At 33.1% G+C, this 144,179-nt stretch overlaps 3 protein-coding genes across 9 annotated transcripts; 1 reads left to right on the top strand and 2 right to left on the bottom strand.

Annotated features, from left to right (window-relative positions):
* The first annotated feature begins 2,315 nt into the window (after window positions 1-2,315).
* Window positions 2,316-4,539, top strand: LOC126839543 (uncharacterized). The gene is made up of 2 exons (XM_050574906.1): window positions 2,316-2,785; window positions 3,630-4,539. Exons 1-2 carry the CDS (start codon window positions 2,337-2,339, stop codon window positions 4,537-4,539), a joined length of 1,359 nt encoding a protein of 452 aa, XP_050430863.1. The 5' UTR covers window positions 2,316-2,336.
* Window positions 4,540-55,143: 50,604 nt separating this feature from the next.
* On the bottom strand, window positions 55,144-57,855 carry LOC126839544 (regulator of nonsense transcripts 1 homolog). Its single transcript, XM_050574907.1, has one exon. The coding sequence runs from the start codon at window positions 57,853-57,855 to the stop codon at window positions 55,144-55,146; it is 2,712 nt and encodes a 903-aa protein (XP_050430864.1).
* A 2,452-nt stretch (window positions 57,856-60,307) lies between these two features.
* LOC126839584 (MAP/microtubule affinity-regulating kinase 3-like) lies at window positions 60,308-91,567 on the bottom strand. Of its 7 annotated transcripts, none has more exons than XM_050574968.1 (17): window positions 90,369-91,567; window positions 88,955-89,974; window positions 75,563-75,853; window positions 73,979-74,032; window positions 73,163-73,348; window positions 71,966-72,158; window positions 71,418-71,638; window positions 70,743-70,858; window positions 70,262-70,400; window positions 69,905-70,142; window positions 69,579-69,761; window positions 69,318-69,432; window positions 69,073-69,198; window positions 66,357-66,578; window positions 64,204-64,296; window positions 61,820-61,985; window positions 60,308-61,737 (listed from the first exon to the last, which is right to left on the bottom strand). In XM_050574968.1, the coding sequence occupies exons 1-17, from the start codon at window positions 90,912-90,914 to the stop codon at window positions 61,477-61,479; spliced, it is 4,170 nt and encodes a 1,389-aa protein (XP_050430925.1). In that variant the 5' UTR covers window positions 90,915-91,567; the 3' UTR covers window positions 60,308-61,476. The 7 variants fall into 7 exon arrangements, with proteins under 7 accessions (XP_050430925.1, XP_050430927.1, XP_050430926.1 ...); XM_050574970.1 differs by having other exon boundaries at window positions 69,073-69,195; window positions 73,979-74,028; window positions 75,559-75,853; window positions 90,369-91,566; XM_050574969.1 differs by having other exon boundaries at window positions 73,979-74,028; window positions 75,559-75,853; window positions 90,369-91,566.
* Between the last annotated feature and the right edge of the window lie 52,612 nt (window positions 91,568-144,179).

Consider the following 144,179-nt stretch of genomic DNA (forward strand, 5'->3'; position numbering starts at 1 on the left):
GACCTGATCAAAATTGGGTCAAACACAGCGCAAAATTTGTATTAAGTTTTGTAGAATTTAACCTAGGAAAATAATTTCCAAAACATTTTCGGAACTTTTCAGGGTCGTTTTGATATTAAAACATAGTTTTGGCACTTTTGGATTCAATACATATTCATGATAAGATAACGTTACCTATTGAAAATATATACTACTTGTTACAACAGCTACAACAATAGTTGATATAAATTATTAATAGTAAACTTGTATAAATTAATTGATTTTGTAATAGTACAAAAAAAGTCAGTAAAAACAATTGTACGGTTATGCATTTTGTTCTTATCCAATATTGATCAGTTATGTTATCAGACTATCAATTATTTTATGCTGTAGTTATAACAATAAGTGTATATTGGTAACGTTTTCAATCTTTAAATATAATAATAAATGTAGTTGTCAGTATTGTTTATCTAAAAATATAGTAGCAAAAAAAATTGATTTTGTTTATTCTTTAATAAGCAATTTTTTTTCACATCCGTACAAAAAAAAAAATGATATGTAGAAAAATATTATTTTCCAGAATGACAGAAATAATTATTTTTAAAATGACATACACGAAAATTATGTTTTTTCCGGGGAGAAATTCTTAAGATATATTATTTTTTTTTTTCTAAACTTACTAGTTATGTATAAAAAATTGCAGTTACTACTACATATTTGCTTCGATTTGGAGCTGAGACGCCGTTGGTTTAGAATGATGTGGGGTTTTTTGTGACTGTTTACTGTCGTAAGACAAAAAGAAATGAAATAGAACGGTATTTGGACACTCTAAACTCTGGTTGTTGAAATGAAACACTGGTACAAGAGTAAAACGGATAGCTGTCCGGGTTCTTCGCGGATGTCGAAATGCCGTTGTTTGTACCGGATTAAAAAGAATCAGAAAATGGGAAAGGATAGGTACAAGGTGCGAACGAATCGCAAGACACGGGTACCTTTAAGAAAGGAACGTGCACTGTGCGAACGAATCGCAAGACAAGCGCACAAGGAATGAGGATAGAGTACTAGGTGTAAATGAACGAACTCTCGAACTTAAACCTTGTAGACGGACAGCGACAACCGATTACTCTTGACTGATGACATATAGCTCTGGTAAAGTCGACTGACGAAATGTTATTGACTCTCATTGACTTTTATATATTTTTATAATTTGCAATTTAGCGTTATTGTTAATTTAATTGTTTGGTCATCAGTCTCAAGTCGCCGGAAGCACTGCCCGCATTTATTTAAAAAAACATGTATCCTATATTGATGACGTGGTCATCGTATAACATTACACTGTAGCTTTTTTAATACTAGATCGACTCCTTCAAGTGGAAACTCTATAAATCACTAATTTAATCTTAACATTAATAGTAAAAGTGGAAAAATTTACTACTTTACCACCTAAAATCTAGAAAAAAAAAACTATACGTGTTTTAAATTTTTAACTTTTAATATCCACCATTTCGAGAAAAATTCCAAAAATAACTCTTGCCTGTGGTCAGTGGCTTGTTAATTAATATTATGCCATTTATTAATCTTATACCTATTACAAAAATATAAATAATGTTATCATCACACTGTTACAGTCTTTGAGAGTACATATATATCTAAGTATATATTTATTTACTTAACGATAAGTTAAATATCAACCAGTACACTGTTTAATTTAAAATATTTCGACTTACACAAAATATAAGAATTTAAATAACAATTAGTTTTTTAAATTTAGTATATTTTTCCAGCTTTTAGAGCTGCAAACTGTGTAATAATATCATTCCTATTCATATTGTATTATTCAAAATTGTAGTACACTATATTCAATTGCACATTTATGCCAACGGTGACATCTTAGAAACAAAAAAAAAATAATTTGTAAAAGTCTAAATGTCAGGGTTAGGAATATTTTAATGGGAACACTCTGTAGGTGCGTATATGAATTTTTAAAATCATATTTTGTTATTCTGTTCACGGGCGTCATGAACAAATAAATGATGAGGTAAGCTTTTATTATAATAATATTGTGTTTCAATGTAATACGCATAAGTGTTTTTTGTGACTTCGGTAAAATTTGTTATTGTGGGTTACACTTGAAAAAATAAACTTGAGTGTTGAGATTTTGTTTTTACTGTGACTGCCCTACAGTTTATTCGATAATTACTACAAGTTAAAATTTGTTTACATACATACAATATTTTGTTTTTTTTTTGGGTCTCACTTGAAATAACAAACTCGAGTGTTGCGATTTGGTTTTTGGTGCGACTGCTCTACAGTTCATTCGATACTTACAATAAGTTGAGTTGCTAAAAGAAAAAAATATGAAGTCCTTTGTGCAATTATTTTTGTTATTATCCATGATTTTAGCCGGTCTATTGGTATCCGACGGTTTGTGTCAGATCGTGCGCCGTCCGGTCAACGCGGACGTAGAGATGGGTGATTTGTTGAGATTCCCTCACTTTCTTAAGGAAAAAGTAGAGTCGAAGTTAAAGGCTAATAATATATGTATCGAAGGAATAAATGTGTGCAAAATACAAGACATGAAAATCCGTCATCGTGCGGTAAATTTGATGTTAGAACAAGTAGCCGAGGAAGTGACAAATCTGTTGGATTGGTTTACCGACATGGTTATCCAGATGGTTGGGTTAATAGACAACTCTAATTCATTGGAAAAACTTCTGGACGACATCCAATCGACGGTGTTTAATCTGAACCGATGCCTAGAATATCTGTACAACTACCGAGTCAACGTCACTCAAGCCCTAGACAGGTACTTTCTTAAACTGTATTAACTCTGATGTAAATCCATTGCCTTCATTATCCCAACCAAAACTTGAACCACACACACAAGTGCACGTCTTGTACGTTTTCCCTAATAGCACCATGTGCTATTCTTTATTCTCATCAAGTTATACTCATTTGTGCTAAAAGCACCACGGTTTTAATGCACTTAACTATTTTTCTTTTTAAAAATTATTTTTATTTTTTTTGTTACATTTTTAAAAAAAAATCAAGATAGCCATTTTGTTAAGAATAAACTGCTGAAAATGTTGACTGGTCGACTACCAGAATTGAATAATTACTTTTTAAGTAACTAAAGGTTAAATCATTCTAAAGAATAGGATGGGAGGTAGAGTGCGGAAGAGTAAGCGCGTAGAGCTATTTTTATCTGCGCGCATTTCTCTACCGTACTCCACCTCCTATCCTACCCTTTAACCTTTAGTAACTTAAAAAGTAATTGTCCAAATCTGGTTATAGAGCAGTTAAAATTTTCAGCAAATTATTCTTAACAAAATGGCTATCTTGATTTTTTAAATAAAAAAAAATTATTAAAAAAAGTAAAATAGTTAAGTGCAATAAAATGCATAGTGCTTATAGCGAAAATCGGTATAAGTTATTTAAAACAAAAAAATCTTAAAAATATTCACTCCCACGATTAAAAATAATAATTACATTTCACGTGCTGCGTCCCACAGCTGACGTTAGCCTTTACAAAATTATAGAAATCTCACTGGGACAGAGTTTTTGGAGTATATTATATATAATATTTTATCCCCATCACGTCGTGGCAACTACCATTTACTAACGTCCATTGCGAATATTTGGTTTGACAGGTATCTGTTTCTCAGTGATATCATCTTCGTATACCGAGCCGTTCCCGACACCGACACCAACACTGACACGCCCAGACACAATTTTCAAAAACGAAAAATATTGGACTTGATTAAGTGGAAGACGAAAAATGAACGGCTTCCGACCGGTGCTAGGGTCGGACCTCAAAAATCGTGTTCCAATATGTTGGTCGAAGCTAAAACGAAAATTTCCAGATTCACAAAATTCTACAACCGTCGTTATGGCTTCGGCTGGTTGTACGCCGACCAACTCAAGTGGAAGGCCCCGATGGAATCCGTGACGGTTCAGCACTTGGTGTCTCCGGTGAGTGGCAAAAGTTTGCGGAAGAGATACGACGAAACGGCAGCCGAGGTGGACTCGACCAAAGTCATAGTGTTTTACGCAGAAGTCGCCGAAACGATTGCCGTCCGTGTAGCTCAAAAGTCGTTTGCCGTTTATTCGCTTTTTGTCGACTACTTGCTAGCAATGATGCACAGAGGTTCGCCGAACGATGCGATCAGACACGAACGTTTGAGCGCCGTTTTTGTAGTCTTACACCGACAGTTGAACATCTTGAAATCCTACCAACACACCATGATATCCGTGCGTCGGTTAGAATGTCCGGTGGAATTGTTACTTACCGCCATTGCGGATTTCGATTGTGTCATTGAACGGGGCGGAGCCGTTCTGAAATATAGAGTGTGGGAACGGGATTTATGGACGGTCATGAAAAGTGTAAATCCGCGCTTCCTAAAACCCTCGAATGCGCCAGACCCAGCAGAGATGCAGCCCGACATTGCCGCTACTGAAAATCCAACGACCGAAAAACTGGGAAAAATCATAGAAGACATGAAAGCGATTTCGTCGGAAACATCAGATATAAGTGATATGATAAAATACGAATATTATTAGTTAGAAAATAAATATATGTAATATTTATAACCATATACACCTAATATATATTTATTTGTTTTACGAACTGAGTTAAATATTTTTCCAAATTGGAGCATTTCCTAACTTTAAGCAAAACTGGTGAGAATGTCATTGATAATATAGTATCATTAGTAATATGGTATTAAAAAATTATTGAAAAATTTGAAATTTTGCAGCTAATGACCTATTATTATACGTTTTTTCCATGTCTTTAAACTCGTTCTTGACCTTTAACGTAACCTTTTGTTATTAATTTAGCTTATAAGAAGTGACTTAAAGCTTGTCATTATTTAATACTATAATTTACATGTCACCACATATTTTTGAAAATCTGTGTGCGTGCAAAGTATGACAATCTTTTTAGGCTGACGACGGCAATATAACTAGTGGTTGAATTGGAAAGTGAATAAGTACGGTCAAGGTGTTAAATTTTGAAATCAGCGTTTCGGAACAAATGAAAACATAGTGACCCGTTGATAATAAGTACTCAAGGTATTTCTAATGATTTATATCTATAAAACAAGTGTAAAATTATTTTAATATTAATTATATTAACTTTTGTAATTTTCTGACCGCAACTGTTTTCTGTTATATATTCATTTAAAGCCTTTTGAAAAGTTTATATGGATAATAAATATCGGTATTATTTTCTTAAATAATTTCATTGGAACGTATTAAATCACAGTGTAATTTATTTTGATTATAATTTAAAAACTATGTATTGAAATAAGGAAAAACCTAGTTTTGTATTAAATTATTCGAACAGTTACCTTTAGGCCGTACATATGTGCGTGAAACAAAAAATATGTTTTCAAAAACAACATATTTTAGCGCATATATTACAATTTTAATATAAAAAATACACAATTACAGACGTAGAATAAATTGGTTTTATTTTCACGGTTTTTTTGACATAGATATGTCTTTTGGCTGGGAGTCAATAAGAAAATCTGTACGTGCATCACGCTGAACGTTACCAAGAAAAATGTGTGCGTGTGGCGTGATCTACCGGTTGTAAATGATTATATATAAAAGATAAAGGATTAGATTCTCCAAAAAAGTTACTCTTATTTGGATACTCTAGCGGTTGTAAGTGATTATATATTAAAGATAAGTGATTAGGTACTTCTATAGTTAGTTTTCCTATAGTTTAATATTCTTAGAAGTACTATGGTTTCGGGCAGGAAGAAGGTGGAGTGAAATACCTATTGTTACTAATTGCACGCACTTCCCAACCACACTTTCCATTCAAACCTATCTTTTAAATTTACAACATTAAATATAGTTGTGTAAAATTGGTTATCAACCAGTCAAAACGTTTAGTACGTTCTTCTCAATTTAAAAAAATTAATGAAATGTATGCGTTACCATTTAAGATTCAAAAGTTTCTCAAAAAAAAAAACAACTGGGAGAGTGAGAGAGATTGAGTGGATCACGATTAAATGATCATCTTTTATTTTAATGATTTTAAAACACAACCGTCTTGTAACAATGTGATCTTTATGTTATTGTAGAATTGTTTATCAAAATAGGTTTTATTATTGAATTTTTTTATTTCATGTCTTTCGGTTCAAACTAAATAAACTACATATATTTTTTTTGTAATCTATGCACACATTTTAGCTTCGATGCAGAGCGGGGAAGGTATTGGTTTAACTATTTATTGGTTTATTTTTGATCATTTTTCTGAAAACTTCCAACACTTACAATATAACAGCTGTGGAACCAAAGAGCCATGGGTATGGAATTATCAGTGTGTATGCTTTTGTTTTATTCAAAACAGTTATTATATTAGTACAATGTACATATGAGTGTTGTAAAATGAGGTTTTGTAAAATACTTATAAAAACATGTTTGATATTTATGTACCATAAAAACATAAGGTTGAATTTACACATAGAAAATTTAGGATCACAGGGGCCGAAACTTTTCGCAAGATAATGAGTGGATTTCCCTGGTTTAGAGTTTTGAGCTTATCATAAAAACAGCGATAATTTAATGAAAAAAATCAATTCATCGACGTGAACTTTAGACAGTCTTCTTCTTCGCCTTCGTCTCAACTATTTGAGGTCGGCCACCCTATTAACAATAATAATATAATATTGTTATGTTAAATCCCTTGTATTAACTATTTATAGAAGAGATGTTATAAATCACACTTAACTTGACACTGCATATATATTTACTATAACAAAACAAAACACTAAATTTTAAATACTATTGAAAAATCTAAAAAGACATAATTTATCAAAATATAACACGGTTACCAGGTGAGTTTATTATTTTAAAATGATTTAATAGTATATTTTACAGGGTGGTCTTATATCATGAGCTGCTTAATATCTTAAAGGGTTTGATAAAATTTTTATTTTTCCAGGTTCTGTTAATACAATGTGATCTCAAAAGTTCACAATTTTTTTTGTTTTTACCCCTTTCCAACTTTTTTTTATAGTTACTTTTAAAACTTAAATGTAACCTAAAATTAAAAATACTTTACTGAAAATATTAAATGTTTGATTACCAGTTTTGAACTAATTTTAAAGTTATCAGAGTTTAAAAGTTAGAACGGAAGGGAAAGTACGGTTGGGAAGTGCGTGCAGATAATAATAATACTACACTTCACCCTTCCCACTGCCAATAACTTCAAAAATAATTATCCAAAAATGATTATCAACTAGTAAAAATGTCCAGTACATTATTCCTAATTACAAAAAATAATTGAATGTATGCGATACCATTTATATTTTAAATGTTGATCTAAAAATAATTAGTTTACAGTAGGACAATAAAAATTTGTAAAAAAATTGATATAATATTGTATTAAAACACTATGAAAAAAAAATTACTAAATTTTCTTATTAAACCCTACGAAATATTAAGTGGTTCACGATAAAATGATTACTCTGTATACATACAGTAATTTTTTTAACCTAACCTTACCAAAAGTCAGTATAGAAATACACTTCGGGTATTTTTTTTTTTTTCGTTAGCAATGACAACTTTTGACTATGTCGATTTATTGAATTCAATTTACGACCATATATTACTGTTGTCACGCTATGGATAGAATATAACGTATTGGAACAGCTGTATATGTTTTTGCACTCAAGTATTATACGTGTTTCATTTGTAAAAGATACTACACTAGTAGACACTTTATAAAATACAGCTATATTTCTTTAATGTGTATGCGTATAAAACTTTCATTTAGAACTCAAGAACACGTCTTAAAACAATATTTTTAGTGAGAAAGTTTTTTTGGCCTGTTGTTGACATGGACTTTAAGTCGTTTCTCGTTCCATTGTGTTTTATACTGATTTTAAATGCCGAATCTTTTAAGTCTCACCATATCACCGAACAGACAAAGTTGTATTACATTGGAGTTTTGAATACGTTTCGTTTGAACGGCGGCTGGGAAAACCTGCAAGGTGAAATAATCGTTGATCGACATGGAATGGAGTGTGATGTCTACAGTGTACTCGCCAAAGTAGTAGACGAGAGCAACTTTTTTGATACACTAGAACAGTACCTTATGTTGTTGACTTGCAGGTATGCTCAAAGGCTCAAAACGTTCGTGTCCATCGTATACGGATTCGGTGGTCGTTGTCTGACAGAACGGGCCAATGGCCGCGAGGCGATTTTCGACTCTTGCATTGCTAAGCTTAGCGTATCGATCAAATCGTCACGTCCAATGTTGGAAAAAATGGCAAAAGGTTTGCAGTACATGCATGCGATTCCGAAAACTTTCAAAGCCGATGTTGCTAAAAGATTGCATACGAAAATAGTTTCAATTTTTACGGTAGTTGACAATTTCAACAGTTCACAGGAGCAAAGCGAATGCGCTATTGAAAATCCCAGTCAGAAAGTCATTCGTGTGGTAGAAGAAATATATCAGCATGTACATTTAAATCGCGAAACTTTAAAATGTGTTACAAAAAAATATAAAACTTACGAAGATTTATCTAATGAATTTAACAATTTAACAACTGCGTTTAACAATTTAAACGGCAAACATTTCGAGGAGGATGTCTTTCTTGTGTTCCTCGGTACCCAATTGGATTTTTTTTACATACAAGTTGTTGTAATGGAATACGAAGGTCTAGGGTTGGATAAACTATGTTAACAGTACTTATTTACAATTGTAAGTTTTGGTGTTATATTAAACTAAATAAATATATAATCAGCAAATTGCATTTAAAATAACGTCATCTAGGATTTTTTTTTGTTGGAAATTTACCTTATTTGCATCCATTTGTAATTCTACTTCTGATAGTTCATTATGTCCAAGGAATATTTTAGGTTTGAATTTTGCTAAAAAAATTACTGCTTCAAATATTATAGACTGGAGAAAAATATTATGAAAATTAAATTAGCAACTTAAATAGTGAGATAAGAAAAAAAATTCAATCAATTCTAGGAGGGAAGGGTGTTTTATATTTTTTTATTTTGTCGAACAATACCTTCTTAGCTCCAATTCAAAGCTAAAAATAATTAAACATAAATAAATATGGGCTAAAAGCAACAGTAATGAATGAAGAGAAAAAAAATCAAGAAGTTATTTTCTATGTTTTACGGAACAACATTGAATCATTGATATATTATATATATATATATATATATATATATGTTATATATATTATCTTTCACCTCTACTTTTTTATCACTTTCCTCTTTTTCTTTTATCAGCAATTATCTCTTATCACGTGAGACATAAAGTGTAACCCAAAAATGGCAATTTGAATTTTTTTTTAAACACATATGCTTAATGTTTTTGAATTTAAGAACAATTTGTATGTAAAGTAGTAGTTGGGTTTATTTTTTTCTTTAAAATTTTATATTTTTGATAACAGCCGACGAGACTTTTAAAAACATAGCAGAAGGCCTAGGTGACTACTTGCGGTACACCAGAAGAAACACGAAAATTATCAGACTTACTACCAAAAAGACTTACAAACTGATTACGTTCATTCAAATAGGACCCTAACCAAGGCTTTTACCTCTCTCTCTTATCACTTTCCTCTTTTTCTTATATCAGCGCTTATCTCTTATCTCTTATCAAGTGAGAGTTAAAACTTACCCGAAAATGGCGACATGGAATTTCTTTTGAAAACCATATGCTTAATGTTTTTGAATTAAAAAACTATCTGTATGTAGAGTAAAGTTGTTTTTTGGTTTGTTTTCTTCCTAAAAAATGTATATTATTGATAACAGCCGATGACAATTTAATCTTCATACATGTAGTTAAATTGCTGTTTGATTACGTTATTCATTTAATCCATTTAACAAAGGGTTAAGGACCCCACGTTATTTGAATGATATAGAACGTCGAACTTACATATAAGCCGTTCCATCAAAACGCTGATTCTACCAGGGTTGCCGTTTTCAGTGCGGTCCCTTTAAAAGGAACCTATATTTATACGATAATCGTTAGTAAATAAATGCGGTGTTAGTACTTATGGTATTATTTAATGTAATTTATCGTCTCGATTTAAGATGTTGTTATCTTAAATGTTACTTATCACAAGTACATTTCGGAAGCAGGCTGTCAAAACATGCATTTTATACGTACAACCATTTTATTTATCACTATGATCAAACTGTGAATTACAAAAATGTTTGCAATAATGTGGTATGTAAGCGATATAGGAAATAGCTCCTCTATATTACTCTATGCACTTGTCACACTCAGGAATTAATAATTATTCAAGCATGTTGCCAAAATCTAGAATTTTTGGCTACTTTATGGGTTTGGAAAATAAAACTAAAAAAAGTAGTTCAAACGCGTTTTATATATAGTATAAACATATTTTTAGACAACGAATGATAAAATGTGTACATTATTTTATGAATAGACCGTTAACATTGAGTAAAAAATGAACAGTAAAAAATGTTTCATTGCAAATAAAATGAAAGTTTAATCGGTATTTACTACAACACTGTACCACTAGAGTTCACTGTGGATGGCACTGTAATATTAAAGTCGTTATTAATAACAATTTTCTTGGAATCTGGTGTGCTCTGGAACATAAAACCGAATTCTTTAAACCTTGTCGTCATGTATCTCGGTAGCGCAAAAATCGATCAGGTCTCCAATGTAATGCAACTACGTTTTGTTCTTGATATGCTTTTTGTTGTAGGTTTTGATTTTTTTATAACTTCTGTGCTCAAATTTTTGTATGACGCATTGTTGATCTACAAAAAAATATACTTGACTTAGCGATATGCGTGTAAAATCAGAAGCGATTATTTTTGTACTTGTTTCGAGCACCTCCATCTCATTAATGCCTGGTCGGATTTCCACAGAATCAATTAGCTGATATACAATCGATGTGAAATTTACCAACTTGATTAAAGCTATCGATATTTACACCAAATTGTTTTTCACTAAAAAAACGACTTTGCACATAAACAGATTGAAATTTCACTTAAAAAAACTGATTGTTATACATCCTCCTCAGATATTTTTAAACGAAGATGACTCTATTAATGAAAATGAATTCGGAGATGTATTCAAAAATTGTATAATAATTATCAAATAGTTAAAATTCATTACCGGTCATAACATAAACAGGTCTTGTATAATAGAAGTTCCGCCTATGACTTTCCCATTGCTATCGGATGAGTTCGATAATTTAAAGAAGAAGACACAATATGGTGATAACTTATATGTTTACATCAACAACAAAATTGTTTTGTTTTACGAAACGGTCATCCAAAACGACTATGAAAAACATGGAATACAGAGATTTCAATCGGTTTATAAAGATAAAAATATACGAATTGACACTGTTTGAAAGTAATCAAAGATAATAATACAGTAATAGTAATCAAATAAAAATATATTTGCATATTGCAGACATTTTATTTAAAAACTTTATATATAAAATAGCTAAATGTTGTTTGAAAAATATTATTTACATTGCGACATTGTAATATAATAAGCAAACGCGGACATAATAGTTATTGTCATTACGTCTAATACTTGCACCTAAATTAATAGTTGTAAGTTAAATAATTAATGTATCGTATTAAGTATAAGATATGAATGTTTATTTGTATATTAGTCATTTTTCATATTGTCCAAGAAGAATTACTTTCCTAACCCCTTCTAATTCGAACAAAGTACATTTATTCGACTCCGAGGTGATAAAACTTAAGACTTTTAAGCCTATCCCAGGACAAAATAAGCCTACAAACACGGTTTGACTAGGTACTCCAACGTATTTATAAGTAACGTTACACAAAATCAATGTGTTTTAAAAGTTCCTTCAGTATATACATACTTATAAGTAAAATAATGTTTTGATATATTCTACAGTCCATTTAATTAACTAATTTTTTGTTTGTTTGTTATATTCAACACATTATATTATGCTGATTATTAGGTAGCTATGTGGTTACATAAGTAAAGTTATCTCGTAATAAGCAGTACTTGTGCTATTGTAAAATTATTTTCGAAAACAAGTTTGTCTTGTTGACTCTATTACATTTTTTTAAGGCATTTAGTTCAAACTGAATACATTTTCAAATAGTCGGTATGTTGTTTATGAACATTAAACGTTATACATGAAACAGTTAAAAGTTATTTATAAAATATTTCATCAGCATCGCAACGTTGTAACATAATATGCAAAACATGTTTATAACGTCAAGCCCGTGTTAAAATTGTGTAATTTTTAGCTAAATTTAGTGAGTACAAGACCTTTTAGGCGTACTCCTTGTCAAATAAATCCTACTAACACGTTTTAGGTAGGTTGAAAATGATTCTTCAATATATTAATAACAACTGTTACTCAAAAGCAACATATGTGTTCCTATGATCATGTGTATCTAACCTAATTTTATTTTGATAGAGATCAAGACGAGCACGGAAAGAATCTTAATTTCCAATAGCATTCTATGTTATGTTGTGCAATTTCTATGTCCATTATAATAACGACCAATTGGATTTGAATTATATCAGTATGTTTGATTAAATTGAGTATGCTCGATTGTTTAGTTGAACTGTTAAAATTTGTGTGATGATTGGAAATGTATACAATTAATTTTTACTGTTTGAATTATAGTCATCATTTCACAAAAGCGGGTGTTCCACGTAAAAAAATTATGTATTATTAGTATCATCTCTTGAAAAAATTACTCTATATCCACTATTTATATGTCTATTAGTTATTAGATGGTATGACGTATTATTGTACAATTGTTTTCAAAAAACGGTTTTTTTTACATTATTTGATAGCGTATGGTTAAAATTAATAAATAATTTGACAGTATGAACAGATTTATTTGCCGGCCTAACAAATATCTTCGTCACTTCCGCAATTACCGTAGTGACGGCGAAACGTGATTACATCAACAAGAAGTATATCTTATAATATTATTGTGTTATTCAGTTAAGCGCTTTTTTGAGCGTTTGTTAAATAATCAAATCCTAGATAGATTGCTGAAAAAATGAAGGAACACCTACCTGTCGAAGGACTGTCTCCGACTGAATTATCCGAATTCGTATCTGTTGTTCTGTATGTGTTAAATGAAATTAAACTTTACAGAAAGGAAGATGGAAACCAACCCCGCGTGACTTCAGATGAATGCATTTTAGATAAAATTTTCAATTTCGTACCTCTGTTAAAACCGGTCGTACTTGAAGGAAAAGACTGGAGTCCGCTGTTCAACATAATCAAAAACCGCTTGAACTCGAATACCGATATCCCATGGGGTTCGGACAACGTGGCTGAATTTGCGCAAGTATGGGCGCTTATGCTACCCACAGTAGTCTATAAATGCGTTACGGAACTATGTGAAAAATTTCCAAAATGGTTGGAACTCAACATAAACGCGTTCCCTTGTGAAGAATATGACGAGTATGTGGAAACTTTCGATCGTATTAAAGAGATCAGAGAATATTTCCGAACTTTTCTAGACAATTACGAAGAGTACAGAGATTGTGTGCTCCAATCCGTGCAATTCATGGACAATAACACGTCCATTGAATATAACGATAATAGAGTGACGACAATTAGACTGTCAGACATACACAAAGAACTCGCACCCGAAACGATTAACGAGGCTATCGAGTTTCTCGATACATCCAATGCAGAAGATTCAGATGTATTAAAATTGTTAGAAATATTGAACAAAATGCAAGCTTGTGATAAAATTCCACAAGAATTCCTATGAGACGGTATAAATAAATTTCATACTTATATTTTTTGTACATAAAAAGATAAAACTTGAATACAACTTTTGAATATAAAATAATAAACCTTGTAAATAAAATATGTTAAAATAAAACTTTATGTACTGTTAAAGATATCTTGTATTAGAATAAAAATAGACAGTGCAAGCACTTCCCATATCAAATCGATGTTTTAGTGTAGCATTTTCCAATTTAAAATTAACGTTTCAATATTTCCAGAAAAATTGCTTTATAACCTTGTACTAATTCCTTGAAAAATTTTAACTTCAGTTATATTCAACGATGAAAACCCTCGGAAAAACTTAGTTGGGCTTTGTGAATAGCTGTCGATGAGAAAATACGATTGTTGTTATTCTGGTTGTATTACATAAATTAATGTTACTATGATAGTTCTAAATTTCAATTTGCCAGACCTAATAACTTTCGATCGTGACCATATCGTAAATTAGGTATGTAGATAATATTATGGCATTCAAAAAGTGATAACTGATAAAAGTATAATCTAAAAATATTTCACTTTTTTTTGCAAAAGTGTCAACTAAAATAATATTGTTTATTGATAAACGGTTTTTTTATGTTTGACTAATATTTATGTGAACATTTATTTTAAAAGTGCGTTTTGTTTTGTAAATTGACAATCTAGTAAAATATAAGTATAATAGAGCTATGAAAGAATATAATCTATAAAGTATAATCAGTTAGTGTGAGATTACTCTAATTTATGTATATAATACATAAATGTTATTTGTTTTGAGTATAAGTGATTGTAATTTAAATTATGGAGTACAAACGATTGAAACATGAATCATCAACCATTCCAACTAAATTTAATAAAACATTGATTATATGAAATGATTTTGAAAAAAAATTTACCAGTAGAGTATGGTCGGTCTATAGTAGGGACGGGGAGGTCAGAGGTTTAAAGGAATTATGTACAACTAAGTGTTAAAATCACTACCGAATAAACGCTTTGATGTGAATCAAGCACAGTATAAACCAGCAAAGTAAGACTGAAATAAAGTGAGGTGCAGTGTTTACAAATAATTACATTTATTTGAATGTGATTTTATCACTTTTATTAATACTAATTCTTTTAGACCCGTGACCTCTCCGTCCTCTCTATGCTTGATTCCATTATGCCTCGACCTTACTATACTAGTGCCCTAGTACTCAACCCTATTCATAATAATAATACAATTTTTATGTTAAATACCCGTGTAATAACTATTTTTAAAAGAGATGTACAAGCTACACTTATATGTGCCACTGTAACAAATCAAAACACTAAATTTGAAATACCATTGAAAAATCAAAAAAGACATAATTTTAATAAATTATGTCTTTCAATTATGTCGATACAACATGGTTACAACCTTTTGATTTTATTATTTTTAAATTATGTAACAATATATATGGATATATTAAAATTAACCATATTTTAGTATAGAAATACACTTTGGGTATTATTTTACTCGTTAGCAGTGATAAATTGTGACCATGTCGTTTTTTTGAAATCAGTGTACAACAATATATTACTGTTGTGACGCTATGGATAGAATATGATGAATTGACACAGCTGTACATATTTTCGCACTCAAGTCTTATACGTGTTTCGTTAGCCAAAATACTACACTAGTAGACAATTTATGAAAAACAATAGTAGGACCATAAAACTTTGTAAAAAAAGTGATATAATATTGTATTAAAACACTATGGAAAAAAAATTATTATATCTTCTTATTAAACCCTACGAGATATTGAGTGGTTTACGATAAAACGATTACTCTGTATACATACAGTATTTTTTTTAACCTAACCTAACCAAAAGTCAGTATAGAAAAACACTTCGGGTATTTTTTTTTTTCGTTAGCAATGACAACTTTTGACCATGTCGATTTATTGAAATCAGTTTACGACAATATATTACTGTTGTCACGCTATGGATAGAATATGACGTTTTGGCACAGCTTTCATTTGTGAAAAATACTACACTAGTAGACACTTTATAAAAAACGACTAGATTTTTTTTTATGTGTATGCGTATAAAACTTTCATTTAAAATTCAAAAACACGTCTTAAAACAATATTTTTAGTGCGTACGTTTTTTTGGTTTGTCGTTGACATGGACTTTAAGTCGTTTCTCGTTCCAGTGTGTTTTACACTGATTTTAAATTCCGAATCTTTTAATTCTTACCTTACCGCCGAAGAGAAAAAGTTGTATTATATTGGAGTTTTGAATACGTTTCGTTCGAATGGAGGATGGGAACACCTGCAAGGTGAAATAATCGTTGACCGACATAAAATACAGTGGAACGTCAACGATGTACTCGAAGAAGAAGTCAACACGATCAACTTTTTCGATAAACTAGAACAGTATCTTATGTTGTTGATTTGCAGGTACGCTCAAAGGCTGAAAACGTTTGTATCCGTCGTACATGGATTCAAAAGTCGTTGTCTGACAGAACGCGACAATGGCCGTGAGGTGATTTTTGATTATTGCATAGAACAGCTTAGCTTGTCGATCAAATCGTCAAGTCCGATGTTGGAAAAAATGGAAAATGGTTTGCAGTACATACTGGCGATTCCGAAAACTTTCAAAGCCAGTATTCCTAGAATTTTTCATAAGAAAATTGTTTCGATTATCGCGATAATCGACAATTTCAAAAAATACATACCAAATCCACAGGAGCAAAGCGAATGCGCTGACGGTGATCACAGTCTAAACGTCATTACTGTGGTAGAAGAAATTTACAAAGAGGCAAGAGCGAATTACGATACTACTAAATGTCTTACAAAAAATTATAAATCTTACGAAGATTTAACTACTGAATTTAACAATTTAACAACTGAGTTTAACAATTCAAACAACGTACATATCGAGAAGGACGACTTTCTAGTATTCCTCAGCACCGAATTAGAATTTTTTTACATACAAGTTGTTGTGATGGAATACGAAGGTCTAGGACTAGATAAATTATGTTAATAGCACTTATTCTCAATTATAATTTTGTGTACTTAACTTGGCAACATATTTAAATGCTTGTATTTCATGAAAATAAATTGAATCATTTTAATTTTTTGTGTAATATTTTACTAAATTAATACATGTTCAGCAAATTGCACTGAAAATAACGTTATCTTGGATTTCATTTTTTAGAAATTTACCTTATTTTTTATCCATCTGTAATTGTACTTATGAAAGTACATTATGTTCAAAGATTATTTTAGGTTTGAATTTTGCTAAAAAAATTACTGTTTCAAATATTTTAGACTGAAAGAAAATGTTAAGAAAATGAAATTAGAAGCTTAAATAATGAGATAAAAAAAATGTTAAACCCATTCTAGGAGTGAAAGGTATTTGATATGTTTTTAGTTTGTCGAACAATACCTCTTGAGCTTCGATTCAATGCTAAAAATAATTAAACCAATATAAATATTGGCTGAAACCAACAATAATTAATGAAGGAAAAAAACAATCAATAAGTTATTTTCTCCGCTTTACGGAAAAACATCGAATCATTGATGTGTTATCTTTTATTTATTTATATAATAAATGCCAATCGGCTGTTGATAAAGTTTAATTTACAAAACCACAATGATAACAGTTAATAAAGTATAAAAATGTAAAATATATTTATAACCTAATGCAAAAAAAAAAACAGGATAAGCAGCGAACAAGTATAAAATTAAAAAAAACATAAAAGCATGAAAAAGACGGATTAACATAGAAGCTGACACAACAATAGCAAAATACATTAATTAATGGGGGTGGGTAAGTATAGTTAGGTCTACTCATTTGCGAGTAACATCATTCTGGTGAGCGGTGCATTTAAAAAAAAAATTTTCATAACTTATCATATCTCAAGTACGATAAAAAGATATAATTTTAAACTTATCGGTATTGAGGATTAGACCATAAAGTGAATTTATCAGTAACGCTTTGGAGGGTTAGACAATCATTCAGGGATGATATAGAGTAAACAATTTTGGGATCATCAACAAAGAGCAGTACTCTACATAGGGAAACCGTAGAGTATACGGTATTTATAAAAAACATAGCAGAAGGCCTAGGTGACTACTTGCGGTACACCAGAAGAAACAAGAAATTTATCAGACTTACTACCAAAAAACACTTACAAACTGATTACGTTCACTCAAATAGGACCCTAACCAAGACTTTTACCTCTACTCTCTTATCACTTTCCTCTTTTTCTTATATCAGCACTTATCTCTTATCTCTTATCAAGTGAGAGTTAAAACTTACCCGAAAATGGTGACATGGAATTTCTTTTGAAACACACATGCTTAATGTTTTTGAATTAAAAAACTATCTGTATGTAGAGTAAAGTTGTTTTTTGGTTTGTTTTCTTCCTAAAAAATGTATATTATTGATAACAGCCGATGACAATTTAATCTTCATACGTGTAGTTGAATAGCTGTTTGATTTTCGTTATTCATTTAATCCATTTAACAAAAGGTTAAGAAACCCACGTTATTTGAATGATATAGAACATCGAACTTACATATAAGCTGTTCCATCAAAAAATGTATTCGACTTGGGATGCCAAGACAATGTGTACCGCTTCGAATGTCATGCCGACGAAGAGACATCAATGACATTTGATTGACTTGGAATTCTTGCGGCGTCCTTCTGCTATAAGAATGGGACTGGTTATGTCGATTCCAATGTGCAAATATGGTCGAGAAGGTGTTAGTCGACTAGAAGGGAGATCTGCCAAAACGGGTTGAGGTGTTAGTCAGTTATTTCTATGTACAGTGGGCCAGTATAAATTATAATCAAGGAATTGTGACGGAAACATGCCTCTCGAAATTAAATCTTCGGAGTTTACTTTGGAGGCAAATACTATTTTGTAATTGATTCTACTATTTTAGCAATAACCTTTCATGTAGTTGTAAGTATTTAAATCTTTGGGTTCGCACAAACAAGTTTTAAAAACATTAAAAACACAAAATGAGAATAGCATGGAATTTCCAAATTTCATTGGCTTCATGGACAAGAAAACAAGGAAGTTACTTGTTTTAATTTTACCGTGGCCAGACCCGACAACTTACACATAAGCTTTTCCATCAAAACATTGATTCCACCCGGGATACCATTTTTAGTGCGGTCCCTTTAAAAGGAACCAATATTTATACGGTAATTATTGATAAACAATTGTGGTGACAATATTTATGTTATCATTTAATGTAAATTATCGCCAAGATATACGTACAAATATTTTTTTTGTGACTATGGTCAAACTGTAAATTGCAACGTTTGTCGGAATAATGTGGAACGCAGGCGATTTAGAAAACCTCTCCTCCTTATCTACTTTATGCATTTGTTACACACTCATACCCAGGGCAGACTTACGCTTTGCAAGTAAATAGACCTCTCCCAAACTCTCCGGGAGCTCGTCGAATGGTCTGTGTGGGCGACCAGTGGTGCAATAGTGTAAGGTATTTTATCGGCCACCACACTTGTCGCATTCCATGGGGTAATAGTTGGAGTTCATTATGGCTTTACACCGTTTGCCAGATCGTCCGACTCAGCTTTCCCTCCTTCCCGTCGGTCTGCTCGTCGTCGCAGTCTACGGTTACCTGTTAAGCTCTTTATTTTCAAATTATGTAATGATATATATATATATATTTTTTTAAATTTATTATAATTCAGTATAGAAATACACTTTGGATATTATTTTGCTCGTTAGTTACAGATAAATTTTGACCATTTCGATTTATTGAAGTCAGTTTACGATACTATATTACTGTTGTCACGCTATGGATAGAATATGACGTATTGGCACAGCTGTACATAATTTCGTGCCCAAGTATTATACGTTCGTCATTTGCCAAAATACTACACTAGTAGACACTTTATAGAAAACGACCTGATTTTCTTTTATATGTATGCTTATAAAACATTCACTTAGAATTCAAAAAAACGCCTCAAAACAATATTTTTAGTGCTAAAGTTTTTTTCGGTTTTACACCAACATGGACTTTAAGTCGTTTCTCCTTCCAGTGTGTTGTATACTGATTTTAAACGCCGAATCTTTTAAGTCTTACCCTATCTCCAAAGATAAAAAATTGTATTACATTGAAGTTTTGAATAAGTTTCGTTCGAATGGAGGATGGGAACACCTGCAAGGTGAAATAATCGTTGACCGACATAAAATACAGTGGAACGTCAACGATGTACTCAAAGAAGAAGTCAACATGATCAACTTTTTCGATAAACTAGAACAGTATCTCATGTTGTTGACTTGCAGGTACGCTCAAAGGCTGAAAACGTTTGTGTCCGTCGTACATGGATTCAAAAGTCGTTGTCTGACAGAACGCGACAATGGCCGTGAGGTGAGTTTTAATTCTTGCATAGAACAGCTTAGCTTGTCGATCAAATCGTCAAGTCCGATGTTGGAAAAAATGGCAAATGGTTTGCAGTACATGCTAGCGATTCCAAAACAATTCGAAGCCAGCGTTTCTAAAAAATTTCTTATGAAAATTGTTTCAATTATCGCGATAGTCGTCAATTTTAAAAAATACATTCCACAGGAGCAAAGCGATACTGTAGTAGAAGAAATATACCAAGAGGCGAATCACGATACTTCAAAATGTCTTACAAAAAATTATACAACTTACAACGATTTAGCAATCATGTTTAACAATATAAAAAATACAAATTTCGAAGAGGATGCGTTTCATGTGTTCCTCAGTACCGAATTGTATTTTTTTTGCATACAAGTAGTTGTAATGGAATACGAAGGTCTAGGACTAGATAAATTATGTAAATAGCACTTATTCTTAATCATAATTTTGTGTACTTAACTTGGCAAAACATTTAAATGTTTGTATTTCATGAAAATAAATTTAATTATTTTAATTTTCGGTTTTAAATTTTACTAAATAAATACATGGTCAGCAAATTGCACTTAAAATAATGTCATCTTGGATTTTTTTTAATAATTTACCTTATTTTGTATCCATTTGTATTTGTACTTAAGTTCAAAGAAAATTTTGGTTTTAATTTTTCAAAAAAAAAAAAAAATCTGCTTTAAATTTAGACTGGAGATAAAATGTTATGAAAATAGTGAGATAATAGAAAAGTCTCAATCCATTCTAGATGGGAAAGGTGTTTGAAATTGTTTTGGTTTGACAAAGAACACCTTCTCAGCTTCGATTCAAAGGTAAAAATGACTCAATAAATATAATTATTGGCTAAAAAGAACAGAAATTATATAAAAACAGACGACTAACAAAAAATAAATAATCAATAAGTGATTATCATTGCATTAAATCATGTATATATTATATCTCTAATCTCTTACTCATATTTTTTTCTTTTTCTTATGTTATAACTTATCACTGATCACGTGACAGTTAAAGTGTAACTCGAAATGGTGACATGAAATTTCTTTTATCCAGCCAAATAACATATCTTAGTTAAAATGATGCTTTTGAAACATTTATTTACTTAAGGTTTTAGAATTAAAAAAGTATTTGTATATTAAGTAAAGTTGTTGTTCGGTTAGTTTTCTTTCTAAAAATTGTATATTTTGGATAATAGCTGATGAGACTTTTGCCTTCATACGAGTAGCTGAATAGCTGTTTACCATAAAAACTTAAGGTTGAATTTAAACATAGAAAATTTAGGACTACAGGGGCCGAAACTTTTCGCAAGATTATGAGTGGACTTGCCAGGTTTATGGAGTCAGCCCAGGCGAATCAGAAGAAGAATTTCAGTAATGAGATTGTTAAGAGCTAACCGACAAAGCAACGGCTTTGGCAAGTCTGATCAAGGCGTAGGTTTTGGTTTTCGGTCATTGAGACCATACCGCCAAACCAATTTATCTCCATCCATCTCTATCATCCGCCGCTTTCTCAATGCTACTTCTGTTTGGATCTTTCCCACGTTTGCTTTCACGCAGTTTTCCCAACTTAATCGTGGTCTTCCCAATGGTCTCTTACCGACCGGTTTCTCTCTAATTGTTGTTGACTAGAGACCCTTTGGTTATAGACCCTTTCTCGACCATACTTGTTGGGGAAAGCATGTCCTGCCCACGTCAACCTCTTTTTTTAACATAATTTTCATATAATAATAATATTTTTAATAAAAATATATATTTATTTACTAGTCATTTTATTTCATCCATAACATTGAACTTGACGAGAACTCAGTTTAGGGCGACTTTTACCTTCCGGCCACGCCTTATTTCTTTCATTGTGTATCGTGAATAAATAAATTTGCAGAAAATATAACAAAACACTAAAGAATTTATGTAAAAAAAACAAATATATAAGATATATGAGGCATTCTGAGTCAAATCACGCGGTCATTGGCCTGACCTCCTCAAATTTTTTTTTCAAACTTCTTTTAGTCTAACGTAATACCCTTATTTTTTTGGAAATTTTTATCACTAATTTTTGCCCTAATAAGCTGTGTCCGTTGCTTCTTGATCCAGGATGGGTGACCAACCGGGAAAATTTTCATTATTAAAAAAAAAATAGAAATAAATCTCGACCTACTCTCGTTACTAGACGAAAAGATTTGATTTAATTCTCTGATTTTATAATACAAATTTCAGAAATTTAAAACTGATCGAAATCGATTTTTTTTGATAAATTACTTAAAAAACCTCTATTTTTTGGGCAAAAATGAATGATAAAAATTTCCAAAAAATTAAGGTATTATATTAGACTAAAAGAAGTTTGAAAAAAAAATTTCAAAACAATTTGAGGAGGTCAGGCCGATGACCGCGTGATTTGACTCAGAATGCCCCGCATATTAATTATTTATTTATATGTCCCTTCATATCAAGTGATAACTTGATATTTAATACAGTAATTATTTTTTAGGTAGTTACTTTTAAAAATTTAATGATAACGCATATATTTTTTTTTCTTAAAATTAAAAATATTTTACTGAAAATGTTGACTGTTTGGTTACCAGTTTTGAACAGATAATTTTAAAGTTATCAGAGTTTAAAAGTTAGAACGGAAGGGAGAGTGCAGTTGGGAAGTGCGCGCAGAAAATAATATTACTACACTTCACCCTTACCTCTGCCAATAACTTCAAAAATAATTATCCAAAAATGCTTATCAACCAGTAAAAATGTCCAGTACATTATTCTTAATTCCAAAAAATAATTGAATGTATGCGATACCATTTAGGTTTCACATGTTGATATAAAAATAATTCGTTTACAGTTGAAACATACAAACTTGTTAAAAACTGACATAATAATGTAAAAAACAATATGAAAAAAAAATTATCAAATTTTCTTATTAAACCCTACGATATATTGAGTGGTTAACGATAAAATAATTACCCTGAATATATATATATACATACTATATTTTTTTTAACCCAACATATATAAGTATAGAAATATACGTGTAATTTTTTTTCGTAAGCAATGACAACTTTGGAATAAGTCGATTTCTTGAAGTCTATTTACTACAATATATAGCTGTTGTCATGCTATAGTTAAAATATGACATATTTTCGCAGCTGTACATAGTGTCGCTCTCAGGTTTTATACGTGTTTCATTTGCCCAACATACTACACCAGTAGACACTTTATTAAAAACGACCTGATTTTCTTTTATGTGTATGCGTATAAAACTTTCATTTAGAATTCAAAAACACGCCTTAAAACATTATTTTGAGTGCGAAAGTTTTTTTTGGTTTGTCGCTGACATGGACTTTAAGTCGTTTCTCGTTCCAGTGTGTTTTATACTGATTTTAAATGCCGAATCTTTTAAGTCTTACCCTATTTCCGAAGAGAAAAAGTTGTATTATATTGCAGTTTTGAATGCGTTTCGTATGAACGACGGCTGGAAAAACCTGCAAGGTGAAGTAATCGTTGATCGACGTGGAATGGAGTGGGACGTCAACGGTGTACTCGTCCAAGAAGTCGACATGAGCAACTTTTTCGATAAAGTTGAACAGTTCCTTATGTTGTTGACTTGCAGGTACGCTCAAAGGCTAAAAACGTTCGTGTCCATCGTAAATGGATTCGGGAATCATTGTCTGACAGAACGGGCCAATGGCCGTAAGGCGATTTTCGATTCTTGCATTGAACAGCTTAGCATGTCAATCAAATCGTCAAGTCCAATGTTGGAAAAAATGGCAAAAGGTTTGCAATACATATATTCGATTCCGAAAAATTTCAAAGCCAACGTTGCTAAAATCATTCATACGAAAATAGTTTCAATTTTTACAGTAGTTGACAATTTCAAAAACAACATTCCACCGGAGCAAAGCGAATGCACTATTGAAGATCCCAGTCAAAAAGTCATTCGTGTGGTAGAAGAAATATATCAACAGGCAAGTAAAAATCGCGATACTTTTAAATGTGTTACAAAACAATTTAAAACTTACGAAGTTTTAACTACTGAATTTAAAAACTTAACAACTGCGTTTAACAATTTAACCGACAAACATTTAGAGAAGAATGACTTTCCAGTGTTCCTCAGTAGCGAATTGGATTTTTTTTACATACAAGTGGTTGTAATGGAATACGAAGGTCTAGGGTTAGATAAATTATGTTTCGATTAAAGCTTAAAATAATTAAATAAATATAAATATTAGCTAAAACCCACAGTAATTAATGAAGAAAAAATAACAAATCAATAAGTTATTTTCTCTGCTTTACAGAAAAACATCGAAACATTGTGTAAGCAATCGAATACGTGTGTGTTTTTGCTTATTTGTTTACTCATATTAATATTATTATTAATTATTTACTCAATTTGTACTTCCGTAATAACATATTTGTATACTTAAGTTTTTCTTGTTGTGTTGACATCTCTTATGTTTGTAACAGCATTAACAAGAAACTACGCAATTTGTTTGTATTATCTAATTAACATATTAGTATAAATACCGTTGTAACACTATGCAATTCGTTCAATCTTTACTGTGCTTTTCGCTGTGTATATTGTGTATTATTAATAAACGTTGAACCAAATCTATCCGTGCAGTTCTTGTGTTGTTAAACAGTTAATCAGTCAAACCTCTTTTTCTTAACTACTGTACGTGATAGTTGTGTTGTGAAGGCTTTGTCTCGCTACATACCTATTCGTATATTACTTTTACCTCTACTCTCTTATAACTTTCCTTTTTTTTTTCTTATATCAGCACTTATCTCTTATTACGTGAGAGTTAAAGTGTAACGTAAAAATGGTAATATGACATTTTTATTGAAACATTAACATGCTTAATGTTTTTGAATTTAAAAAATATGTTTAGACAACGAATAACAAAATGTGTACATTGTTTTATGAATAGACCATTAACATTGAGTAAAAAATGTTACATTGCAAATGAAATAAAAGTTTAGTCGGTATATACTACAAGACTGCATCACTGAAGTTGACTGTGGATGGCACTGTAATTCCGAAGTCGTTATTGATAACGATTTTCTTAGAATGTGGTGTGCTCTCGTACATAAAACCCAATTATTTAAACCTTGTTGTCATGTATTAATAAGTAACGTTACATAAAGTCAATGTGTTTTTAATTATTTCAAAAGCTCTTTTACTACACACATACTTGTAAGCACTTGACATTTTTACAGTTTATATAATTTACAATTTTGTTTTGTTTTATAATATTCAACACATTATATGCTATTGCGATACGTTGTTTATGAACGTTACACATTATACATAAAATAGTTAAATGTGGTTTCTAAAATTTTTTATCAGCACCGCAATACTTTAACATGATATGCAAACAATGGCATAATAATTATTGTTTTTGTGTTTAATACCTGCAGTTAAATTCTTATTTTAGAGTTATAGGTTTGGAGTATAAGTTGAATGAATAATGTATTTAGATTTATTAGTTGTAGTATTTTCTCAAAGTACATTCATTCGACTTTGTGTCGAATGTGAATCAAACCTAACAATATTTATTAGAGATCATGACTAGCACTGAAAAAATCCCAATTTTCAACGGCATTCCATGTTTTCGCCTGTGCAATTCCTATGTTCTATACAATATTCTATTAGTTTGTTTGTTCGATTATCTAGTTAAACAATTTAATATTTTGTGATGAAATGGAAATGTATAAAATCCGTTTTAACTAATTTAGTTATCATCACATTGCAAAAATTTATGTATTATTATTGATGAAAATCAAAATTCAGATGGATGGATTTTAGAAAACATTTTCCATGTTATACCTCTGTTAAAACCGGACTTACTCGAAGGAAAAGATATGAGTCCGCTGTTCAACATGATTAAAAACTACTTGATCTCAAATACCTATATCCAACGGTGTTTGGACGACGTAGCTCAGTTTGTGAAAATGTTGGCACTTCTGCTACCCAAAATGGGTGCGTTACGGAATTAAGTGAAAAATTTCCAAAATGGTTGGAACTCAACGTAAACGTGTTGGCCCGTAAAGAATATGACGAGTATGTGGGCACTTTCAAACGTCTTAAAGAGATCAGAGAATTACTCCAAACCTTTGTAGTCAGCTGGGAAGAGCAAAGAGTACTGTGCTCCAAACCGTGCAATTCATGAACGATAACATTGCCGTTGACACTAAGGACAAGAGAAAGGCGGCAATGACATTTGAAGAACCAGACAAACACAAAAAAGTCGAACCCGAAATAATTATCGAGATTAGTAATAGTAAAAATGTTAAAAATATTAAATTAAATGCAAGCTTGTGATAAAATTCCACAAGAATTTCTATGAGACGGTATAAATACATTTCATACTTATATTGTTGTATATAAAAAGATAAAACTTTTAAATCATTTTTGTAAATAAAATGTTAAAACTTGTAAACCAAAAATGTGAAAATGAAACTTTGTGTATTGTTAAAGATATCTTGTATTATAATAGAAATAGACAGTGCAAGCACTAATTCCTTGAACAATTTTAACTTACATTTAAGGTGCAGTTATATGCAACGATGAAAAACCCTTGGAAAGACTTTTGTGGACTTTGTGAATAGCTATAATAAAAAATTATTTTTTATTATATCAATGTTTTTAAAAAGTCTACCCTAAATGCACTATTGATATGTGCAATAGGCCTTAGAAGGTAAGACGTATTATTGTACAATTGGTTTTAGTTGCAGAGCAGCGATGCTTTTGGTTTTACAATGATATGGTCTTTTTTTAGGTCTCATATTTTTGTATTCTGTTGGCCCCACCGTGTACCCGAACCCCATATTGTCGCACGCTCTTATCTGCTAGCTTCAGTATTGCTGATTCTATTAAATTTATATAATTAATCTATACTATTATTAAAAAATCACAATTTTAAAAATGTCCATATAAGGTACCTAATAGTATTGTTAAAAAATGTAATCGAACAGGCAACAGCCGACAGCTAGTGGCTATGAACGTTAGTAATATTTAACTAATAAGTAATAATATATGTCAGTATAATTTATTGTTTTCTCAAAAACAGTATCAGTAAAAAATTTACTTTTAATTTCAACGTTGGAGACTCAAATTTTTTTTAGAATACTACAAGAAATAAATACACAATTTAAAGATCTTTGTAAAGGTATTTTTAGACGCGTTTTGTTTTGTACATTAACAATCTAGTAAAATAGAAGTATAATAGAGCTATGAAAGAATATAATCTATGAAGTATAAATAGATCGTGTGATATTTCTCTAATGGAAATATATAATACATAAATACGATTTTTATTGAGTGTAAGCGATTATAATTTAAAATAGCACTTATTCTCAATTATAATTTTGTGTACTTAACTTGGCAAAATATTTAGTGCTTGTATTTCATGAAAATAAATTTAATTATTTTAATTTTCGGTTTTATATTTTACTAAATAAATACATGGTCAGCAAATTGCCCTAAAAATAATGTCATCTTGGATTTTTTTTAAATAATTTACCTTATTTTGTATCCATTTGTATTTGTACTTAAGTTCAAGGAATATTTTAATTTCAATTTTGCAAAAAAAATTCTGCTTTAAATTTAGACTGGAGATAAAATTATATTAAAATGAAATAAGTACCTACTATGAAAATAGTGAGATAATAGAAAAGTTTCAATCCATTCTAGATGGGAAGGGTGTTTGAAATTGTTTTGGTTTGTCAAAGAATACCTTTTTAGCTTCAATTCAGAGGTAAAAATGATTCAATAAATACAATTATTGGCTAAGAAGAACAGAAATTAAATAAATACAGACGACTAAAAAAAAGAAATAATCAATAAGTGATTATCATTGCATTAAATCATGTATATATTATATCTTATCTCTAATCTCTTATAATTTTTCTATTTTTCTTATGTTATAACTTATCACTGATCACGTGAGAGTTAAAGTGTATCTCGAAATGGTGACATGAAATTTCTTTTATCCAGCCCAATATTATATCTTGGTTAAAATTATGCTTTTTAAACATTAGGGTTTTGGAATTTAAAAATTATTTGTATATAATGTAAAGTTGTTGTTCGGTTTGTTTTCTTTCTAAAAAATTGTATATGTTGGATAAGAGCTGATGAGACTGATGTTGAAACTCACTAGTATGAAAGGTTTACTTTAATTCCTCAAAAACATTTGCAATTAAGTAGCCAGTTTTTTTTAATATTTCTATTTTTGTAGTATTACTATTATCCATGCACATTACATTTGTATTACATTACAATCTATCGAAGGAACATATGCCATTAAGGGTTGAGGAGTCAGTCAGTTAGTTCTAAAAACGATGGGCCAGTTGCATACAGTCCCAGTAAATAAGAATAGTAAATAAATATATATTTTTATTATAAAATATTATTATTGTAAGGGTTGAAGCGAAAAAAGTCCAAACCCTTTTTAGTGATATTTACCGTAGATGGACTTTTATTTTTATAGATTTCGTTCAGTTAGCGGGTCATTTGTTTTCACATTAACGCATAAATTCACAGCAACTTAATAAAAATTAAAATACATAGTCCAAAAAAATGGGCAGTACTGATTTGAACTTACTATCTACAGATTAGCATCGAAGCGTTTATTTGAAAGTGATTTTATTACTTTTAGTTTTAATAATTCCAGTCGAGCTGTGACTTCCTTGCTCCAACTATGGTCCGATCCCACTTTACAACAACACCATCGTACTGACTTGTTTATATACATAAATACGTAGTTACTCAGAAATAGGCCTCCTCAAACTTGAATCAAATAATTCTAACAGGAAAACATCTTTAAGTTTACAAAATGTGTATACTGCTGTGCAAAGATGTACAACTAAATTGTCTATGTGTAAATTCTACCTAAAGTTTTAGTGGTACATAAATATCAAACGTGTTTATCATAAAACCCTATAGCGTAAAACTCATGTTTAAACTGTAATAATATAAAAATTGTTTGAAAACAAACTGAAGAATACATATACTGAGATTTCCATACTCATGACTCATCCCATATTATATTCATTCCCATAAATGTGGTAAGATAAAACAAATAAATAAATACAAATGCATTTTTTTTAGCATAACGCTATATTTTCAATTTATTAAATTATAAAGAATGACAAAGGAAAATAAATGAATATGTTGTTAGCATATTAATACTTAAATGATTATCCAAATATATAATAATCTACCCCGTACACATTCTACCTTTAAATGTTAATCAGAATGCCGAAAATCCGAAAACTATTGTTTATTTTTTTCCAAAATCATTCAATTCTTGCAATTGTATTTTTCTTTATTCTTCGGTTGACGTTAACCTTTGTGTTCCAAAATCTACGAGAGCCCATCGTAAACGATCTAAACCGAGTTTTTCGTAATCGTCTTGGATGACCGATTCGTAATACGAACTAATTTCGGTACTGATGTAAACGTACAAGTCGTCGGAGTATTTTGTCTTATCATTCAATTTATCATACTTAGCGGATAGCGATTGAAATGTCATGAGCGGTTTTTCTATTATACACGCCTCAATCCTAGTAAAAATGTTTAATTCGCCGATTACATCATTAATAATTGTATACGCATTTTTGCATTCCTCGCTATTAACAGTTTCATTTTCATAAACTAACTCTAAGGGGAGTTTGATATCTCTTAATTTATTTAGGTTACATTTAAATGTTTTTAGAGCTTTAATATTATTATCAGCGTATTTCGATATGATTGGCTTTGGAAGTTTAGTCATTAGGACTAAACCGTTTATCATATAGTTTAACATTTTGATGATACCCGACGACTCATTAATCGAATTGTAAAGCGTACTAAGGCATGAAGCAAATTTTACCTTCTCCAATTTCACACTATGTTGATGACAGCTATTCAGGAACTCGTTTATAGTTGACTGCAGATATTTCAACCGTTGGAGGTATCTGCATACCAACAACCGACTATAGTGATCTATTTTGATATCGTAGTTATTTTCGTTGACCTCCTCCTCTATTATCTGGTTGACAGTGAATAGTTCTCTTTTTTTGTATTTTATTTGTATTCCTTCCATGGCCTTCCAGCTGTCTTGCACACGGATTTCGTTTAAACGTGTGATAGCTCTTCTCGTTCGTTTCTCTTTTGATTTGACGGACTCTGAAGGTATCGGCGAAAATATCAAAACCGCAAAAAACACTGTTATCATGAATTTACAAAACATTTTCCCTACCAAATTGCAGATATTATATTTTAGAACAAAAAATATATTATTTTCGCTATGAAAATGCTATCGTATTGAAATTAATATACGTGTGTTTTATAAAACACAAATGCAACGTAAGTGGTTTGAACCATAAACCGAAAAATAAGTCAATAAAAAAACATGTTCTGGCAAACTATTTTGCAATAACAATGACTATACAGGGTGTCCCTTAAAGATTTGACAAATTAAATACATTTTGTTCTAGTAATAATTTTTAAGATTTGTTTTTAAATTAATTTTACTCATTTGCGCTATAAACACCGCTTTTTTATGACACTTTACTGTTTTACGGACACGTGGGTTCCAATAGTATAATCGCTGCCACCAAAACGAGGTATTTGGGTGATGTTGTAAATGAAATAAATAACAATTTAAAGGTTAAACGTAGGATTTATTGATGGGTAAAACGTCTAATATGGCTTAATAGAAACAAATAAAGGCTGATATGATTTTCTGTACGAGTACCTGAGAGGCTCTCTATCGTGGTTCAATCGTAATATATAGAAAAATGCATATGTACAAACTATTTCCCAATACTATATACAACGTTTTTATTCGTATTAAATTTAACATATTGAAAGGTTTTATTTTTGTGTGTATCAAATAAATATAAAAATAATTTATATCAACCCAGTTAACATAAATATATAATACAATTTTTTAAAAACCACACGGTTAAAACCTATTTGACGTATATTTAATAATATGTTTTATTTTGTTCTATGCATTTATTAAATCCAACAGTAAAATATAACTAGGTTCAAAATTATCTGAGACAACCCTATTCTCTGATTGACTTTAATGTTAAAATAAGGCTCGAATAATAATAACACCTCTGATAATAATAAGTATTGGTATTGTACTTAATAAATCAGTAAGCGCAAGTATTGTCGTTTTTTTTAAAGTTGATAATAACTATACTGTTATCCAAATTATGGATGTACCATTCGACTCCGAGGTGATAAAACTCAGCCTTTTTAGCCTACTCCAGGTCAAAATAAGCCTACCGACACAAATTTACTAGATCCTCCAATGTATTAATAAGTAACGTAACACAAAATCAATGTGTTATTTAACGTAATCAAAAGCTCTTTCACTTACAAGAAAAATAATGTCTGGACGTTTCTACAGTTTATGTAATATGCCTATTTGTTTTTTTGTTTTTGTAATATTCAACATATTATATGCTATTTATTATGTAATATTAAAGTCACAAAAGTAAAGTAATCTCGGAATAATAAGGTATTTATGCAATTTTAATATTTTTTTCGAAAATAAGTTTTTCTTGTTGACTCTATTGTATTTCATGGCATTTAGTTCAACTGAATACATTTTCAAATAGTCGCTACGTTGTTTATGAACTTTATACCTAGAATAGTTAAATGTTGTTTCTAAAATATTTTATCGTTTGGATCGGTTAAAAACGGTTCTTCAATGTATTAATAAAAACCATTACCCAAATGAAACCTACGTGTACCTAAGATTATGTGTATCTAACATTGTTTTGACAGAGATCAAGAATAGCACTGAAGGAATCGCAATTTTCCATTACATTCTATGTTTGCCTGTGCAATTGCTATGTCCTAAAAACAATTACTTTTTAAAAACGATTGTTTTACGTACAATAAATTACGTATTATTAGTATTATCTTTTAAAAAAGTGAACCCAATATCCACTATTGATATGTATAATAGATCTTAGAAGGTAATTCAAATTAAAAAAGAAAATAAATATGCAAATATTTCCATATGGAAAATAAAATTTTTTAGTCAAAAGATTGGGTAAGTATCGAAATGATTTGCGCTAATAATCTATGCAACATTACATACTTTATATCCATTTTAAAAATTTGCTGAAAAGTTTTACTGATTGAAAACCAATTTTGGTTAATGACATTTAAAGTTTTTAAAGTTTAAATTGTACGATGGGAGGTGGAGTGTGGTAGAATAACGCGTGCAGATAAAAATAACTCTAAACGCTTACTTTACCGCGCTCCCTTCCGTTATATATATTAACCTTTAATAACTTAAAAAGGAATAATCTTAAACTGGTTACTCAAGAAATAAGAAAAAATAATAATAATTATAATAAAAGTAAAACAGTAAAGTGTCATAAAAAAGTGGTGTTTATAACGCAAATGAGTAAAATTGATTTAAAAAAAAATCTTAAAAATTATTACTAGAACAAAAATGTGAAAAATACTTGTCAAGAAAAGACATACGAACTATACGAAAAATACCTCACAGAAGACCTGAGTGAATTAAAATAAGTACTGAAATAACTGGAGGCTTACGCCAAACCCAACTAAAACCGAGGTTACACTGTTCCATCTCAACAACAAAATGGCAAGACAGGAAATAAAGATGGTCTTCAATGGGCAACAAATAAGGAATAACCGCAACCCAACATATCTAGGAATAACATTGGACAGAACGCTGACAGCAGCTCACGTACAAGTAAAATAGACACCCAACTAAACGCAACGATGAGGACAATTTCCGGAGAAATTAAGTCAACACCAGCCTCTTGGCTACCAGTATTGAGCAATATAGCGCCATCTCACCTCCGAAGATACAATTCCTTAGTTCGAGAATATAACAATCATGCCTTAAGTCGAAATCTACCCATACACAAGTACATGAATAATAACCCTAGCCAAAGATTAAAATCTCGCAAGCCTCCCTGGAATCTGGCACAAAAATTAATTAACGAGAACTATAACCTTAATTCTAAATGGACTGATGAATGGAGACTAAATAATGCCGACAAATTTAACATCATTGAACCACCTACAGAAAGGGTTCCGGGATTCCAACTACCCCGGAAAGAATGGGTGACCCTAAATAGACTTAGGACTGGCCACGAAAAAACGGGAAAAATGCTTTATAAATGGGGACTTAGAGATACACCACAATGCGACTGCTGACATGACACTCAGACAGCCAATCACATCGTGGAAGAATTTCCAGTACGAAAAATACAAGGCGGCATGAAACATCTTCACAAGGCCACAGCAACGGCAACAAACTGGCTAACCGATCGACTTCATTGTTCAATCATTATACATATATTTATCTACTTAACTAATTATTACTATATAAACTCCAACATTTTATCAATTTATATATTTTATATTCATATTATCTATATCAATTATTGTAGTATTTGTTGTTGTTATGGTATCTATTTATGTTGTTAGTGTTGGATATAAACCATACGAACATAATAACTAGAACAAGAGTTATCTAATTTGTCAAATCTTTGTGCGACACCCTGTATAGTCATTGTTATTGCAAAATAGTTTGCCAGAACGTGTTTTGTTATTGACTTATTTTTCGGTTTGTGGTTCAACCTACATACATTGCATTTGTGTTTTATAAAACACACGTATATTAATTTCAATACGATAGCATTTTCATAGCGAAAATAATATATTTTTTGTTCTAAAATATAATATCTGCAATTTGGTAGGGAAAATGTTTTGTAAATTCGTGATAACAGTGTTTTTTGCGGTTTTGATATTTTCGCCGATACCTTCAGAGTCTTTCAAATCAAAAGAGAAACGAAGAAGAAGGGCTATTACACGTTTAAACGAAATTCGTGTGCAAGACGGCTGGAAAGCCATGGAAGGAATACAAATAAAAGACAAAAAAAGAGAACTATTCACTGTCAACCAGATAATAGAGGAGGAGGTCAACGAAAATAACTACGAAATCATAATAGAGCAGTATAGTCGGTTGTTGGTATGCAGATACCTCCAACGGTTGAAATATCTGCAGTCAACTATAAACGAGTTCCTGAATAGCTGTCATCAACATAGTGTGAAATTGGAGAAGGTAAAATTTGCTTCGTGCCTTAGGACGCTTTACAATTCGATTAATGAGTCGTCGGGTATCGTCAAAATGTTAAACTATATGATAAACGGTATAGTCTTAATGGCTAGACTTCCAAAGCTAAACATAACGGAATATGCCAATACACATATTAGAATTCTAAAAACATTTAGATGTAAAGTAAAAAAATTAAGAGATTTCAATCTTCCTTCAGAGTTAGTAAATGAAAATAAAACTATAAATAGCGACGAATGCAAAAATGCGTATACAAGTATTAATGATGTTATCGGAGAATTTAAAATTTTTTCTAGGTCTCATAATTGTTGTATAATAGAAAAACCGTTGATGACATTTCAATCGCTATCCGCTAAGTATGATAAATTGAATGATAAGACAAAATACTCCGACGACTTGTACGTTTACATCAGTACCGAAATTGGTTCGTATTACGAATCGGTCATCCAAGACGATTACGAAAAACTCGGTTTAGATCGGTTACGATGGGCTCTCATAGATTTTGGAACACAAATGTTAACGCCAACCGAAGAATAAAGAAAAATACAATTGCATGAACTGAATGATTTTGAAAAAAAATAAACAATATTTTTCAGATTGTCGGCATTCTAAATAACGTTAAGATTATTATATATTTAGATAGTTTTATTATTAATATGTTAACCATTTAATAAAACGGATTTTTCATTTTTTTCCTCTGTAACTAATAACATATAAATAATGATATTTATAATTTAATAAATTTAAAAAATATACCGTTATACTAAAAAAAATACAATTTTTATTTATTTATTTCTATTATCATACCGCATTAATTATTTTATGGAATGAGTCATTAGTATGGAATTATCAGTGTGTATACTTTAGTTTTATTCAAAACAGATATTTTATTTCTACAGTGTACATATGAGTTTTGTAGAATGAGGTTTTTGTAAAATACTTATGAAACACATGTTTGAAATATTTTATGTACTATAAAAACCTAAGGTTGAATTTACACATAGATCATTTAGGATCACAGGGGCCGAAACTTTTCGCAAGATTATGAGTGGACTTGCTAGGTTTATGGAGTCAGCCAAGGCGAATAAAAATCAGAAGAAGAATTTCAGTAATGAGATTGTTAAGAGCATAACCGACAAAGCAACGGCTGTGGCAAGTCTGATCAAGGCGTAGTTTTTGGTTTTCGGTCATTGAGACCACACCGCCAAACCAATTTATCTCCATCCATCTCTATCATCCGCCGCCTTCTCAATGCTACTTCTGTTTGGATCTTTCCCACGTTTGCTTTCACGCAGTTTTCCCAACTTAATCGTGGTCTTCTAGTGGTCTCTTACCGACCGGTTTCTCTCTAATTGTTGTTGACTAGAGACCCTTTGGTTATTGACCCTTTCTCGACCATACTTGTTGGAGAAAGCATGTCCTGCCCACGTCAACCTCTTTTTTTAACATAATTTGCATATAATAATAATATTTTATAATAAAAATATATATTTATTTACTAGTCGTTTTATTTCATCCATAACATTGAACTTGACGAGAACTTAGTTTAGGGCGACTTTTACCTTCCAGCCACGCCTTATTTCTTTCATTGTGTATCGTGAATAAATAAATTTGCAGAAAATATAACAAAACATTAAAGAAATTATGTAAAAAAAAAAAATATAACATATATATGTTATATAAATATTTATATGTCCTTTCATGTCAAGTAAAAACTTGATATTCATTACAGTGATTATTTTTAGAGTTTTGAGCTTATCATAAAAACAGCGATAAATTAATGAAAAAAATCAATTCATCGACGTGAACTTTAGACAGTCTTCATCTTATTTGCCTTCGTCCCAACTATTTGAGGTCGGCCACCTTATTAACAATAATAATATAATATTTTTATGTTAAATATCGGTGAATTAACTATTTTGAGAAGAGATGTTATAAATCACACTTATTATGACACTGCAAATGTATTAACTATAATAAAACTTTAAATTTTAAATACTATTGAAAAATCTAAAAAGACATAATTTATTAAAATATAACATGGTTACCTGTTGAGTTTATTATTTTAAATTATGTAGTAATATATTTTACAGGGTGATCTTTTATCATAAGCTGCTTAATATCTTAATTATATATAAGTATAGAATTACACGGTATTTTTTTTTCTTTTGTCTATGTCGATTTATTGAAGTCTATTTACCACAATATATAGCTGTTGTCTTGCTATAGTTAAAATATGACGTATTTTCGCAGCTGTACATTTTTTCGCTCTCAGATTTTATACGTGCTTCATTTGCCGAAATACTACACCAGTAGACACTTTATAAGAAACGACCTGATTTTCTTTTATATGTATGATTATAAAACTTTCATTTAGAATTGAAAAAAACGTCTTAAAACAATAATCTTAGTGCGAAAGTTTTTTTTCGGTTGGTCGCTAACATGGACTTTAAGTCGTTTCTCGTTTCAGTGTGTTTTATACTGATTTTAAATGCCGAATATTTTAAGTCTTACCCTATTACCGAAGATAGAAAGTTGTATTACATTGCAGTTTTGAATGCATTTCGTTTGAACGACGGCTGGAAAAACCTGCAAGGTGAAATAATCGTTGATCGACATGGAATAGAGAGGGATATCAACGATGTACTCGCCCAAGAAGTTGACACAAACAATTTTTTTGATACACTAGAACAGTACCTTTTGTTGGTGACTTGCAGGTATGCTCAAAGGCTCAAAACGTTCGTGTCCATCGTGCAAGGATTCGGGGGTCGTTGTCTGACAGAACGGGCCAATGGCCGTAAGGCGATTTTCGACTATTGCATTGATAAGCTTGCCGTATCAATTAAATCGTCAGGTCCAATGTTGGAAAAAATGGCAAAAGGATTGCAGTACATGTATGCGATTCCGAAAAATTTCAGAGCCGTAGTTGCTAAGAAATTGCATACGAAAATATTTTCAATGTTTACAGTAGTTGACAATTTCATCGTTCCACAGGAGCAAAGCGAATGCGCTATTAATGATCCTAGTCAAAAAGTCATTCGTGTGGTAGAAGCAATATATCAACACGCAAATACAAATCGCGATATTTTAAAATGTGTTACAAAACAATATAAAACTTACGAAGATTTATACACTGAATTTTACAATTTACCAACTGCGTTTAACATTTTAAACAACGAACATTTTGAGAAGGATGACTTTCTTGTGTTCCTCAGTACCGAATTAGATTTTTTTTACATACAAGTTGTTGTGATGGAATACGAAGGTCTAGGACTAGATAAATTATGTTAATAGCATTTATTCTCAATTATAATTTTGTGTACTTAACTTGGCAAAATGCTTGTATTTCATGAAAATAAATTTAATCATTTTAATTTTCTGTGTAATATTTTACTAAAATAATACATGTTCAGCAAATTGCACTTAAATAATCGTTATCTTGGATTTCATTTTTTAGAAATTTACCTTATTTTGTTTCCATTCGTAATTGTACTTATGAAAGTACATTATGTTCAAGGAATATTTTAGGTTTGAATTTTGCTAAAAAAAAACTGCTTCAAATATTATAGACTGGAGAATAATGTAAAGAAAATGAAATTAGAAGCTAAAATAATGAGATAAAAAAAATGTTAAACCCATTCTAGGAGTGAAAGGTGTTTGATATTTTTTTAAGTTTGTCGAACTAACTCAGCTCCGATTTAAAGCTAAAAATAATTAAATAAATATAAATATTAGCTAAAACCCACAGTATTTAATGAAGAAAAAATAACAAATCAATAAGTTATTTTCTCTGCTTTATGGAAAAACATCGAAACATTGTGTAGTGATCGGACACGTGTAAGTAATTGCATATTTGTTTACTCATACTATTATACCTAATATTGTATTACTCATATTTTTATTATTATTAATTATTTACTCAATTTGTACTTCCGTAATAACATATTTTTATACTTAAGTTTTACTTGTTGCGTTGACATCACTTATGTTTGTAACAGCATAAACAAGGAACTACGCAATTACCTCTACTCTATTATCACTTTTTTTTTTTTTTATATCAGCACTTATCTCTTATCACGTGAGAGTTAAAGTGTAACGCAAAAATGGCAATGAGACATTTTTATTGAAACATTTACATGCTTAATGTTTTTGAATTTAAAAAATATGTTTAGACAACGAATAACAAAATGTGTACATTGTTTTATGAATAGACCATTAACATTGAGTAAAAAATGTTACAATGCAAATAAAATGAAAGTTAAGTCGGTATATACTACAAGACTGCATCACTGAAGTTGACTGTGGATGGCACTGTAATTCCGAAGTCGTTATTGATAACGATTTTCTTAGAATGTGGTGTGCTCTCGTACATAAAACCCAATTATTTAAACCTTGTTGTCATGTATTAATAAGTAACGTTACATAAAGTCAATGTGTTTTTAAAAATTTCAAAAGCTCTTTTACTACACACATACTTGTAAGCACTCGAAATTTTTACAGTTTATATAATTTACAATTTTGTTTTGTTTTATAATATTCAACACATTATATGCTATTGCGATACGTTGTTTATGAACGTTACACATTATGCATAAAATAGTTAAATGTGGTTTCTAAAATATTTTATCAGCACCGCAATACTTTAACATGATATGCAAACGATGGCATAATAATTATTGTTTTTGTGTTTGATACCTGCAGCTAAATTCTTATTTTAGAGTTATATGTTTGGAGTATAAGTTGAATAAATAATGTATTGTACGTATACGATATAAATGTATTTATATTTATTAGTTGTAGTATTTTCTCCTAATACCTAAACTGAATTTTTATTTTAGAGTACTGTTATAGGTTTAGAGTATACGTTGAATAAATATGTACTGTGCGTATACGATTTAAATGTATTTATATTTAATAGGTGTTGTGTTTTCTCCAAATATCTTTGTTTGTGATATCTAGAGAAAAAAAGTCAAGCCCGTGTTAAAATTGTGTAACTTTTAGCTAAATTTAGTGAGTACAGTAAAAGTACTTTCATTCGACTTTGTGTCGAATGTGTATTAAGCCTAACATTATTTGATAGCGTATGGTTAAAGTAAATAAATAATTTGATTATACAAACTATTTTATTAGCCGGCCTAACAAATATCTTCGCCGATTCCGCAATTACCGTAGTGACGGCGAAACGAGATTTCATCAACAATAGGTATAACTTATAATATGATTGTATTATTCAGTTGACGTCGAACAACGCCGTTGAACACATTTTGTTAAATACGACATAAATTGCTGATAAAATGAAGAAAACCCTACCTATCGAAGGACTGTCTACGACAGAAATATCTGAAATCACATCTGTCGTTATGTATGTGATAAATGAGATCGTACTTTACTGGAAGGATCAATGTCGGTTACATTTAGATGAAAGCATTTTAGATAAAATTTTGAATTTTGTACCTCTGTTAAAACCGGTCGTACTCGGAGGAAAAGATTTAAGTTCGTTGCTCAACATGATCAAAAACCGCTTCATCTCAAATACCGATATCCCATATGATTCGAACGACGAGTTTGTGGAATTATTGACGCTTCAGCTACCCAAAGTAGCCTATGGGTGCGTTACGGAATTATGTGAAAAATTTCCAAAATGGTTGGAACTCAACGTAAACGCGTTCTCTGATGAAGAATTTAACGAGTATGTGGACACTTTCGATCGTCTTAAAGAGATCAGAGAATATTTCCAAGCCTATGTAGAAAGCTGCGAAGAGGAAATAGATACTCTGCACCAAACCATCCATTTCTTGAACGATAACATTGATTATAACATTGATCATAACGGCAAGATAGTGGCGACGTTCACATTTGGAGAGCCAGACGAACACAAAAAAGTCGAACCCGAAAAAATGATCGAGTATATCAAGACATCCTTTGGACAAGATTTAGAAATATTAAATAAAATGCAAGCATGTGATAAAATTCCACAAGAATTCCTTTGAGACGGTAAAAATATATTTCGTACTTATATTTTTGTATATTATAAAATGATAAAACTTGTATATAAAATATGTTAAAATAAAACTGTATGTACTGTTAAAGATATCTTATATTAGAATAGTATTAATCAGTATAGGCACTTCCTATATCTAATCGACGTTTAATTGTTGCATTTTTTTTTTATTGATCTTACGGGGTAAGTAGCGAAAATGTTTCGAAAAGTAATGCATATTTATTTTCAATAATAGACCCTCGTATAGGATTTCTAGTAATTAAGGTAGTCTTGTAATCATATGTTATAGGAAGATTTTTTTCTAGAACATGTTCTTTATTGAATTTTTATTTTTCGGTGTGTGGTACAAACCAAATATATTGTATTTTTGATTTTTAAATCATACGTATAAGTAGTTCAACGACATAGCGTTTTCATATCGAAAATGATATATTTTGTATTTCGTTTTAAAATATGATAACCAAAATTTGGTATTGAAAATGTTTTATTAATTGATGATCACGAAGATTTATGAGTTTTTGATATTTTTGCCAACTTCTTCTGGGACCTTTAAATTAAAAGGAGAACGATTAATAAGGTCTTTTCCTCCGAGTTCAAGACAGTTGGAAAAAAATAGGAATACAAGTAAAGGACTACGAACGTCAGCTGTATCAAATTTAAATTATACCTATTTTCCATCCCCCTAGAGGTAGTACAAGTTTCTTTGTTTTTTGGGGTTTTTAGCCGTAAATTTAAGACCTTAAAATTTGAAAATATAAACTAAAATAAAACACCAGCATTTGATAAAAAGTTAAACTAACTTCTAATTTTTAAATAAAAATGTAGAAGTCCTTATTGAACATTTTTTTATTGTCTAGGAAAAACGTCGAGGAGACAAACTGGAATACAGAATAGTTAATTGTTTTATTTTTAGAAAGGTCATGCTAGGCCATGGGGCTAACATACCATTTGTTACTTTGAAATTCGAAAATTTCTGGAATAGCTTTGAATAGTAAATTGACTTATTGTACATAAGATAGTATAGATTGTAAATATTCTAATAAATGTTAAAGAAAAAAAAAAGAATGATACTGGTGAAAGTAACAATGAAATCATTGGAAAAGCGATCGCAATAAGAATTCCTTTTTTTTAAGGAATAAAACCTTTGGAGTTTAAATTTTAGTTGATTTCGAAACAAAGTAGTATTTTATCCGCAGTTCGTAACTTTTTTCGAGAAGCTTTACACATACAGAAAGTATCGACTTGGCCTGTTCCACACTTATAGCAAAAGATCACCGCAAGCATAACAAGTCAATCAAATATTATTGGTGTCGTGCTTCGTCTGCACGACAGTCAAAGCACTACACATTGAACGTGCCGATCACATTGTACGTATAAAAATTATGTTTTGTCAAACTGTTTCCATCATTTACTTGTGATAAGTACAATTTAAGATAACATTATCTTAAGTCGTAGTGATAAATAACTTTAAATGATTTCATCAAAATTATTTATAAATAATTGTGGTATAAATAAGGGTTCCTTTTAAAGGGACCGCACTAAAAATGGTATCCCTGGTCGAATCAATGTTTTGATGGAACAGCTTAGTGTATGCTGGCTGGCCATGGTAAAACAAAAAAACAAGGAACTCTTTTGTTTTTTTGACCACAAAGCCAATGAAAATTGGAAACTCCTAAATATAAACTTAACTCCTAAACTCCTAAGAACAGAGGAGGATGTCAACAAAGAAAACCTCTACAAGATTTTAATCAATATAGTTGGTTGTTAGGATGCAGATAAATATTTAACGGTTGAAATATCTGCAGTCGATTATAAACGGGTTACTGAATGGCTGCCATCAACATTAGGCGAAATTGGATAAGGTAAAACATGCACTTTGCCTTGGGATGCTTTGCAATTCAATCAATTAGTCGTCGGGTATCGTACAAATTTTAAACTTCCAAAGGTGTATAAAATTATTTATAATACTATCGGTGAATTAATATTCATTATTATGCCTCTTTTTGTAAACCAGGTGTGTATAATATAAAACGTTTTAGCTTCGATGCGGAGCTAAGAAGGTATTGTTTTTTTTTAAATAATTAAGTTGTATTTGTGAATATTATGCATAAGTAGTCTTTTCTCTAATGGAAGCATGAAATTGCGTTTTTAACCCTTCCTAACTTAGCTTTTTTTTATAGTTACTTTTAAAACGTAAATGATAACGCATATATTTTATTCTCTTAAAATTAAAAATATTTACTGAAAATGTTGACTGTTTGATTACCAGTTTTAAACAGCTACTTTTAAAGATAGTTAAAGGCGACTTGACCCTTCCAGCCCCGCCTTATTTCTGTTACTGTGTATTGTGCATAAATATTTTTGCAGAAAATATAACCAGTCCTTCCATGGTAATTATTACTAAACAAGATTTTCAATTTTTTTTTTACAATCCTTATAATAACAATGTGTACAAGTTAAAATATATACATTTTTTTATAACACATTGTTTTACGATAAAAATATATATTTAATTACTAGTCCAAACTACTACTGAAGAATATTTATATGAATTCACATGTGAATATTCGTACTAATAATTTTTAAATAAAAAAAACATTAAGCTTATAAAATTGAAGGGCTGCGGGGAAAAAATATCAATGTCAATTTTTCTTCATTCTGAGAAAATTATAGTTTTAATTTTACAACATAATACATTTTGCCTGTATGCCTAAACTTCCGGCGGTCGTTACTCTCGACTAATCTGTTTTTTCCCTGGTTCGAGCGCATAAAAGATACAATACGTCAATACAAATAATTTGATACCAAAATCTAATTTTTAAAAAAAATTTACATTAATCTCTTTCCCCCGCAGCCATTCAAATGTTTTAAAAGCATCAATTTAAATTAGACATGTTATAAGACTGGATAAAAAAACTAAGAAAAAAAACCACTTACCGTGGTTCGTCAGTAAGTAAGTGTCTACCTAACAAATTCATTTGACTATCCTTATATAAATCGTTATATCGTTATATACTAACACATCCTTATATTTTAGAGTATATAATTAGGAGAACCTTATCTCTTATCTCTAATATATAATCACTTACAATTGCTAGATCACGCTACATGCACAAATTTTCATCGGTAACGTTCAGCGTTACCAATCCCAAACCCCATTCCATTTATAGTACATATTTTACTGTTATCTCCTACCCTTTATCTCTTATCTCTTACCACCTATATAAATAGCCATCCTAAACCCCAGTCCCATTCCTACCCCCAACCTCATTCCGACCCCTCTGGTTGTGTTCCAAATTTACTTTAACATAACTCTTAAATCATATCTCTCTTAGCTTATCAGATACATCGTAACATACGTATTTCAGAATGACCCCCAGCCCAAAAACATATCCATGTTAAAAAAAAAGAGATAAAAAATGAATGATAGAAGAGTAGAGGTAAGAGATAATACGAGTATATTCATGATTTAATGTTTTTCCGCGAAGCGGAGAAAATAACTTATTGATTTGTTTTTCTGTTCTTTAATTATTTAATTGCTGTAGGTATTAGCCAATAATTATATTTAATGAATCATTTTTACCTTTGAATTGGAGCTGAGAAGGTATTGTTTGACAAACCAAACAAATTCCAAACACCTTTTCATCCAAGAATGGGTTGAAACATTTTTTTTCTTGTCTGAATTTGAAATAGTAGTTTATTTTTAGCTCAATTATTCAAACCAAAAATATTTCTTAAACATAAGTACAAATACAAACTGATATAAAATAATGTAAATTTAAAAAAAAAAAAAAATCAAGATAATGTTGTTTTAAATGGAATTTGCTGACCATGTATTAATTTAGTAAAATACAACACCGAAAATTAGAATAATTAAACATAGTTTTATGAAATACAATCATTAAATTCTTTTTCCAAGTTAAGTACACAAAATTATAATTGAGAATAAGTGCTAATTACGTAATTTATCTAGTCCTAGACCTTCGTATTCCATCACAACGACTTCAATATAAAAAAAATACAATTCAGTACTGAGGAACACAACAAAGTCACGCTCCTCCAAATGATCGTCGTTTAAATTGTTAAACACAGTTGTTAAATTATTAAATGCCGTTGTTAAATTCTCGTAAGTTATATAGTTTTGTGTAACACATTTTGGAGTCTTGCGAGTTGTAATTGCCTGTTGGTAAATTTCTTCTACCACACGAATGACTTTTTGACTGGGATCATCAATAGCGCATTCGCTTTGCTCCTGTGGAATGTTCTTTTTGAAATTGTCAACTACTGTAAAAATTGAAACTATTTTCGTATGTAATTTCTTAGAAGCTTCACTTTTGAAAGATTTCGGAATCTCTAGCATATACTGCAAACCGCTTGCCATTTTTGCCAACATTGGACTTGACGATTTGATTGACATGCCAAGCTGTTCAATACAAGAATCGAAAACCGCCTCACGGCCACTGGCCCGTTCTGTCAGACAACGACCCCCGAATCCTTGTACGATGGACACGAACGTTTTCAACCTTACAGCGTACCTGCAAGTCAACAACATAAGGAACTGTTCTAGTGTATCAAAAAAGTTGCTCATGTCGGCTTCTTGGACGAGTACACCGTTGACGTCCCACTCTATTCCATGTCGATCAACGATTTTTTCGCCTTGCAGGTGTTCCCAGCCGCCGTTCGAACGAAACGTATTCAAAACTTCAATGTAATACAATTTTTTCTCTTTGGAGATATTGTAAGACTTAAAAGGTTCAGCATTTAAAATCAGTATAAAACACACTGAAACGAGAAACGACTTAAAGTCCATGTTAGCGACCAACCGAAAAAAACTTTCGCATTAAAATTATTGTTTTAACACGTTTTTTTCAATTCTAAATGAAAGTTTTATAATCATACATATAAAAGAAAATCGGGTCATTTTATATAAGTGTCTTCTAGTGTAGTATTTTGGCAAATGAAACACGTATAAAACCTGAGGGCGAAAATATGTACAGCTGCGAAAATACGTTATACTTTAGCTATAGCATGACAACAACTATATATTGTGCTAAATCGACATAGCCCAAAGTTGTCATTGCTAACGAAAAAGGGATTTTAATCACTAATTTATCATTGTTTTTGTGATTACTTTGAAACTCTAAAAATAATTGTAGTAATAAATATCTAGTTATCGCTTGACATTAAGGGATAAAAAAAATAAATATACACATAATATAGTTAAATAAATTATCCGTTGTTGTTTTCTCTTCTAGTTTTTTTAATGTTTCGTTGTATTTTCTGCAAATATATCGATACACAATATTCAGTGTTATTTTCATGGTTGTAACGAAAAAAGTAAAAACCCTTATTAGTAATAATAACTGTAGATGGACTTTTACTTTTATGTTATTTGTTTTGTTAGCTGATCATTTGTTTTCAAATTAACGCATAACTTCGTTGAACCCAAATAATTAAATGCTATTGTCCACAACAGTTGGACTGTACTGATTTTAACTTACTATCCACAGATTCGCATCAAAGAGCTTGTTTGAATATTTTTTACTTAGTTATGACACGTTCCATAAATTAATTAATGTGGTAAGATAAAACAATAAAATAAATAAATATTAAATTTTTTTAACATAACGGTAAATTTTTAATTTATTGAATTATAAATATTATTATTATAAAGAGTGACAAGGAAAATAGATGAAAAATAAGTTTTTTGAAGTGGTTAGCATATCAATATTAAATTTATCTGTATATATAATAATCTAATACTAAATTTTCAATACACATTCTACCTTAAAATGTTAATAAAAATGCCGCAAATTTGAGAATATATTGGTATTTTTTTTGACGATATTTTTCTATTCGTGTAAATGTGTTATTCCTTATTCTTCGGTTGAAGTTTCGAAAACTTCATTTCCAAAATCTTTGATAGCCCAACGTAACTTTTCTAAGCAGAGTTTTTCGTAATCGTCTTGGATGACCGATTCGTAAAACAAACCAATTTCGGCACTGATATAAACATACAAACTGTCGGAGTATGGTGTCTTATCCTCCAAATTATCATATTTAACGGATAGCGATTGAAATGACATGACCGGCTCTTCTATTACACATCCCCGGTTTACAACTTGAGGCCTAGTAAAAAACTGTATTAAGTCGACCACATTTTTAATAATTGTATACGCATTTTTGCATTCCTCGCTATTAACAGTTTCATTTTCATTTACTAAATCTGAAGGGAGACTTATATTATTTAACATTTTTAAGTCTTTTCTAAAGTTGCTTAGAGTGTTGAAATGTATTTTTGCGTATTGCAATACGATTCGTTTTGGAAGTTTATCCATTAGTGCCAAACCTTTTATCATATTATTTAACATTCTTACGATACCCGACGACTCATTGATCGAGTTGTAAAGCGTCCTAAGGCAAGAAGCAAATTTTACCTTATCCAATTGCACCCTATGTCGATGGCAGCTATCCAGGAACTCGTTTATTATTGCATGCAGACATTTGAACCTTTGCAAGTATCTGCATACTAACAACCGACTATAATGATCTATTTTCTTATCGAGGTTCTCGTCGTTAACTTCCTCCTCTATTATCTGGTCGACAGTGAATAATTGTCTTTCTTTGACTTTTATTTGTATTCCTTTAATGGCCTTCCAGCTGTCTTGCACACGGATTTCGTTTAAACGTTTAATAGCTCTTCTCGTTCGTTTCTCTTTTGATTTGACGGACTCTGAAGGGATCGGTGAAAATATTAAAATTGCACAAAACACTGTAATTATCAATTTACAAAACATTTTCCCTAATAAATTGCAGATATTATCTTTTAGAACAAAAAATACATTATTTTCGTTATGAAAATGTTATCCCATTGAAATTCGTACACGTATGATTTATAAAACACAATTGCGATGTACTTGGTTTGAACCACACACTGAAAAATAAAAAGTATCAATAAAAAAACACGTTTTGACAAATCGTTTTGCAATAACGATGACTATACAGAGTGTCCCAAGAGATTTATCAAATTGAAAAACATTTGTTCTAGTTAATATTTATAATATATTCTTTTTTAATTAATTTTACTCATTTGGGCTATAAACAACACTTTTTATGAAACTTAATTGTTATACTTTTTTTTATTGGTATTATTATTATTTTTTATATTCAAGAATAACCAGTTTGGATAATTACTTTTTAAGTTATTAAAGGTATTAAAATATATGACGCGAGGAGAGTGCAGTAGAGTAAACGCGTAGGGTTAATTTTCTACGCATTACTCTACCACACTCCTACTCCCATCCTACAATTTAAACTACAAAAAACTTTAAGAATAATTATCAAAAGTTGTTGTTGACTATTCATATATTTCAGCAAATTATTTTCAAAAAAAAAATGGATATCTTAAATTTATAAAGATTTATAGCGCAACTTAGTATAAATTAATTTTAAAAAAAAATCTTGAAAATATTTACTACAAAATAATTGTACAGACAGCTGTATTATTACAAGACTACCTTATTTTCAAGATATAACAACACTAATATACAGAGAGATTATCATTACAAATTAAAAATATGCACTGTGCCAATCAATTACCAAATTTGTCAATGATTAGTAAAAAGAGTGATTCTTTTAGCGCCCTACACTACTTTTTTCAAAAACTACTTAGATTTTTACAAAATAATAAATGTTTATTTCTTTTTTATGTATGAAATACTAACTTATTACACAATACTTTTTTTTTATATTCCCCCCTTCCACAATAACTCGATACAAATTTTTGATTTTTTAATGGCGACACCTATAAATAATTACATATATATTTAGATATTATAATATTTTTTACAAATCGACATATTGCAAGCATAGTTGCAACTAATAGTGTTTAAGTTACACGCATTACAAGTGATAGACAAGCGGTGAAGGGAGGTAAAATATTTTTTTGGTCTTTCAATGCTATTAAAGCGACGCTAAATCTGGCGTCGTACAGTAGAATGATGCCGTTATAAACAATCTTATGTCAGATGCTTGTTATTTATGATAAATAAGCTATTAGCAAATAACTATAATATTACTCTTAAGTCTTATCTTACTACTACAAACACGTTAAACGTTTTACCCGTGACAAAACCAGGTGAAAACGAAACGCCTTATTTATTCAACAGATAACGATAAACTGTTTGTACATTTGCAATGTAACCTAAAAATTATCGTGAATGTAATACTAATACTTAATAGTTTACACCTTAGGAGAAATGTGTTCATATTATCTACTAACGTTATCGTTTTTAGTTAATTTTAATATATTTGAGTTCCACTGAAATAATAAAAAAAGCATTTTTAAAGAGGTTTTGAAATACATAATATAAGAAGTCGGCATCCGTTATGAAAATAGTAAATTATATTTAAAACTTTCCGAATGAAGAAGTTTAAATTCTTTACTCAAAATGATCAATTGTGTCATTTGGTAAGATAAATTTATTTGATATTCTTTTAATTGATTTTAAATAGATATAATAAAACAATAATATTTTTTGTGAATTAGACAAAACCACTATTACCTAATACCTACAAAAATAACAATATTCAATTCTATACTATTTCCGGTACATCGAAAATATTAGCTTGCACCATGTTAAAGCTGGTGAAAAGTTACTTTGAAGCGTTTTATTGATGTAAGATGAATGCATTCATAAAACGTGTTCAACATCGTTATATAAACTAATAAGATAATAGGTAAGATAATGTAGTGTATTTTAAAATTAAAATTTTAATATTATAAGTTTAATAGTAATAATATTTTGCATTTTTTTTATTTAAGGGTCCTGTGTCAAGTATCTACTCGATTCATTGTTATACTGATTAAGTTGGAACAAAATCCTTTATACTACTTTGTTCCAGAATGTCAAACAAACAACTGCAAGCATACAATTAATTACTCACCCTTATATAAAAATGTAAATGACAGTGATAATTTAGATCTGGATCAAATATTAAAAAACTTTGAAGAACTGTTTAAAGATGATTTGGAGACATTTAATAAATACGAAATTTCATTAAATATTAAAAAAGGGGCTATACCCAAACTTTTTAAACCCAGGTCAATTTCTTTAGCGTTAAAAAGTAAAGTAGAGACAGAAATAAATCGTTTAGTAGTGAATCAAATTTTAGGTACTGTTGACTACAGTGAATGGGCAACACCTATTGTTCCAATTTTAAAATCTGACGGCACAGTAAGAATTTGTGGTGATTTTCAAATTACAATTAACCCAGTTTTGGTGGGAACGGAATACCCGTTACCTAAAATGGAACATCTATACGCAAACATTAGCGGTTCAAAGTATTTTTCTAAAATCGATCTTAAAGATGCGTACCAAAAAATGGTCATTAAAGAGACAAATCGAAAATATACTACCATTAACACGCACAAAGGTTTATTCAGTTACACTGGAAATCTGTTTGGTATAAAAAGTAGCAGGTGAATTTCAGAAAGCTATGGAGTTTGCCACTGCAAATATTTTAAAAGGGGTAAGTGTATTTCAAGATGATGTAATACTAGCGGGCAAAACGATAGAGCAACATAACGATAGGTTAAAAAATGTACTTAATGTTCTTTCGGAATCTGGGTTAAGAGTTAAAAGAAATAAATGTCGTTTTCTCAAAAAATCGAATATCTGGGTCATAGAATTGACGAGCAAGTCTTACAGAACAACGCTACACTAAAACGTGGATAAGATATGAAAATTGCTTGTACTGTTTATCTTTAACAGTACATAAAGTTTTATTTCGACATCTTTTATAAACAGGCTTTCCGTGATTTTATCAGCAACCTAACGTCGGGTTCTTTGGTTATTTAACTAACGCACAAATAAGCGCTCAAAACGATATTTTCAATCGCGTTGTTCGAGTTGTGAGATGTAATGTTAGGTTAGATACACATGCTCTTAGGTTATTAATATATTGAAAAAAACTTGTTTAACCGATCCAAACCGTGTGTTAGTAGGATTATTTTGACCAGGAGTAAGCCTAAAAGGTCTAAGTTTTGTCGATTCGAATTCGAATGGAAGTGCTTGTATTGTACTCACTGAAATCAGCTAAAAATTACACAATTTCAATACGGTCTTGACGTCAAAACCATATTTCAAGAAAATATAAATTGATGTTTTTTTTTCTTTAGACAACACAAACAAAGACATAAGGGAAAAATACAACAACTAATAAACATAAATACATCTATACCCCATTCGTACAATACATTATTTATTCAACTTGTAAAATACGAATTCAGCGGCAGGTGTTGAACACAAAAACAATAATTATTATGCCCATGTTTGCATATTATTTTACAGTGTTGTGATGCTGATAAAATATTTTATAAACAACATATTTTAACTGTTTTATGTATAACTAATATTTAATGTTCAAAAACAACGTAGAATGAATGGTACTTCATTTGAAAATTTTTTCAGTTTAAGCTAAATGCCATGCAATATAATAGAGTCAACAAGAAAAACTTGTTTTCGAAAACAATTTTACAATAACATAAGTACTTCATTATTACCAGATTACTTTACTTTTGTAACCTCAAAAATACATAATAAGTAGCATATAATGTATTGAATATTACAAAAAAAAAAAAAAGTTAATAAATAAAATGAACTGCAGAAAACTTCAGAACATTATTTTGCTTATAAGTGTGTGTGTAGTGAAAAAGCTTTTGAACTTATTTATAACCCATTATTTTTTTGTAACGTTATTTATTAATACATTGGAGTACCTAGTCAAATCGTGTTTGTAGGCTTATTTTGACATGGGGTAGGTTTAAAGGCTGAATTTCATCACCAGTATAAATTAGAGGGGTCAAGAAAAGGTTTAGATATTTTTAGATAAAGAAAACAAGGACTAATATATAAATAAACATTTATTTCTTATACTTACGATACATTAATTATTAAACGTATAATTATTATTTAGGTGCAAGTATTGGACATAATGACAGTAATTATTATATCCGTGTTTGCTTATTATACTACAATGTTAATAATGCAAATAATATTTCTAAAACAACATTTAACTATTTTATGTGTAAAGTTTTTAAACGACATTTCTACAACATGCAAATATATTTTTACATGATTACTGTTACTATATTATTGACTATGATTACTTTCAGTGTCAATTTGTATAAATTTCATCTTTAGAAACCGATTGAAATCTCTGTATTCCGAGTTTTTCATAGTCGTTTTGGATGACCGTTTCGTAAAACAAAACAATTCTGTTGTTGATGTAATTATATAAATTATTACCATATTGCGTCTTCTTCTCTAAATTGTCGAACTCATCCGATAGCAATGGGAAAGTCATAGGCGGAACTTCTATTACACATGTCCAGTTTACGTTTTCATGGGTAACGAATTTTAACTGTTCGATAATTGTTTTGCAATTTGCATATACATCTTCGAATTCCTTTACATTAATAGCGTCATCGTCGCATAAAAATCTCCGAGGATTTATAACAATTAGATTTTCCAAGTGACTTTTAAATCGGTTTATTTGCATAATCGTTCTTTCAGCGAAAGACAATTTGACGGACGTTGGAAGATTTAGCATCAAGGCCATACCGTGTGACATGTGGTCTAACATCACTTTAATGCGTGACAACCAATTAATCGAATTGTAAAACATCAAAACGCAAAATGCAAAATTTAATTTTCCAGGTTCGTCTTTATATTGTTGGCAACTATCCAGGAACCCACTCAGAATCGACCACAAAGATTGTAACCGTTGGACGTATCTGCATCCTAATAACCGGCAAAATTGATCCGTTTTCGTGTTAAGGTTTACATAGCCGACGTTCTCCTCTAATATCTGGTCAACAGTGAATGTCTCGCCTGGTCTGAATTTGATCATTATTCCTTGCATATCTTTCCAACTATCGTACGTACGGATTTCGTTTAAGAGTTCAATACTTTTATTTATTCGTTCCACAGATGGCGTGTAAGTGTTGGAAGTTTTCAGAAAAATTACCAAAAACGAATAAAGTAATGTAATGAACATTTTACTGGCCATTTTCGATACTGTTTTACCGACACTAACTGAAAACAAGTTTTTTTTTTTAATGGCAAAGCTATCTTTTTTTGTACCCAATAAATGTGTTCGTCGTATACAAAAAAAAAAAATACATGTACTTTATTTAGTTTTAACCGTACGTCATAAAATAAAAAAGTCAATAAAAAAAGCTGGTTGAAAAAAAATATTGTACAATAACATAAAGACTACTCGTAAACTGTTCACAAGGCGATTGTGTTTTCAAATCATAAAAATACACATTGATCATTTTATCGTGAACCACTCAAGTATCTCATAGAGTTTAGTATGAAATTAACATAATTTTTTTTATATTGATTTTATACAATTTTTGAAACTTTGAAACTTTAAATGGTAACGCTTACATTTCGTTAACTTTACAATATGAAAATGCTTTCTCGTTGAACCACATATACGTACGATTTACAAAACATAAGTACAATGTATTTAGTTTGAACCATACACGGCACACGATAAAAAATAGTCAATAAAAACATTTTCTGGCAAAACAATATTACAATAACATGATGCCTATATTACTAGACTACCAATTTGCTAGGCATAATATACAGGGTGTCTATTATTTCAAATAAAAAAAATATATAGTTAACAAAACGGTCCTTAGAAAACCTAAAAAGTTCATTTTAGATTTGGCGTACCTAATTATGTTTTTTTTGTTAAATATTAGCAACTATGTAGTCCCTACTTGTGGTCACGCTATCTCAACAAATATACTATTACTTCTTATCGCATATTGTACATTTTCGGAATAGCTAGTGGCTATCCTCATTTTAATCTCAATCACCCGAGCAATCATTTTGGGATTTTCTTTCGCGTTCGCCGTACACCAGAAACTAGCATTAGCACTAATAAAATGCGTGTAAAATAAATACAAAGCTTAGGCTAGACGTTTAATCGTCATTTGTTGTCAACTTTAGTACAGCCAATTGTATCCAATTAGCCTTATTTGGTTATGAATGAGAGCCGTCTTGGTCCCCTATCCCGTGATAAACGCCAAGAGGACCGATTATACAGGTCATTGGGTTAATACATAAAAATATACACCTCCTCAAAGGTATATGTATGTATTATATATAACCTTTGAGTATATATAACAACCCTTGATGTACAGTTTTTAGACTTATTTCTTGAACATTCAATACATCCCTTATTATTTGAAACGTTGTAGTTCAAATAAAAATATTGAAACACACGTGTTATAATTATGTCACTCATTGTTTAATTGAATGAAACAAAATATGTAAGCAAGTAAGAATATTAACCACTATGATGAAACAAACTATACAAAACAAATTTAACTTTAAAAGTTTTAACATACATCTTATCTAAAATAGTAGGTATAAACAATGGAAATGTATGTAAACAAATTGTTTTGAGTAATTTACTAATCAATCGTAGCACATTTTATTTAAAATGTCGATTACTTTTAAAACAACCGAAAATTAACTACAATTTTAAATAATGTTAAACATCTTACAAATGTTAATCATCACTAAAAAGAAAAGCGTGGGCCCTATTCAACATAGTCCAAATTCATTGAGTTAAGTATTATGAAATGTATGTGTCATACACTAACATTAACCAAATTTAAATTACAAAAAAACTTGATCTTATTTTATCTTAAATTAAAATTGCATTACAAGGACACAATCTGAATGTGTTAAAGCTTTTGTTGCTAAATTATTTATTGTGCTATAAAATATCTTAGTTATAGTTCGCCGAGTAGTATTAAATAGACTACTAATGGCAGAAAAAGTCATACCTAACTTGATTTTTATCAAGAACATAAACAGTCGATTTTCTTTATCAAAAGAATAATAAGATGGTTCAGATAAAAAATTTAGTAAAAAATAAAAAACTTGAAATGTAGTTCCAGTTAGATCCTTTAATTGCTGCTCAAACGATATTAAATTTTGTTTAATAGAAAAAAGATAGCTAGACTCTTAGCTTTTTTTTTAATTTTCAAAAAAAATGTTTGGGGTCAGAGTTAAAAATTAAAAACAAATATTTTGTTTATATAAAATTTAAGTTATTTTCTTATGACCCATATAATCTTTAAGCCAATTAAGTTTTTTTTTGCTATTTATTTACGGTTTCAGACATAAGTGGTAAGCTGAAAACGGCCTACTTTAATGACCCACAACACAAATGCGACTGAACGAAAATTTTCCAAATTCATGCAATACTTACTTATACGTGAGTAGAACATCTGGTAAAAGTTTGGCGATGGAGAAATTATTAACTGTAAGGCTTGGGTGATGAACAATTGGAACAAAATCATCTTGGAAGTTCGAGATGCGGTGTTGGAGAAGTATGATGCAAACAAACGACAGCAGTGAAGTAAACGAAACCAGGAAGATAACCAAGTTTGAAGATGGAATATGATGAGACACGTTCTGAGACACGCAGATGAGAGTCTACATGACATAATATAAGTGGCAAAAGAGACCGAGGACGACCAAGAACATCATACATTAAAAAAACCTATTTCAAATGCGAGGCTGACAAGCGCTACAGAGAGTTTCAGAGGCTAGCTGGTGGAATCGTGGGAAAATGCGAAACCAGCATTAGGGTCGAATACCGAGAGAGATAAACTTATAAACGAGTTAAGTCCGCGAAAAGGCGCGATTTTATTTATTTTCAAAGCCGTCACAAGAAGGCTAGTAGTAAACAATGTAGAAAACAAAACAAAAATACAAAAACAAAGCATAAAAATATAAGAATTAATAGGTGACAATTTCAGATTAAGCCTGATCCACATGTTTGTAGACTTCCGCGTTAAGTTGTTCATCCAATCGGTCTAGGAGTATGAGCGAAAATCATGGACTCGGGCACGCCCATTATCTGGGGCGTCCTCCGCACCGGTTTGGGCCGGTTACGACGGAGCGCGTCGGACTGCGCGCGCCGGTCGGCCGGTTCTGCCTTAGCGGTCAGCCTGACGTTGGCCGGACTCATGTTGTTCAGTGGGCCCTCGACCAGCGCACCGTTGTCGCTATAGTAACACAACAGGCTGTGCCACATCGGGTGCTTGCACAGGATGTGCGGGTTGCCCACCAACACCAGCCCGTACTTGGCCCGGGTCAGCGCCACGTTCATGCGCCGCGGGTCATTGAGAAAGCCCACGCCCTGGTTCTCGTTGGACCTGACGCACGACACGATGATCAGGTCTTTCTCGCGACCCTGGAACGAGTCGACGCTGGCGATCTCCACGCGGACGTACTTGGACGCGGCCAGCGGGTGCTTGTGGTTTGACGACATCATCGTTTGCGCCAAGTACGTGCGCTGGCCTTCGTACGGCGTGATGATTCCGATCTGCTCGGGCTCCAGTCCGCCGGCCAGGAACGCCGCCGCTATGCGCTCCACGTAGTCCGCCTCCCAGCGGTTCAGGTACGACGTGCCGGACGGCGACAGCTCTTCGGCGCCCGTCGATGCGTAGAACATGAGCGGCTTGTCGGGATTCGGCCACGGGAACCTGATGTTGGAGGGCAGCGACCGCTCGTCGGCGCGCACGCCGTTCTGCAGCGAACCGTCGTAGAAGTAGCTGGACGGGAACTTGGACAGTTCCGGGTGCATGCGGTACTGGATCTCCAGTCGGGCGGGACGCACGCCCAACCGGATGAGCCGCTCGAACAGCGACTGGTTCAGGCCGGCTTTGCACGCCTTCTTGCTGACGATCACCGGACCAAGCTGACACTGGTCGCCGATGAGCACCAGCTGCCGGGCGCCTCGCACCACGGGTATCATGCACTCGGGTTCGGTGGCTTGCACGCTCTCGTCGACCACTACCGACCGGAACGAAAAGCCCTCCAACCGCGAGTCGCCGGCGGCCGAGCACGTGGTACACACCACTTGCGACTTCTTCATGCAAATGATCTCGGCCGCCATCTTGAGCTCCCGGTACGTCTTTTCTTCGTATTTGCTCAATCCGATTCCGGTCGTCGACTCGCCGTTCTTGATCTTTTGCAAGTCCTTCAGCAAGTCGTTTCCTTCCATCTCGATAATCTTGTTGTGCACGCACAGTAGGGACACGTCACTGTCGAAAGCTTCCAGCGACGGAGTTATCATCCTGACCACCCGCACGCCCGTTTTGGCGATCACCGCGGTCAGATGGTCGGCCGCCGTGTTGGACGGCGCGCACACCAACACCGAGCCCAGCTTGGCCAGGTGGTACACGATGGTGGCGCACGTGACGGTCTTGCCCGTGCCCGGCGGCCCGTGTACCAGCGAAACGCACTGGCCGAGTGCGTGCCGGATGGCGTTCGTTTGCGGACCATTCAGTTCGGGCAGACCCGGTGCTCTCAAGTTACCGGCGACCGGCGGCGGTGATGGCTTTCTGTGTCGTGCACGTCCCAATAACGCAGACCGTATTTCGGGCGACACGCTGTTGGGACGGTAGGCGAACTTCTTTAACGCGTACAACATGCGGTCGAACGGCACCCTTTTCCAGACCGGCCGGACCATCAGCTCGGTGCCGACCGGCCAATTGACGGGGGCCTTGGTTTCCATGGTGATCATCCGCTCGTAGCTGTCGGATAGTTGGATGATGGTGCCGCGTCGGTCGCCGGCCGAATGCTGCAACCAAAGTTCTTCGCCGATGCACATCCGCAGCTGGATGTCGTTGGGTACCGACCGCAGACGGATAACGGTTTTGCCGTTGGTCGCCGACGTCATTTCGGACTCCAACACGCACTTGAGGTGCTGCCCTTCCTTGAGGAGTTTGTCGCAGTCCGCCTCCAGCTGGACCAGCGGCTCGAACACCCCCAAATACTCGCAACCGTCGGCGTACGCGGCTTTCACTTTGGCTATTTGACGCATCTCGGCGATGGCCGCGGCGGCGGTGGCGGCTCCCAAGTCCATGGCGGCCTCGTTCTCCCTATTCCACGCCTCCTCCATGCTGACCACATCGGCCATGGCCACCGGCCGTGCCGCCCTCATTTGTTCGGGCGTCGGCGAGACGGCGATCCACTGCACCAGCTTATGGTCCTCGATGACTGGCCGCCATTTGTACCGGTCCTTTTTGTCCGTGCACGCGCCCCGGCACTTGAGCACTACCGCGGCCGCGCCCTTGACCGTGACGAACCCCAGCCGGAACACGTTCTTCGACTTGCACTCGTAACACTCCAACGGTAAACGGCCCAGCGGCCCGGCCAGGTGGGTCATCACTTGCTTGTGCTTGGACCGGACCAGGTGGTGGACGATGTGCGACCCGGCCGTCCGGTTGCGGCCGTTGCAAAACCATTTGCCGCACACCAAGCACATGACTGCCGCACCGACGACGCGCAACCCGCAATACATGCATTCGCGCGACGCCGACGCCGAGGGCGGCCACGCGTCTTCGGAGCATTCGGTGTCTTCCGTTTCGTCGACGTCGTCGTCGTCATCGTCGTCGTCGTTGTTGGCGAAAGTCGAGTTGAACAACGTGAAGTCGTCGAAAAAGTACAACGAACCGCGCGGGTTCCTCGCAAACACCGTCGTAACGTCCATTTCGGGATCACTCATTATTTTTCTCTGTAGGTCATACGTGTACCGTACATTTATTCATCGGCTTGGCGAATGGACGCGCCTCGACGGACACTATTGCTTGAGTCTCGGAGAAAACGCCGAGAAACTAATCAGTAAATTTCTCTAAAAACGAAAAATACAAGATTTTTGACAAATCTATCTATTTGTGTATATTTTGAAAAAACATCAGCTGGCGAATATGTTTACCAATAATACATTGGACCAAATAGCGTGCGTTGCTTTTTAGCCAGGTATATTAAAACAATGCCTATCTATCGAATAAAGAAAAACATAACATGATAAGGTAAACGAAGCTCAGATGATCCAAAATTTAGTTCAGTGGTGTTTTGGTAAAAAAAACTCGTGGGTGTACGCTTGTTTATGAATTTACGGCAAGAAAATATATTGCGATTCTATTAGAAGCAAAACTGATCAGATTCTATAAATCAAAAAAGACTAGTCGCTTCGCTCACAACTTTTTACGTTCAACAAGGTTCTTATGTTAACAAGCATAAGCATTTTTAATAACTAGATATATTATTAGGCTGGGGGCCATTCGGAAAATCTATGCCAATAAGTAACAGAGTCCTCCACTTGTATATTAAGACATATCCATGTGCCTATGTACTTCCGGGCAGAGGAAGTGATGACCAGTTTTTATTTTTTAAACGTGTCTTCTCTGTTTTATACAATTGTATTTATTAATTTGTCTAAGTATTAATTTAAACTTCTCAGCAAGGTTTAACAAAGTAAAAAATTTATCAATAATTAAAAAGTACTGAATACCTAAAATCATTAATTCTTCATCTAAGCGATGTAGTTGTTGAATAATTTTATCTTCCATTTTTATTTCTTATTCAGTAGCAGTTTCGTCAGAAATAGATAATAACATTGAATAACAGGTCATTATTTCTTCTCATTTTATAATTCCATTTCTAATTTTAGAGCAAACCAATACAAATTAATATAACTCACACGAACAGAACAAATTATATACATTCATTTGATATCCATACACATCTGCAAGCAAGATATATAAATATATATAATCAAACAATCATTTCGTAAAACACCCATTATTTTTTGTAAACATTTTACACATGGATTTATAAATCCACCTTGGTAATAACCATTAACCAGACGTGGTAATAACCAATCTTTATAAATTATCATATGATAACAATGCAGTCCCTACACCCTACATGTACAAGACCTTAATAGATTATCAACTATGAAGTATTAAATCTAGTCACACGTCTGAAAAACAGAGAGTTTGCCACAAAGAAACAAGAAAATATTACGTCATTGTTATAACGATAACGTGTGTTTACTTTATCTATTATTCGAATTCTTATTCCCTTGAAATCCTCATACTAGAAATATGCACACTAGTGGATAACATTAGGAAACTTTATACCGCGTTCTCGTCAAATTAGCGTGGCTAGTCCAAATGTGTAATTTACCAAAGAAAAGTACGCTTTCTGGGAGAATTATATGAAATACATGCATACAGGATATGCAGTGTTAAATTTGGTTTTTGAAAAGGTGGCGAGGAATGTGACGGGCCTCAATAATTTTAATTATTCCGTCTCAACACCCTGCTAGCCTATGGAAATGATATTATGTTATCGGGGGGGAGGATGATGTCGAAGAAAATGTAAAAAAGTTAATATTCAAAATTAAATTTGTAAATTACAATTTAATTATTGTGTTTATTTTTTGGAAATTTGTCTTCTTGTAGCGAACAAAAAGTTCAAGTTGTCGAAATCCAAATCTGATCACTCGATAAATGTGTTATACACAATAAAAATTATCCATTTCTGTATGTTACTCAATTTAGTAATAAACAAAAACAATTTGACAGTTATTCAGCTTTTTTGATTTTAACAAGTCAGTTAGTTTAATCTCTTTATTTATTTATTTTTTAATAGGAATTTAATTGAATGCCTATAAACACCGTAGGCAAAGTATTTGCCCATATAATGCATACATATTTGGGTGTAAAAGTTTATGTTAAATAAGTTCAAGTTTATATAAAATAAATATTTCAAATAGTTGTGCTGTGCAGGTTATTCGTTCCAACTCGTTGTGAGGATTTTCTGTACAAATCAAAACATATCTAACGTTGTCGAACATAACAGAACGGTTTGAAATTTAGATTATATTTATTTCACTTAAAACTAAAATGTCTATCCCTTGACCACTTGAATATAATATCTACCTATTGGACAACTATGTGCCGTTAAATATTTTTAATTACAAGTCGGCAAAAGTTCAGTCGATCTTGCTCGGTGGTAGTGTACGACAAAAATTCGGTTACGGCCATGCACTTTGTTGTATACACCAATCAGCAAGCGTTACCGCTCTGTCGAACGTACGGTACACGCAACGTCTACGTACGGTAACATTAAGTCTTATAGAAACAAAGAAACATCAGGTTGTAACATGATAATAATAGAATAGGGTTATATATTTCCAGTAAAAATTTACAATTATAATAACTCATCATCATCATCATAATCAACATCACGTACACATATTATGTAAAAATTTATACTTAAAAAAAAAAAAAATTACTGTGTAGCGCGCTCGAGTGTGTGTATGCGTGTGTTTGGGAAATTCACATGTTTTAAAAACTCAATATATTTTTTTTTTATTATTATTATTAATAACTTTATATTTAAAAAAAAAAAAAAATAATAATAAAAACACATCATCGCTATTATAATAGTATAATAATTATTATTATATTATCTCGAAGGCGTCGGCTGTACAAAATTCATTACGTACTTAATTTAATAATAATTATAATAATGAGGGGTGGTAAGGGGGAGGGGGAAAGAGCAAAAAAAAAATTGTAACAAATCGGGGTCGATGGTGTGGCAGCAATGCGTACAAGGGGGTAAGGAAAACAAGGTCATCCGTTGTTGGAAAAAAATAATGTAAATAAAACATACAATTTTCATCGATAAAAAATGTAATATTTTACATCAACATAGCAGTTGTAGCAGTAGTAGTAGTAGCAATAGTAGTAGTAGTAGTAGTAGTAGTAGTAGTATAATAATTGTAGTAGTAATGTAATCATAGTAACAACTTTTTTTATACAAATGTAAAAATTTTTTTTCATTTAATTAAAAAAAAAAAATTGTTTAGCTGAATCGCGTCCGCGGTTATTTTTTACCTTTTTTTTTTAAAATTATATTATATATATTCTTTTTCGCTATAACAAAATAATATCAAATCAAATTATCGCCGCCGCCTCGGCCGCGGGCGGTGGCCTGTCGTATTTCTATATATATATATATGTAAATATATATATATTATACATACAGATATAGTAATTATATATACATATTTATATATATAAATATTATATTTTAAAATCGAAATTTAATAATAATAATATCGCCGCTCCGTAACAATTAAATTATTAATTATTATTGTTTGTTTTTTTTTTATACATCAAAATAATATTAAATATACCGCTGCGTTCGTTTTTTTTTTTGTTGTTGTTGTTGTTGTAGTGGTGGTGGTGTGTAAATTTTAAAAATCGTCCTCGACGGCTATGATGTTGTCGTCGATGGTCGATGTTGTCCGCGCTGGGCCGCCGTTTTCCGGTTACAACTTCAGGTCGTTGGCGATTTTCGACGCGATGTTCTTGAAACCGATGGACGTGCCAGAGATGCGCTTGAACCGGACGCCGTTCAGGGACAACCGCGGTAACTTGCACACCTCGATCTCCCATTGGACGAGCGACGACGAAGGGTCGCCATCGCCGCCGGCACCGCCACCGCCGCCGCCGCCGCCGGGATCGCCGTGCACGCACAGCAAAAGGAACCTGTCGCGCTGTTCGTAGTCGCAGTTGTTGGCGTCGAGCACCTAAGACGTTTTTTAAAGGAAAACAATAATTAATGGTATTAAAATCGTATCACAATTATAACATTACTGCACGGTTGTTTACCTCGCGGATTTCGGCCATTATTTCGGACGGGCACCTGGCCGACGTCGTCTTCATGCTCCAAGTAAACCGCAACGACCGCGGTTGCTTGTTGTCGTCACCGCCGCCGCCGCTATGGTTGTGATGGTGATGATGGTGATGGTGATGGTTGTCGACGGCGTTGTTGTTACTGCAAAACGTACCACCGTATAAGTCAAGTTCAGGGCACAAGGGGTGGGGCTTTTTTGGTGTGGGGTGTGATGAACTTGGGTCAAACTCAAAACAAGGACAAGTATTTACTACTTAAAAAGCGACCGTCGGTTTTACCTCGTACTAAAAGACCATACAAAACCGTCCCCCTCCCCCATCGCATTTTTTTTCACAATTTTTAATGCGTTTTTGATTTTGATAGAAATTCTCCTTCGCCACTACTCTGTAATTTCTGTAACACCTAACCTAACCTTATCTTAACCTCAACGTAGGGGACGTTGGCCACTGCCTTTGCGACTCTACTTCCGTGGATTTCCTCTATCACTCGACAACTTCCCCCTCCCCCCTCCTTTCTTCTAACAGACCTACTATTCAATTTATCACGCACTATGGTAGTCACTCATATCTATATATATACACATATACCTTATTTTATCTTTTAACACACAAAGTAAGCTAGTTTTTTTAATGGATTATGATATTACAAAACAAAAACAACGACTACTTTAAAAGCACAGGCATATTCAGCACTACAAATCAATACACAGTAAGTAACAAAATATTTCTTTTTTTTAAACAACACTAAAACAACTATGCTCTAAAAAATAAAACAAAGTCGAAGGAGGTCTGGCCTTGAACGCCTATCGCAGCAGTAAAAGTATCACCGATACTATTCCGTAGTTAAGAGGCCGTCGCACCGGTGATTTTCAGTGGTAAAAACATGTTTACGCCAACTGAAAATAACTCGCTTAATTTTGGTTTTAGAGCAAAAGCACTTATTATAAAATTAAAAGAGAAGAATATTTCGGATGGCAAGACGGTGCGTTTTTTAAAAAAAATTCATTTTTTGAAAAGTTACAGGCATTTAAAAATGTTAAAATAGTCGTTATTTCTAAACTATGTATTGAGCGTTATACTTGGAATAATGACAAAAACGCACCGTCTTGCTCTCCGGAATATTGTTCTCTTTTAATTTTATAATGGGTGCTTTTACTCTAAAAGCAAAATTAAGAGTGTTATTTTCAGTCTGCTTAAACATGTAAAGATGAAAAAACATTTTTAAATCGCTTTCAAGGAAGCTGTGAGATAGTCCAAAAACAAAATTAACTACAAAATAGAGTCCTATTTATTGAACTAATAATTACAAATACCACAGTTTAACCTTTAAATTAAGATTTTGTAAAAAATTGCATGTACTTTACTCCTTAAAAATGGGCGATGTGACGCCTTCTTAACAAAGAGTTTAAGAAGCAATAAAAAAAAATTAAAAATTGAAGATAGCTTTAGATTTTAGGTATAAGTCATGAAACAAAAAGCATTTCTATAGCATCGAAATTTCAATAAATTCGCTTTGTATTCAGACTTGGACATTGTTCAATTATTTTTTTATCTGACTTCGTTGTCTTTTGTTTGTAGAAATGTGATGTTCGGATACGGGTTGATCTCAGTATTCCATTGTATAAAATATAAAAATGAATTAAATAAATAAAATAGTCATTAAATATAGAAAAACTATGAACATTAAGGAAAATATATAGTTTTGTTTGAAAAATGTATCGAAATAAATTTTAAATTATCCTGAGTTATTATTTATAAATAATAAACATTAAAATTACACCGTATAAAACAATTTTTAGAACAATAGCCAAAGTACGATAGATTTATTTTTTGTTTGCTAAATCCGAACGGGGTCAATAAGTTTTCTCTAAAATTAAAAACTCGAAAAATCAAAATTTTCCAGAATTTTTTGTGTTGAAAAAAAATATAGCATAGCAAAAATAAAAGAATAAAAAAGTCTACTTGAAATAAATTTTACCACAAAACTTTTTTTTTTTACAACTTTAAAGGCGATCTTAAAAATGGCCAAACTTTTGTTAAACGATATTATTTGATTTATATTTTATTAAAAAAATTATTCCAATTATGTTTTAGACTAGGCGGTTGATAACAAATATGCCTTGCTCTCTCGACTTACACGGGAAAGGGTGAAAAAGACATAGTAACAATATGTTTCAGTCGTCAAATAGAAGAATGAATTGTGGGGGTGGGGGCAAACAGCATAGACAAAGGCGGAACAGGACTTGGCGAAACATTTTTTTTAAGAGGAGGGGGGTTCCAGAACGTTTTTTCAAATTCTCAAAGGGTTGAGTTGGCCTGGTCGTGGGGTGGTAAAGGTGGAGGGGAGGTGGTACACGTACCTACTACTACTAGAGCTAGTGTTACTGCCACCGCCGCCTGTGGACGTGGTGGAGGTCGTGACGCCGCTTTGTGGTTTGTCCATCGTCGTCGGCCTGTGCGTACGCGTGCGCAAAAAAAACAAAACAAAAATAATAAACAAATAACAAAAAACAAAAAATTAGTAATAAATAATAATAATAATAATAAAAAAAAAGATAAAATAATAAATAATAATAAACAATGCCTAAACGCGCTCGCACTCGATTTGAATAGAGAGACGGCGGTGGCTGTGGAGGAAGTGGTAGGGGAGGGGGTAAATATTTTTGTTTTAAAAATCACAAAACACGGTTGGTTTAAAATTTTATCAAATACAAACGTATTTATTCGTTTAAAATGTATATCACGCATGTTATATATAAATATATATATATATATGTATATACATGCACATCAATCATATCACGCCAATGCGTTTTACATAATAGGTAATAATAATATATTATAATTATTGTTAAGAGATAAGTAGATATTTTTCCCGCTCGAGTCGGTCGTCAAAAAAACAAAAAAAATGTATAATTTTTTTTTTTTAACTTTTCTTTTACATCGCATCGTCGTCATTAAATAAAAAAAGGTTTTAAAAATTTGTTTTTTTCTAATATTTATATAATATATTATCATAGTGCCGGCGATATCCCTTCGGTGGTCGATAGTCATCATGGTCGTGCGGTCGCCTCCACGTTGCCTGGTTTTTCGATATTTTGTGGTTATGGAGGTGGTCGTGTGGAGGTGGTGGTGGTGGCGGGTAGCTTTCACGAAGGGTTGGCGGCGGCCGCGGCGGTCGTCCTCCTGCGCACACATACACACACACGCACGCACAATATTATTATTAGAAAAAGAAAAAAATATTTTTTATTTATTTATTTTTTTTGGTTTGTCGTTTATTTACTCTTCTCGTATACAACACCTACTATAATATTTTAATAATACAGTAGGGCAGGTGTATACGGGACGAGTAAAGAAATCGAAATTTAAAATAAAAAAATTATTAAATGTAAAATAAAAAAAAAATGGCATATGTGCGATGGTAACGCGCCGCGTGAAAGCAATCCGCCACATGACGTCGATAAAAAAAAAGAAAAAAAAGGCCGGTGGTGTTTTTGACGAACAGTATTAGTATTACAATGTATATTATACTGTTAATAGGTGATACCGTGGGGGAGGGGGAGGTTCTTTTTTTTTTTTACTTTTTGACGACCACGACGATGACGACGCAAATATATATACATGTATGCACATATATATATATATGTATATAAATACATAATATCAAGTATTCAAAATAAATTGTATAATACATTGCAAACGGGGGCTAAGCTTTCACGCGGGCGCCCGCCGCCGGTAAGGGGTTCGGCCGCTGGTAATCGTAGCAGGACTAGGAGAACAAAAGCCAAGTCTAACCTGAGACTGTACAACAAGCACAAGTACACGGGCATGCATATTCTACACACGGGCGGGAGAGAAGCCGGGTAAAAATGCCACCGCCTCGAAGCTGATACCGTCGTACGACAACAGTAACACAAATAGCTAACCTAAACTAATATTAGGTTGAGTTTAACAAGAAAAAGAGAAAAAAAAAGGTAAAATTCCATTAGTTTGGCTAGTCTGTTAAACGGAGCCCAAACTCTTTTTAACCTAACACGTCTTATCTTAAACCCTGGGAATTTGTTTTAAATAAATATCGAACAACTAAACGACTCGTTTATTCGTATTATATTTCCTGAAGTTTATCACCCCAGGGTGATGGTGGAGGTGGAGCCATTGTTTGGTCGCTGTCGAGGGCGAATCAGCGTTGTGGAAATAATTATTCTACAACTTATTCGAATAGCAACTGTTGTAATAGAAACTATTCGAACAATTTTTTACTTGAATAATGGTAACGTCAATTAATGTGTTATCTAGAGATGATGGTTAAATTTAGATAGCGTTTTGTTCGAATGACGATTGATGGTACACAACTCTGGGGCGAATAACCAGGTTGCTGCAATTTGTTTTTTTTTTTTTCATTTTCATTTTATAGGCGGTAGCAGCTACACGGGCGGTTTTTTTTTTTTTTTTTGGTAGCTTTGCACTAGGGTTTATTACTGCGTTTACGGGCAGGTTTTATGCAACTTACCGTTTGACGAATTTCGACGATATTTTTGAGAAAAACGACGAGGGCGTATTGCTGGTGGTCCGCGGCTGCGACTGTGGCGATTCGTCGGCACCTCCCCCGCCGCTGCTGTAGCCCCTGTGCCGGGTCTGGCCCGAGTGGAACGTCTGTCGACTGGGCACGTTTCGCGGGAACGGCTGTTGCCTGGCGTTGCCGCTGTTCACCGTGGTCGGCGGCGTAACGCCCCTATTGAGTGAAACAAAATAGAAATTAACACATTGAAACGATTTGTGGGTACACGGCATACAACAGCGTTACACAAGTTTCTTTTTACAGTGATGTTGCTATGAAATAATTATGTAAGCTAAAAAAAAAAAGTTTCAAAACAAGTTTAAAACCGTCGCTCACACACGATGCAACACCGCGTCGTATTACGTTTTTTCTCAACTTTACACGAGTGCAAAAATAAAAAAAAACAGTTCAACAACATTATAACCATGTTATCACCTGGCCTGGTAACTTCCAACACGGAAAAGCGTGGCCCTATTGTTGCATATTAAGCGACAAATATTGTTACAAAGGGTCAACTGATGACTTTTTAAAATTAATTAGCAGCAGCTTATGTATCAAATGTACCTAAGCAGAATGATGCAATATAAATGATGACCGACTGGTCGATACTCAGTTTTCGATACATACTTGCACAGATGACGTGTACACAGACCCACACGTATCACTCACCAGCACTTCCGTTGTGCAAATAGCTCAAAAAGTATTTATCCAAAAACCGGTATCGACCAGTCATTATTTTCATTACATCATTTTGTTATTAGTAGACAAAAATGTATGCTGAAATTTGCCTATAGCAATTACCTTAAAACTACCTAATAAGATGATAATTATTAAATAACTATAATTATTTACTAATTATAATTGTTTAATATAATTTTTTATCATCAAATACACAATAAGGATTTTATTTAATACGTTTTTTAGCTTACATAACTATTACATTGAAAAAATCACGGTAACATGAAATTTGGATAACCCATTATAATACTTTCAATAAAACAAAAATTCTACACAGACACGTCGTTGAACTTAACTACTATAGACGTAATCCCTATTTAATAATCAAACCCAGGCATTATTTAAAAAATTTGTTTAAAAAAAAATGTAATTAAATAAAAGCTCACATGATTTACTACTAAACGTTGAAAGGGGAACATACTACTTTTACAAGTGAAGAAAAAAATTGTCTAGTTTTAGTCCTCTTTAACCATTTAACGACAAACTTTTTACTTTCGACAGAAATCACAAAACCATTTAAAAAAGTATCTTATTTAAAAATATATATATATATATATATATCATCTTTTAAAATTTAACGATTCAAATGATAAATATAGTTTTATTTTTATTCGGAAGTATTATAACAAATACAAAACTGTTTATTCAATTTTGATTTTTTTACTCAGAATCGATTTTGATATAAATAAAATTTAAAATAATAAAAAGTTTAATCATTTTTCAAAGTTATAGTTCAAATAATGAACTATTTATTATTTATAGTAGCGTTAAATTTTCAAAATGTTTGTGTATATTTATAAATTGTAAAATACAATATAATGTAGTATTTTCAAAAAAATTATTTAATTTACAAATTATTTGTTTGTATTTCCCGATAATAAATTGTTTTGAATGTTTTATTAATTTCTTAATAGTAAAATTAATATAAAATAACATATAAGTTACAAGTTATTTGTTATTTAACTACAAGTTCCCTAGATTTGTTACCTCGGTAGTACTAAAGCGACAATTACTAAGTGATGTTCGTGCCAATGGGTTGCATTAAATCAAATAAATAAATAAACATTTTATATACTTGACCTAGCATTTAAATACGAGCCACTACTTAGTAATTGTAAGTGTCAATTACCATTACTAGCTACTACTTAGTATTTATACTACAGCTACTACTACTAAAATAACTACTATATAATAAAACATTTTAATTTCAAAATTTCACTATGTAAGCAATTTTAATATTTCATTCAACCTGAGCATTGTTTAATACATTTTTATTGTAATCAAAATTCAAATAATTGTTTAAACTAAAAAAACTATTTAAATTAAATCTTAATATAAAAAAAAAAATGTTTTTACATTATTTTAGTTATTAATTCACACAATTTTTTCATTGAATAAAAGTGTAAAAAATTATAGAAAATAATAAATAAAATAAAACTGTATTTTACCTAATAAAATATAATGTGGAATTTTAAGTAATAAATCATTTTGAATAATGTTTTTATTTTTATACAGTTATTAGAAATTTATTTTAATTAAGAAATGACTTGAAGCACTAAGACATGTACTTTAAATAGTTAATTTATCGAAAACTGGTATTCGTTGTTTTTCAAATAAAAATTGTACAGGTCTGATTTAATGTGTGATTTGATTGTCTCTAACTCACAAGTCTTAATGAGAAACACGACAAACAAATAATAAAGCAATATTGTTTATAACAATAGAAAAAAAAAAGAAATATTTTGTAAGTTGCATTTATTTGTCTAAATTTGCAATCTTGATTGGCCATTCACTACAAAACACAAACTACCAACACTTTCAAATTTCTAAATACAGCAGTGTCAATTAAAACAAAACCGACTACGTTAACCAATATTAACAACAACAACTACAACAGGCAACAAATAGAGTACACAGTGTTGGTGTATACCTCCTAACAGCAGAGGCGGGATCATCCGCCTGAATCGTAACTATAACGCCGCCTCCACTGGCCGATTTGCCGTGGTGGTGGTGGCCGCTGGCGGTGGACATATCACCGCCACCTCCACCGTTGCTGCTAAACCAAGAGTGATAAAAAAATCGAATATCAGATCCACCACCGTTACAATTTTGAAATGATTATAATATAATAAAGTGTGATAAAAAAAACAACAGTGAAACCCCAAATTACAGTACCTCGTAGGAATGGCAGAAACCGCTCCTCCGGATGTAACTCCTCCTACATCGTAGCTAATGGTGCTGCGTCTACCCACTGTTGCCGCTGCAGCTACAGCCGACGGCCTTTGCTTGCCTAAAAAATAAAATAATTTAATATTTTGTTAAGTCAGTCAAATAGAGGGGAAATAAATTTGTTTTGATCATCGAACAGGAAGGAAAAGTATTCACTACAGATTGCCAAGTATTATTCAATTATTTGGTTGTATGTAAAATATTTACCTATGGTATCTGTGACTGCCGTTGGTACGGCTGACGGTAGTCTATTTTGCTGCTGTTGCTGCTGCAGCCGGTGGTGGTTTTCCTTGATAGTGGCGGCGTCGATCGTGTTCTGCCTCTTAAACGCGCTCGTGCCCGTATTATGATTGCTGGCGCCGGTCGTTGCTGTGTTGGTGCCTAAGAATTCTGTAAAAAAAAAAAAATTAAAGTTATATAACAATCAGAAAAGCTTTATCAATATTTTATAATTAAAAATATGACAAAATAGTCTTTAATTGGGTTGCATTAACTGTCTTTATTATGGTATGTTTTGAGTAAATGGTGTTTACTTGTTTTGCTGCTGGTGCCGCCATTGTTGGTGGTAGCGGTCTGATGGCTCTCGGACACTGAAGCCGCTGTCGCAGCCGACGATGCTCTCCGGGCAGTGGCCGGTTTGGCGGCAGAAGCTGATCTATGTACGGCTCCACCGCCGCCTGCGCGGTGGCCTGGTGAAGTACCGACACTTCCGGTATTGTTCAACGACGAACAGCTGCTTCCCACGGCTGGTCCAGTGTCACCATTATCGGGCTAAACACAAACCGACATTCAAATTATATGTATGCATAAAAAACACACGTCAATATATTAGAATTGGTTTTATTTAAATAACGCAACCAAGTTTACTTAGAATAATAAAAATATCTTACGTCGGAGTTATTGCAACGCGATAACAACAAATAGGTGGCGAATATGTCGTCGTATTTGGCCTGTGCTATACTGTCCTCGATGTCGGGCCGACTGTAGCCCATCGCCACCAAGTTTTCTATGATACGGCACACTGAGTAGCCAAAAAAAATAAAACAATACTTCAATTAATTTGCTGTAATTTAGTAAAAATATCATCAATACGATATATCTTTGATGATGATTTGACTAATGTGGTTGACTTATACCAGGGAAGTTGCAAGAAAATTAGGTCAAAAACTGATTAGTTTAACGGTATAGAGTTCATCAATTTTTTATTATTTAAAATTTTAATTCAATGAACTGGCACTGGTTGTTAATCGAATGAAAACGTTCATGCAACCCGGCATAAGTCTTGAATGCACCTCATTCCAAGATCTAAGATAAAAATATCAAAGATGTTGTTGGTGCATCTGACAGTCGTTACCCTGACAAAAATACATACTTCCAGCACGTTTAGTTGGATCGCCACTAACAGCGGGCTCTATGTACGGCTTGAGTTCACCCTCACCGCCTTCGCCGTCGTATCCTAGGTTCATCCACTTGTCCTTCATGATTACCTGTGTATAACAAATTCGATTAGGTTATAATCATTACGACAACCGACAGACTGTGGTCAAGCCTGATCTACACGATTTGGTAATGTCCGTTCTTGGTCACACAGTTAGCATATTGTTAGGTCCAACAAAATCAACATATATTTTGATTTGCTTTCTTTTAAATTAAGTTAGAATTTTTTTATTAAACTTTAATATTTATTTGCTGATTTCCCTTGACAGTTTGCAACTTACTCTCAATTGACGTGTTCAAAAGTTAAGGACAAACAAATAAAAGAACCAATATTTTGTAAGTTACACTTGTCAAGCAGAAAAACCTTTCCTGAATTGTGTTTAATTATTCTATAATTTGCTAGTACATTTTTTTCTAATCCTAACTACCCTCTAAATCGGTGTTATTATAATTTTAAAATATTAAATTAGCCTAGCAAAATTTCCCTATAACCTATAGTCCTATCATTATGTGCCAGTGCTAACTTGACCCAAAATACTACATGTTTCAACGATCAAAAGTGTTTTTCGTGTAGGCCAGGCTGTTGCTTCGATCGACTGGTGTACTCACTTCGAGGGAAGCGCGCTTCAGAGGGTTGAGCACGAGGAACTTTTTAAGCAGGTTCTCGCAGTCGGTGGACATGTAGAAAGGTATGCGATACTTGCCACGGAGCACACGCTCCCGGAGCTCTCGCAACGTGGACCCGTCGAACGGCAAAGATCCGCTGACCAGCGTGTACAGGATAACGCCCAGAGACCAAACGTCCACTTCGGGTCCGTCGTACCGTTTGCCTATAGAAATCAAAAAATAAATGACAAAATTAAAGTCAGCCCATAACCACCACCAGGCGTTACGATCAAGTATTATAGTTAGTTTGAATACAATAACACAGCGATGCAACTAGCATTTTTGACAACACTACGTGTAGCTTAAATTCATGTATGATCACACGTAGCGTCTTAAGTTGAACATAAATTCTGTTTAAGCGTTTATTTTGTTTTTTTTTTCTGAACTAATTATTTTTAAGAAAACTAAGAATTTTAGTAGTAAAATATAATTTTCAAATTAACTCTAGTGCTTTTCATCTGGGCTACTAATGAAAATGTTCACGGTTTTACCTTGAAACAGCTCCGGGGCCGCGTAGGGGGGGCTGCCGCAAAACGTGTACAGTTTGCCGCCGGGGGTGAACTCATTGCTGAACCCGAAATCAGCTATCTTGATGTTCATCTCAGCGTCCAACAGCAAATTCTCGGCCTTAAGGTCCCGATGAATGATACGTTTCTGATGACAGTACTGGACGGCCGATACGATCTGCAATTGACAGTTAAGTTAGCACGTCATATAAAGTTCCTCAAAAAAAAAAAAAAAATGATAAGGTCAACAACAATAACAACTATCTCAGAGTCTCAAGGTGCATTTGACGATTAAAAAAAATGTTGTACTTAAAATTGGTACACAAAAAAAAACATTATTTAAATTAAAATATAAAAGTGGGTAGACGTTGTCACATTGTCTTGGAAGCTATGCCACTAACTTTTGTAGACCACTAACTTTTGTAGACCGTTCTCATTTTAAGATGTATAAAAAATCGAATTCAAAATTAGTTTAAACCCATTTAAAATGCAAAATCGTATGTTACCCCTGATATCATTTAGTAACACATTAATATAGCGATGAGAATAAAAAGAGTATGAGTAATTATTACAACATATTACAGCAGAGCAAATTAAAAATTATACATTTAATGAGAAGATTTCAATTAGATTTATTCAATATATTTTTGGAAAATGTATTAACTGTTAAGACAAACGCAGATACTTGTTTTAAAAAAAAAATTATAGTCACTTGTAGAAAAATGGTCGCTTATACATTTGATTCTCTTTACTTTATTAGTGTTAAAAAAATCTATAATTTTTCTCATTAATGTGAATTGATTAAGAAGTTAAAAACTACATTTTACTGAACCCAAATTAAAACAAATTGTTTTGCATATGTTAGCATATTTTATTTATAAGTACCAATGAAATTAGTGTCTCGACGTAAAACACTTGAAAAGTAAAAATAAAATATATTTAAAAACGTTTAAGTGATTATTTGAGTAGTTTTAAGAGCATTATTATTAAACTTCCGGGTCCTATAGTAAAGATATTATCGTGTCCTTGACACACGTTGATCCTACGATCTAGCCCCACCTAACCTCTGTTTTGGTTGTACTTTTAAATTTAATATCTTTAAGTGAAAAATTATGAAAGTCGGTTTTTGGCACATTTCCTGAACGTTGTTATTGTGTGTGGTCTGTTGTGGCAAGTACGGACCTGCCGGAACTTGGCCCGTGCTTCTTTTTCGCGCATGCGCCCGTGCAACACCAGGTAATCGAAAACTTCACCACCGCTGGCGTACTCCATCACCAGATACAGGGTCTTCTCGGTCTCGATCACCTGCAACAGCTTGACGATGTTGGGATGATCGAGCATCTTCATGATGCGGACTTCGCGGAACAGCTGTGGGGAAAAGAAAAAACAATATCAAGTAAGCAACTAGGTATAGGTTAGGCTCAACTAGGTCACTTAACAACAAATCATTACCAAATTAGAGAGCGGATTTTTCGTGTGTTTACATATTATAACACAGTCACCGACAGTTATGCACACACAGCTCGACGGGGATAAAAAAAATGATATAACATATAAAAAAACGATACTCAAAATGTCACACGACTGGTTTGCAACGGTAATAATGGCGTTTCACTCTTTTCCTCTAGTCGTGACCACATACCATATACCATAACCATGTTTTAGACTAAATCTGTTATCAATTACTATAAGCACAAAATATGATAAAACGTATATATATAATATATTTATAAGTCTCACGAGGGGGGGTAAAAAATGTATTATTGATCAGAGAATTTGTGGAATAAAATATATTTTTTAAATTTGAACATATTTTGACGATTAATAATTATTTTTAAGTTTGAACGTTTTTTTAACCATATTTCTTTTGGGTGTTAATGGAAAATTAAGTGAATATCATAAGATTTAATCAGTATGATATTTTTAACTTTTTAAAACCTATAAATCCGCTCTCTAGACATATTTTTATTGTTTAGAACAACAAACTAGGCGTCGTACCTTTTGTAGACTGCCCGGCAACAGCTGCGTCTTGTCGATGATCTTGATTGCTACCTAAAAAACAAAAAATAAATAAAATCAAACCCGTTTATTTATTTATTTTTCTCATGAACATGAATAATATTATTATATCTTATGGCTGGGGTCTGTCAAAAACCTAACCTTACCGAATGGTGATAACAAACAGCTGACTGCAGAAACGCTGATAAGAGAGATCAGTGACAATTCGAGGGGAGGTAAAACTGAATAACATAAACCTTCTTGTTTAATATTCTACATTCTTAGGTACCATAAGACGTATGGACGGATCCAACAGTTTACAGAGAAAAATGAGTAGGTTTTTTTTTTGTTTTTAGGCGGGGTGTGGGGTTTGCCAACTCTGGAGATGTGTTCAAGTATCATTTTTCTAACGCACGCCGCGGTAGTATTATTTTTGGACGTTTTCAACCAAATATACACGTTGTATATTCTTTTTTTTTATAAACAGGAAGGGAATTTAAATTTTGGCACTGCGAGTTGAGATATGACAGATGCGCGCGAGAGAGATTAAAAATATGTCTGTTATACCGCGTGCCAAAGAATTTGGACCTCCTACACCGCCGCCTTAATATTGTGCTTTATTACATTTTTTTTTTTACTACTCGTAATCGCTTTTAACTTGTATGAAATTAAACGTAGGTACAAATTACAATTCGAACCCAGCTAATACATTTCTCCGTGACCAATCCAATCTATTCCACTTCACGCTAATATACTATGTTTCTAATAGACCATTATCTTTACTCCGCTTTAACAGTGTTGGTCCTATATCTGTGCACCCATCACCGTTGACTCCTACAATATCGGCAAAAACTTAGTAGGTCAATTTCTACTATCATACAACCCAGTTACTCAACAAAAACATATTATTGCCCCTTCTCCACCCCCTTTCGGTAAAAGTGACACCGCGTGATAAGAATTGTAGTACCATTGGAAATCGACTGATAAGAGATATGCGACAGTGATAAGAGGAAACAAGCCCGATAGAAGAAGCGATATTGATAAGAGATGATAAACCGATAACGAGTGTTGATAGTGATAACAAATTATGATTGGTAAGAAAACTTATGAACATGAAACAAAAGTTTTGAAAACCAAGTTTTTGTATTTTCTAATATAAGTTTGGGTTTGAACGCAATCAGTAACTTTGTAACTCACAAACGGTGTTCCTATCGAGAATTGTAACGAGTTAGGTTAGTTTAGACTACATTTTTTATATTATATGATATTAAACCATGTCAATGAACGGTCCAGATAGACATTGAAAAATCAGATCAACCGACAATGACTAGGCACTTACGCTAGCGTCGAAGATTTCTTATTTAATATCTTAGCGGCGACGTTTCCACCGCCGCTGGTTTGCGCGCGTTACCGAATTATCATTACTTTCGAATTGGACACGCGATTTGGGCGAAAAAATCTGCGACCTAACCGCACCCGACCCGCGCTTTACCACTCGAGCGGCGACGGCGGCGGTCGCTCAAACGTGGCCGCCGCTCGCTTATCACCGCCGCGGCGGCTTTCTCTACCGAACGACTGACTCACCTCTTTGCCGGTCGGCACGTGCTTGGCCAGTTTCACTTTGGCGAAATTGCCCTTGCCGATGGTCTTGAGCAGCTTGTACTTGCCGATGTGCTGCGATTGCGACGACGACGAGTGCTGCGACTGCGACGACGACGAGTGATGGTGTCCACTGCTGCCGCCGCCACCGGGCGAGTCGTCAGCGACTCCGCCGGACCGGCTGCTCCGGGACGAGGCCCGCGTGCTGCCGCCCCGGGTGCCGACAGAAGACGCCGCGGCCGAAGGCACCGCTCCAGCGGCCGTACCGTCGCCAGTCTGTGGAAAGAAAAAAACAAAACAAACATTAGCGATAACACTACAACGGCAATTTATAATTACAATTGGGCGGGGGCTGTTGTGAGGATAGGATTTCATACGAGCTAGCTAGCTACTACTGTTACACGGACGGTAGATAAATAAATAACAATAATAGCAGGCGGGGATGGGAAGCGGGCGGCGGTAGTTTCAGCGGCCGTTACTACACACTTCCTCCCGCTTTGGGTCTGCGGCGTGTAAAAAACGCGGACGTCCGCGTCACGGGTCGGGTGAGTGAAAATCGCCGCCGACACGCACCGCCGGCGGTGCGGCACCGTGTGGCCGCTGCTCCTAATGATGGTTTTTTTTTTAACACAATTTTTTATTTATATAATACATGTTTTTTTTTTCTTTTTTCTTCCGTTTTCACCGCAGATTTTCCGTTCGCGTCACAGCCGCAGCCACCGCCGGTACCGCCACGGGTTTTGGGTACCGTTACGCGGCGACACGGTCCGTCACCGGCCAGAAACCGGAGGGGATGTGTGAGGCGGCGTCGACGGAGGACAACAACGCTTGCTCGCTTAACGCGCGATGAAAGACACTCTCACAAAAAAAAAAAACCAAACAATAATAATATTATTATACATTTTATTCACACGGCTCTCTAACGTGTGTGTGTGTGTGTGTATGTCAAACATTACCCGTAATAACGGCTGCGGTACGCGACGTCTGGACGACGGCGGCACGGGTATGCCGGTGACGGCCGTCGTGTACTTGCCGCTGGCGAACGCGGCGGCCGTCGTAGTGGTCGACGCCGCCACCGCCGCCGCTTCGTTGTACGCCGGCAACGACATGGGACCGGCGGCTGCAGCGGTCCGGCCGTCATCGTCGTCGTCGACGTCGTCGGTCGCACCCTCGATCCGTTGCCGGCGCATCCAAGCCGCGTAGCTGACCACCGAGGCGCTGCTCATCTTCCGGTAAGGCCGTGCGGCGGCGGCTGCGACCGATCGGGCATAAGCGTGCGGCGGCGGCACAAAGACAAATGTATCGCACGCCCGACACCAAAACGGGTGTAGTTGGACGTGCACCTGCCACTGGTGTGTACTCGTTAAACGCGCACCGAGACGATATTTTCTATTGAAATAACACCACCGACCGCCGACCGATGTTGTACCGTTACTGAACAAGCGACGGCTACGGCAACAGCAGCAGCAGCAACCGGAACAACTGGTAACGGATTGTTGCAGAAACCTCCTACCACCGAACGCGGACTACATAATATTAGTGTATTACATACAACTCCCACCAACGTTAAAGTCTCTCTCTCTTTCGGTGTGGCGCGCGCTCCCCTTCTTTCCAACCCGACCGCCGCCGTGTGTGTCCCAACAACACCCGGCGACGATTAATCGCGCTTTCTCCGGGCGACCACCTCGACAGCCCACTGCCACTCAAAAAAACGCTAAAAAACGGCCGCACGGTGGACGACAAATCGCGCACACACTTGTGTCGCGCGCGGCCGCCGCCGTCAGTCAGTCGACGGACGACGGCGGCGGTGGGCGCTCTCTGTCGGCCACGCGAATAATCGATTGACGACGACGCCCGTGTAACCGCGTACAAGCAGGACGACGGCCGCCCAAGGTCGCGGGAAAATCGATAACCAACAGACAACGTACAAATCGTTCGGCGTTGGCCACCACCTCGTAGGCGTCGCGCGGACATTTTCGTATTCCGTCGACGACAATTTTATTATTAAAAATAATATTATTATTATTATTATTATCAGGTGGTGCATACACAAGCGGCGGGTCCACAAACGGTGGTGTCCACCCCCGTCGCCGCTTACGCAATCCCCAAGTACAAAACAAATTCGTGAGAAAAGATGCGGCGGCCACGACACATATGCCGCCGCCGTACGCGACGTCGCGTACATACAAACAGCTGTTGGGCTAATGTATAGCAATAACCTTGGTTGACCCCCGTACGACGCGACGGCCGCCGCTTCGGTAAACCAATACTGAACCCAGTGTGTGTAGTACAACACGCACGCCGGACGAAAATAATATGTTTGCGCTACGTCCAAAAATAAAAAAATAAAACGCCAGCACCGTCCGACGCCGCCTCCTATTCATAATACCTCCGACGAATGACGATTTCGAAGGGGAAAATAAAACTCACCCCCACCATCCCCTGGTAATGATTATCGTACGGCGGTGATTTTACTCACGGCCGTTCCATTAGGCGTGCCAGCGAGATTTCTTCACATTATAATATTATATGTCGTCGCCGGCGGCGATTATCCATTTTTATAATGGTAATAACCGTATTTTATAATAAATAAATAAACAAACGAAACGGCCGCGGTGTTAACGCGACCCAAGTACACATACACGCACGTCATTATAATAATAAATAATATGCAAATGGCCAATAATATCGACACGTACAATAAAGAATGTACATGCGACGCCGCCGCGTAGGCCTAGGGCGTATCTATATGTACATACTATCATATATATATATATATATATATATATATATATATATGTTAAGTGCATAAGTGCGTTATGTACATATTTTACACACACATATACATCATACATACATACAACATGGATTTCATTCAAAGTATATTTATATTTGCATTGGAAAAACAGAGACTTGCAATAAATTTATACTTGCATAGCACACGTACGGTGGACACACCGTTGTATAATCGTAATTATCATAGCTAAACGGCACGGGAAAAAAAACGCCCGTTTCGATTATAATATTATTATTATACCTCTTTCTCTTCTAACCGGTCGACCGGACGACGTCAAAAACAAATAGTGTGTTGTATTAAAAAAAAATCCACGTGAGAACCTCTCACACGACGGTAATAAATATGTTCCTAATCTTTATTTAATTTAATTTTTTTTTATTGTTGATGTTGTCGGACATTTTGGTCCGGACGAAGGAAGGGGGAGGCAGGGATAACAATGCGCGGTGTATATCTCACAGCGTTGCATAAAATACGAAAATTAATTATACATATATACGTATATATTGTGTACTTTATAATAATATTATCTAAACAAAAATAATCGTTTTGACGAAAACAAAAAAAAATAAAGGCTTCGATTGGTTTATCATTCGGCCTGCAAACCACGACGACGACGACAACAACACCGCACATACACAAGGTCCAAAACATAAATATATATATTATATAATGATGATATTCTCATATTATATATTATTATATAAAAAAAGTCCTTGGGGGCCATACGAAACACGTTGGTGATGACGACAACACACAACAACAACAACACTACGACGACGTTTCTCGTCTATGAAACCAGCTCGGTACAATAAACAAGACAAAATTATTGGCAAATAAAATACTGCGCTGTACCAGTCGTTGTTGTGTACCTACTGTAATACAATAAGAGTTAGAATGATAATAGAGTTAGGATGATAATATGACGAGGCAAGAGGTAGTAATTACACATACTTATTACAAACGGCTGAAAATAATACAATTACATAAACGACTTGAACGAATTTACAAAAATATTTGTATAAGTACCAAAAAAAACAACAAACTTTGACTAAACTTTTTAAAACGACGTCAGACACATAATATTATGATATTGACAACGTTTAGGCGCGATTATTTATACCATTTTTGGGTTAAGCTAATAATTATATATATAGGACTTCAAACGACACACGAATCGTAAATAAACAACTATATTTTATATAATATTATTTAAACCAAAATTACTAAGATTCCTCCTCCTAAATCATACCACGCCTAACCTGACTTAATTAATTGTAAAAAGTTCACCGATAGTTACCACTCTTAATATCGTGACACGTTATGATGCGTTTGAAATTTTTAACATTTTTATTTTAAGTTTAATATTCGAAAACAAAATTACAAAAACCGTTCGATAAAAAAAATATTAGCCAATTCGACAAACTTCAGCGCTGTTGTAGTAACAAATCAAATATAAAAACAAAAATGCATAACCTCAAAAACTGAAAAGGCCAGATATATATAATTATATACATAAAAGATGTAAGTAAATGTACTTCCGGAGAAACTTTCTTTGAATTTGCATACAAGTAACCAGGTTAAAGTAACAAAGTTACCCGTCGACTTTCGGGACTGCAACAGAATTAGTCAGATTGGAAAAGTTTATCGAAAACCAACTTCGGACAAGTTGCTAGAACACTCAACTCCTCTGTGATGACTTGAAAACTACCAAATACATACATAATATTACCTATGTAAACTACACTATACACCTATAGTAGTGGTTAAAGTGGTAATTTCATTTTCAACCGATCGACAACAGTCATTTTTATAGAGCCGTTAAACGCAGCGCTATTGTTTTTATGATAATAATTATTAACATCTGATATAATATTTTTTGCCTTTTTTTTATATGTTTTACCGTCACTCGTGCGTTGTTCACCATCATGTTTAGGCCTCAGCACACATGTGGTGAATTTTATGGAAATCTGGTAATTAAACTGTTCGACGACGGTCGGCCGGCCAATCTAAACGCGTGAATTTTCAAGGTTTTTTTTCCAAATGTGAAAACATTTGTCGATAAGCGAAAAAAAAAAAAGAATATAAAACGCTATTTTATAACAATTTCCCGGCCGATATTTATTTAATTGTACGTTTTTCCCCTTCAAATCAAATGTTTACTTTTCTATAGACAAACTGTGTGTAGGTGGTAATAATAAAATTACCGGATGAACACACAAGTACAGGTAATATTGTTGTTATATTCATGTACTCAAAACTGAGACGACGGAAGACGTCAACGCGAATTTCGGTTTTAGTAGCTCATATAAACAAAAAAAAAATATATAAATACATTTTTTTGCACAAACGACGTTTAGCATATTATTCCAAAAACCAAAGATGTACTTGTTTGGGTTAACTATAAATCATCACTGAATAAACACTAAGCTAACATTGTTCGATACTAAATTCTAATTGCATATAACAAGCCGAACTGTTTTTTTTAATTACTAGCCGTAGTTAAGGTATACAAATATTGGATTTTTTTTTAAAATTATTTACAGATCTCAATTCCCCCCCCCCCATTTTTCGTTTTTGTTTTCCGTGTCTGGTTTGAAATCGATGAAGTGTTTTGAACGATAGAATTTTTTTTATTAATTATTCCCATGTTTTCTTTTTTATGACCCGATATTTTAAAAATATTTTCTCAGTATATTCATAATACAAACCATACAGCAGTTTCACACAAAAACGAGGAAAAATAACACAGGTTTTCCGGTTTGCTAAGCGGTTCTCGACAGTTGGTCGTGACCTAAACGCTATTATTTTTAAAACTAGTTTCGTGCGCTTTGTTTTACAGGCTAAAATATTAATTACTATCGAATATACACCTACATACATATGTAGGTACGTTAGTGCTAAACGGCAGCAATTATAACAAGTATTGAAAAAAATAGTCTAAAAAAATGTAATTAATTTTTGGCCGGTTTGGGCGTATTGTGTTTTTATATGTTTAAAAAAGAAAGCTATTTTTGTCAGTCTCAATAATCATTCAAAAAGAAAAAAACCCGACCGTGTTTAGTTAATTTGTAATACATACAACTACTACTAATGCACAACAGTAATTACAAGCCGACTCGTTACGGTCGTAAACGCCGGCTAACTAGTATATTATATTAATTGAAGTGACCAAGAGAACAAACGCAAAAAAGTGTCACCATAACGTTTTTTATGTATAATACTTAAGCTATCCCAACCATATTTTATTATTATTATTATTTTAGTCATTACAAACCTCACTCACATACACACACGCCAATATAATATACCTTTGAAGGTTTTTCAGACTGTTCTCTGTGTATACGATATTGTACATAATAACATAGGTAGCGCATGTTATAATAATAACAATAATGATAATATGTAATCATCGTTTTTATATTTGAAACGGTCATGGAGTTCATCGTTTAAAACAAACACAACGGCGACTACACAATGTTCAACAGCTATTTCTTATTATTGTTATTTTTTTAATATAATATGGTAATATATTATGCAACGGGTTTGATTGTCCAACGTTTTGTGTATTTGCAAAACGCATTGCCCACGATAATTATTTATAAACGTTACATTATAATATTATAATTGTACCTACTATGTGTGGTCAGCAGTTATCCTGTTGAAATGAGAAAAAAATGTAATCTACTCTTATTTGTATACATATATATATACATAAATACATACATATTTTTTTATAACCCACTATATAATAGTTTTCATTTAAAACTATTATTTATTAAAAGCTGTAGGTGTATAAAAAAAACATCAAAGAAGGAAAAATTATAAAAAATTGTCAACGAAACCAGTTTTTTTTTTACATACAAAACGCACAATTCAGGTTTTAATATACATATACATGTATTTAAATACAACAAAATAGTTGGCAAAAACGTAGATTTATTTCAAATAGTCCGACCAAATTTTTTCGTGTGCAATAAGGAAATCCATACTTTTTGGTTGAATATCAAACATTTAATACAGACAGATAAAAAAAACGAGTTAAAAGCAGACCCAAAAAACTTTTGGTTAATTACAAAAATTACAAGTTTAAATGTGAGTTTTTTTTTGTATTCATAAACAACGCTATAAAACCTTTGTTTTCGGAATAACCCTAAAACACCTGTTGTTGAAATTTGTTTGGTTGTCTAAGAGTATAAAAAAAATATGTATTTATGAATAACCCTTTTGAAATATTCATCAAAATAACATAACAATATTATAACAACATCATAAATATTATTATAACAATATGTTGGCGGCTATATTATTCACGTGATAAATTTTAAAGATCAAATTGTGAAAGATTATACCTAATTGTTACCATAAGCTTATCAACGAATATGTGCTAAGTTCATCGGATGACTTTGTATTGTTGTCCAGGAGGGAAAAAAGGATACACGCTACACAATTGGTATCACACGTCAAACAAATTATTACCAAAGAGGTAAACAACGTTATTGTTGTTAATAAACAAAAATGTTCGATTAAAACGACTTCACGAGCCTTTGACCTTGTTTGTACCGATTAACACCTATTTTTTACTCGACAAATGGGATAAGGTGGAAAATCAGTGGAACAAACACCGTGTCCAACGACCGAATTAAAGTTACAATAAACAAGCGGAATAGAGTCAAAACAATAAATTTTATAGCGTTTTTTTTTTTTTAATGTTCGGATTGACATATTTTGATATAATAATAAATAATAATAATGATCGACTATAGTCCATAACTTAAACAGACAAAACAGCAATAAAAATAACAATTTAGAAAAATACTTGAACTTTTTAACGGTTAAAAGACTTGAGAGTATTGTATTGAAAAATGAACACAATTTTAACAAATATATTCTATATGATGTTTTTTTAAAGCTTTATCCGTTTCTGACCTGCTTTTTGGTTGAACAATATTGGGGAAAAATGTATGATTTTTAGCAAAAAAACAACGACTATGTGCAGATGTTTGTACAGTGGTTGGTCGAGTATAAGATTTCAGGTGTCAAGTCTTACAAGTTTTTTTTCGCTGTTATCAGTCAAACTTAACACATAAAAACAATATTTCTAGGTCAATACCAAAATATATTCGTCAGGTAAAACCCACAGGCCTTCTAATCTTGGCTTGGGATTTTTTTCTTTTGCACAAACTTTCCTAATATTGGGAAAACCCGCAGGCTAGGTCGAAAGAAGAAACACGGTAAAATAATTGAAGGGGTTTCAATGGCTAAAGGTGTTAACTGAAATTTTCGAAAATTGTACATGTTACTTTTGCAACTAAATATTAAAAAGCTATGGAACTTTTTTGATATTCAAAATGTGAAATAACTTATTCGAGGAAAAATATCGATTTTTATCACACTGTAACATTTTTGTTCATGCAATAAAATGCATTTTCAAAAAAATATATGTCTACCCATAGCTGTTGAATACTACATATTAAATTTCCTTGGTAAATAAATGTTTTGCGCCTCTCTCACTACTCTCTTTCTCTCTTTCCCCGTTGACCCAATTGAGAAAAAGAAAAAAATTAGCTCCTGGCACCGATTGGCAGCACCACGCCTTAGGGTAACCACAGCGACAACACATTAAATCGGACACACGGCAGCAATTTTATAGCTGTGATAATATAGGTAAAAAATGGCAATATAGGTCAACGGTAAAAAAACCTAGTAAAAAACTGCAATACACAATGTGTTTGTAAAAAATACATTTGCCTGTTTTAATATATTTTTCGCGACGCGTTTTGAGCATAGAAAAAAAGCTCAACGCCTTTTCTCGACAAAAAATAATAATGATAGTTTATTTAACACAAGTTGTTCGACATAATATGCGTTTCTCGACTCGACACGTCCTCGTCGACTGCCATCATCACGTATTGACCTAGGCCAACCCAACATACATAGCGTGTGCTACTATAATAATATACCGTAACAATAATAATAAAAAAAATGTAATATATTTTATGATGCTAATATAATATTATTATGGTGATGATAAAACTCGCGCCGCTCGCACACATACCTTATTATAATATTTTACTATACATTGATAATAACATAAATTATTATTATTATTATTATCGCTTTAGCGGCGGCGGTGAATTTTACTAACCGAACACACACATTGTGGTCTCGCTAAAAAGTCAAGTCGTTTCCGAACTTCTAAGAAAAACTCCGTTAAAAAAGCAATAGCTAAACATAGGTGTATATATATATATATATAACAATAAAAAACTACCGTTAAAAAACTTGGCAACCTCATAACGACCGCGCGCGCGCGCCCAAACACACCCACACGGCTGCGTTTGGCAAACTCGACGCGCATTTGTACAGCGGCCCAGAAAGCTTTGTTTAACCGACTGGAAATGATTTACAACAACAACAACGACGACGACGAGAAGGGAATTTTAATTCTGCGCAACAACAAAATCGTGCATTAAGCGACTACTAACTTTTCGAGGTTGGCGGCTTAAACCACTTCAAGTATTAACTTCACTCGAATGTACATACATATTATGATAATGTTAACGGAGGCGGAAAACTATTATTAAAAAAATATTTTCAACAATTTCGTTGTTTCTAGCAAGACAATATTCCCAGAAAACAATCATTGGCGACTTTAACTTTCAACAAGTCATTAGCGCTGTCGAAAGCTTAGCTTTAAGCCTAGTCGATTTTAGAATATGTTAAATAAGGTGTGGTTAAAAATAAATTCGTTTTTATTAGGCCATTACTGTACGAATTAAACAATTTTAAAATCAACGGTAGTACAGCTATAAATCAATAGAGGCATTTTACTAAAAGCAAAAAAAAATAAAAGAAACGTCGAGCATGAAAGGAAAATGTTGAAACATTTCTGTCCAAAAAAAAAAAAAAACGATAGGGTTAATATTCAAAATAATCGACTTACCAAAGCGGACAATAACCTAGTCGTTCGACGGTCAAAGTAAAACATCCGTGAGATTATTTTTGCACAACTATAAGTCTAAAAACTATCATCGAAAAACGATTCAATAATTGTTCTATACCGCAGTTACCACTGTGGTTAGAGTGCGGTTACAATAATATGGTGTCCGCGGCCGGTCGCGTTGGAATTATAACGACGACGTGATAGCGGCGATTTGTTGACCGAAAATATTATGATAACAGCGCCAAAGGTTAAAGTGGCTACAGGCTAAAGTGACCGGCAAGTTGGTAACACGTGTATTGTCTTTGAGGAAGTAATGATAACACGGTAGCATGTGCAACAGAAGCAGCTGTTATCACTGTGTTTGTTTTTGTTGTCAACAATAACCTTTTGTCGAGCTAGCCACGTGATAACCGGACACAATGACGATGGTAGGTAGATTGCAGAAATATTGTGTGTTTGTGTGTATAAATAACAGATTGGTATTCATCGCACGGCATATTATTATATTGTTTGTTCTGTCGAGACAATGACCGTTATTTTACAAAATATCATATTATTATCAGTTGCACATTTAACAAACAACATTATTATCATCATCGTCAACGGTATCGCGCGAGTACATAATATCATTACATTATATTATTGTTATTATGTTTACCGACTGACCGGTATTGTGTGTTAATAATATTATTATGTTAATGTTCAAACGGGTATTGTATGTGTGTGTATGTTATTGGGCTTTGGACGTTGTACGCGCAACGGCTTGTTTTGTATGTTTGCGCGCGGTCAATTATTGGTCGGTGGTTAAAATATGTCATAATAATATTATTTTTATATATGTAAACACAAGTAAAACATACATCGTGCAAACAAACAAGGCGGCGACGGCGGCGGTGATTGAAAAGCAAAAGTCCAATATTATTAGAACAAACTAACACACAGTGAGTAATATAATAATTACTATCGCAGTTTCTCGGTTTGGTTTGTTCAAACAATTTGATTAGGTTGATGAAATAATATAATATCGCTTCTTGTTATATAAGATGCCAAATAGGTACACGCCCAACCGGTAACGTGACGGAAAATCAACACCAAAATATAATAAGTCCGCTCGTTGTTGGCATAATAATAATAATTGTTATTATTGTCGCGACGACGAGTAGGAATAAATAAATAATAAGATTGATAAATTAAAAAAACACAAGACGTTTGTTGGCCGAGCCAATTGAAATTTTTGATTGGGTGAAATTGTTTGCGAACAAAAGCGGCGGCAAACAATACAATTAAACGCCAAAAACACTATGGTAGAACATGTGTGTGTGTGTGTGCAAAATAAAAGAAGCCATTTCTTAACAAAAGAAGACCCTTAAGGGCGACGGCAGCGGCAGAAGCTGTAAATAACGATGCAAAACACACACAAAACGACATCATGACACACACACACACGCGACTCCTAAAATAACACCAAAGGAAATGAAGCTTATACAGCAAGGAAGAATCCCCCCCAGCTATAACAAGATGGCGACAGCGGTGATTTTTCGTCAAGTACGTTTCGCCTAATCGCACACAAAGAAACAACAAAAAGAGAAACAAATATATAATAAATAATTATAAACGTTTAAAAAAAGTTTCAGATCAACAAACGCATCAGCGCGCCCACTCGGAATTGTTTTTAATAATGTTGTGTCGTTTCAGTTAACATATAAATTACTAAAATAACACACACACAAACATAAATACCGTATAATAAAAATTGGCAATTTATTTTAATAAATTAAGAGACGGGCGTGATGATATAAACCAAAAAAAAATGTCCTACAAGTGTGATTAATTGTTCCTTCATACACTTCAACCATTTCATATGCAAAGTCTAATCAGAAGGGTCCTCTTCTTGTTGTTGTTCGGATAAGTCTGATCGGACATAATTGAATAGAAGCCGTGCAAGTCACACTACATTGCCTTTGTATGGCCAATCAAAAAACGCATTTTTTTTTTTTACAGTTTACTTCATTCGACATACCTACAATTCAATCTTCAAGACACAGTGTTTAAGACACTATAAATAAACACACTTTATAATATATTAGACGCACTAAAGAACAATAGGTATATAATAATATCATGTTGTACTATACAAATGAATGCAAGCGGCCACTGTGCCGTGGCAAAACTTCACACAGCTACTATATACAATGCTTCAATTAAAAGCGGCTCCTTTGGTGTGGCCAATTAAAGTTTGCTTCAAGAGCGACGGCGGTATTCAGGGCGTATTGTCGAGACGCCTACGCCCAAAAAAGGGGCGGCCAGAGGAGGGGAGAGGTTCAATAATACCGAGAACGTTAGCCTTTGAGTTGAGCATTTGCCCAAATTCAAAAACAGCACAACACACAAGTTTTTCGAAATCTCAGGCGCGTTTAACCGGCGAGGAGATAAGTTTGTCGGTCCGGAAACAGCGTTTTTTGTTTTTTCACTTGTTATTTTAAGCAAAACCACAAGACTTGGAAAGTTTTAGTGGTGTTATTTTTTTATTAAAAAAATGTATTCTAAAAGGCCACTTGGACGACACAAGCCGTGAAACTATACAAATTATTATTTTTCTGTAACGTGCACAATGTACCACACCGAACCGTTTAATCGTAAAACGACCCAAACGAATCGACATACGCTTTGAATAGCTGATATTATTTTTATAGACACAGAGGCCCCCTCTGGCGTTGTACATACATGAAAAAAATGCTATCAACCGATAGAGACCATAAAACGACTACTGCATTTAATTATCATTATCGCAAACCGACATACTTATAATACTACATCGTTTGGATCCAAAATTATTCCACACAGCCCCACACACGGCCGCCTTGAAATTGGAATAATATTGCTACATATTATTATTTTTAATTATATTGTTGACGAGCGCCGAGCTTGGGACGTCAAACAAAATAATTTGCACTGTGACACATTATTATTATTAAGTAATAACAATAATAATTAATAACAAGTATGTGTCGTCACTGCCGACGAGACAAATTAAACAGTTTGTAATCGTCCAATTAAAAAAAACAATCATTATTATTCGTCCATTTCCCCCCTCCCCCTAAAAACTGTTTTTATTTTATTTTCATTTTGAAAAACACAACTTGTGCCTTTGACATGACAAAACGATGAAACAACGTTGTTGTATTCACTTCCTACAACTAAACGATAACTATTTTTAAATTATACAAATCCGTTTCGACGCACAAACGATAGCGTTTCATGGGCGGCGGCGACAGATACTATTTGCTATTGGAATACAATACATACGTTTATATTAATATGTGTCTTACCGTACGTTTTTTTTTTGACGATAAATAATTTTTTGTTTTTAAAACATAACACTATCTTATGCTCAAGACAAAGCGTACACAACAGACATGATAATATTATATTTCCTACAGACTTCCACACATATGGCCTGTGTTTTGTCTTGGAAACCAGATTCAACGTGGAACCATAAAACATTCAAAAAACATACTTAAAGACTGGCGCGCGCGTTTACCGATTTTTTGAGTTAAAAATTGTGTTTTTTGATTACAAGTATATCCGCCCCCTCCAATCCACTAACACTAATTTTGGAACAAGCCAAAAATCTCACTTGTCTGCCGCTCGCGCCGCCCGCACTGCGGCGTCTCCTTTGCTGCTGTTGTTGTTGTCTGGCGGCGGCGGCCCGACTTCCTGCGGTACCGCGTGGCCGCTGCTTCTGTTGCGTCACTTGCGGGTTGGAAGACACCGTCGCGCCGGTGTCGGCCGGCTTGGACTTGCTGCTGCGTCTGCGGAACGCCGCCTTGAGCCAACCCAGCCTCTTGGAGTGCGTCTCGGCGGCACGGGAACCGACTTTGTTGTTCTCGCCGTCGTCGTGGCCGTCGTCGCCGCCGCTGCCGCCCGTCTGTTCGGTTTCGCCGGCGGGCAGCTCGCGGCGCTGGTGGTGGTGCTCGCGCTCCAGTTTCTTCAGCTCCGACTCGACCATGGTCAGCTCGTTGAGGTTGCTCTCAATCATGGGCAGCGCCGCGCCGGCCTCGCTGCTGCTGCTGCTACCACCGCCGTCGCCGCCTCCGCTGTCCGTGCTGCCACCGCCGGCGGCCGCCGAGTCTTCGATCTGTACCACTTTAAACCGGCTCTTCTTCAACGTGTCGACGGCGATCTGCCCGTTGGCCGTCACCAACGAAGACTTGGCGTCGTTGGCCGCGGCCAGCTTTGGCGACCGCTTGAGTTTCTCCGGTGCCAGTTTTGCCCAAGCCGTCGACTTCCACACGTCGTCCCACGTTCGCACCACCGAATGCAGTCCGAACCGCGACTCCATTATGGACTTTTTGCTCCTCAACCGTATTAGCGGCGTGCCGGTGTCGTCCACCGGCACCACGGGTGCGTTGTCCGTTATCGGCGCAGGTTTGGGACCTTTCCGGCTGTAGCCGCCGTTGACCGCCGGTGCTTCGGACGCGTCACCGTCGGCGGCCGCCGGAGTCGAAGTTGAAGTCGAACCGTCATCGCTTTTGTTCGTAGCCGCCACCGCCGGCGTCGACGCTCTGCTGTCGTCTTTTGTCGGCGTTCGCCGCTCGTCTTCTTCCGGCGTCTGCAAGTTTCCCGCGGACGTCCGCCGTTGGTCGCCGCCATCGTCCTAACAGTCACACACGACAATCAATCAATCAAAATATTATCTTGTAACCGTTTTTTTTTTTTACAGACTCGTAGGGATTAAACCGAATTAAATTAAATAAAAATATTATGCTTATCAAACTACTCGAGAGAAAAAAAAGTAATGTAATGTCGAGTGGTATGAGGAGGAATCGTCGGCCGTTATCTTACCGACTTCGAGAAAGATAACGCCAAGTGGGTGGGTGTGACCGTCGTCGGGGTTTTTGCAATACACAAAATGACACAATTTTACTGCAAAACCGCGAGCGAGGCGCTTTTGAAAAATTAAAAATAAAACGGCAAACCGAACGAGTCTGTTGGCGGCGATAACATTGTTAATACAAATATGTCATTAATAGGCATTTAATTTGATGTACCTCTTGATCTCGACGGCGGTCTTCTTCGCAGGCGTCTCGCTCGTGCAAGTCGTGCATCTCCTTTGACTTGACGGTCAGCGGGGCGAACAGATCGCGCACGGAAACTTTGCGCGTGGCCGTGGTCGAACTGTCGCCGCCGCCGACGGTCTGGGCGTAATCGTTGGAAAACCTCGTGTTGATGTCGTTGACCAGGTCGGCCGCGGCTTTGCTCTGCGCCACCTCCGCCACAACTACCGCTTGCACCAGCGGACTTAACGCCAGCTCGACGACTTTGGCGGTTCGGACGTTGTCGTCGTCCGCAGCGGCCGACTCCTTGGTGTTCTCGTCACGGCTGCCGGCTTCTTGTTGCGGCCGCGTCTGCTGGTCGTCGCCGTCGCCGCTATCGGCCGACTCGTCGAGTTCGAGCAGGTTGTCCATCTCCCTGGACTTTACGCTCAACGGCGGCGGCGCGAAAATCTCTTCCAGCCGACGCCGGCGGCCACCGCCCGTCGTGTCCACCACCAGCACGGGACCGCATGTCTTGCTGTAATCGTCGTCGTCGTCCATGTTGTCCGTGGCGGGTCGTCAAGCGGCCGACGCCGGTCACATCCGCCGCCGCCACCACAGTCTGCGTTGATAATAATAAAACACCGCGACAATCCGACGCGGACGCCGCACCACTCAAAACTTGCGACACGATTATTTTGTAATAAAACAAAATAAAAAATATTTTATTGTTTTTTTATTGACAAAAAAAAAAAAAATAATAATAACCAAGACGACTATAATATCGTTACTTCATACACACAAGCCGAACGCACGTATACGCCCCACGATATATGTATAATAATATGTTGGTATACAAACGCAGCATACACGGTCGACGACGAAAAAAAAACTAAAAATTATTACTAGCACGGCCGCGGCGGCACACGCGAAAACACTCTAACGACGTATGTGTGTGTGTGTGTCGCAACGGACGATCACTTCGTACGGCCGCCACTCAATATAATATGTTATAATAATATAATACTATTATCAAACCTTAAACAATTCTAAATATTTATTTATTTATTTCTATAAGTGTATACTATGGAAAACAATTATCGGCTCGCGGACGGCCGCGTTGTGCACACTGCTCGACGGACAGACGAACGGTCGGACAGCGATATCTATCGTCGGTCGCGCGTGGTAAACTACTGATTCTGAACAGGCGGCCGCCAGCCAAACCTGGGTCGCGGCAGCGGCGGAGACCGACGTCGACCGTCGTTGCCGCGGCCGCCGCCGCTAAGTTTCCCCTCTTCGTTACGTCCGCGCTCCCACTCGAAAATCGGTGGCCGCCGCCGCCGTTGCCGCCACTGATAACGGCGGCGACTACTACGTCCCGCCCGATGACGCGTTGAACAGTGTGGCCAAACGCCGGAGCGATGGACTTTGAAATAATACTATGTAATTTGTCGTCCGACGGGACGAAATACGTACAATACCGTTCGTCGGTCGGATACCGGGGAGAGGGGAGGGAAGTAATTATTGGTGTGCAATACCAACGATATGCAATACACAAAATAGTAGTAGTACAATTGATATTATATATTTGGAATTCAAACGACCCCGACTGATGTTCTATTATGTTATATACGGCCTACGCGTTTCGAAAGTAAATATAAAATACTATTTTTTTATCTACCCTAAATTTTTGTTTAAATCGACCAACCCTAGGTGGTAGGCGCTTAACCTAACCTAAGCAAACCTAACCACACCGAACTTAACCAAACCTAACATAACTTAATCTAACCACACCGAACTTAACCATAACCAATCAGCCCACCCGTACATGCAACATATAATTAATTTTAATACTTTTAAAAACGCACTACTCACATTCAAAAACTGTCCAAAAAACAAAATAATAATAATAATTTACTTTAAAGTAATATGGTCATTTTGATGGTAGCTTCAAAGTTTTGGAACTACAACGCTTAAACAAATAAACTAAAAGACAATTTTTACTTTTAGTCATTTATGCACTGAAAAAAATCCGTGATAATTAAAAGTTACCCAAAGTAAGAAAGACTAATAAGGAAAATGTAATTTGATTACTTATTAAGTAGACGCAGGTTAAAGTAAGATAATAAAAATACATTTTCGTAACCGATTTCGTAAAACACACAATAATGTATTTGAAATGCATATTTTATTGAAATACTTTAATATTGCAATCATACCTGGTCAATACTTAATAGTAATCGTGCAAAGGTTTCTTCATCGTATCACAACACTTACTTATCTTATCGGATTTGTCTTACGTTTTTTAATTAGTAACGCAAATGATACCTTACCTAGCCGGATTAAAAACGTTATCACGTCGAATAAAACCTAACGCTTTAAGTCAAGTAGACAAATAATATATGTTGCTTTTTACCGAGTTTTAAAAGCAGTATTTTTTTTTTCAAAACGACTGAATTATTTCTACACGTACAATAATAACAACATGTGTTGTTTATTTAAATAATAACTATTATAATATATAAGTTGTAGTAAACATCAAATAATATTCCTACATTTTTAAATATAAAAAAAAATACATTTTCGCGCGCAGCAAGAATTACATTACATTTAAATAGTCATGTGTATATGATATTATATACATATTAAATGTACATGCATGTTGGTTGTTGCGCAACTCACACGTGTACTGAAAAAAATTGCATAAAAAACGTTTTTATAGTCGCACAAAAAGACGGATGTGTTTGTTTGTGTCTTGGCAAATAACATAATTATCACTGTCCGCCAGTTATTACCTACCTGTCATTATTATTATTATATTAATATGATGGTGGGCAAACAGATCACTCGTTTTCCATAATAGCTATCGTGACATGCAATTCGTATAATTGCTATCAACTCTTTTGGGTTGTTATCGACCAGTTTCACACGTTATAAATAACGATGTTGTTGCTGATAAGCAGCTGTTATTTACTTATAAAACTATTTAATTGATATTACTATTATTTTTATTATTACAGAAACACAATCGCGTACAAAGTTTAACCTTATGAAGACAAAAAAAAACCGAGGCCAAATCCAACAAACAACGACCTTTGGCCGATGGACAATCGAACTTACCGATTCAAAACAAAAAAAATGTACTTATTTAATATAAGCTTTCATAATCAAATTTGAAAACATATTAAAATAGTACTTCCAAAAACAGTCATACTAATCAAACAGTATTAGTAGGACTTTTATTTTTTTAAAGGTTATTTTATAACTTGGATAAAAAAATCCAAAATATTAGCTATTTAAAACAAATTTAGAAAATGTTTAATTGCGAAATCGCGTTACCAATATAAATTCACAATAAAGCATTTACTTGAAAATAATTTTCTCGCAAAATCAAATACAGAATCTCCTCGTCAAAGATAAAGACATAAAGAATACCTAATCGGAAAAGAAAATAGAATGGTCGAAAAATATAATGCGATAAAAATATAATTTTTATTATTAAAATATAATAAATAAATAATTAATTAATATAGTAATACATTTAATGGAATACTGTCTTTGTCAAAATGAAAGAACAGAATAACATTATGAATGATAAAAACGAGAATTGGCTTATAAAACAAATATTTTTTTTTTTTTTTAATTAGATGGTGTATTTTTTTAACAAATTTCTATAAAAGTGATAAAAAAGCTTTTGGAGTCGGCGGACCGTTTGAATATATTTTTGTCTGAGATTATAACAGACTTTAAACAAAACAATATATACATATAAACTTATAAAGTTGTTATATAATATAACATGTATGTATACTCTGTTGTTATTCCAAACAGAGTATAAGTATCAAATTTTACAAAAAAAAAAAAATAAGAAAACAATTTTGTACAATAAATGTTTTTAAAAAGGCTCAACTCCGTTTTAAGTGTGTCGACTAACTTATGGGGGAAACGAACATACCCAAAGTTTTATTTTGTAAAAAAAAATCGCTTGGAATGGCTTTTGAAAAATATCTCTGAAAGTCGACCGTCAACGAAAAAATGATTAATAAATATATATATATTTTTTTTGTTTTTCGCTTCGTCCGAGTACGAAAAATTTCGCCAACTCCTATATGTAAGTATAATATCAATAATTTAGCATCGGATGAAAATTATACAACAAAAAAATGTCGGTATTGCGCGATTTGGCCTAATGTTTTTTTCCGCCTTCGCAAACGTGACTACCGCTGTATCGATTTTCCAGACTTACGGTGTGAGTTTTGTGTGTGTGTGGCATTTCAACACAGTTACGGGCGACCAGAGTTCATATTGTTAAAAGGGAGAGAAAACGCTGTGAACATATAGAATGCCGTTCACCCCTTTTTATCCGACCACCCTCATCTCCTTCCCACACACACACGAGGGGAGGGGGAGAGGGCAAATCGTTTCGAAAACTACCGATTTGAGATTAAACGGATTTTCTACACTACACGCGTTGGTTGGGAAAATGCCAATTTCCAAAAAGCTATTACACTTCAGCTTATGGTGGTCGTGTCCGACATCCTAATTTGTAACAACATCACACATATTGTGTTTGGCCGAAAAATATATTATGCAGGCCTCTGAATAAAAATCTTTGCAACAGCTATAATGATAATCTTGATAGAAACTTCGACACGATTGAATGGTACGTTTTTTTTTACTTCAAAAATAAGTCTTATATAATACAATAAAATTGTATTCTGTTGTATAACCAAAATCGAAGTTAACTGGGTCTGGTTTTTATTTATTTTTTTTTTTTTTGCCGACACTGGCAAAAACGAACATGACGTATAAATAATAGTATAAAGGAATATAATATCCCTGTCCTTGTAGATGAAAATAGATTAGGGTTGGGCGCTGGTAAACGCATAAAAAAATCAATACACGTTAAATTAATTATTTACTGCACAATATGTAGGCGTTCTTTAAACACGGAATTCCTCGAAACGTGCAAACCTCTTCGCTAAACTAATAAGCAGTCCATCCCTTTTTTATGTTTACCGGTCTGGCCCAAAGTATATATTATTATTGGAAACGATTACCCCGCATAATATAGGCGCTGCAGAGCTGCACACATAACAAACATATAAAAAGGGAGGGCACGTTATACAGCTGGTGTCGGTTCAGGCCGTCGACTATAATGACTGATCCATAAATAACAGCAATAATAGAGAGCTAGTTCGACCTCCGACCTAACCTCCTATACTGGCATGCTATTAAATAACAATAATAATATATTGGCCTAACCTAGTTTGGTAAATACCAACAGTGTTATCAAAGCGGCGGCGCGCCGGATCGGCATCGTTTAATGAAAACGCATTGAAAACAGTTTTAACTTTGTTTGGGTTTAACGTTTTCTGCGAAACTTTTACTCAAAACACATATTTTTAAGTAGTATTAAATTGGGTAAATTCTAAAAAACCGTAATTTCATTAGTTTCACACTTGAAAGGGGTTTTTTGTTTAAGGGGATCGTTGCACGACACCAAAAAGCCAGACAACATTTCGACTACTTAGAATGGTCAGATTTCAATTCTGTAAACATATACGACTTCTTTGGCAACTTTACCAGGTTGTGTAAGAAACAGATTCTTGATTTTTTTTTATGTAAAAATATTGGGTTATAATATTGAAAAATTGCAAATTTTACTTATTTAATTACAAGAAACTGACACTTTCAAAATGAAAATCGGCTAGGAAGATATTATGTAGGGACATAACATAACAATCGGACCATCTTATGAAGTCGAAATTTTTTCTAGCTTTTTGGTTAATTGAACCTTGAACCTAACCGGCAAAACAATTGACACGGCCGAAATGTATTAAAACCACTTATTTCTTAAATATTGCCTATACAAAACTCCTTAAAAATAGACCGCTTGCAATCCCCTCACATAAACAGCAATATATTCTTGAAAATTTGAAGTATACAAATTAAAATCGAAACCCACTTACAATCGAAGAACAAAATGTTAATCAGGAGACATCATACATGTTAGTCAGGTGTGGGAAACGATCAATCAAATCCTACTAAATCCGTCGTGAAAAAAAAAATCAAGATTTAATTTATTCATATTTTTTTTTTAGGGCGTTTTGGGCTTATTAACATTCAAACGGCGACTACCGTGCTCACGAGCGGAACATTTTTTTTGAAAAATGCGTCAACCGGCAGGGCGAAAGTATATTCAGACCAAAATTATTGTAACGACCTTACGCGAGGTAAGAACCCAATAAGGTCAGATGTAAATTGTACATTTCTTTATTTCTCATTTCTTCTTCTTTAATTCTCTGCCGCTAGCCGTAGACCGGTCCGCGACAACCGAGTACAGCAGCCGACCGATAGATAGCGCCACAGATGAACCAGACCAGCACTATACCGCTCCGATTGGACACGGTGTACAAACAACAATAACTGATAAAGTGAGAACAAAACAGCATTATCATACGAACACATTGTACTACACACGAACCGAGCGCTATTGCCGCCGTCGTTGAAGTCTCCAAGTCGAAATACACTATGAACACAACAGTGTGAACACACACCACCATTACCGGCACAACGTTCAGAACAAATCGAAAAAGCCCTCTGTACGATACCAACCGTAATAATACCGTCGAGAACAAACCACCGAAAGACCGAAATCATTCATCGGGAAAAACCCTGATTTCATGGAAAACCCGTACCGATTTTTGGGGGAAACCCTGTCTCATGGAAAAAACAATACACGGGAGAACCGCGTGGCTCCGACATTAAAACATAATTTATTTTGGGAAACTTTAATAATGGTGTAATCTCATGGAAAACGATAAAATCTCATGAAAATTATGTGTAAGTATTATACAGCGTTGACCGTTAAAAAAAAAGGCCTACTATTTATCGGACCAAACCCAGGACTATGGAAAGAGAAACAAATCTATAAAAAGACTACCTAACCCAGTGTTGGTAACGAAGATAACGGATTTGTATTGAAATATTCGAGCAATAAAACGAGGCAATAAAATAAAACACACCAAGTTTACTATGGGAAACCCCGATCTTATAAATATTCAAAATTCGAGCCGTGAGAGTTTTTTTTAAGTTTAGCTCTCAATGTCTTTATACAAATTGATTTAGTAGTTAACCACATCGTTAGTTCAAAAAACAAGAATTAATAACAAGACGATGAGAGACGTATAGACATAATTATCATATTAATTAAGCAACATCAATAATCAACATTGATCGCTCTACTTGACAGTATAGCTGATTAAGTAGTAACTAAATTTAAAAAAAAACTAATATACCTACCTACTCGTGTACCACTGCTGGCAATTTTTTTTTTTTTTAACTCATAAGGGCTAATATGTTTTTGGGATTTTCTAAAAATTCAAAGGCCTGACAAGTATTGACGTTTCACAAGATAAGAGTTGGTATTTTTTTTTTGTATTAAATTAATCTCATTGCATAAATTCGACCTACTGCGAATCAGGAACCTTTCCCACCCTTTCCCCCACCGGACCGCCAAATCTTTGTCCGGTTGTGTATTGCGTAAACCGATAAAGTAACTGCGCCGCCGTTGCACATGACTTGACTTCCTGGTGCAGCACAGCTGCATAGGAATATTATTATCACGGCCAGTAATAATAGTAATAATCATCTATCTATGTAACTATACTGTACATATAACAACAACGCAACAGCTACAGTGTATATAGTAGACAATATATTATTATTTTTATTATTGGCCCGGCATGCCCATGTATGTCATGTAAACGGCAGCCAAGGTTAACGACAACAACCGAGGCGGAGTGATCTTTGGGCGTTGTGGACAAACAGCTGCTGCTTGCTGCCAGAGTAAAAAATTAAAAAAATTAAACTTAAAAAAAAAAATTTGATTGGCGCTTAATTAACACAATGATAATAATTATTGCCATCAATTCCCGACGAGTCGGCCGGGCCTTTATATATATATATATATATAGTGACAAAATCCAAACCGTCTCGAACGTTATTATTGGTTCAATTCGTCAATTATTATTATATATGTACAATTTCGGACACAGGCGCGATTAAGACGATTTTTTTTTGCTATATTCCTACCAAACGGCGCGCGATTGGCCTCGATAATAATAATAATAGGAACGATAATAACTGTAGAAAGTGTGTGTGTGTGTGTGTGTGTGTGGAAATCGCCGACACTGTAGTGTATAGTAATATAATATACAATAAAAGCGGTGTGGTGGACCGTGATGATGATGATGATGATGATGGAGATGACGGAGATGAAGACGTGGGGACCCGAAGAGTATGTGTGTATTATTCGACACAATTGGATACGCGCGAATTTGCCAACAAGAGGGGAAAAACAGACTACTAGCCATAGACTATGATTTCCACGGTTATTTTTTATTATTATTTTTTTGCGGACTTCACAAAGATTATCGTCATAATATTGTAACGTTAATGTACGACGCGATAACGTTTAGTCATCGCGCGCGTGATGTAGTTAAAAAAAATTGTATATATTTAAAAAAAAAAACCCCCCAAAAAACCTTCCAACGCACGCGCACGGTTGACCGTGTGACAGAGGTATAGGTTAGGCACCAGAAACCCTTAACCGGGGATCGACGTTATCTTCGAGTAAATCATTGAGGCCAACTGGCAATCATAGGATCCTCGCAGAAATCGCTGGTAATTTAGTGTACCAGTTTCCCAAGGGCCAATTACCATCTCGGTTAAGTTCTGACCACAAAACAAAACCTACCTACTTAAGAAAGCAATCTATAAAAATCACTGGTTGCTCTTAGAAATCACTGGCAAACTTTAGAATCTACTGGTAATCTAATGTGCAAACTTTCTAATGGCCAATTACCATCTCTGTTAAGTTCCGACTACAAAACAAGACCTACTCAAGTAAACAATCTATAGAAATCACTGGTAATCTTAAGAAGATATCTCTGGTAATCTTAACTATTGGTAGTCTAGCGTGTAAAATGTCTTATGGCGATTTACCATCTCTGTCAAGTGCCCACCAAAACAAGACCTACTCAAGTAAACAATCTATAGAAATCACTGATAATCTTAAGAAGATATCTCTGGTAATCTAGCGTGTAAAATGCCTTATGGCGATTTACCATCTCTGTCAAGTGCCCACCAAAAATAAGAACCAACAACTTTTTCAAAACGCCGTCTAATCTACCGGAGCCTGTCACAAACCAGCTGAAAAACTTTACTTAAGCCCTATTTTTTTTTTTTTTATATTGCTCTGACCTGTTGTTGTCTGGTGGTCTTCCTGAGCTGTCGGCGGGCTTGAGAATGCGTGAACCGCCGGTGCTGTCCGGCCGGGGTGGCCGACTCCACCATCGGTTTGCCGGTGTCGCGCTGTTGTTGTTGTTGTTGTTGTCGCCTTTGGGCGACGGCCGCCGTGTTCGTGGTCACCGATGCTTCTTCGGACGAACGATCAATGTTGTTGACGGGCGCGAACGACGGTCTATTGCTGCTGCTGGTGCTGTTGGATCGCCGGAGCAATCGCAACATAACTCGTTGAACCCCACCGTCAACGGACCCGCATCATCGCCGTTGGCCACCACCACCGCGACCGGACTCGGAAGGAGGAGGCGCGCCACACTAGTTTTCCTCGATTTTCGGACCCGACGAAAAACCTGGAGGGAAAAACGACTGGAGCGTCGTCGTCGTCGTCGTGGACACGCGAAGAGGAGAACGGAACCCGCAGAAGATACGGCGCGGCCGGTGCCGATAAACGCGCCACATAGACTAAACCACAGCCGCCGCCGCACCACGTTGGCACTTATGGACGCACAGCACACGCACACAATACTCCATAACATATATAGTCACATTATGTTATATTGAAAATACACGTTACACACACACACACACACGCACGCACGCCCGGAGGGACCCGTTCTCTATCTCACGACAACGGACAACACGGGAAGGCCACTCTGCCCCGCGCGCACACACATGACACAAACTCGTGGCGGTGGTGGGAGACAAGACCGGTATCGTCGGGTAACCGTCGCGTTTCTCTATCGCTCCGTCTCGCTCTTTCTACAGGCAACCTGATCGGATTTATTAGTTTTTTTTTTTTTCAAACCGTCCATATTATTGTAATAATAATCGCCATACGCCAACGCCAATAATAACAATAATAATAACACCGCGACGCACAACAATCGACGAGTGTATATCATTATATTATACAGCCGTGGCCTTCCGGAGACCGCGTGGACACACATTGCTACACACACACACACACACGGTATCCACCCCACCGATGGCCGCCGCCGCATCCACCGCCTTCTCAGGACATTACCCCCTGGAAGGCATGTGCCGCCGCATAGAACGGCCGCACCGTCGGGGATGCTGTGCGTGTGTGCCACTTGACACATATCGACGAGGAGGTGGATTTCGAGTACCAAAATGCACCCGGCTTCCTAGCACCCTCCGCCCCCTCTCCCCACCGTCAGCATTTTTTTGACGGGACGTCGTCCCCGATAGGTTAAAATCCCGTGTAACACACGATTCGGGTGTGTGCTCAGCACCTGCGCATCTTACCCGCGGGTCTTGCCAACCCGTCACCGTCGCTCCGTCCGATTTAGAAATCCAAACGACAAAAATCAATCTTTTCTCGAAACCCAACGTTCAACAAATAACAAAACGTTGCGCGTGGCTTTCCGTTAAAACACTGCAACAATAGTCTATGGCCTGTTTACTCCACGACTAAGTTCAGCAATGCGATAGAATAGACTCAGAATAATCCCAGCTTGGCGTAAGCGGCGGCAGCTTCTCCGGTGTCGGATGTAAGTGGACGTGACTTTTTGGGACGAGTCTTTTTCTGATGCGACAACGTTATTTTAAGACCAGCTGGATTGGAATTCCTAAAAGTTAGTTCTCGAGTACACCGATAGATAGTGCACAATGTGGTTTAACAGCCTTATATCCTTTTTGAGTTCATGGAGCAAAAAAAAAAAACATCCATTCCAAGTCTTGGGGTTTACAGGGTTTAGGCGTACCCACCCAAAAAAAAGCCTAACTGGGTCGAACTTAAAAAAAACCCATTTGTTAGGTCACAACTTTGTCCAGCCCAATTGAAAGAAAAAAATTGGATTAACTTGGCTTAATAAAAAACGATAATCAGAGGGTAAAAATCACTGATTAACAGAAATGTCATACATGGTTCATACAATAAAATACAGACTTTTTGTAAAAATAATTCCAGGACTTTTCAACGACTTGTTCATGTATATAAAAATGGTAGGTTCAAGTGAAGTAATAAACTGTAAACGAACAATACAAATGTACATTTATATTTTTTTAATATAGAAAAAAATCAACCATGTTTGTGTTTAATTCTAATAAGTAATCCATTAAAACATGGCTCAGACTCGGGTGAGCTCTGTGGATTTTTTTAAAATTATGTTTGTATTTTATAAATTGTTATCTAATTCAAAGTTATACAATATTTCAAATAATGTATGTGAAATACAATTTGTATTTTGTAGTTTGAGTACATCAAATGGTTGTACTTTTGGACTTTGACATTTTAAATAGGTACCTAATTTTTGTATTGGCATTTACTATACATAGACAATGTGATAAATCAAATTTATTTACACTAGATTAAAATCTTTATTATTATTACTATATAATAGGACTACTTTAAACTGCATTCAAGAATTCGCCCTTGAAATTTAAGATTTTGAAGGATTTCCCGGACCTGTACGAATCCCGCCAAAGATTTCTTAAGTTCACCTAAGATTACCAGTGAAGAGGTTTGCTCCTGAATTGAATTAATACTTTTTCTATTTCCTCGACGGAGAGTGTTTTTTGTTTACAATTTTTTTTTTATTAAGCTATTAATTACTTACTTTTAATAACAACTTTACGAATTTACATTTCTGACATAAAAATCCTTTTCGGTTAGTCTTAATGGGCTATGAATATATTTTTTCCAACGGGGAAAGTTGTGCCGAAGGCTATAATTGAATATTCTGCAACTATAAATATAATTTACGACCAAATTACAATTATTATTGAAGATGTCAACTGATACAAATAATATTACAGTAGTCGGTTAGGGTCGACCGACCAGGTGAAAGGTCTGCACTTATATACCGAATAACCTAAACGGCGAAAGTACTGCAACTATTAAACGTCTGACCAACAGCAATAAAAAAAACGGTGAAACAAAAAAAAAATACTATAAAAATGAGTCATCCGATATAATTGTATAGTCCGAAAACTAATATTATTTTCATAAAAAAACAAAATTTGGTACACTTTCTACAACTGTCTTTCTACGGTCCATTTATTTAAAAAAAAAAACAATAATACACCTACCGCGGTTTACTTTAAGAGGTACCGTAGAATTAAGATTTCCTGAAGGAAACAAAACGGCAAATTAAACAATATATGTCTAACAAGCATAAGTGGTTTTTTTTTTTTTACTATTATAAGAGCGAATAAAATATCCGTTACTGATGGAAAATCATCCGGTGGATAATCTTTGGAAAATAATGTTCTCAAAAGTATAGTCTAAATAAGCAACAAAGATCATTTTGAAATTTCCATCACAAAGAACTGCCAGACCCGTTTTGGAAAATAACCTTAACCATAGTTTTCACATAACGTTCATAAATATTACACGTTTAAATAATGCAATTATTTTATTTAATATACTTAAAACTCGTTTTAAATTTATGTGGAAAAACCTCATCTCTTTCACACAGAAATGGTGAATTTTACCTTAAAGTTGACTTATTTTTCCATTTAAGTAAAAAATCCGCAAAATACCCTTCCCCCCCCCCCCTCGAGAAGTAGATATCCTATTATGGGTGTAGTTTTTGAATTTTAATGGTTAAAGGTAATTTAATCAGAATCGGTAAAACCACCAACAGTAGAAGTGAAGCCCAGGTTTTTTTTTTGTTTAATCCCAGAAATACTCTGTGTTTACCCCAAAATATAGGTATTAAATGGGGTTTTGCTATATCAGAAGAAAAAAATTGGTCAAAAAATTAAGAGAAAATCTTTGTGTAGAGCTAACACCCATAGCTCTATAAGGGTGCCCCCCCCCCCAAACTTATAAACATACATATTGACTTAACTATTGTAATCTAACAGATTCGCGTCGATGCGGTTTATTATTATTATTTTTTCTTTTTTAAGCGTTCATCATATTTATTACATTTTTATATAATTTCTGAAGACCTATCCGACCACATTTTGGTGCCGTTTCGGTGCTGCTGGATTTTTGTCGCTGTTGTTGTTGGTTTTTTAAGTAAGTAGTTTGTAATTCAATTAATAAAAAAAAATTACTCGGCAAACCCGTGGCGTTCTAAGTGGAAGGCTAATAGGCCGTGACGAGAATTCCATTGCCTCAAGCCGGACAAACAAGGGGCATGTATGTTTTTTTTATTTTGTTTAATTGCATTTATTATTTTTCGTGAGCAAAAAGCGGATGGTGTGTTTTTTTATGTGATAAACGTCTTATTTCGACGATAACGACGTCTATCGCGACAACGGGCAAGGCTTAATAGCAATAATATACACAATATACACATAAAACACAGATTACAGAATACATACTATACTTATATATGTATACATACAATAAAGTATTAAAATAATATATAGCGCATATACACGGCACATATCAAACGCGGGTTGAAAGTTTAATGTCATCCTTATCAGCTGTTCGCACAAGCATTGGTTTAAATGCAATATATACATATATTATATTATTATTAAATTGCAAAACAACGACCCAGTTTGTTTGTTTAGGTATTGATCTAATCATCGACTGGGGTCGACAACGGGTCCAACGGCTGAATACAAATTAAGCAGGTACACATAAATATATAATAATATGTACATACATAATCACATTCGATTATGTTGGCATAGTTTGTTTTTGACACTTGCTCTAATGCACATTACACGAAGATCAATCACACGATCCATCAAAGGATTTGCCTAGCCTATATCATTATAAATTATAATAAACCAACACTCACAAACCGGTAAACAAACGTCAGGGAAAATATTATACAAATTAATAATCATTCTCACATACTCGAATGGTAACCCGAAGCCAACTTGATTATTATGTTTTAGACAAATTATATTACTATAACGGTAAAAACACGTTTGCGTGCAGTTCGCAAAAACCGACGAACCGATTAAGGATCTATAATTAACGACAATAAAAAAAATACAGCATATTTTTTCGTCGGTTAAAATGTTTGTATTAAACGCGTTCGTAACAGCTAACGCGAGTGCGAAAGGTTTGGGCAAAGGCAAAAAGGGGACGGATCTATTGAAAAAATCCCAAACGAAAATAAAACCGTTTTCAATAACTAAAACCAGAACGAAATTGGAGCCGTATCTGTTGGTAAAAACCGAGGATTTTTTTTTGAAAAATCTCACCCAGGTATAGTTTTTGAATACTTCCAGATAAACTAATACGACCTTATCTTTTAGGGAAATAACAAACATTCTCTGGGCTTATGCCAAAAAAAAAAACGGTTTTGGTTTTTTTTGCCAACACAGATTTTTAAAATAGAAAAAACCAAAAAAAAAAAAAACTATTTTACACCAAAAACTTGCAGAAGTAAAATCCTGGACACAAAAATTTAAATGACGAAATTGCGGTATTCAAAAAGGAATAAGTCAATTGACGATTGCAGAAGAAATGGTCAAGTTAAAAGATAGGTAGGAATTTTTATATTTTCGCCTGTCACTTAAAACATAACTTAGTTGTGGTGTTGCATAAGTTATATTCAAGTCAAGTTTATCAGTTACAATGTAATACTGTAAGCAAAATGATTACAAGCCAATTACAATTGGAAATCTTTTAAAGGTAGTTTGTGTTTCGGTACGGTGTTTGTTTTTCATGGAAAAATCAACAAGACAAGATGAACAATTATCGGAAAAACCTAAACATTGAAATTGGTGAAAATGGTTTAAAATCAATAATGACACCGATGATTGCTTAAGGTTCGCACCGAAATTGAAAGTAAAAAATAAGAAACCAATATGCAGATTTTCAAAATAGTAATAATAATAGCGAAATACCGGATTTGACTTTCAAACGAGAAACGACGATAAATGTAACACGGCAATGCCTTTCTTCTTCTTTCGACGACCTCACGTTGAACGCCTTTTCATTCCCAAATTACAATATAAAAGGAAGCCCATCAAACCGCCGTAAAGACTAAATTAAGACATTTAAGTTATTTTTTTGTATAAAGCATAAATCACGAGTTCGTTAACAAAGCGGGGCCTAAAGAGATATATTAGTATTTTCAAAGGAATTTAATTATACACTTCTTTGATCTCTTTTCGGGATAAATGTTTTTTGCCGGTATACGCGCCGAGCTGTTCAATTCAAAGCAAAGTTAAAATTAAAAAAAAAAAAAAAAAAACTGTGGGCACAAATCTCTTGATTAAGGGTTTATAAGAACAGACCTATAAAATCTGAAATTTCCAACAAACTTCTGGACCTCTTTTGTAAAAAAAAAAATTATACAACTTTTACAATTTTATGCCAATTTTAAGGGGGCGGGGGTGATGGAGATAATGTTAATTTTTTATTGCTTTCATAAACAAAAAATGACCGATTCCTCGAAGCTAACCGGGATAGGTCGAAGGCAGCAGCCCCGTCTCTCTCTCTCCCTGAGCTCAAAGAAAATGAAAAATCTAATTTAAAAAAACCGAATCATATGTTGTGCATTGCTTTATCGGCGGTTGCGAAAACTCGTACCGGAGCAGATAATAGCAGTATTATTATAATAATTACATAAAACTGACACCGTTCTAAATATTCGGTTTCGAATTAGAGACAAGCCCAGTTAGTTCAATTCAATCGTTGTGCATGTGTAATCGCTATTCAATCAACAACAACAGAAACGCCAACAATGGAAACGAACTGCACTAAAGGTCTCCGATATAGCAAAAATAATTCACTCGACAAACGGACAATAATAGCAATTGTAATTATTACTATTATTATATATATATATATATCTGTTGTATAGTAGTTGAGGCTAGCAAACAAAAAACCGATTGTGTACAGCCAATACTACTGTTATTGCTACACTCGGATCATGCCCAGACACAATTGCATATTATAAAACACTTAACACACATAATAACATAAAAACGATTTATCTGGCATAGAGTTATGGCTGATTCTTTGGTACCTCTCAAACAAGCATACTTCCTTTAAAAAAAAAATTGTAAAAAAATGTATCCAAGGGTAGGTAAACGAATATGTGTAATCAACAAAATTGCCATCACAATGGCACCCACTACTAAAGACCATCTAGCATTCACCTATACCTCAGCTATACCTACTTAAATCTTCAAAAAAAAAAAAAATCATCACATTTTAATGGAATTGCGGTGTTTGGTATTTATTTAATCAGTCGCAAAAAAAGTACAACTTTTTAAAAAAAAATCTGTTTAAAAAACACACAAAACCCAATTAAAAAAAGGCATTTCATTTGTTCAAGTCAAAGGGCATGTTAGGTTAGTCAAAGGGCGATGAATATTAAATATGAATCAGTACTCGAGAATTTAGATACGATATGTTGATAATATCATCATCATATGCATTGGTCAAACAACTTAATTAACCTAATAGGTACACAATGTGCATAACAAATAGAAATATTGCCGGATCCCCACGCGAGAAACCTAATTGGGGCCCAGATAGTACACTATATTAAATTTAATAAACCAACAATAGTAGTACAGTTTTATTTTATGTATTTTATCGCTAATGGAGCGCGTCCGAGCTTGGGCGCGGATTGATAAGAAAAAAAAATCAGAACGACCGACTAGCAATTTTATCAAAACAAACTACAAATTTCATATTATCATTAGATTACAATTATTATATTTTTCTAGCGCAGTCGGCGTTTCTACAATCAAAGTAGAACCATACAGACGATCTATAGGGTCACACGAGACAACAAAATCAGTTTGTATTTCGAATATAATCAATAAAAACCACTAGCAGAACGTGTTTTTTTTAATTATAGTTTAACAAACTATCGGCGACAATATGGGTAGAGTGATGTTGAAGGAAGAGAAAAGGTTTTTTTTTTGGGGGGGGGGGGCTCAATAATTTCGTAGGTATGAAAATGTTTTAATAATAATTCTTACCTTAGAATTTGTGACATGGTCGGTTGCCAGCGATTCAGGAACAGTCTGTAAAGTTGTCCTCATGGCGGAAGACATATTACATTTGACCAAATATTTGTTTAAGGAGCGATTTTCATCTGAAAACAAAAACGATTCAAAACGTCAGACGTGTATAATACTTCAGTTTAACACGCTAGTATTGACGGATAAGAGGGCACAGATAACAGTGATAACATCACGTAGAAAAAAAGTACTAAGTTGAAAAACACAGTTAAAAAACGGAATTCATCACCATATTTCCGGTTATCACTCTTATCAGGGAAACCTTTTTCTGTGAAGCTGAACATTTGTGCTGCATATAAATACGCTTGAACCAATTTAAAAGTATTTTGGAATACGATTTTTTTCGATAACACTTTATTTGCATCGAAGATGACAACATAAGCTTATAAAAAATACAAAATTCTAACTAATCTTAAAAAGTCTACAGCACTGTGTATAGTAACGTTGCAAGAATCCATTTTATAAATATCTGAAAGAGTATTTTTACTATTAAATTTTATATAATTAATTTAATAATATCTTAAAAATGCCTAATGTTTTAATAATTTTGTATGAGAAAATTGCATTTCATAACTTTACTATTGAAATGAAATCGGCTGCACTCTTATATATTTTAGGACATTTTACAACATTTGTACAATACTTGAAAACAAATTAGTGATAAATTATGTCCAAACCTTTTTATCTTAAACATCTATTATATTTTTCTCGCTTTTAGTTATAGATTTAATATTTATATAAGGCTAACTGCTACGTGAAAAACAGCAATCAGATGTTAACGAATGAATAGTTTAAAAAATGAAATCATTAAAAATCGATTAGCAAAAATTATATGGCATAAACCTATCTATGTATTTTTAATCTCTGATTCTGTTATGGGTTTATAGAAAGTTTGTCAAAATCATTTTTTAACAAACAACCTTTTATAATTTTATTCATAGGTAATATTGCGGTAAAAAATGTTTAGTGTCCCAAAAGTTACATAGTTAAATTTCGACCTGGAGGGAAGTTTTTTTTTTAATTTGAAAATCAATCGCTAGACTTTAAATATGGATAGAAGCTGCTATAGTTTAACGAGTGAAATACTGTCTGTAACAAAACCAAAGCCAAAAAGGGAGGGGAGGGCTATATTAATTAGTAGTTCATTTAACCTAAACTTTACGTTTTAATTTCAAAACTAATTTTGGTGTACTTAAAAAATTCAAAAAATCCGGTTCCTAATCAGGACAGGTATTCCACACGACGTTTATTGCGCTGCGCTAACGCGGTAACTTTATTGTAATTTTATTACACGAAGAATAAACCTGCACAGCCTTAATTGATATTGTCACACTTCTAAAGGTACTTTCTAAGGGTAGTCGGTTTAATTTATTAGTGAACACGTCGACAAGACGATTGTCACGGTTTTTAAACAAATAAAGGTCGAACGAACACAATAATCATACAGGTCTCTCGCTTGTACTTTTCCGGGTTTTTTATTTTTATTTTATTTTAAATTATACTTGCATAAGTCAAACAATATTGTACATAGTACTCCGGACGGTCGACGGGATTTGTCATGGGTAAGAATAGCGTTTTTTTTTTTTTTATTAAGAGAGAAAACTATGACCGTACGCGGCCAACGCAATTAGATACGCGCCATTTTGCAAACCGACCGTTACATACACGAATTTCTATTCTTTTTTTATTATTGCACAGACAATAAAAAAAAAAAAAAAACATAATAATATTGAGAAAAAAACCATATATTATAATATACATATATTATCACAGTTTTCAATGTTGACTGTTGCTGTTTATTTTTTGCACATGCGTCACCAGGTTTGGTCCAGGAGTGTACATAATGGAAACACGCAAAACAATGGTAATTAAATTTGGTTAACAGTACCTAGTCGTTTGTGTAGGCATTGGGTAAAAAATAAACAAACTCCAAAAGTAGCGGACTTTTGCAAAACAGAAAACCCTTTTACAGCATGCTTTTTGCACAAAATGGCGGGACTGGCAAGTTGAACGTCATACAAGTGACGGTTTATGGCTCATGGTACTAAGTACACGTTATTTTATTACATACTATACAACTGTTTATTTCCGCCAAAACACCCTTGTTTAAGGGTGTGCGGGATTTCCATTGTAGGCTCGAATAAAACGAAGCCTCGTAAAATTTTAAAAGAAATAACATTTAATGACGTGTCGAACATAAATAACGCGCATTAAATAAATCGTGTACGTTTTTCTAACTTAACTACTACTGTACACTTAAATTGTACTGGAATTGTACTTGCAAGTTGTAGCGTTTTTTTTTTTACCGCACAATTAAATCAACATATTATTATGTATATCCTTGCCAAAATATCAGACAGTGAAAACGGGATGGCTTGTCACCTTTTCAAAAATCGTTTTAGAGGGTAGACCACGCCGGGTAATCGGTGTACACATTTTGGAAAACAACAGCTAGTAAACTTTAAAATTATTAAGTAATCACAAAAACCGTGGATACGAATAATAGTATTGAAAAACTATAAAAGCGACACGATAAGGGAAAAACAACTGATAAGAGATGCGGTAATGATAAAGACTGTAAATAAATGATAAGGACTCGCAGTTGATAAGCGATATGATAGTGATAAAAAATAAGGCTGATAAGAAAGCTCATTTGGATAATAGTAACAAAAGCAACATAGCATAACATAACCAACCCTAACCTGACTTTACATGAGCCAACCAAACCTGACTTTACATGAGCCAACCAAACCTGACTTAACAAGACCTACAACAGTCTCTAGGTATAAAGCCATTACTTTTAAAAAATCCTAACGTATTTTGTAATTTAAAATGTGTAAAATTACAGATAAGTTTTCTTTTTGTCATAGGATAATCATAAATAAGATTTTGTTCTTGGAAAAAAAAAATATACTTACATATTTTTAATATTAGCCTTTAACATTTTCTAAGCATTTAGTCATTGAATTATCTCTAGAAGGATCTTTATCAAGAAGGATAAGCTTAAATCTCAGTTTTATTTTTAAACTAGTCAATGGATTTATTTATTAACCAGATTTACTTGCCACATTAAGTTTTGATGTTCCTAATTACAGTATTAGACAAAAAAATAATTTGTACGTACCACTCCAGTCTACAAACTACGGTCTAAAACACTCCTATAAATAGATGTACAATCATAGTAAATAATATTGATCATTTTTCGTGTTTTAATACTTTTTCAGTAAATTTTGTACAACTCTTGTTAGAATTTATAATCATAGATAATTGTATATTACTTTCTACTGTGTTATATTAATAAATAATATTATCGATAATAAGCAAAATTAAAATAATGTTTTCAAAGTACCTATTCTTTTTGTTGAAATAAATATTATTTTAATATTAACAAATGTTTAACCCTCAACATGGCAAGGGTTAATTTTCAAATATTAAAAACAATCATACTTATCAGGTTGGTCACGAAAAACTATGTTAAAAAGTTTATACATTATGAGATACAATGCCAAGTTAAAGGTTAAACAAATTAATTTTAAAAAAAAAGGTTAACATTATAATTAGGTAGATATTAAATAAAAAGGTTAAAGCTATTTCATTAACCTTACTTAACTAACATTACGCTTATATTATCACACATTAGTTCTTAACAGTATGAACAATGTTAAAAATGCAAGACACATTTTACTAAATAGTTTAAAAAAGTAATTTCACAAACAAGTAATAATAATAATATAATATTGTACACCTAATCTAAGAAAATAATTTTTATTTTAGTATCTGCATTTTGATGAGAGGGACTCATTCTTGCACACATTTATGAATATGACGGTACTGGGCAATTTCTAAAGAGAAAAATTAGTAAAAACAACCTTAGTTATTAGTTAAAAGACAATCAGAGACAACAACTTAAAAGTTGTAAAACGATTATATTTACTTATTTGATTACAAAACGGGATGCGGTCGAAAACTGAAAATATACTTCACTTAAGTGTAACATGGTAAGCAAATAAAACATAAACATAGGACCCATTCACCAAAACGAAAAAGCTGTATCTTTGTTGGCCACACGCTTCATCTTAATGATGCGTATAGACAATACACAAAACCGAATCGACACACAATATTGTTACAAACTGACTCGAAACAATACGATAACAACTGTATGGAAAACACTAAATGAGTGATTCCGTTAAAAATATTATGACATTGTTGTGGGCTTAACACGAGAAGAGCCTATTGTCTTCTTTGTAATTGCACAATTAATGAACTTGCCGAGTTGTGTTTTTCATGCAACTGCACACAATTACACAATGTGCAATCTGCAATGGTTCGACTGACAAAAATGTTTAACTTCTGAAATTATATTATGCAGATTCAAAGTGGCAAAACATCAAGACGGTAGTAAGCTAAACTAGCCGACGTTCAAATTGATGGGAAAAAATGTGACAATGCAAAAAAATTACAGACATTTAACAAAATAGAATTGTTTTGCTGGTAATATTATTTTGTTGACGAGACAACATTAACAACAATCGACAATAATTAATTTTAAAATTAGGAAAATAACTCATTCGAGTGTTGAATTTAGTGTGTTTCAATAGGCTGTGTTAAAAAGTGTCGTCCTAAAAATTTGGATGTGTTATAAGCATAATTGATTTTTCCAAATAAAATCTTCATTTTTGTCTTTAAATATGTATATGAATTATATTTTGACTACATAATTATTATTTTTTTAGCATCGTTGTTATAGCCAAAAAAGTATTTAAATGTTTAAAACAGTAACAAGTGATACAATAAACTTCATGGCTCTTTTTTTAAATGTTTTGGAAAAAAAATTAACAACTAAGAAAAATCTATTTTTTTGTTACCTTACTATAAAAAAACAATTTAGAATTTATAATAAAAAAAGTTATGCCTAATCATCGAGTGCTTTCGGTGAGTTGCCGATTCATAGCACTCAGTACTTATTTAAGTTCAGGTGTGACGCCATAGTGTATTCTTAAAGATTCATGTTGGCAAATGTTTTTACGATATGGTAGTATTCATAAAAAAAACCCAAAGTAGTTTGCCAATTATTATTATTATTTATTGCCAAATGGTTTTAACGTCTAGTCGGAAAGTGAATGCAATACACAACATAGTGGCGTGTGCCACTAAGTTGTACATCAAATTTGTTCAGCTCAAAGACCATACGAGACCCTAACGTACAATTATTGTTTTCTCGTAGTATTAAAGTCAGAATATTCAACAGAATATGCCACACAAAATGATAAAAATAACCAATACATAAAAAGTGTTTATCGTCTTTTAAAAAGAGTTATCTGCAAATAATTTGTTATATTATCCAAAAAAAATCAAATAATCAAATTGGTATGATTGGTAAAATTAGACCATTGTAAGCACAACCCAACGTCAGTGCCAAACTTAACAACGTACCAAATAGGAATTAATAAATATAATTTTTATTTTAATTACTTAATTGCAGAAAACAAGTGTATAACTGAAGTTGACGTGCGTAACCGAAAACTCAATTATTGCCTCGTGTGCATGGCAAATAACTAATTACCATTGGTATACATTGGTAGACAATAATTGCTCATTAAAATCTGCTTAATGTTGCATAGTTAACACAGGGGTTAACACGTTAAAGACAACAATAACATAAACACAAAAACAATGTTGTTTATGTTGGACATTTTACGAAATCCAAAAACCGTAAGTCTTTTTTAAACTAGGTTACAAGTCGTAAAATATTATGTAAACCAAAACGTGAAATAAATACATCTCAAGAAATTATTTTTTAAAACCTTTTTCGAAAACAAAGTAAGTTTGGACAAACAATAGTTGGTTTTTTTTCTTAACAAATACATTATCGACTGCATCGATTAACGTAAAAAGAAAAATCCAAATATTAAAATGCCATCACTCAACAATTATTATGAAGCAGAACAAGAAAAACACAGAAGGCCTAACCGGCCGACTCCGTATGGTAGTAGCCTGATACTTCTAACATTGAAACTCGACAACAAAAACGTTCCTATTAATAACTAAATTCTATTGTGGCGGGACTAAAATCATTCTTAAAAATGTTTACTGCTCAAACAACAAACAGTCCTCCCCCACAGTCTACATCACTGCCGATACGTTCTAGTGCACACAGCCGGTATATGTTTAACGTAGTAATGTCAATAATGTGTAAATTAACAACATAGATTAGTCATACTTGGTTAGTACTTTTTTTAAAGTTTTATCCCTTTCAAAAATTAACCCAATTGTGTTTTGTTATTAAAAACGTTTAATTTTCTTTCTATAAATGTTAAACAAACCAACTATATTGATAATCTTGAATGTCGAGGACAAAGATTTGTTATTTGTTAAAAAAAACTACTATCCTATCTCATACATTTTGTTTTTTGCAAAGTTACACGTGTGTTTGCTTACTTCTGTGACTATTTGGTTAAGATTGAACCGTTTGTATACAAGATTTGAAAAAAAGAAAATATTGACGACAATGTGCACAACTATAATACATATATGTTTATTTCAAAAATGTAACGCTTATTAGAATTATCTAAACAAATGCAAAGCAACAATACCTAAAAAAAATATGACCTTAGCAATGAAAAATCGAATAACTAACAAATTCGGCGGACAAGTAGCAAACACTTAGTTTAAAATATTGCTTAATAAGTTTTTTTTTTAATAATTTCAGTAAAAAATATTTCATACCCATACTTAGTGATATTGAGATAAATCAAAATGTTTTAAAATATTAAAACATAATGAAACATTTAGTGTCAAGAGTTAATATAAGTCAGACGTTTAGTGTGAATTTATATACAGATATTTTGAGTTTAATTAGGTCGAGTTTTACTTCCAAATGACATTTTAAATTGCATGCTTTTCACGAAAAATCATTAAACAAGAGAAATGTAATTAACTTGATGCTTAATTAACAAGATTTGTGCAACAACCCAGATTTGTACGCCAACGTAATGAATAACTAAACACTGATTGAGCGAAAACATTAATTGAATTTTAGCAAAATTACATTAAATGTATAATACTATTATAAGTACACAAAATAGATTTAGACAAACTCAGTTAATCGAGTTGACATCTTTTTAATTATAATTTAATTTAACCCGTCTACTAAGATTAGTATATTTATACCGAAGCAATTGCAACGTCTTAAAATGTATACGGTTTATTACTGTATAAACTAATTTCCATAAGTCATACCGCCTAAAAGATAAAACTTGCGCAAAATAGTTTTAAGGAATTTAAATCGTTTATAAAATGAATGAAATATGATTTTTTACTTAAAAATAGATCTCATTTGCATTGATATGTATGTATTAAGAGATGTTTATTTGAGTTTCTTGCAGAGATTGAAAACGTTTTCAAGCTAAAATGTACACTATTGTTGTAAATGCAACAATTGTTGATTAAAATTATTGACAGTATGATGTCAAATAGCTGACTTTGAACTTGTAAAGAAAAACAGTTAAAAATCAGTTAACCCTTTTGTTCCTAGGATTTTTTTTTTTCGAAAAATAAATCAACAATTTTTTTACGTATCGGACTGATATTGACTATCAATATAGCTGTGTCGATTTTTTTTATCATCAATCTGTACTAGAACTTTTGTTTAAAGAAATTTTTAATAGTTATGATAACAATAGTATATTTTTAATATTTTATTCGATTTTTAAAGTTAAATCCTCGTACGAGGATGTCAGTAACAAAAGGGTTAAGCTATCTAACTACCATATTGTGAATAATTTCAATCAACATTCGTTGTAGTTATAACAAATAGTATACATTTTAGCTTGGAAACATTTTTAAGCCTTGGTTTCTCGCTTCAGAGTTTTACTTTATAAGTGAATGACAACAATACCATAAAAAGGATTAGTTGTGAACATGTTATAGTTATCTACCTATGTCAATTATTTGAATTGCTGAGCTTAAACTCAAAGAAAACAACTTTGCCCAAAACTAGCAAATGACTGATAGCTGTAAGTTTTGCACTACTACCAAAATTAGTTTATGAATTTAAAGAATCACATGTTATCACTATGGTTATCAAGCAATGAGCGATTCCTTCGACATGAACTATTGAGAGCCAAATTTCTAGTTACAACCCGACATCGTTAAAGGAACTAACGGTTTGCCGGACTCGACACGAGTCGGAGGTGACAAGACGTCGGCCCCCGACCATAGTGCAGAGCTGTCGTTTGACAGTGCGCTACCCAATAGCGTGTCGACCCAAAGGCCGACATCGGGGCCGGACGGAGACGCTTACCTATGGACGTTGGTTCCTGTTTCGGCAACGGCGGCGGTTGGGCTCGATGGGCGTCCGAACCATATCTACATGTTGTCATATACGACGTCTAGAGTTGGACAGTGCCGTTCAGAATGTGTGTTGGACGCCGGCCGACCGCACTGGACGCGTTCGCGCACTCGAAGTCACGCAAAGTCGGTGTCGCGGGCGCGAAGGGCTGTACCGGTGCTGTCTACAATATCGGCTGCGGGCTGCGGCTGTACGTCGACAATAGCGGCCGCAATCTCTCATAGACGCATATCCGCGCACGCACGCATACGACACACACACACACACCCGCGCGCAAAACGGACACGGGACAAACGCGAACGGACAATAATTACTGCACTGTTCACGCGAAAAAACGAAGGAGCGCGCGCGCCGCTATCTTACCGTTGTCGTTGGGCACACAAATATACGGCGACGGCGATGATGATGATTCGCCGGGACACGACGCCGATGGTGTATGGTGTGTGCGTGTGTGTATCAGGTAAAAAAAAAAAAACGCGTCGACGACGACGGCCTATCTCTTTGCACTACTCTGCTCAGTGCTCACTGCTGCTGCTGCGGGCTGCGGCGGCCAAGTATAGCGTGCGCGCACTCGCAGGCGCCGGTCGTATAATCGCGCACACACACACACACACACACGCGCGCGCCACACGGACGAGTCGGGGGGGGGGGGTGCGACGGGAGGCGGCCGCAAACGGACTGAGCGGCGACGGCTGCGGCGGTCGGAGGAGGTGCGGTACGCGACACACACACCGACAATACCGTGTGTGTGTGTGTGTGATGTGATACGGTTGCGGCTAACGACCGCTTCGTTATCACGCCGAACGGAGGCGGCCGCGGCGGTACGCCTAATATGACAAATCCGTCCCTTTGTTTTTTATTTGATTTTTCAAAATGATAATTTTTTTTTTTTTTACTGCCCAACCGGTGTGTTTGCCGTGGCCGCCGGCGGTGTACGGCCGTTGTATTTATATATTAGGTATATGGGTTTTTTTAAATCCGCTCTATACGAATTTTACTGTTATCCGGACGCGGTTACGCGAATCCGCTCTGCCGGAACAAGCGCTGGCCGCCGACGACCAGTGTTTTATTATTTTCTTCGGTCAAATTTTCGTGTCAGCGTGGAGGCGATAATTTGTCGGGCTGGGTCTGCGCGCGATCGCGGGCCAACTACTGATATGGTAGTGGCGGCGGTGTACCCCACGCATATCGGCACTACTTGCGCGCGCGCACAACAGACACCGCTCGCCGGACCGACGGAATATTTTTCCGCCAGTGCCGCCACGCAGAGCGCGACAGCGGCCGTCGTCGCGACAGTTTCGGACGAGTGTCGTCGCCGCGCGACAAAACGTCGACGCGCAAACACTACCGCGCTAGATAAAAACTAACATTGTATTAACACAAAATAAAATATTATGAATTAAATTTATTCTGTGGTGTTAACTCACGATTTAATTACAAAGATATCATACAGATTATAAAGAATATATTAGTTCTTTATAATCGTTTATTAACTGTACTTACCAGTTGTAGATTTAAAAGTACACATGGGGATTTTTGAAAAATATTACACTTAAAACGACTAAGCTTTTTCTACGAAAATTGTTCCTCATTTAATCAATACAATTAATGTTACCTTTAAGTTTGCTTCATATATATATATATATATATATATATATATATATGTAAGTACAAAGGTTAGGTCAGGAAAGCTGCCCGAAATTGACTATTTCTGATAATTTAATAACCTTAACTCTGTTTGTTTACATTCTGGTGGCGGAAACACATGTCTAGATACTATTTAATTACCTAGTCATTTTGTATTTGTATAATGTTTTTATGTACACTAAATAGCAAATGTAAACACCCAAAAAAGATAAAACTACCAATATTTAAGTACTCCGTAGGCGCGATGTGCTTCTGAAACGTTCCTGTAACGGGAAGAGATATTGAAATCATACTGATTACTGATAACTCCACTAATTTGTAATGATGATATTTAAATGACTAAAACAGCACTAGAAAATAATATGTAGATTATTCAATATTTTTTAAATGTATACTAAATATCTCAAGTACTAGGTTAAAACGTTCGGCCATCTTCGTCATTACCTACTGTTTCCCGACCTTGACATAATATTTTGTATTACCATCAACATGGTTGAACACAGAATTGATAATATGTAAAAAATAATCTTTTAAAGTTTCCGATTCTATTAGACTAAAACATTAATCATAGATTTAAATTGTCATAGTTTAATCACAGAATAGATTAAATCTATTTTGTGGTTTAATTAACCTTTAAACATTTTAACAATTGTTTTACATAATATGACACCTAACAATCGAAAAAACAAAGGTTAGAGTTGGTATTTTGAATAAATTTTGAATTATAAACTATGAAAAGTCAGTTATAAAAAATACAATGTTTAGCGCATGATAAGAAAACATGGCACAAATGTTAAGGAATGTGATAAGAATTCAATTGAGGTTTTTCCTTTTTAAACTTTTAATTATGTTTGTATTTTTCAGTTTTTATTAGGAACGTATATAAAAATTTGTCTAACATGTTAACATTATTTTCAACAAAAAATACCGATTATCGAATTAAAAAAAACCTGGTTTTAAATTATTTATCAAATTAAATAGTATTTAAAAGTAAATTGCTGACGTTTTCAACATATTTTGAGATGGGAGAAGGGTAATTTATAGTTTTAAAATAACTAACTTTTATGTTTTAATAAAAAAAATAATAATTTCTATCTCAAAATGTTAATAGTGCGTAGTTTTGTTTTCTATAATATTCATAATTTACGATAAAAATAAAATTATGGTAATATACGAAAACAATATGAATAAATACAGTAAAAATTAGAACAGTAAATATTTGCATAAGTTTGTAGAGGCTATATTAGAAATTTGAGCAACGTTGGAAATATGAGTAAAATGTTTGTATTTATTTTACATGGTCATCAACAAGTCGAACTTGTAATTCGAAAACTTAGTTTTTAAGTATTGCATTTTTGAAATATGTATTTAAGTTTTATACCATAATTAATAAAACACTTAAGGTATAAAAAAATATTATATCTTTAAAATAATACGATTTATTTATTTTATAAAGTTTTCTGGAATGAAAATTTAAAAAAAGAAATTTGCTTTTAAGAACAATTTGAAGAGAAATGATATGCTTAAAACTATTGAATCGTTTGCTAAAAAATATTTCAGTTGAAATACAAATAGAAATGCAATATGTATATACCACTTTTATAATTTGATCAATTGTATAGTGTATATGTATAAGCGAGTACGTACATACTTATGTTTTTAATATTTGAGATTAACCTAATATGGTATGTAATATGATGTCATTATAAGACCAGTAATATAGAGTTGCATAGGAGCTAAAAAAAAATAATCAATTTTTTTATTTGGTGCAGATCATGTATTTGATTTATCCCCCGAGACCTTTTCTGTCAAGGGGCTATTTTAATTATCCGTAAAGTCTGCGATTTAAGCAAAAAGTTAAAGGCGATTTGTGGTGGGCGGCCAGGAAAAGTATGTACTCTTACGGTTGTAGTTGGAATTCCTTTGGGATTCTCAATTTAAGTCACAATTATTAGCCTCGTTATAATAATATTTTTAGTCTACCACCAATGCTCTCCACTCAGCCCTTCAAATTGGTTAAAAAAATCAGTCCGTTTTTTTTTTTTTTGAGAGGGATAATCTGATATGAAATATATTTTTATAAAAGAGAAACAGGTCTAAATTCGACATTTCCTTCGGCCAATGGTCAATCCGAAAAAAATAAAAATTACATTACATCCACCATCCTACGTCCGGAAACCCTAAAAAGGCGAAAATCATAAAATTACTGTTAGTGCGTGTCGGTTATATATTTCTATATTGGAAATTTATTGACCACTTGTGAAAATAGCCGTTTTTTGGTTTTAAAAAACTTAATTTTTATTGACAATCTATTTTATAGAATATGGGTATATAATATGTATATATTTAGTACCTATTAAGGAAATTAATTTAAAAAAAAAAACTTAGAATTGTAAGATCTTCAATCGCCATTAGCGATATCAACTTATCAGCTTGTTCTCCCTTATCAATGGTGATTCTTATTACTATGATATCTCTTATCAGTTGATTTCACCTGATCAATATGGTTTACCACTATTTCTTCAAATAAATTTCCTTAATTCTACCCCCCCCCCCCTATATTATTTCACCATTGTACGAAACGAATTTGTTGGCATTGTTGTTACAGCAATAATATTTTATTATATTCTTTGTTGAAAAAACAAATAAATTAACTTGTCACAAAAACATTAGTTAGGTAACAATAGAGAAAAAAAAAACGGCAAACATAATTACTGCTTAAGGGCGAGACCGGCGGGTCGTAGATCTATATAATTTATTCTATTTACTTTTAATCATCTCTAATGTATTGGTATAATAACTTCAAACGATAACTATGCAAATGAACACCGTATATTTTTTTTATATATGTAAAAACTAATAATATAATAAGCGTTATCTATAGCTGTTATACGTACCATTATATCTATATTCTATAATCTATATAATATTAAGATTGATTCATCACGACCGTAAGCCATCCGAAGACATCATAAACAACCTGGCCGGCCCGTGTATATATTATTATAATACATTATGACTTTAGAATCGTGATTTGTGTATATTTAAATATGGAAATTAAATCTAAAAAAAATAAAACAACTATTTTACATTTAATTTTCTGCGATTTCTTAATTGCGACTAACGTTTTATAGGTACCACACTACTATATTAGAGTAAACTGTATAGTCTACATTATAATATACAATATAGTAAACCGTTACACCTTATTCTTTGCGAAAATACCTATTAAACTGGTTATACCTACTCGCCTCTATATTTGTATTAATTATTATTGATAGGATGTGTTTTAAATTAAACCCAATAATAATAAATAATGGAAACGAGGGAAATATTTCTTTTATTCAGTTTCAAGCGATAGGTATTTGTTTTGTTATTAAATAGACTAAGTGTATCATAGTGTAGGTTAGGTGAGGTCAGGCAAGACGAGACGCATGCCTTTCGACTACATATAAAATGTTAATTTTTTTTTTACAGAGAAATGTATTCTAAAGTTATACTTCATGACGTATAACAATTAAAAACAAATTAGAACAATATGAAATGGCATTATTTAGAGTTTGCACAAACATTTTTATCTGAGCACTAAATTAAATTATGTTATATTTACTGTGTTATAACTTCTATATTTTATTATTTGTTATATTTATATAACATATTTACTTAACGTTTTTTATGAGTATGGTACAGGTTTATATACCTAGTTACTGTAATTTATTTACAAATTTATCTAAAGTGGTCCAGTTTGATACTTTTGTGAAATATTTATAAAACACTAGCTTTAATTAAATTATTGTTTTGTTTGAAAAAAAATGTTAAATGTCTTTATTCGTCCCGCGTCCGTTATCACAAGTTTCTTATAAAAAATCATAAGACCCAAGGAACAATTATTATTATTTATTATACATAGTCTTTGTTTTATGTTTACAAATGTTACTGATAACTGATTATTAATAACAGAGGAAAATTCCCCATACTTAATTTGGTTAATTAAAATAAATGTCAATTAAGACCGAATATGTGCTAAGCCTTTAATATTGTCAATGATACTTTTGTGAAAAGGTTTTTGACTTTTTAAAACAAGTCCTACGTACAAAAAAATACTTGTATGCCATGTAAACACGAGTGAAACATAAACGTTTAAATGTTGTATTCGTTTCCAAGTAAATCTCTAATAAGAAAAAGGAACATAATCGCCGATACTACTTAAATACTGCAGACATATTTTTGTTTACATTTTCCGAGTGTTCAAAAGAAGGATATTATGTATGAAACTGGATGCACATAGTGGAAATGCCCTGCAAGTCTACTATTACATGTTGACCACGACTACACGCTTCAAGTTCAATCCCTAATACACTATGTAAGTATAAGGTATCCAAGTAACGGGAATATTGGTTTCAAAAAATAAACTTTACATAAAAACATTTAATACATTATTCATCGAGATTATAGTTGATACGGGTGTTTGATGAAAAAGTAGGTATTGTGATATTTTGTGATAAACAATTGAACATCCCAAAAATCTAAATATTGTGGTGGAAAAAAAAATTGTTTTATTATTAAATTAAATTTTTTTGGTAAAACATTTTTGGTTTTCAACCTAATCTGAAGCTTATAATTAAAATAACACTTAATAACTTTTTTTTTAAACAACATTATTGTTGGGGTTCTTTTAGTTAGCTAAATCAATATTTTTTTAGGAACTCTATAGTTTTATTTTGAACTGATTACAAATTTGTAAAGCACACCGTTTTGTGATGTTTTGTAAAAAAAAAAAAAAAATTGAAAATGATGATTATGTGCTTTGAACATTTTTTACAACTTTGGAGACGATTTAGCTAGACAAAATCTGAGATTAGATTTGAATCCAGCAAATTATATACATGTATGTGTTTTGGTTCTAGTACAAAAAACTAAAATAATAAATTTCGATGTGCAGTGAAATCGATTTTAACTTGTTAAGTTTATGGAAACTATATTATGCATTGACAATATGCGTTATAGTATTTATATTTTTGAAATTAATCCTTTTCGAGCAGTGGCTGAATTTCAAAAAAATTAAAACTGTTACTTAACAAACATTGATTCCACTGCCTTGTTCCGGTGTGAACGGGTAATTATTTTTTTAATTTTACTTCTTCATCGAATTTGTTTCTATTTTTATGAAAACGTGGAATTGGCTATTTATAATTTCAGAAAAAACAAGCGATTTTGACATATTGATCAAAGGACAAATTTTTAAATGAATTTTCTTTTCCAACTTGTTTAATGGTAAAATATGACTATTATTATTTTATTCGGGTCAAATTAAATTGCTTTTTAATTTATTTTCGTTTGCCCTACGAATTTTGTGGCGAATATTTGATATATAATTACTTTCACAGAAGTCGTATAACTATTTGACGCATTTATTGAACGGATATTAATTTTTTTTTTTGTTCATTTCTTAGACCGACTTTTTTTGATTTAGTTACTAGAAAATCAGTTCGTTTAATTTTATTTATAAAAGCTGTAGGAAAAACGCGGGTGAACGTTTATAGCTCGATATTAAAAGAAAAAATTAAAATCGCCATTTTAACGCACATTCTGTTCAGTTAAATTAATTTTATAAACATCCATTTATTTAATGCATATTTTAATTATATTATCATGTTTTGTTTAATATTATTGCGATTTTTCGAAGAAATCGTTTTTGTTCATTTTAAAATATTAAAGTAAGAACTGAATAATTCTAAAATGCATTTCATAGCTTGGACTGGGAAAGTCAACAATAAAAGGTAGATAATTAGACGTTTTAATTAAAACCCCATTTATATTAAAAAGTGTAAAAATATAAAGCCCCGAGGAGAAGAACGTTCTAATACATTTTGTAAAAAAGGATTAACACGAAACCAGAAATATAATAACTTCAAAGATTATTTGTCAACATTTACAAAACAAAAAAGGCAATACTGTGAAATATTACTTGTCGTCGCTTGGACCATTTCTTAAATACTAATTTAAATATTATAAATACAAATGTATTTATACACGAAAACTCAAGTTACGAACATGAAAACTAACATTTTGACTTGACTTATATCCGTTCTAGCAAGTATAGGCTAAACTATACCAAATTAGTGAGTGCGGTAGGTAATGAACATGAAAATTATGATTATAAGAGTAACGCAAAGATCCAAATGTTGTAATAAAAATAAAGACTAAAACGTTAAATTCCATTCCAAGGTGTTCACTCAACCAATTTTATTATAAGTTTATATTTTTACTTTTTTTCATAGTTTTTCTAAAAGCTTTTCATAAAATATTAAACTACCTTTAAATTGTTTGGCACAATATTAAAAGTGGCTCATATTTCATTAAATATTGCCTATCCTTTGCCCCTTAATAATTAGCTATTTCCTCTCCTTAAATAAAAATTCCAATAAATGTGTACATTCAAAAAATTATTGAAACTTGAATGGGGCTATTGTATTTACAATATATTATATTGATCTACTTAACAAATACGAATACATCATTTGAATTTCTTAACAAAAAATTATTTGATCCAGTGAAATTTATTTCAAATAATTAATTATTTTGCAAATTATTATACAATTTTTTTATTTTTTAATAAATAAAAAAAAAAATGGAAATAGCTATAGTAAGTAATATGTGTTTAAAATAAAAATTATAACAATAAAACAAATTGGCAATTTTTTTTTCAAACAAAGACCCATCAAGGGGCAAACAGGAGTAAAGTACTCATAGATAATACCAATTACAAATCGCACTATAGTTTGAAAAAACGGTATTTAAAATTTCAGGCTATTTTATTTCGAACAAAATGTCAATATCGGACAATTTATCACAAACTGACAACATCCGGTAGATAGTTTAATAGGACCGTTTAAAACAAACATTTTTACTACTTGACACTAATATATACCAATATATATATTATGTTATATATATTATGATAATTTCCCCTTCAACGATGCAACATAATAAATATGTAAAATGTATTATTTTATTTATACTTACTGGCCCAGCTGCTGTTGAAATTCCAATCTTGAGTGTACGAACGAAACGTCTCGGGCTTTGGTCTTCTGGACATGGCGGAAGAGCGCGGTTTTTTTTTCGGGTAGAAAGGGGTGAAGGGTTAAGGGAACAAAAAAAAAAAAATTAAAATCTCAACGGATAATAAATATATTATTATTATTATTATAAAATAACGGGGGTGGATTTTTCTTTTTTTTTTGTCGGTTTTTTAAAAGTTCTTCCCGGCGCCGCACGGAGACACGTTGCCCGTCAAAGGTCCAAAGTCATAATGCGTTTTCTGTCCCTTTACCTGGCCCGTTTTGTGCCGGTGCCTTCGCTCACAGTTTCCCCGTTTGGGTCCGAGCCGCGCCATAGTCGCAAAACCAAAACGCGCATTTTTGTATTTCAACATTTTATGATAATATATTCCGCTGCCGACGCAGCAGCAACTACACTACATTATTATAGTCTGTGTAATTACAAATTTACTCACTTAAGATAATAATTGAAATTTTGTATTTTTGTATGATATTTTTTTTTGAGAGTTTATCTCAGGGGGGTTGTGGTGGACGGTGGTATATGTATATTACTTTTTACTTTTCATATAGGTACCAATAAAATGATGTCCAACAAAATTGTAATTTTGATTTTATTCATTTTTGCACTATGATTGCCGTTAAAAGAAGGCTTTGAGGTACGTGTTCTTATCGTTTAATTCAGTTGAAACATGGCATACTCGCATTTTTAAAGATAATAGAAAAATTAAGGGGGTCCTGTAGGTACAAAAAGTTAAAATAAGGACCACCCTAATATATTATATATATATATAAAATAAATAGGTATAAGTATCGTGTATGCATAAGTAGTATATCAGTATAAATCGAGCAAGATCCGTCGAGTGTCCTATTAGGTTATTTTTAATAACCTTTTTTTTTTGTTATAATCTTAAGAAAAAACATCAAAAACATTGTTAATCCGTTGTTTCATTGTCTACCGCTTGCCACTGTCCGCTGGCCCTTAGGTCTTAGAGATATCATAATAACTTGCCGTGATAATCAGCTACAGCTAAATTCGGAGATTTATCGCTCATATAATGCGTTAAAATATCGACTATTATTTGTTATTACGGTGAAGACGGATGTGGTTTTAATATTTCTAAAATAAATCCTATAGCCAAAACGGAAATGCAAAAAAAAAAAAAAAACAGTGTCGTGCGTGGAGTTTTATGCATACAGACTAATGACCAGAGACCATTCAACGAATTTTATAACTCCGAGTTGAATTATTAATTTCAATTAAAGACTTTGGATAAGACTGGTGTAAATAGATTAATAATTATTTATACAAAAGGAGCACTTATATCAGAATTGAAGTAACAAAGGAAAAAGAGTTGAGAGAACAGCTAAATTATAAACTAATTAAAAACTAATTATCCAAGCTCAACTTGAAACATTGCATACACAAAGCCAAATTCATACAATTGAACACTCGGGGCATCGACTAGACTTTAATCAATAAACAATTGCTTCAGTTCACAGTTGTTGTATTCATGTTAATAGATAATAAATAAATATCAACAAAAAAAGTAAACCAATAAAATAGTATGATGGTCAAGCTCTCAGAGGAAGGGGGAGCGATTGCTCCTCTCTCTTGAATAGGCCACTGCTTGTATTACAACAATATTTAAATTTTATCTTTTAAAATATTTTCTAGAGTATTCTATCTACCTTTTCACTTTTATACTTCTGATTTTTGAAAAGAACTTGTATCTTGGAGTATGGGTCCTTGGTTTGGAACCCGTCCCTGTCAAATCAGATTAATAAGTTGGAAAATGAAAACAAAAGCGCTTTATTCATACAACCGGATATGAAATGGGTATGGTTAATTTAGTTTTTGTTAGACGCAAGTTAATTGATGTGGTTAATTTTTATTTACAAATTAAATGAAGAGCTAAATGACTGTCCTGAGTTCCTTTCGAAAATTTTATTTAGAATCCTCTCTTTTAATTACCTATCAAATAGTCAATTATACCGCCTGCCTGTGCATTGCAACGATTATTCTGATTCTTGAAATTTGTTTAACGAGAGTATTGTAAAATTAAAAAACATAGTTCACAAGCAATATGTCTTGGACTACATTTTGTTTCATTTTGTTTTTTTGTTTATGTCTTTAGCTGTTGTTTTACTTAACCTATCACTGTACTAACTGTCTCTTGCGGGTGTTATATGTATTTATATATATATATGAGAGGGTTAAGGCCGTAGTGGCGTAAGTCACGTTTTTGTAAAAGTCGAGTTAACTATTGTAAGCATATCTTAGAAAGTCAATTTATCAAAAGGCAAAGCGAATTAAGCCGTAACTCATAACCTTTACCACTAAATGACAGCACAATATAAAAGTTTTTTTATTAAAGATTGTTTTTTTTAAATTATGATTAATGTGACTTACTCCACTATTGTTTTTAACCCCCTCATATATAAATAATTAAATATAACACTAAAAATACCATAAACTTAAATTCTAATATAGCATAAACAAAAATGTTTTCAATAAGAAAAACTACAAAATTTCAATAATATTAAGAGAAACGGGTATTAAAATAATAATATCCGGTGCTTTGTTTGTTGTGTGCACAAGACAAGACGGTAAACCTAATAATAAGAATAATAATATTTGAGTGGCTTATTTCCATAACTGGTTGTGTACCGAAAAATTAATATAGATATTATGGTTTTTAGAGTTCTTTTTTAAATGAAGTATTGCTTTAATTTCGTCTTGAAACAATTTTCGTCCAAAACTCATTGTTTACCTGATACAAATATACTTTATAATATACTTTATTATGTAGTCTCGTTTCCAAAACTTAATTATACGTCTAGTTTTTTATTTGAAACATAGTTACAAAAATAATTAGAAATATAGAGCAATTAAAAAAAAAAAAAAAGTTTTACTTATGTATAATTTTGTTTTAGGCATTTTACACAGTTTTTTTCCTATTTTCCAAAATTTTCAACAAAAGCGTTGATAGTTTTGGTTGATTAGTTGGTTTTGGAAATTGGCAGCTACTCAACGGGCAAACCATCGAAGACACATAATTATTATTATTATTACATACACTAAAGTGTATTTGCTGTGTTATTTTAATTAATGCGTAGGTATCCTGTCCTGTCCGGTCGAGGCGAGAAATGCACAAACTTAACGCAGCCAGGTACCTTCCCATGATGGAATGACGGTAAAGGTAAATAGGATTAAACGGATTTAATTATAATATTATTATTATTATTATCATCACCGCGCAGACCGTTAAACGGGTCGTTCAATAATCTAAATAACAATTAATAGTAATAATAATAATAATTATTATTATTATTACTACAAAATACCTTATGCGGAGAGAGAGACGACCGGATTTTGATTTTTTTTTTGTACCAGACATACCACCGCGGAACCGAGAAGGGTCGTCGCATATTATTGACTTCACTTGACTTGAATTCCGGCAAAATAATTATGTTAAACGACAATATTGGCTGTACCGAGAATATAATAATACAGGTACCCTACTACGCAATATTATATTTCGTTTATTATTTCTTTTTTGCCCCCCGTTCCTTTGTGCAGCAGTTTTTTAGAGGAAATAAAATTCCGAGAAATTCGGCGGAATATATTTATTTATTTTTTTATTCTCATTGTATAAATCCCGGGGCTGATTCTGACAGGAAACCCGAAATTCAAATCACAATTTTCCACAAGAAAATCGTTCCCGCACCGTGACCTAGTTTCATTCGACCGTACGACAGCCGTCTGTTTAATATTAAACAGGAACGTTGAAAAATCATAATTGGAAATTATAGCAATAATTGGCAAAAGAAACCCCCCCCCCCCCCGTCTAAAAATGCCGTTCTTACAGCAACCGTAAGTTCGAAATTCGTCAGCAAGTTTCACGGTGTGGATACATTTTTATATCCGGTACCTAATTTAAATGTATTTTTCCAATAAAATAATCCAACAAACATGTTTTGATGTTTAGCTATAATCAGTCACTGATGGGTAAACAAATATTTCTGTTTAAAAATGATATTAAATAACATACAATTTGTAACAGTTAAATAAAACTAAGTTCAAATGAAATTGTGTAATTGATAGTACTTTATCAAAAGATAAAGTTTGATTATATAAAAATGTAGAACCATTTTAACTATTTTCAATAAGTCATTGCGCAAAAATATGTATACATTTTTTGGGAGACTTGTAAAGGCTTCCCCTTTACAAACGCCTTTAAGGTGATTTTGTTTGAAATGATTGACTCATTTAAGTAAATTTCCGGTACGATTTATGATCTATATAGGCTTGCTACATAAAGAAATAGGTTCAGCGATTTAGAAGATATCGTGGGTTGAAAAATTAAAACAAAAAAAAACACATACCTTGTTTTTACAGCCATTATAAAAACCATGCTTGCTTAACTCCACAAAGGGTTATGGGCTTTTTTTGTTAAACTTCATTTCCATAATTTAAAAATATATCCCTTAAAAATAATGCCCTTTTACAACGTGTCAAGGATAATATCGGTGTTGACACTTATAACACAAAAAACGTTTTGGTACTTATTTGAATTATTTTTGTTTTTTTGATCTTTGTGACAGAAACGAATATTTAATGATGATTTAATCTAAGTGATCTCGTAGCATGTCTGCGAGTGCAGGGGAGTACGACCAGGGTAGTATAAAATATTTTGAGAATTGCTTTTTTTTTTTTGTGTGTTAAAAAATGAAAGGACATGATATGAAATAGCGTACCTATACCCGAGATTGGCACTTCAACGTCCGCCGAACCGTTAAATTTATTCATTTATTTTTTATTTTTTTGTCACTTTCCAGTATTATAATTATTTCCGAAGAAACTCTCAAACAGTCAGGTCGAACCGAAGCTTTTCGGACGTTTGTAATTTAAAAAATGTAAATTACATTTTACACGCCAAAATGGAGAATAGAAACCAAGACAAAATTGTATTTATCGTGAAATATAATATAGATCATTCCTAGTAGGTACCTACTAGGAAATATTTGCGAGTAAAGTGATATTTTCTATTTACAACCAAATTCGACCTTTATATTTTTTTACAGTAAAAAAAGAAAATACCATTTTCCTTAGAGTTTTTCCGTTGAATACAATTATACTTGCAAATTCTCTCTCTTGATTTTTTATTTCAAAGTACCTCCAAAGTTGTATAAAACATTTGTTTTGATGTATTTTCAGCGTGTTTTGCACGGTTGAGTAATTTTCTAAAATTAATTTCAAATAGTTAACTATAAAACAAAATAACTGAATATGCATAATTTTATTCTTTTTTTTCTTAAATTCGGAAATTATATTATAGAATTTTAGTTTATTTTAAAACGCAGTAAGAAATAAGACATATTTTCTTACTTTTGTTTTACTAAGTTGTAATTTTAGGGAAGATTTGGAAAATAAATACATGCGTACTAGAGAAAATTCTAGTATGAATTTGATTCATCAAAAAAGAGTCCAAAATATTATAAATTTTAAGTACCTACCACTATTATTAATATCCATTATAGTGGGATTTGTAATTTTCCAAATTATCTTTCATCTTGAACTATCTTTAAGCTAACAAATATTTTTTATTTTTTTAAACTTATTAGGTTAAGTTAAAAAAAACACAATTTTAATTTATCTACTCTACTAATTATTATTTTTCTATTCAAATTACACTATACTACACAATTTTGGAACAAAATTCAAAATTTAAACATACAGAAATTTTTTTTTCTGAATCTGTATTTGGCGTTAGATTTTTTCCAGCATTGTTTTTTATTATTTTTAATCGCTTGAAAAGTTGAAGTAAACACCATTTTGTGGTATTTTTAACGTCTTCTTTACGTTTTTAATAATCTTCTTATATTTATTTCAAAGTTTTTCATTGTACTTCATTTCCTGAATTCAGAACTAGTTTCAGAATTAATATATAAATTATAACCATTTTTTTGAATACCAGATAAAATAAATTAAAAAAACTCATAAATTAGTTTTATTGAAAAATGTATTTAATTATTTTAACTTAATTGTAGCTTGATCATTAATATTTTATCTAATATGACAAAGTTAATTTTAATAATGGTGGTTTTCACCGGTTTAGCCTAAAAATTAGTAACAATACTAAAACGATAAGCTTAATTATAATAAACTATTCTTTTTTTAAACACCGTTTAATTACAACGTTTCTGACTATTTTTTTTAGCAAATTTCGATCAGTTATAAATCATTACCGTTTTGTTCCATACTTTTTTTAACGGTTGTACAGATTGCTGTACTAGCAGCTTATAGCAACAATAGTTGGTTTATTAAATGATGATGATTTAGCAACACATCTGTTTTGGGTAACGCGGGGAGAAGAAGAATTATTGTTTTAACTAATAAATTAAAATCATCATCACTATTATATTATATAATAATTGTAATATAGACTGCATTTTACATCATTGTGTTTTTAGTTGTATATAAAATGTGCGGCTCGTTCGGTAATCATATTATATTAGATATATTTGTTTTCACGAATTGAAACGTTATTGATTTTTAATTAAATCATTTTAAATTGCAAATAAATATTTTATATTAACTATATTGTTTGCACAAACACTGCGGCCGATAAAACACTGTTTGACGGTAGTTTGTACTCGGTTATCAATGTTTGTAGTTGTTTTTGCACGCCGATCATTAGTTATTATATAATAATAATAATTTATTGTTAATAGACATTATTCCACGGTAATGGATGCGATCTGTTTGCTCAAGATAATAATAACAATACTAACATCGGTATAATTTATTACCATAATCGAGTGTTTGGCGAATAACATAATAATATGTATGTTATTGCTAATTATTCAAACGTTACGTTTAATAAATATTTAAATAAACGCCGTTATTATTACCGTGTGAACCGAGTGCGATGATGGTTGCCCGCCTGCTACTATTAAGACTTCTTATGTTACCGATTAGATAAAGCAATAATACCTAATACTATGTTAGTCCGCAGTTTAAAATAATAATATAGAATATTATTTAAATCCATTTCTATCCGTTTGTGTGTGTATGTATTACCAAGTGATTTATTGCGATAATGTTTTCAAGTACCTATGTACGGTTTATCGGGCGCTGATTGTTTTTTTTCTATATTCATTTTTATTATTTATAAGAAAACAATTTAAGCTTAATAAACGCCTCATGATCGATACCCATTCTTGTTTAATCGACCGTGTCGAATCGACCTTTTTAACACTATTGTATAAGTAGTATATTTATATTAGTTTTATATTTTGTTTATTGCTTTACCGCAGCACTTTTATAAAAGATTTATTATTTACTTTCTTGCGATTTTATTTCCACACAAGAGTATACGGTATCCGAGCACAGTGTGAACAGCCTTTGAAGCATTTGTTGTTTTTCACCTGTCAAATGGACTTTTGACACACGTGCTTACTTTAAGGGTATTGCATTCGGTTGGTTTTTAAGGAGTTTTGTATAGGCAATATTTAAGCAAAAATTAGGTTTTAATCAATTTCGACCGTGTCAATTATATTACCGCTTAATTTGTATAAGCTTCGAGGTGTTGTTTTCAATTTAAATCATTTTTTCTATGAGTAAAATTCATTTTTGTAGCAAACCGATTTTCATTTAAAAATTTCAATTTCAATTGCAAAACAAAAAACGCGTGTTTTAATTGGAAAACTTCACCTCGACACAGGTGAGCATTTCATTTGGGTTAGGGAGTTCATGTCGGAGTCGAAATTTGTATTTTCTTATTTAGAACCAAGTTGGGAAGGGGAAGGGGGCTGGAAAGAGCGGTGACATAGAAATTAAGAAGCCTATGGTCTGCCATTTATTAAGGGGCATTGTATAGGCAACATTTCACTAATACTCAACAATTATGCGTAAAACTTGTAGACATATGTATGTGACACTGGCGAGAGGGGTCCGTTTTGATATTTAATTTTTTTTCTTCTGTTATTTTTCAACCAACTTACTTTTTCTATTATTATACAACCCATAAAGGTGAACAGTTTATTTGGTCGAGCTAAGCAAGAGGACTTGCCTCATACGGTATTTGGGTCCACATAAGTAGCGTTGGGGAAGTCAAGTGTCATCAGCAACGTATCCGGTACTTCCGAGCGGTTGCGCGTTCCCATGTAGAGGACAAAGGCGGCGATGAATTTTACTACCAATTATGTTTAGTAAAAACAAATGTGTTTTGCTACCAATTATTAACGTGATGAGGTCATACACCACTGTTGTGTTATGTTACAATATACTTTAATATTGCATAATATACGGCAGGTGCGCATTAACAATAAACATTATAAAGCACGAGAACTATATGAAAAAATAAAAAGTACACCTGCATGTCAGTTATTATTATAATACCGTGATCTATTCAAGCGTGGATCCAGAATAGAGCAAAGGGAGAGAGGGGGGTGCTTAAAAAATCGTCTCTCCTCTGACCGTGAAAACACCCCGTGAATGGTCCTGACATTAGTCAGAATATCCTATTATTCAATGTTGTCAAGGAATTTAGATTTATTAATTACTACTATGGTATCATACTAATATTACAAATAATATAAGATCTTCGTTAATTGCCTATTCAATCTGATGTTGGGTGATGAATTGACAAAATATGAGCGCACTTGAAAAGTTCTTAATATAAAATAGAATAAAAACGACTCCTTCCTATTCAAAATCAAAAAAATATGTTTTACATTTTAATTCTTGCACAGTTTCTACGAAATATTTTGTCACTTGATTTAAAACTTTATAGATAGGGTAACAAAAAATTTACCTTATGTTTTAAACACAAACCATGAAACCATAATATGTAGTATAAATAAAAAATCAAACATGTTTTGCACTGGTGATGGGGCAATCAGGCTTTATCACTGATAACTAAACTATTGATTTTTTTTTATGTACAAGAACCAGATTTATTTACTTTTTTTTCTTTTATTAATCTTTAATGTAAAATATTCATTGTATAATAAATTATGTTTAAAATGTTAAAATAATGTTTAAAAGTAGTAACTTTGAATAATTTAATACAGTAACTAGCATTTTTAAGATACCTATTAAATATTGTATATATTGTTGAGTTTACTGTAAAATGCGAATAACTTTCTGAGAATTTGTATATCCTAAATATATTAAAGCATATTATAGCTTCAACCATGGTTTTATCGATTTTCTTATGTTTACCAAATAAAGATACTCATCGAAGAGCTTTATTCGAAAGTTATTTTATCTCTTTAAGTTATTATAATTCCTGTAGACCTGACCTACCTTGAAACAATATGTTCCGAATTTACCAAGTCCGGGTTCATGCTTTTCATTAAATATAGTTAACATTATATATTTAAAACTAAAATATTTTAGCTCAAATACTAAGAGCTTTTCGTAATACAAACCAGAACTCAAGTACATTACTGTATACATTTATCGTATTTTTTAGGATTAAGAAGATTATTACTACTAGGTAGACAATAGTGAACAAATGTATGAGTATCAAGAAATGTAATTAAATGTATGTTTTTTTTGTTTCATAATTTTAAAAACCGATAATTTCAAAAAAAAATATTATACAATTTTTTGGTTTTTACAAACATGGGATAAAAAGGTAATGAGTATAAGTGATAATAAATCTTTTAATTGAGAAGCATATTCCAATATTGGCATTGTTATACAAAACTACTAGACGAACTTGAATCATATTCAAAACCAAACTGCCCGTAACTTTTTTTAAATTCACAGGCAACTCTTTTGATTTCAATCAGCATATTATTTAGTTTGTCTATAAGTTTGGGATACGCCGATGGTCGAGTATAACTTAAAACGTTCTTGATAGCTAAAGAAATGCCTTCAGTTTCTTCATTGTATGGAATCGGCCAGCAAAATTCTCTTAAGAACTGGCGCAAGTATCTTTCGACAAAATGCATGATGATTTTGCTGTTTTGTAATTCATCACTGACCATTCCAATAGTTGCACTTGAGTAAGTAAAATAGAATGACGGATTGTTGAATTTTATATGGTCAAAGTAACATAACATGTAATCAATGACGACTGAAATGTCGGTATTAAATGGTATATCCTGGGACAACGGATCGAAAGACGAAAATGAAAATTTCATAGGTATTAATAATTTTTTACCGTATTCGATGGTACCCATAAACAAATCCTGCCATTGTTCTAAATCCCGTGCGTCTACTTTTTTTCCACAACAAAAACTGAGACTATGCACGTATTCAACATGATCTTTTAGAGTCCAGGCAAACTTGCAACTCAAAGATTGATGCGCTTGACGAATTATCGTGTGATAATTTCTATTACTCGCCAATTTCTGATTACGATAAGTCCAAAATAAATCTTTGAATGTGTAATTGTGTCCGCAATCAACAATACCATCATGATCATCCCAAGGCTTACACCACCCGGACTTTGAAAATAGCTTATTAAATTTAACGACCTGTTCAGTGATCATTTCTTGATGTGATCCTTCGTCCATTTTTTCGATGCTGCTTGGATCATCAACATACGTCGTGTTAGATATCGCATCAAAATTAAACCCAAAATGTTCGTAATGTAATTTTATAAAGAGATTTATACATTTATCAATTGTTTCGATTATTATAGTGATTGATTTTACTGGCGGAGGGCTTAAAATACTATCAACTACTTTGTCATAATTCGACTTCAATAAGCAGTTACTTTGTAGAAACATTTGCAGGAATCTTACGACATTAGTTAAAATATCCTCGATGTCTTGAATACGGACAAGAACTTTAAATATTTTTATATTTCCATCATCGTTGTAGAATGTAGATTCATTAATTACTTTTGTATCATAATATTTTTTTAAATAATATAAGATCTCCGGTACTTGCTTATTGTACTTGGTGGTTGGTGATAACTTGACAAAATATTGGAGTGCCCCAATCATGCGCACTATCCACGGATTGCTGTCTTTGAGTTTCTGATGATAATGTCGCAGACAATGCAATAATTCAAAAGGATTCTCTTGTTTTTTGCACTCTTGTCCTAGAGTTTTGACATAATCGCAATATTCTGTTAACAAAACAGCGTAGTCGCAGCTCAAAAACAAACGTACATGCCGTAGTTTCTCGTCAATGTTATTAGGTGTTATCGCAACGGAATTTGGTGTGAATAAATTGTGCACATCGTGATAATTTCCATTTTCTCGAACCTGTAATATATGTTTTTGCATGGACCATCCCTCTTTTTCGACTAGGACTCTTAACTGTTGGATTCGCTCGTCATCATCACACATTACGCGAATGCACAGCATGTATAGCATGAAATAATAACTAAAAGGCATCATGTTTTAATGACGGCAGGGTTAAGTTTAAAACAATAACGTCAACCAAATCGTTCTGGCAAAGATACTAAATTAATAAAAAGCTTATACTCGCTACTAATTCAATATACTAATGCACAGCATTGGTAGTTTGTCTGTTAAAACGACATGCTAGAAAAGTGTGAACATGTTGCAGTATACTATGTAAACACTGGCAAAATAAATAGTCGATCATTTTTTAAAAACATGATACTAATAAAAGTTTGTACAACTTTGGCCATAGGTTGGCTCGCGATTTAAAGAATTTAGTTGATTACGTACCTTAGATAAAATGTTGAATTCTACTTTATCTTTGAATAGTTGTCTTATGCATGTTTATTACAAACTACCAAAAATTATGATACTTTGATTACTTTTTAACGTTTATCATTGTTATCCTACTTATTATTTACGTATAATATACATTTCTATCACAAAATATATGCCTACAAAATTGCGACCATGTTTAACCCACGTTATGCTTCATACCCACTTTGCTAACTTGTGTGTTTTATTTTATTTTACACTTGTTAAATAACTATTTATTTGTGGAATGTTCAAGTTATAACAAATAAAATATATACCAAGAGAACCAATAAATCTCACACAAGTACATTTATAATAATCAACACGATATGCCTTAGGAAGGCTGCATTATTATGTCTAATATAAAATATTTAAAATACAATATTTAAAAAATCAATAAAAACAATCAAATGCCATTCATATAGTTTAATGTTTGGAAAAATACAATAGGCCTTTTTTTTTACAGCAGTTAAATATTGTAAATGAAAACTGATACAGTAGAAATGGAACACCAAAAGTTATCATAAATATACGTGTGTTGTAACGTCATACCTACTTCTGTTAAAAAAATAAGAAAACAACATACCCATAGTGTTGACTTTAAAAAAGCTTTAACGCGGTTTAAATCTTAAAGTATGATTTATAGCAAAATATCTTTTATAGTCACAAAAAATTCATAAACAATTGATTATAAATGTTGCGAATTTCACCTAAACTCTAATCTAATATTATAATAGGGTCTAATAATTATTATCTTATAAAGATTAGGCACCTACTAAATATACTTAGTTATCATAGTAGCAAAATAAATGCAATTGTTAAAAAAATGATAGACTTGCATCATGAGCAATCCACATACAGTAATTTTATTTGTTGTACATTAGAGTACGAAAATCCCAAAACCAATTTTGTTCTGTTTACTTATTCAGAACATGTTCAGTCATCGTGGTGATAGGTAAATTATTTTTAGTTAAGCTGCATTAGCGATATACCTAGCAGATAGTTCTGTTTGTAAAATCGTATAAACAGTACCGTTACAAAAAAAAAAAACTTAGCCGCTGTTTTATTTCATATTATTATATCAAGTGCTTCGTTTATTTCTTAATCCAATCGTAGAATTTTCAACAGTTGGATACTTTTGCAAAACATGCACAGTAATTTTACAATGTATGTACTCGTTGAATTCACAACGTCCTAAATATTCACAATATCTTTTAATGAATTTGTACTTCCGTTATTGTGATGCAGTCCATTTATTATAATAATAGTCACATAGTGTACACGTTCAATGTTCTACTGTCGCAATGTATCGTCAAATATCGAAGACCGCATTGGCTTGCTTGTTAAATGCGCTGTCTGGTGATAACTTGACAAAAATTTAGAGAGCTCCAATTGTGCCGTTAAGTGGTCGCTATTCTTGTCAATCTGTAGATATTGTTGTGGACAATTCGAATTTGTTATTCTCTTGTATCTACACACAAAGCACTCATAACTTAAATATTCATGTACCCGACGAATATTTTTCACTTGGTCCACCAACAATCTATGCACATCTAAACTCTCTACTTTATCGTGGCGGTTGATCAACTATTTGATTATCACAATTGCTCTACATAATATGTAAATGTGAAAACACAAATCAAGTGTTTTTTTTTCAAAGAAAATTTTGTTTTTTCCACTAAATTAATAAATGTTATAACACATCAGATCTTATATTTGTCTAATTTTCATTAAACATTTGCTAAAAATATTGACACAGTTTTGGCTTTTAGACCTAGTTTCTCGTTTTTTAGGGAGAATGATAAATTTATTTTTATTATTTCTAATAAATTTCGGATAAGATTCCAGATTGATTCGTAGACTGATCAATTAACAACAACTCAGTTTTTCGGAGGTCAGATTTTTTGGGCTTGCCAAAGAAAATATTTGAGACTTTATAGTTAGAATAATTTTAAAGTAAAAAAAACTAGCAAATTTTTCAAGGTGTTCCCGATTTTGAAGGTGAAGTAATGAACTTAATGTGATCTTACCATAGAAGTGTTTGTAAATCGGTCAAGCAGGAAAAATATTTTACAGATAAAAATACAAATATCGATGAAAGCATTGTGTATCTATTGAAAACAATGTGCTTAAAATGTATATTTAGTATTAGGGTGGATACGATAAGGGTTGATAGTCTGTCTACAATAATTATTTGCAGTTGTTACCCATAGGAATAACGTAGTCAACAATATAATGAAACTATTTTAAAATACCAATTAATAATTATATAAATGGAAGACTTTGCAATATATGCAATTTACAACAGTTAGTGTAATTTTTTAATAATTACATTTTTAATAAATGACTCCAGACGACACAGAATTATAATAAAGTCCAAATTTCTGGTAATGTTCTAAAAATTCAATGATAATTCTTTCGACCTCTTCCGTTATACAATTGAAATGAAAAAATCCATTTATTTCTTCATACGTATACTCTGTTCGAAATAGGAACATAGTATAGTTGGCCAGCAAAATTCTCTAAACAATAAGTGTAAATATCTTTCAATTCGTAACTGATCATTTCAAAAGAGGCACTTGGATTTTCGAGGGAAAATGATGGGATTTTGGATATTGTTATATAATATTAAAAAATAAAGAAAAACATAAATCATCCATCAGTTACTCTGTCATAATTCGACTTAAATAAACGGTTACTTTTTAGGTACATTTGCAAAAAGCTTACTACATTAGTCAGAATATCCTATTTTTTCAATGTTGTCAAAGAATTTAAATTTATTAATAACTACTATTGTATCATACTAATTTTTCAAATACTTTAAGATCTCCGCTAATTGCCTAATTTATGTGGTGTTTGGTGATTAAATGACAAAATGCGATTAACTTTTAGAGAATTTGTATATCCTAAAACCAAAAATAATATTTAGACATATTATAGTTGTACAATGGTTTACGAAGAGCTTCATTCGAAAGTTATTTTACCACTTTCAGTTATTATAATTCCTGTAGACCGGACCTCCCTTGAAACAATATGTTCCGAATTTACCAAGCCCAGGCTCATACTTTTTGTCAAATATAGTAAACATTATATATTTAAAACTAAAATAATGAGAGCTCTTCGTAATACAACCCAGAATCATCAAGCTCTGGTAAATCACTATTTAGTTTTATAATTTTCAGGGTTAAGATTATTACTGCTAGGTAGACAATAGTGAACAAATGAAAGTGCATCAAGAAATGTAATTGAATGTATGTTTTATTATATGACAAACAAATTTTAATTTTAAAAACCGGTGATTGCAAACAAAATATAATAGTAAAAGTAATACATTTAACAAAATATTTATTTTTGAATTTTACTACAATTTGAAGCTACAATAATGACAAACCATTAAAAAATGTATAAGAATAAAATGTTTTACAAAATGAGTTAAAAAGGCAAATGATAATTTATATTTTAATTGAAAATTGTATTTCAATATTGGCGTTTTTATTCATAAGTACTAGATGAACTTGAATCTTGTGCAAAACCTAATTGCTCGTAACGTTCTGTAAATTCAAAAAACATATTTCTGATTTCACGCAGCACATTATTTAGTCTATCTATAGTTTCGGGATACTCTGATAGTTGCGTATCTCTCAAAACGGTCTTAAGAGCTGAAGAAATGCCTTGACCTTTTTCATTGGACGGAATCGGCCAGCAAAATTCTCTTAAGAACAAGCGTAAATATCTTTCGACGAATAACATTATGATTTTGTTGTTATGTAATTGGTCACTGATCATTTGAATATTGGCACTAGAGTAAGTAAAATAGATCGACGGATCGTTGAATTTTACTTGATCAAAGTAACATAACATGTAGTCAATGACAACTGATATGTTGGTATTAAATTCAATATCCTGGGACAACTGGTCAAAAGACAATAAAGAAAATTTCATAGAATTTAACATTTGTTTACCGAATTTGATGATAGCAAATCCAAACGATTCCTCCCATTTTATAGCAATTGAAGAATCATAAGGGTTTACTATTTTTTCACGATGAATACTGAAACCATGCAAATATTCAGCATAATTTTTTAGAGTCTGGGCAAACTTGCAGCCCAAAGATTGATGCGCTTGACGAACTATCGTGTGATAATTTCTATAACTTATCCGATTCTGTTTAGAATTAGGATCAAATAAGACTTCGAATGAGTAATTGACTCCGGAATCTACAATACCATCAATTTCGTCCCAAGGTTTACGCCACTCGGACTTTAAAAATAACTTATTAAACTTAACGACCTGTTCAGTGATAATTTCTTGATGTGATCTTTCGTCCATTTTTTTGATGCTGCTTGGATCATCAACATACGTCGTGTTAGATATCGCATCAAAATTAAACCCAAAATGTTCGTAATGTAATTTTATAAAGAGATTTATACATTTATCAATTGTTTCGATTATTGTAGTGATAGATTCTACTGGTGAAGGGGTTAAAATACTATCAATTACTTTGTCATAATTCGACTTCAATAAACAGTTACTTTTTAGAAACATTTGCGAAAATATTACGACATTTGTTAAAATATCCTCGATGTCTTGAATACGGACAAGAACTTTAAATGATTTTATATTGTTCTCTTTGTCAACGAATTCAGATTTATTAATTACTTTTGTATCATAATATTTTTTCAAATAATCTAAAATCTCCGGTACTTGCCTATTGAACCTAGTGTTTGGTGATAACTTGACAAAATATGAGAACGCCCCTATCATGCGCATTATCCACGGATTGCTATCTTTGAGTTTCTGATGATATCGTTCCAGACAATGCAATAATTCGTTAGGATTCTCTTTTTTTTTGCACTCTTGTCCTAGAGTTTTAACATAATCACAATATTCTGTTAACAAAACAGCGTAGTCGCAGCTCAAAAACAAACGTACATGCCGTAGTTTCTCATCAATGTTATTAGGTGTTATCGCAACGGAATTTGATGTGAATAAATTGTGCACATCGTGATAATTTTCATTTTCTCGAACCTGTAATATATGATTTTGCATGGACCATCCCTCTTTTTCGACTAGGACTCTTAACTGTTGGATTCGCTCGTCATCATCACACATTACGCGTATGCACAGCATGTATAGCATAAAATAATAATTGAAAGGCATCATGTTTTAATGACGGCAGGGTTAAGTTTAAAACAATATCGTCAACTAAATCGTTCTCGCAAAGATACTAAATGTATAAAAAGCTTATATTCGCTATATTCAATATATTTATGCAGAACATTGGTAGTTTGTCAGTTTCAACGGCATGCTAGAAAAGTGTGAACATGCTGCAGTGTACTATGTAAACACTGACAAAATAAATATTTACTGAAGCGCTGGGTATTGGCGTCGACTTAGTAAGTGCAATAATTCACTGCCGTACAAAAATTGTAAATTAAACAACAATTTCTTTGTCTAGGTACTTGGATTATACAGATGTATTTTTTTCTTTGGTATCATGATAGTTAAAGATCTCCGGTACTTCTGGTTACATATTTAAATGACTTAACTAGACGGCTAGTATAAGTTTTATAGGATATTGTTAGCAATCGTTATTGCCAAAATACTTAACGAATAGAAAGCTCACACTGGCTTTGTTCAATATATTTACTAAGAACTTTTGTAGTTTGTGTCGACGTTAGGCCACAGCGTTTCAACAAGCTACAGTGTATTATGTAAACACTGACAAAATAAATATTTACAGAAGCCAAAATGTTTTTTTACTTATATCATAATCTATATGTATAAAAATGAAATTTCGTTTGTTTCTTGGTTTGTCCTTTATGTTTTAGTACACCAATTATCCGATCACCATGAAACTTTGGGAAGTTGTTGAGTATACTCCCGCGAACCTAACTGGCATAGTACCTTTCGAAATATTCTCCCCTAAGGATGACCTCAAACACAAACTCTGTACTTCAAATACGAAATGTAAATTAATTCCCTGAATAAACCCTTGGTTTGTAACCATGGTAACCACGGTACTCGAGCAAATGGTAGGTGATGATTAAAGGAACAGGCCGATTCTATGTACCACGATTCTGGGCAGTAGCGTATCTAGGATTTTTCCACGGGGGGTGGGGTGTACAGATTTTAACAGTCATGCATATTCAATATAAACATATGTTCATATTATTATATACATGTTGCATGTAAACAAAAATTTGGATTCTTAACTACAAAACAAAGTCTAATTTTCTTGAGGACAGTGAAAGAATATTGAGTACTTTATCAGGTGTGACTGTTATATTTTTCTGTACTGATAGGGCCCTGGGGGGATACAACCCCCATCCTCCCCCACAAATACGCCACTGCACATTTGCTATTATATAAATTTTACAGGAGAACCAAAAAACCCAATTATTTTCACTAAAATGTTATGGGATGGAATTTTAATGGAATTTTACTCAGCCCTGGCAGACTATCGCGGACAACGCCGGGTCCGGACAGCTTGTTCATAATATAAATCTATGTTGCTAACATAAATTTATAAATTTGTATTTTTTTTTTATATATTTAATTTGTTTTATTTTTAATAACAAGAATGCATGTTTTTACAGAAAGTAAATTGTATAATTTAATTTATAATTCTATCTTGATAATCACGGCCGGTAAAAATTATTTATAACTTTATTTTTAAAACTAGAAAATTTAAATATATGATTTCAAATTGAACCTGAAATTGTTGTCCCAATGTGTTGGACTGTCTATTAACGAATTTTAATAATTGAGTCAGACTTATCCCTTGATTACTTTACTTAGGATCACGTCTTAGATTCAATTAATACCGGTACATCAATTAATGTTTTTGTTGGGATATCAGTCGTTTTTTTATACAAAGAAGAAGAAATGACACAAAGTACACACTCGTAATTTCAAAATATAGAATTGCAAAAATGAGAAAATGTATTTTTTTATTATTTTTATTTAATTTTATAATATTATCTTTATAATGGTATTTTGGATTTTGCTTGACCATAGTAACTTAATATGGAATTTTTGACAACTAAAATATTGTTTTTGAGTAATGTATTGTGAGACCTAACAATTTTTCAAGTCATCAGGATTTTCCATTTTCCACGCTGAAAATTAAGACCATACATATTCAACATACAGTCTTAGAGTCATTGGTAGTTTGTCTATTTAAACAGCATGCTAGAAAAGTGTGAACATGCTACGTTGTATCATGTAAACACTGACAAAATAAATATTTACTGAAGCGCAGGGTTTTGGGGTCGACTTAGTAAGTGCAATAATACACTGCCGTACAAAAATTGTAAATTAAACAACACAGTATTGCAAGCCGATATAGAATCGAGAACAATTTGAAGGAATTTCTTTTTCTACTTGGAAAATTCATATTTATTAATTTCTTTGGTATTATAATAATTTTTAAAAAATTTTAAGATCTCCAGTTCTTGCCTATTCAATCTGGCGTTTGGTGATAACTTGACAAAGTACGATAGGATCCACTATTTGTTTGCATTGTTGTGATGTAACTGCAATATTTTAATAACAAAACAGCGTAGTCGCATATCAAAAATGTATGGACATGACGAATTTTTTCATCTACGTTTTCAGTTGTTATATTGATGGAAGTCAACGGGAAAAAATTGTGCGCCTTTGAAATATTTTTTTGCATGGGCCATCCCTTTTTTGAGACTAGGGCTTTTAACTGAACAGTCTGTCGGATTCGTTGTTTATCATCAAACCTAACATTTATGTATACCATTTAAAAATACAAAAGGACTTCTGGTTTCATGTTTTAATGACTTAACGTAACTGCTAGAATACGTTTTATACGGTACT

Source organism: Adelges cooleyi, unplaced genomic scaffold, assembly GCF_023614345.1.
Source record: "Adelges cooleyi isolate 19-005CV unplaced genomic scaffold, UGA_ACOO_1.1 ACOO_flye_CR_arks_rails_tigmint_CR_PRNA_306, whole genome shotgun sequence".
In the NCBI taxonomy this organism is placed as follows: Eukaryota; Metazoa; Arthropoda; class Insecta; order Hemiptera; family Adelgidae; genus Adelges; species Adelges cooleyi.

Coding starts and splice junctions, on each gene's coding strand:
- LOC126839544 (XM_050574907.1), bottom strand. CDS start 57,855: ATGAGTGATCCCGAAATGGACGTTACGACGGTGTTTGCGAGGAACCCG.
- LOC126839584 (XM_050574968.1), bottom strand. CDS start 90,914: ATGGACGACGACGACGATTACAGCAAGACATGCGGTCCCGTGCTGGTG. Junction 70,859..71,417: donor TGAAGCGCGCTTCCCTCGAA/GTGAGTACACCA, acceptor TGTTATACACAG/GTAATCATGAAGGACAAGTG. Junction 70,401..70,742: donor CCAACTAAACGTGCTGGAAG/TATGTATTTTTG, acceptor TATTTTTTTTGG/CTACTCAGTGTGCCGTATCA.
- LOC126839543 (XM_050574906.1), top strand. CDS start 2,337: ATGAAGTCCTTTGTGCAATTATTTTTGTTATTATCCATGATTTTAGCC. Junction 2,786..3,629: donor GTCACTCAAGCCCTAGACAG/GTACTTTCTTAA, acceptor TTGGTTTGACAG/GTATCTGTTTCTCAGTGATA.